The 144179-nt window shown below is 41.9% G+C and overlaps 3 protein-coding genes and 1 long non-coding RNA gene across 5 annotated transcripts; 3 read left to right on the forward strand and 1 right to left on the reverse strand.

Annotated features, from left to right (window-relative positions):
* Positions 1-50818: 50818 nt before the first annotated feature.
* Positions 50819-66883, reverse strand: C6H10orf143 (chromosome 6 C10orf143 homolog). The gene is made up of 4 exons (XM_054982122.1): positions 66787-66883; positions 52688-52849; positions 52504-52569; positions 50819-51399 (listed from the first exon to the last, which is right to left on the reverse strand). The coding sequence occupies exons 1-4, from the start codon at positions 66847-66849 to the stop codon at positions 51370-51372; spliced, it is 321 nt and encodes a 106-aa protein (XP_054838097.1). The 5' UTR covers positions 66850-66883; the 3' UTR covers positions 50819-51369.
* A 23887-nt stretch (positions 66884-90770) lies between these two features.
* GLRX3 (glutaredoxin 3) lies at positions 90771-112367 on the forward strand. Of its 2 annotated transcripts, none has more exons than XM_054983821.1 (11): positions 90771-90901; positions 94110-94218; positions 100201-100275; positions 100806-101007; positions 105055-105227; positions 105320-105381; positions 107852-107909; positions 108345-108397; positions 109632-109671; positions 109752-109844; positions 112101-112367. In XM_054983821.1, the coding sequence occupies exons 1-11, from the start codon at positions 90807-90809 to the stop codon at positions 112149-112151; spliced, it is 1011 nt and encodes a 336-aa protein (XP_054839796.1). In that variant the 5' UTR covers positions 90771-90806; the 3' UTR covers positions 112152-112367. The 2 variants fall into 2 exon arrangements, with proteins under 2 accessions (XP_054839796.1, XP_054839797.1); XM_054983822.1 differs by lacking the exon at positions 90771-90901 and adding an exon at positions 90926-91066.
* Positions 112368-126139: 13772 nt separating this feature from the next.
* On the forward strand, positions 126140-129546 carry LOC129332491 (uncharacterized). Its single transcript, XM_054983652.1, has 2 exons — positions 126140-127125; positions 128361-129546. The coding sequence occupies exons 1-2, from the start codon at positions 126490-126492 to the stop codon at positions 129069-129071; spliced, it is 1347 nt and encodes a 448-aa protein (XP_054839627.1). The 5' UTR covers positions 126140-126489; the 3' UTR covers positions 129072-129546.
* Positions 129547-132038: 2492 nt separating this feature from the next.
* LOC129331726 (uncharacterized) lies at positions 132039-138066 on the forward strand. Its single transcript, XR_008597282.1, has 3 exons — positions 132039-134774; positions 135249-135395; positions 135476-138066. It is a non-coding gene; the product is annotated as an uncharacterized LOC129331726 (long non-coding RNA).
* Positions 138067-144179: the final 6113 nt, after the last annotated feature.

A 144179-nucleotide genomic window follows, 5' to 3' on the forward strand; every position in this document is an offset into this window, starting at 1 on the left:
ATATTGCATTCATTTCTGAATAGCATATTTATAGATGGTTTTTCTTCTGTGGCAAATATTGTTTCCATTCAATATGTAGGTAGTTACAATAATAAAGGGGAAAAGGTCATCTTGGCCCTTGAATTGACAGAGTGCCCTTGAGGAATGAGGTTCAATGTCCAGCTGTTCTCTGGCACTGTAGACGGCTGAGTGTACTGCAATGGGAATTTCACTATGACTAAATATTCTTATGTACCTGGTTTAGCATCCATCACACACACACTACTTTTGTTGCAGAAATAACCCAACTTTGATTTTCTGTGGGTCATCAAATCTAAGCTCTGAGATGTGGACTCCATGGCCTAGTAGACATGGTACTGAATATAGACAGAACAATACCTCATGTTTCCCCACCCTTCTTATACCAGTCTGTTTCCGGAAGATCGTACGGCTAATGGTTTGATGTAGATTACCCTAAAGGAGTCTGGTATAGCATGGAGAACACTGTGCCAAGCCAAGAGTACATCACTTAGAAATGTCTTCCAGGAGAAGCAGGATGGTACAAACTGCAATGTAACTTTTGAATGGCTCTCCACTTCAGAGCACAAATAAACTGAAGTAGAAAGAATATGCTGTTTGACTCAGGGAGGACAGCTGCCATACACCCCTCACCCCACTACTAATTTTAGCAAATACACCAGGGAGCATGAGAAAAAACTAGTAACACTTTTACCGGCACTAAGAAGTCTTCAAGTAAGAAGCCTGGAAGCCTAGGAGGATAATTGTTGCCCTACCCCAAATGATACTTGTGAGGCTGAGTTGAACAACATGGATAGACCCCACTGTAACACAGCAACAATTTATCCCCTATCTTAGGGTACAGTAGGTATACTGATTATGATATGTTCATGACTAGTAATGGTAGTAGGAATTGTTCTTTATGACTTACCATTGTCGCCAACAATTGTTTTACATTTTTAGCATGTAAGATCAAGAATCTCTGCTAATACTACCAGGAATCATTTAATACACGAATCACAGTCGCTTCACAAACTGAAAAGATTTCTGGGCAGGGTCAAAACTGACCATGAAAATGACAGTAAAGGCTGCTGAACATAGCCTGAATGATCTTCTGAGCACATCTTCATACTTGGAATGTCTGGATGGTTGCAACACCAAAACCCATTTAAAGAATTTGATTGGACTGTTACTCCAGCAGAGATACAGCAGGATTTGAGTCCAGTGGCATCTTAGAGAGCAATAAGTATAAGCTTTTGAGAGTCAATGCTTTCTTCTTCAGATTCAGCAGGGATGAATACACATTTTAGTGTTGAAATAATTTTTATGGGCTTTGTAGCTTATTATGTAGGAGAAGCTGGAAAGGAGAAGTTGGAAAGCTGCCAGTACTGGGTTTTTCTTTCCAGAAGTATGTGGCTGTTTGCATGGCTTAACACTGTAAAAAAAATCTTGCCACTTTTGTTTGAACTTCATAAACTTTGCACATTACTTCCATCCATCCAGCAATATATGTTGTTTCCTCACAGGGTCCTGGTCCAAAGAGACATGAGTACCACTGAAGATTCACTTGTATGGTTGCCATGCTTATTCCCAATAAAATATCAATAGAAGAAAAAGCATCTCAACTCTGAAGTAAAAGAAGTTGGAATGGGGTACCCTGGGAAGCTAGTGCCATGCAGAAGCCCAAGAGGCTGTGAGCCAGGAAATGTTCCATGATCCAAAATTTATCTCAGGTTTGAACTTACTTAGTGGCCCTACGGGAAGTAAGGCAGCATAGTATAGCCTGATCTTGGCCGATTCCAGACGGCCCTCCGCATCCCGAAACGTCGTGTGTCATCGCGCGTCATCGCTGTGGTTGCCATAAGTCAGTTGTGAGTTGACAGCACTTTACATCTTTACATTCACAAGTGGCCTTAGGCAAGTTGCCATCTCTCATCCTTAGTTTCACACCTGTAATGTAAAGATATGGATACCAATAGAAGCGTTGCAAAAACAAACAAGACAACATATGTGAAAAGCTCTGAAAATCTTTATAAATACTAAGCACTGCTTCTTCATGGCCATGCTGAGCGCACATTGCCAATGACTTAGTGGAAACACTAAGAGAAACTTGTGAAATCTTCTTTACAGCACTTCTGGTCTAGCTCTTGGACTTAACTTAGTCATAGCCATAACCGTAGTTAGATTCAGAACCTTTTTTCTCAGTCAGGATACTGTGAAGTATAAAGTGTTCTGCAGCAAGTGTTGAATGCCTGCCTTATTCTCTCTACATGTTACCAGGGCTAGTTATCCCCACAATTCTGCAATTAAGGAGAAGAACTTTGAGGGCATCAGGCCCAGCTGGTGCAACCTCAGCTGTCTCTTATTTTAGCAATGAAACTTTGACCAGAGGTTGAGGGTTTGAGATTCAACATCTTGAATTTTACAAACAAATGTGACCTTGGGTCAGCCACAGCTCTTTCAGAGCTCTCTTAGCCCTTCCTACCTCACAGGGTGTTTGTTGTGAGGATAATAACAACACATTTTGTAAACTGCTCTGAGTGGGCGTTAAGTTGTCCTGAAAGGCAGTATATAAATTGAATGTTATTAAAGCATCATCCGGTTAAATTTGCATAAGTTAACATTTCAGTTAACAGTTCAGTAAGTACAGTCAGTGTAGGAGAAGCCAACAGGGTTATCTGTCCATTTCTTTTTCGTTGCTTTAGTGTGCTTCACCCTCTATCAGCAGTTTTCCTTCTTTATACTTTAATCTTATTCCTACCACTACCTTGCAGTGTGTCAGGATGGCTTCATTCTGTGCTGAGACAGTGAAACTGCACATTCTAACTCTACAGGGAGGCTAACTGAGCAGTCAAGTTTCCCCTTGGTACAAGCATCTTACCTTTGCAGTTTTCATTCTTCCACCAGCCCTGAAGCAACTTGCCTGCTCCCAGATCGAGGTCTTCCTTATGACAGCATATATTTGCAACTCTTTCACTGGTAGTCAGGCTGTAAATGTATTGTGAAATCCAAGTGAGTAGTCAACAACAGGAGCTGAGTTGTTTTCCATATCATGCCTGATTTTTCTCACAGAAAGAAAATGCTCTGTTGTAAAGATAACATTAATGCAAAGAAACTGTTAATAGATGAAACTCTCTTATACAGAGAAAAAGGGAAAAGAAATAAGCAGAAGAGACTCCACCTGATGTTATTTGTACACATGATAACTGAAGTGTAAGAAACTTAATTCTAGCATTTTCCTACTTTGAATCAATCAGTAAATCTCTCTCTCTCTCTCTCTTTTTCTTTTGGACTTACCTTAACAGCTATTCTGCTTCATGCCAAACAGGGAAGTGAGTAAATGATCGTGATAGAAAAGGTCATACTCTCAAACTCATGAAAAAAGTAATGTCATCTCCTCTAGAGTTGAAGGTTAAACATTTTAGAGAAAAGTGTCAGGGATATAAGAGGACATTGACTAAAACAGTGGCCTGTTTTCCTTAAGCAACTGTCTTTGTGCCACAAGCTTGAATCCCCCAGCTTAAAGCCCTATTGGAAATGAGGTCATGGGGTGAGAGGTCACATATCAGGTGACCATGAGTTCAAGTTACAATGTGGCAGCAGCATTCACCAGGGACAGAGAAAGCCAAAAATCACACACACACAGATACAAACAAAAACTTCAGCGGCAGTCATAGAATTCTGTCAGGCATAACAGAATTAGAGATTGGTTCTTTTAACGTATCAAACATTAAAATAAGAACGGAAGCTACAGTAAATTTTTGCTGCTAGGTTGTTTTCTAGAAGAAAAATCTTATGGCCTGCTCCTAGAGATGGATGAAATAATTAAAGAAAATTAAAAAGACTATGGTGTGCAACGAATTTAGATTTTGCAGATTATTCACTATAAGAAAATTTCCGGATAAACTGGAGTACCAAGGATTTTTTTTTTTGCTTTGGAATTAAAAGATAGTTTTAATTTAAAATTTATTTTCAGCACATAATACTCATATATTATGGCTTGCTGCTGGAGTTAGCAGAGATGATGAAAGATAATTTAGGGGTTTGTTTTTTTAAATGGCACATATTGAGTTCAAATATGTATTTGCTAGTAGAATTGTCTGACATTTTCTTGGGAAACCACAATGCAGAAGAACATTTTTTAAAAAGAATTCTCTTTATTAGAAAAAATATGCCTCTAAGAATATTTAATATAAATTTCTTTAACTCTTTATGGTCACTTTTGCTGTCCTACGAGGCTGTGATTAACAAAGTGGTTAAACGGATCTTATGTAGATGTAAACTTGCAAAAAAAAACCCCAACCCTTACATGATTAGGGATCTGGTTGGTCCACAGTTTAATATCCTGCAAATCATAACTTTCTAAGTGTGCAGCAAAATTATTTGTCAAGAAATTAATGGAACAATTGGTTCCCTTGTTGTCGACAAAAGCCTTGTATTGTCTTTTTCTGTGCAAAACCTGTAAGACAATTACTTATATAACATTGCACTGATACAACATTTGTTTATGAAGTGATTCATTTCTCTAAGGAAAAATACTTCTTTTTGTAGTCATAGCCTGATTCTTGAACAGGGACCTTGCCATCTCTATCAGTAATTGTATTTTTTTATATTCATTCTATATACTAGACACATCAGCAAAGAAGTAGCTTAGTAACAAGTTGCATGTACTTCATTATACTGGTTGAACAATAAGAGGGTCACATGAAATTACAAGACAATGCTCACCTATGCACAGACACAACCATGATAATGCACTTGAATCATTTCATAATAATGATCAGATTCCAGATTAACAAAAAATTCCCAAGAATTTCCCAAGAAACAAGAGACTTAAAGTTAATGTCGTGTTTGAAGCCCCGTGGGAGAACAAGCTAGTGAAATGTATGAGCTGTTGGCACTATAGAACTCATGTTCTTTATGCCAACACAACAATAGCTATGAATGAAAGGACAATTGTGATCTCTGAGTCATGAGTCATACAAACCTCATGGGTCCAATGTTGTCAGAAGGCCAATAAGGCTCTCTTAAAAACATTAAGAAGCAACAATGCTAAAGGGTCCATAATAGAAGAAGTCATGATGATTCGAGTTTTCCATCAATATGGTGATATTTATAGCCAATATAGACAAGGCTCAAGCTTAATTTCTTGGGACATGGTCTGAACCTGTAAAGCATACACACGCACACACACACACATGGATACAGAACTCCTCACTAGACCAAGAGGCTGAAGATTTGGATGAGGAGGAGACTGAGCGCATGGGAGCACTCCAGAGGAAGTTAGCAGAAATGCCTCTAGGACATCCCTTTGACATGCAGGGAGGGCTTCCATGTCTCTGGGGGGGGGGGAATCACCCTCCCCTTGCTCCTGTTGCCTGCTGCCACTAAAGCAGCAGCAGGGCATTTTTTTTTTAAACCCACATCATTATGTGAAATATTACATCCCTTTTGGGAATTTCTGGAAATTCTACAGTAAATTCATAGAGTTTCCAGCAATTCCTAGAGCTACCTGTGTGACTTCTGGGTTTCTTACTATAAATGTTGCAATGCCACAGTCGACTTTACACATACATTCCCCCACAATATCCCTGCCGAAAGACTTCCTGATGGTTGCCAGGCGCTGCCTGGCATCCCTGCATGCATGAGGTGACTGGGAAAACTCTGTCACCCTGGGATAAGGTACTGCCGTCCTCCTCAGACTTGGACCCTGAGCCACTCCACCCCAGAGCCCACTGAGGTCTCTTTTGAAATGACACTTCATGCCCCACAAGGCCAAGAACCATTCCAACTCCAGCAATTTCATATAAATATTAACGCATCCAAGAATATGAAACCTTCAGAATCCACAGGTTGATTTGCAGTAAAGCAGAAGTTACCTAATACTACATTATGGGACAGCCCTGCAAGGTAGGATCGCAACTATTATAAAGCACTGTTGGTAATTCCGAATGCCTTTTGGTGATGCAGGAGGATTTAATGGTCAATAGTATTAAAGCTGCTAAGAGATTCAAATGAATAGGGCCACACCACTCCTTATGATCTCAAGGCAAACATTTTCCACCAAGTTCTCTGTAGCAATAACCCTGATCTGAACCCAGGCTGAGATGGATCAACAAACTTAGCTTTCTGCAGGAGTACATGGGGCTAAGGTTGCCAACATGCCAAGAGAAAAATATCATCCCTTTAATAGAAGCTTACTGGGTAGTTGAAGCTTTTCATAATGCAGAGGTAAATAATGTCAATCTAAGCCTCTATTAATGGCACAGAACATTTTTTCTCTAGGCAGATGGCAACCCTACATGCATCTGCAATGCTTCAGTAATGCTTAGTTTATCGAGCAGGCCCCCACGTTAAAGGCTGCACCCCTGCCTATTTAAAATGGTTGTGAATTATTACAGACGTAGCAAGTTTTGACTTTGTTGCACATGCACTATTGTATAAATAATAAAGACACCCCCCACCCCCCACCCCCATGCGCCTATGACAGAAATGAGCTACATGAATTAACTTTTACTGTTTGGTCTCAAAAATGAATAGAATGAGTGTAATAGAATTCTCACCATTCAGTGGAGAAGATTAATACTTCCTGACTATCTGACCCATACTCAAATGGTCCCTTGACACAAGTCCTGCGGAAGTGAATAGAGTTTATTTTGGTGGAGCAGATCACGGGCTGGGCCTCTCTGTAATGCCATCAGGGTATGAGCTGCAAGTTTTCTGGAGACTTGCCACTTACAAGGAGCTTTCCTACTAATGGCAGTTTTGCCCACTGTGTTTCTTTTGTATCCCAAACCACAGATTGATAGCTAGCCATTATAGCTGGAATTCTTTGAGGCTGTAATGAGAGGGCTGTAATTTCATGGTTGTGAGGCCATAAGCTATGAAATATGACCTTTATACAGTGTGAGAACAAAAACTCAGCACTGTTTTTTTATTGTTCTAGTAGGAGTCTGCTATGAAGAAACCCTCGAATTTCTCATACAATTGGTCTGAGGGTGCCTTTACACTTCACAAGTGACACTGGGTCAAACTGACCTTTGCCACAATCTGACTGCAAAGCCCTGAGGTTCAGCTGATTAAGTGTTACAGTCCTCTTCAGAGCTGTTCCAGCCACTGCAGTGCAAAGATGGCAAAAGGAAAGGAGAATACAGCTACAACCCCCTACAATTGAATAGGCAAGGGTGATCGGAGGTGAAAGTTCCAACAGGTGTGGCTTCTGTCACCTGCCACAATTACCTCTCCAACACATCTGATAAAGGTCATGTCTGTCCTCTTGTATATCAGGTCACCCTAACCACTTCACTCAGTGCTGGAGCAAACATGTGTGCTGTGGTTTGTGTGTCAGACTGGGATCTGGAAGCCCCTGATTCAAATCTGCCCTCTGCCTTGAAGCTTACACTAGTCATTCTATCCCTCTTGTCATCATTTACCTCAGAGGGTGGTTTTGAGAATAAAACAGGAGTATAGGCCACCCTGAGCTCCTTCAATAGTGGAATAAAAATGTATAGATGGACTTCACCTGTCCAGAGCCAGGTCAGGAATGCATCAGCTCTGTTGGTGGGAAAAGATGGAATAAGTAATATTGAGCCAAAGTATGCATGGTGAAGTTCAGTAACTGAGTCTCATCTAGCACTATGCCTCCAATCCACATTGGGTCCCCATGATTGTTTTTTAGGGGAAAAATATTGGGTAGTCCAGTCACAGAAATGCAATGTGTATATTTCGAGTGTTTGTAGCACTTCATGTTATCCCGAGACACATGATTTGCACAAGAGCCTCACATGGGGAGCTGTGATTATTACTAAGTAGCTGAAGAAACAGTGGGTCATCTACCCGCTGAACTCATAATTGAACTGAGTTTTGAACTGTAATCTGCCCAGATTCTGCAAGACCAGCTGAATATGAAAAAAAGCCTAGTTTTAAAACTCTGAAGATAGCCTTACCAGTGAAAAGAGTAGGAGAGTCTTGAAGTCATACCGACAGAGAAGTATGAGCGCCAAAAAGGGTTTCCCTATTGCCTGCTGCTATTTATGTATGCATTTATTCCTCTTCTTCCTCATAGGTAGATTTTCCTAGTAAGGAAACTGCATGTGGCTCTGGGGATCTGATCCCCAGAGCTGTATTTTAGTTACCTAAAAAGAGATAGGTAGGAGAGGATGAGACTGTGTCATAGGAACTGAGGGAGCTGACTCAACTGGAAATGCTCCCCCGGGCTATTCTAAGCCTGAAGAGGTTGGGGAAAATCCAGCAAAACGTGGGTAAGTCTTTTTTCTGTACTGGGTTTTGAAGCAGCCTGGGGAGGGGGGGGCCTTGTCTTGTCAAGTGTGGAAGCTGCATGTGTGTGGAATGACAAATGTACACACACACACACACACACACTCGTCTCCAGTGCTGCACCTGCAATCCTCCTCCTTCATGGATGATTTTTGCAACTACAAGACCCTTTGGGGATCCAGTGATGGATCCGTGCATCACACGCAAGTTGTCCTTGCAGTTGGGCAGTGGCAGAGATGGGGAGGCTTTCCTGCTTCTCCTGACATTCTATAAATATTGAAGGAGTAATGTGCTGCAGTCTAGCCACATACTTGTGCCAATAAAAACAACATAATAACAACATTCGATTTACATACCGCCCTTCAGGATGATTTAACACCCACTCAGAGCAGTTTATAAAGTATGTTGTTATTATCCCCACAGCAAAACACCCTGTGAGGTGGGTGGGGCTGAGAGACCTCCAGAGAGCTGTGACTAGCCCAAGGTCACCCAGCTGGCTTCAAGTGGAGGAGTGGGGGAATCAAACCCGATTCTCCAGATTAGAGTCCCGTTGCTCTTAACCACTACACCAAACATAACCACGATACCAAGTCAAGACATTCAGACAAGTGGTAGCTCCCTCTCCTTTACCTAGCCAGCGCCCCAGATGATCAGAATCCATCTTTAGTGCCTCTGGTTTGTTCTTGGCAGGAACTGATATTTAAATGATAATATAGATTATTAGAACCAAAGGAGCTAAAAGTTTCCATTTAAATGGAAACTTTTCTCCACTACTTCCCGAGCTATTAAGCATTATGATATAGTCATGTTGTACGTATTGAATATAATAGTAAAGATGGTGTATTACAGTTCTGTATGCAGTATATATAACTCCTGGAAGAATAATCAGAAAGTGGGTTAGGTGGAATACAATTTATTAGTCCATGCTTTTCCTGCTGGTCTTTTTTTTTTTAACCTTGTAAAGAATATACTGGTAGTAATAATAATGACTTATGTGACTTGGCTAAGCTGAATATTATTAGACAAGCAGAATATTATTATAAAGGAAATTATCTGCACTTTATTATGTCCTGTTTTATTCACTTCTGCAAAACAGAACATTTTGGCAAGAGCAGAATTGTCTGGCTTGAACTGTTCAGGAACTAATCATAGGTTTTTGTTTTTCTTTTCAAACATCTATAGCACTTTAACATGTTCCTGTTGCAGTAGTTAAAATATAGAAATGTTTATTAACCTTTTTAAATGAGAAAATTCTGAATGAAATTATTGTTCTGCTTTTCTGAGGCAAAAATAATAGTTTTGGATGTCTTATCAGGCTTTGTAGGCCTGCCATCTACTGGTTAGACTTTTGTAAGTTTTCCAAAAGGTTTTTTTCTTTAAAAAAGCAAACTAAATGGAAACATTGGTGCAAGTTTTAAGAACTGGTTTTATAGACCTGCAGTTACGAAGAGCACTCAGCTGACACAGAAGGTATGAGTGTAATAGAAAGAAATGGGAGCCAAATATACAATAGATGAGCCAAGGGATAAGTTTGGGTCTCTTGCTTGATTGCCTAATTCTTTCTTTGTTTTTCCTCTCCCTTTTTAGTCTCTAATCTTAGTGCCTAGAGCTACGTTTGACTATTTTTAAATCACTGTGTGAGGCTTAGTGAATGCTACCACTTCAGATCTAAAAGCCCACCAGTTGTCCTTCACTCACAGTTGACCTGTTGTGGTGACAGACAGTCCCCAAAATACTAGGTGTAGAAAGAAAAGAAGTTGTTATAGCTTCCACTTCTAAAATGATCAGTATACAGTATCTCTTTTTTTAACAGGGGTTCCTTGTTTACTTCCTTCGCTAAGGACATGGCAATTTTCTCATTTTTCCTGTTCATGGTCGTATGCAATTATAGTGCCCAATACAGTTAAAACCAATCCTCTTTACTAAGTTCCACTCAAAACACAACTAATCCTCAATGGCTCAGGGCCATAAACATTATTCAGTCCCATTCCAGAGAATGGAAAGTGATCTTAATAGAGAACTATGGGATTATTGCAGGACAGATCTAGTCATTTCATTGCCAATCAAAACATAGGAAGGTGAAAATCTGTCGTCTTCTTTAATACCATTCAATAATATTTCTTCAATTAGTGTTTTTATGTCACGGTTAAAAAGAAAAAAAACTGGTCTCTGCTCTGTTCTCCCTCTCTAAGGGGAATGTATTAACTGGATTAAAGAAACAGAGAGCTCAACACACGTACAAGTTTATTTAAAGATTTGTCAGTGCTGTAGTGTTTGTTCTTCCTCAATATGTATTCTAGTATTGCTAGAGATGTATGGGCTACCCAGTTGCCTCATGCTGCAGTCAGAGTGACATTTTTCACACTCCTAGGAAAGATACCTATTCAATGGATAATAAACCTAATCTACCTTGCAGCATATAGGATCTTCATCACGTAGATGAACTGCCCTGACTTTGTGCAGCAGAAAGTACGGGAAGGTTTATTCTGCTATAAATAAATCCTGTGACTATGTTAAGTAGCTAGTTCGAATTGTGGCACCAACCCAAAGCTCGCTTGAATGCAAAATGAAAAGGGACTTGCAGCCAACAGAGGAGTCATCTTACTGTTGTGAATGGAAAGTATAGCTGAGCAAATTCTTTTTGAAGGGTTGATGTCTCTTCCTTTATTGTATTTAAGTAATGTACAAGTTACAGTGATGGATTTTATCCTTTGGGTTGGATCCAGTCTAAATTAGCAGTTTCCCCCAATTCCCCTTTGCTATTACCCTCGTGTCATTCCTCAGCATCTCCCACTCCCCCAGGAGCAGCATTTTGTGAAGATCAGTGGACTGCAGTGGAAGGGGAGAGAGTCTTGTTCTGGATTCAGTCTTTGGGATTCATATAAGCAGAGCTGTTGGTTCTCTAATGCAGGGACAAGTTGCAGTTCTCCTACTGGGCATACTGTGTATAGGGCGACCCAGATCATTTGGCAGTACACTTTGAACTTCACACAAATACAACTCCCCCCACCACAAAGGTAACATCCCTGTCTGTTATTTCCCTCATATGAAGTAGAAGTATGTCATTTTCTGAAGTTGACTTGCATGTCCTTGCCTGCCTCTTCCTGTGAAGATCTCTATAATAAAAAGACTTACTGGACTGTGTGCTGATCTGTCTTATGTAAAGTTTTGATTAATATTATTATCAAGATCTTCAATATGACACTTCAGATGTGAGCACAAAGGTGAAAAAGAGGAACATACGTAGCTATTTCAAAATGGAGCCTCCTGGCACAGAGTGGTAAGCTGCAGTACTGCAGCCCAAGCTCTGCTCACAACCTGAGTTCAATCCTGGTGGAAGCTGGGTTCAGGTAGCCAGCTCAAGGTTGACTCAGCCTTCTATCCTTCTGAGGTCAGTAAAATGAGTACCCAGTTTCCTGGGGGTAAAGTGTAAATGACTGGGGAAGGCAATGGCAAACCACCCTATAACAAAAGTCTGCCAAGAAAATGTCGTGATATGACATCCCCCCATGGGTCAGTATGACTCGGTGCTTGCACAAGGGACTCCCTTCTTCCTAGGAAGCTATTTCACAGTGCATTGTCTTAGTCCTCGTCACTTCCTCATTCTCCCTTCTTTCTAATCCAAACCATAGACATTTCATTTATATATCCACAACTTCCAAAGTTTCTCAAGGAGCATTTGACCATTAAATGATTATATATATGCTACTATCAAGCTCTGATATGAACAGTTAAGTTGTGCTTGACTATACTGTAGTTAACAGTATAGTCAAGCTACCTTTCAACCTTGACTTCAATGGGCTTAGAAGGGTATAATTCTACTTAGGATTGCACTGTCCATCTAGCAGGAAGAAACTTCACCCTCTAAACCAATGATAGTTTAAATGAAAAGTGTCCGTTTTCTGTATTAATAATGATCAAATATACATAAATAGCATGAGGGAGTCCCAATAATGATTTAAACCTGAGTCACTTAGGGTACAATCTTGCCATCAGTTAGTTAAATTCCATTGGATTCAAGGGCTTTCATGCATGTCTAACTAGCTGTAGGGTTACTGCAGATGAACATGGCTACCCACGTAATACTAGCTGCAGGTTTGCATCTTAAGTTTGCAGAACCTGTTCTAAGAATTCAGTATTATTTATCTTTGTGGATGATTTCCCCCATGCTTTCAAAGATTTTTGTTAACTTTTGATCATGAGTATGTGTCAAGATGGATTTTTTTTTTTAAAAAAAAACTACTTATACCTTGTGGGGAAAAGTTAAAATTCATTTTTTAAAAAGAATTAAACAACCCCTTTAAGTCCTTTTAAAAATGGTTTCATCCTTGGCGTTCAGCCTTCTCATCTGGCTCTGTTAGGAAGCTTTAGATTAAGTATAACTGGCACATCTTCAGTTGTTATTCCCATCAAACTTCAAGTATCATCATCGGTACTGAGAGAAGAATTTGAAACCTTCATTGAGCAACAGAAATCAAAGCCTGTATGCCAGGTGTATGAAAATGACAACAAATCCATTAGGAGCTGCTGATACGTAAATCGCTTCCCATGCCAAACTGCCGCTGTTCCAACTTGTGTTTGGATATCTATCTGACCTACTTTTCTTACCTGCCTATTGAAAATGACCATGTGGAAATCAATGTTCATCTGTTTATTGCACTGAAGGGCTTATTCCAGCTACTGTGAAGGAAGGGAAAGCATCTGTTTTGAGGCAACCTCACCAGATATTAAGTATAGCATCCCATATGCTAAGCTGTGACCATAAAGTGCTCAGGTGGCTTTTCTCCTCAGGCCATCTGGGTGCTTGTCTGATAACATGTAGAGCAGAGGCCCTGTGCAGAAGCCATTAATCAAAAGGGGCTCTTCTGAAAACAGGATGCCCTGGCTACATGTTCTGTTTGCCTACTCTAGGTGGAAATGGAGATGGGTGGTGGCAGTGGCTGTGGCTTAGTTGAAGACTCTCTGCTTGGCAGGTTCAATTCCAGTATCTCCAGTTAAAAGGCCTCACAGCAGTAGGTGATTTGAAAGCCTTATCTTGAGACCCTGGAGAGTGGCTGCTGTTCTGAGTAGATGATACTGACTTTGATGGACCGGTGGTCTGATTCAGTGTAAGACAGCTTCAAGTGTGTTTAAGTGTCAGAGATTGCAAAAACAAGGAAATGAGCATTTGGTAGTTGTTTATTTATTTAACTGCCTTGGCCCTGGCCCTGGTCAGTACCAACATGGGACACTTTTTAGGAACTCTATATACATTACCATGAGTACCGCAAAAGAGGGGTAGGATTATACATATAAGCAAACAAGCAAAACTTGTGAGTGGCTTCCTGTCACTCCGGAGGAAATAATAATTCTTATAGATCAACTAAAATCAGGTAAAGCTCCTGGTCCAGATGTGATAATCTCAGAGGTGCTGAAAGCTGATCCAGAGTGGTGGGCCCCTCTGCTTGCTTCTCTCTTCACAATGGTAAATAAGATTGGCCAGCTGCCAGCTGCCTGGACCAATGTGATAAATGTTCCCATTTACAAAAAGGGTTGTCATCTTAACCCCTCTAACTTCAGACCAATCAGCCTTTTATCTGTTATTGGGAAACTATACGCTAAATTCTTGCAAATTAAGCTCAGCACTTGGATGTCATCTAGCAAAATATTAGATCCAGAACAGGTGGGGTTTTGTAAGGGGAAGTCAGCTTTGGATAATTGTTTAGTCCTCGCTCATTTGATTAATAAATACATGAGAAGGAAAAGATCTAAACTGTACATTACCTTTCTGGACCTTAAGGGAGCCTTTGATTCTGTCTCAAGGGAACTTCTCTGGGCAAAGCTCGAGGGGATGTCACTAGATAAGAGGTTATTATCTCTTATCAAAAGACTTTATACATCAATGTCTTGCCAGGTCAGTTGTTCTTCCTTTGGGAGACTCTCTCCCAAGATCTTTATTATGAAGGGGGTTAAGCAGGGGTGCATTTTAGCCCCTCATTTGTTTAATCTTTTTAAAAATGATCTTGCCCCTTTTTTGTCACTAGTTGACAGTCACAGTCCTAGACTTGGCTCCACTTCTATCCCTTTGCTATTATATGCAGACAATGCGGTTCTTTTGTCTTCTTCCCGTGTTGGATTGAATCGTTTATTGAACTGTTGCCTTGAATACTGTGTGACCAACAGATTGCAGTTGAACTATGAAAAATCTAAGGTATTGGTTCTTTCCAATTCCCGGAAACTGTATAACTGGATTGTCAATGGTAATAGACTTGAACAAGTTAAGCACTTTAAATACCTGGGTGCCTATTTACAATCTAATGCTACTTGGACCTTCCACCATAGGATGGCTATTAATGCGGCCAAAGTTAGTGCTGCAGCAATATCTTGCTTTTATTTTTCTGCTCGAGGTAACCAATATGTGTCTGCCACTCTTAAAGCTTTCAGTGCTAAAATTGGAGCTCAGTTATTGCATGGGGTCCCGCTCTGGATTGATGCTATTGACAATTCAGTTTAACGTGTTCACTCTAACTTTCTGCATAAGATCATGGAGGTTCTTATGTGTGTTTCCATATACTGCCTTATGCTTAGAGTGCAGTCAGAATCTGTTGGCCACTAAGGCATGGCTTCACACTATCAAATATTGGTTGAGACTCCATTTTAATTCTGACCCCTCCTAGTTATACGTATCATTTATTGTCTGAATTTGTCAACTCTAGCTGGTCAGCCTGTATTGAAGCTAAAATAAGTTCCTTGAACTTATCTATAGAACCTTTATCCCTGCTTTCTGAGTCTGAGGCCTTCTCAAAAATAAAATCCAGTCTTTTGGGATTAGAGTTACAAACACTCTACAGTTCTGCTAATAATTCTCCCCTAAACTTGGGGATTGTCCCTAATGTAAGTTTCCCAGCAGTATACCTTTACCAACTTCTGGCTCCCAATTTGCGTAGAGCCTTTTCTCTGGCCAGATTTAATGTTCTTCCTTCAGCCATTTTATCTGGTAGATTTCATGGGATTCCTTATTCTAGCAGATGTTGTCCTTGTTCAATGGAGTGTGTTGAAACTGTTTCTCACGTTCTTCTCCAGTGTCCTTTTTATCTGGTGCCACGCCGGGATCTTCTACATCCTATATTACCCCAACGTTCAGAGTTTTCTGATGATTTTAAGGTTCAGTTTCTGCTTGACAACCCAGATGGGGAAATAACTGTAACAGTAGCAAAGTTTCTCTACAGTGCTATGGCTGTACGCCTATATTGGTTTTGCTACACTGTTGTCCTGTTCCTATCTGTAATTTTAATCTTACTCTGTATGGACTCGTTTCTGTATTTAAAATTTTATGTTATATATATGCCAATAAAGGCTTGCTTGCTTGCAAAACTTGTGGCACAACAGGACAGAAATTTGTTTCACATCAACAATTTTCACCATTATTTCCACAAACTGCCAAGCTCAAAGGAGAAAAAAGTCAACAGTAACATCCTGGCTCTCTTCAAAGGAGGAAGACTAGGTAAGAGGAAAGCTCTGTAGGCAGGAACATAGGATAATTCCTGCAAGTGGACATGGGAGAGCTGAGAACTGGCAGGGGTATAAAAATCACCAGGGAACATGATTAGGAGCATAGTCTGGAGACCAGGAGTTGTATATGGAAACATTTAGTGACTGGCACACTGTATTGATGCTAGGATTGGAATTAAGGATTGGGTCATTACAGAACTATTTAGACAGAACTTAGATTTGGGATGATGGAATCCAGCTATTTTATTTAAATTGACAAGAGCTTTATCTATCATATCAGAGATTGTGAAGTGTGGGTGCTTGTCTTTCAGAAGAGTTGCATGCAGAAACAAAATTTGAAATGTATGAACAAATAGAAAATTTACTGAAATTGCATTCTTTTCACATTCTATTGCTAGTTGGAGAATAGCATGCAGGGTATCCAAGGCTGCTTCCACATGGCCAGTTTTCTTTCAAATTGAAGCATCTTTTTCTGGAAGATCCATAAAGGACCATCCTCCAATTGTCCACTTTCTGTGGCATCCCCTGCTTTGCCCCATTGTTCTCCCGACTTGCTTTACTTGAATCTTCTCTAGAAAATCACAGTCAAATGAGGTTTTATCACTATGAAGTTTTGAATTTTCAAACCTCCCTACCCACATCAGTGCCATTTCAAAGTCCTCACACCTTTGTGGATTATCCCCCTTCCCTTCCCCCAAAGGGTTTTTACTGAATGCTTTTCACAGCATTAATATTGGAAGCTGACTTGGAAGCCAATCCAGGCCCAGAAAGGGGTTTCTCTTTCCCCTCCTCCATGAAGGCTGTGTTGTAATCAGTGCTTGCAGGCCATCCCCCAGAGCCGCTACTGAGAGTGCTGCTCTGTTGAGTTCCAATCCCAATCTGCAAATTGGTGCTCACTGCCAGTCTTGCATCCACTACCATTCATCAGTGTCCCATCCAGGTCTGGCATGAAGAGTGGGACTGGAGCTCAATGGAAAAACACTTTCAATCAGGGTTCCAGGTGAGATGGGAGAAAAGGGTGGCAATTCCTGGCCCACAAGCACTGTTAAGTGTAGCCTGTATGTGTGTGTATGGGGAGGGGGCTGGGACTGGAAAACAATCCCCTTTCTCAGCCTTATTTGGCTTTCATGACAACTCCACACACTAATACTATAAGAAACAAACAGTAGAAATTTGCAGTGGGTGCTGCCTGGCAGTTGCTTGGAAAGTGTGAGAGAAGTCCAGTGCAGACTCTCTGTTGCCATTACAGATGCCTATACATTGTTGTGTCAAAACAGTCTATGAACAAACTATGCTAGCGAGATTCATATAAACTGGCTGCTGCAAATTTCAATTGATTGCTGGCAAGATATTTTGTGTCAATTAGTGCTTGCTTTGTACAGTATCCTGCCATTTAAATTTTAGTATGGTATATAACAAAGGATATTTTTGAAGCTATATTAATTGTTCAGAGCTCTGACAGCACGGTCTGAAGCGGACAATGCCATGAACTTACAGAACTTAAGCAGTTTTGGAAACACAATGTATGCCACCTTGAGATCCAAGGAAGAAAAATTGGATACAAATATCAATAGATCAGGTTATTATTGTTGTTTTTGCAAATGTAGGTACAACATTGGCAAAACTAGTAAGTCACAAAGAAAAAAGTTTTAAAAGAGTGAAAATCATGTCTTTCTTTCTGATGGATGCCTTGCCGTAATGCACCAAGGAAGGGCTTCTCTTCACAATATCTGAGTACCATCTGATATGAATGACAATAAAACGCTTCATTTTTTTGCGATCATAACAGCAAAAAATCCAGTGAAAAACCCACTGTCTTTTACCAATATTATACACATATGATGAGGATTTTTATTGATCTTGTTGCCTTGTTATGCAAGATGTTTTTGTAGAGATTTACCATAATAATGTCCTCTAATGAAGCTGATTATGTCTCCCATAAGGCACATTAATATATGAATAAATTGTTCTTAAGGTAGGTCTATTTATCACATGAACAGCAATAAGCATAATACAGTGTTCCATAGAGCATAGTATACCCTGTAATATATGGATGCATCTAATATTTATATATTTTTCTTAGGCTCATTTCCAGAACAATGAGCATCTGAAGTGCTTGTAAAGAAACAGCCAACGAGCACAAGGAAAATGTTAAAGGGAGCGTATAGAAGAAAACATGTCTATCACTTAGCTATATTGATAGCACTCAGTACAAAAATAAATGACTATCATGGCTGTTATTGAGTGTTGCATTTGAAGGCAAACTCTGGAAGTGATGTTACTGTGAGTATAAGAAATTGGGGATTGTCTACACTGTGTCCAGTGGACAATGATAGACAAACTTGTTCCATTGATATAAAAACAATAATTCAACACATGCATAAGTATCTCCTTTTGAGATCAATGGGGCTTCAACAGTGCAATTCAAAGCCGAGTTAGACCCTTCTAAGTCGATAGAAGTAGATTTATAAGGTATAACTCTGCTTAGGGCAGCATGCAGAGTGGATAACTGCGGCTGGATTGTGCCTGTTGGGGACTCCCCACCAAATTCATAACATTCACAATAATAGTAATTCTAAATGATAATAGGAAAACAGATTGAACGGAAAGTTTGGAAAGCTTTCATATTTGTTTTCCTGTGTCAGCTGTTCGACTGAATTCATATCCACAGATGTGAACATCTACTTCTTTCTACGGGAAAACATAAAGTAGGATGGGAAGTAGTATTGATTTCCCTCCCTATGATGTAGCCATCTTTCTTGCTCCTACCATGCCTTGTCTCTTCATTGCCCATTTGCAGTTGTTGATAATGTGTACAGAAGTTTCACTGGCCACCAACAGAGACCACCAATAACAGTGTTGTTTAGTTAATGAAGACCAGAAAGACTGAGGGACTTGAATGGGACATGAAGTTAAGTATACAAGATCTGAATGTCTTTTTGATCCTAATATGCCCTCTAATAAGAATTTTCTTGTCTGCTTTTATGTGATGTGGGACATGAAAATTCCTACTTCTGTCTGTATCACTCTGTCTGTATCACTCTGTGTTATGGAACTTCTCCACTCTATCTTGAATTGTACACAACTGTACATCTCTTTACCATCTGTTATTTGACCTTTGATATTTGCAATTTATCATTCAATATTTAAGCGGAAATTAATGTAATCCTGAAATAATTTTTCAAAACTGGCACCTGGCTTCTCAATTCTACTTGGAAGTAAATATTTGATTTAAATGCAACCTACTTCCAAGTAAATGAGCTTAGGATGTAGATCATATTACTGCTGTCTAGAGACAATTTTATATAATGGATGATATGAAGGACATTAGAAGCCAGAAAAAAACATTTAAATTGTTTTTAAAGCTGCAAATAAGGCACAGTTCACTCTTCAGAGTTAAATTTGTGTAATTCACAGTGTTTTTTTTAACTGCATGAGTAATGTGTAATCTGCATGTATGATTGGGAATACCTTTTTCATCTGAGTGCACTCCATTTTGATTTGTGTACCTCTGGGGTGCCTAACAATGAAGATGCCAGTTGTGTGGAGAAGAAGAGGTTTGCTGAATCACAAAAGAGCAGACTTTATCAGAAAAATCTAACAATGTGCTGTACTTTACTCAAGTAAGCCCTGTGTGGCCAACTGGAACTTTGAAAAATTTACCAAAAGCCATTGGGACAGTTAGATCACAATAGAACTTATTTTTAATGAAGTTTTCTGAAATTGCACATGACTACATAATTGTCACAATAGCCGAGTTTAGCTGTAGAGAAGGTTTTTTTTTTAAAGCTTTAACAAAGAGTGGAAGGAACTTCTGAAAGTCTGTAAGTGAAGCAAGGAGCAACTGTAGAAAATACAAGAAGAGAGGAAGGAGCCTGTCCCCTCTCCACCTTGAAGTATTGTCACCCTCTGTTTGCATGTATGTAGAATGTCTTGCCTCACATATACTTGCTACAGCCCATTGCTCTGTGATTTCAAATGATCCACATGAAGGCTGTTAGAGAAAATTAGCAGCTGAGCACTGAAGGATACTGCCAGGTCCTTCAACAGCTAGTCCCAGCTCAGGTACCTCATGATCGCTTCCAAATTTTTGTGCTTGTTTCTGAGGAACTGGAAGGGTAGTTGTATTAGGTAAGAAGAGCCAACTTAACCTCATTATAGTAAAGAAGGACCTGAGGTGGAAATGTTAGACACAACAGTAAGACAGCTGGAACCAAACTGTGAGTGAAGGTTTTCATACTGAAATTTCCAAGTTTCAACAAAAGAGAGAATGACAAACAACAAAACCACAACAAAAACGGGGGGGGGGGGGGAGGGGGTTAAAACAAAGAAGTTGAGACTACATAGCAGTTGAGCCTAAATAGAAACCTCATAAATGCTGGGATGTGGAATGATTATCCTCTAGTCTTTTAGCCTAATAGCCTAAGCTTGTGCTTCAGAGGGGGAATGTGTAAAAGAAAGCCCCCATGCCGAGGAATGGAGAGCAGAGCAATTACACCTGAGTCCATACTAATCCCACAGACTCTCACCAATCACAGCGTGGTGTTCTAATGGTACCTCCCCCCCACCGCCCCCCCCTGGGCAGCTGAGAAGGAAGCAGTCAACTTGCGCACACTGCTGCAGCCATATCTTACATGCAGAACAGAAGGGGTGGGGGGAAGAAAGGGAACACAGCACCCTCCCAAACACAGAATATAATGACGATTGTGGCAAGCCCGAGATGAGCCCTAGAATGAGCACATGCCATGAAACTCCTTCCTGCAACCATATTCCTTTTTGCCAGGTGCACAGACAGCAAAGGAAATGTGGCCCCTTCAGCAACATCATCCACATGTCCATGCAGTTCACTTAACAGGGAAATCCTGCCTGATGGTTTGGGTCCTGGCATGTTGCGGGTGTGAGGGGCTCAGGGATCCTACCCTTTTGCCAGGCAAGGGGGATGTGGATAGCAGGTCAGTAACAAAAGAATATTTGTAGCCACAGATTCACAGAAGGCCTCCCTGTCAGCTCCCCAATAATTCACTAGGAAAGGCAGCCAGGTGGAAAACAGGGGCCTTAGGTTTCAATCTCACTCAGTGGAATGCCAGCAAGAAGGCAAGCTTCATCTTTCGGTTACCAATAGGGCTGATTAGCTGTAAAAATCAAGAAACGTTCAACTTCTTTCCATTCCTATAAGCAAAATACAACAAAACAAAACAAAAAACTCCCTGTTAAAGTGGGGTAGGGGAGTAATTTCAGACATAGATGAGGTTCTGAACCATCAAACATAGTCACTTGGGTTGGGCCACTCACACTGACTGGCTGCTGCATATGGGAAGGTCTGAAGATCCTGATTTAGTTTGGAACCACAGCAGCGGGGGGGGGGAGAGAAGGGTTTCCTGCCTCCCCTCTGTTTCTTCCCCCAAGCCAAAAGGGCTCCAGAGAAATTATTTGCCTCTTTTTGGAGCAGTGCCTGTACTTTCTGCTTAGTATTGCACTATTTATTTATTTAGAGCATTTCTATGCCACCTCTTCAGAGTCCACTAACAGACAGTCAGTTCTCAGTCAGAAATGTGTGTCCTGTGAATTCATGATCCTTCTAATGTTATCATTATATTTTGTGGGGACTTCCTCTTGAGGACAGCAGCCATAACACAGAAAGCATGCAGACACTTTTGTTGTAAAAGTTCTATTTTCCTTTCTCTAAAACTTTTACTCTCACATTTACTACTTTCCTTTTAATTTAGTTCCCAAATCAGTTTGGCAGACCACATTTAGACCTGGTTAATATGTGTCTCATATATGACTCCACAAGCAACCTCCAGTCCTTAGTGCCTAACTTCCCCAAGAAATAGTGATTGAATTAATCATATCCAGATGTCATCTGGCATGTACGTGCACCTGATCTCTGAATTGCCGATTTATCACAGTACTAACAGAGGCATTCAGCACATTCCAAACAAGTGCCCCACTTTTCCATTTCCTGGAGGCATAGCAGATATGCTCTATGCATTTCCTAACACCTTTCAATGGATTTCAAATGTGGCTGTTGACTAAGGACCATTTTAGACATCAAGACTATCTTGAGGAAGCCAGTGTACTGAGATAGTGCAGTGCCACCATAACTGTCTTGACACACAACTGCTCTTTGTAGTCCCCTGATCAATGCTGTACCAGGTGGCTTTCAAAGGATTTTATTTGTTTATCTGATTGCTGGTGTAAGGAGTCTGGTACAAAATGAAACATTCAGGAGTTACCTCAGAATACAGTGTAAAATAGAAGGAAAACAAGGCAGGTGGACAACAGTCAGCATGAGAAGCCTGAGATCTTGTTTCCCTTCTTACTAACAGGCTCAGGGTGGGGGGATTGTCCTTTCCCTTTAATAATGGCTTCATGTGTAGAAACGGGCAAGGGAAGCTTTTCCTGGCATGGCAGTAAATAACATCACCTAGTAAATAATGTCCTGTCATGCCTCTGTTAAAGAGACTGGATATTTTTCACAGGTCCTAGAAGCAGAGCAGCAGTAAGGGCCCTAGGAAATGGCTGGAGTCTATCTAGGGAGCTAAGGAATGCACCCCTTTTGGAAGACAGTGAGAAAAGCAGATATTAAAGAAACCAACCCTTGCCCTTTGGAAGCGACCCGATATAAGGCAGGAAAAGGAAACCTAACCAGTTTTCATTGAAGTTAACAGGGAGCTGTAATTTTTATTTATTTGTGGGACTAAAGCACTGAGGGTGAAATGGGGGCTCTGCTGAGCGATCTCAAGACAAAACTACAGATCGGGCCTGACAAACATGAGACCTGACAAACATGTCCTAGGTTCTCCACCTTGTCATCATTTGTGTGTGGGAGCACCTGCAGTCTCTGGTACAGTTTCCCAGCTATATAAGTAGGGTTGCCAGTAGGCCTGGAGAAAACTGATTTATCCATTTAATACAGTCTTAATGTTTGTAAAGAGATAGTTGATGATTTTCATGGCTTGGAGATCCCATTAAAGGAACAGGAGATTTTTCTCCAGGCCTGTTGGCAACCCATAATTTTTCATGCCTCATTATAATCATTGGGAGGGAAGGCAGCATAGAATAACCTGATCTCATCAGATTTTGGAAGCTAAGCAGGGTTGGTACTTGGATGGGCAACCACTAAGAAGAAACTGCGGGCAAACCACCTGGGCTTCTCACTTGCCTTGAAAGCCCCTGCTGGGGTTGCCGTAAGTCAGTTGTGACTTGATGGCACATATACACTCAATACGCATAGCAATGTTAGCGATAGAAGATGAAGAAGCATACATGATGAGCTACTGAGCTCTATTTCCTACCTATAGCTTAGGTCCTTTAAGGCTGTCTCCTGATGTTAGTCTTACTTCATCCAAGTTCAGTTGGAAGAAAGTTGCTTGGGGAGAGGCTCTGGAAAGGTAAGGAGCAGGTGAATAAAGGATTCAGCATCAACTTGACCCATTTGTTTTGAAATAAAATCTTCAGTACTGGTGTAAGTTACTGAAGCATACTCACACTTTGAAACACACCATCGTGTGGAGTTTAGTGTGGCGCATCAATGTGTACTAGTGAAAGATACTAATATGCCTTAAAAATAACCACATATAGTTTGAAAAACAGAAGGGGTATGTATGTGAGAACTCCCCTAGACAAATGAATCTGCCTTATATTCCGAGTCTGGCTGTTGGTCTATATAGCTCAGTATTGTCTGCTCTAACTGGCAGAAGCTTACGAGGGTGGGGATGCCAAAGCTTAGCCCACGACCTTCTGCATGCATACAAAACATGTGCTTGCACATGTCACAGCCCCTCCCCCAAAGAGCACAGCTTGCATTTGAACACGTCTTAGAGGCATGCCAGTCAAACAAGTAGCCCTTAATGGACAGTGAACTGAAGTGAGGATAGAACAGGTATAGGCTGATCCCATGCTTGTGGAGTCTGAAAGAAGTTCCTTAGAACTTCTCAAGTAAATGTGTAGAGAATTACAGCCTTAATCTTCCAAATCAGGTCACTAGCAAAAGTCCAGCTATAACCAAAAGTACAGTTATTCTAGGTACTTATTTAAAAATAAAAATAAAATCCTTTCCAATTAGGTACACTCTGTGAATTCTGCATGAATGGATTTATATAATATCCTACTGGTACAAGGAAAGTTGGTTTGAATGGACAGGCACCAAATGAGGGGAATAGAATATACATTGCTTCATTTCCTTGCTTGGCTACCGTCTGTTTTCAGTGCTATTGATATAACAATTTAATTTATCTCATAAAACTTCAATATCCCCACTCATAATTAAAGGGGATTAACACTTGCCTACTGCAATGCAGCCTCACTTAAGGATGTTTTGAACAGGAAATGTATTAAAAATTGCTAGTGCTCAAATGTTACAGACATGAGGAGTGGAATCTTCTAAGTCATGGGGGGATTATAGTTCTAAACTCCTCTCATTTCACTTCTGAAGATACCAGAAAGGCCTAAGAGAGAAGCAGTAGCTTTTAAAAAGGCACAAGGTATAATTCAACACTCTGCAATCCAAAGTCTTTGTACAGAAACTCTTTTCCTAGAAAAGTCTCTATCTGTAAAGACTCAGTTCACCTACTGAATGATATTGGGTGTGTAGTTCATTCCATGCTGGGCAGCTCTTGATCATATCTTTTATGCAACCTAGCAAGGGAAATGAAGTGGTGACTATTGAAGGCAGCTGTATCAAGATTAAAAACTCCTAAACTGGGTCCACAGGTCAGGGGGTTCTATCCAGACTCCACTTGCCCCAAAGTTTAGCAGCTTCCACCAGGTTCCCTACTAAAAGTCCTAGCATTGGCATGGGAAACCACCCCTCAGGCTTATCTGGACTGTACTTCGAACACAGCAAGCTGGATCCCAACTAAAAGTTACAAAGGTAGCATTGAGCCGAACTGGCCAAGACACTGTTTCAGATTAAAGCAATTAAACCAACACATCACCACACAGTTGTAAAATATAATTTGTTTATTAATGAATGATTAACATACTAAACTAGAAAGTGTATATAAAGGAGAGATAAAGCAATACAGCTAAATAATCTAGCATCTAAATGTACCTGATAGAATCTTCGGTCAGACTAACAGTCCAGCATCAGACATTTCAAGAATCAAAGCATCTAAATCCAAGTGACCAAGAACTGTCCAGACCCCTCAAATTCAAGACAAAGACAGGGCTGACTGAGTCACTTTTATTCCCAAAAGCCCAACAACAGGGCAAGATTAATTAGCCAATCAGAACATGGCAGTGATGTAAGGACAAGTGACTCTGCAGCTGAATCAGGCCCTTCTACCACTGTGCATCCTCCCTAGAGAACCAAGCTGGTCCAGATAAGCTAATGCCAGTCTTGGGTGCTTCAACTCCTTTTCTTAGCAGTCTAGGGAGCCTTGTAGCTGGGATAGATAACAAGCTTCGGTATGTCTCTGGAAATGAGATCATAAAAGGTTTTTACCTCAAAGGCTTTGCAAGATTCTGGTCAGGCAGGCATAAACTATTAGAAAAATTTAGGCCCTGTTCTTCACAAACTCTACTTCTGGCTTGCTGGCTTTTTGAATCTGTTGCCCCATTCTTTCACCCAAATGAGTATAACTCCAATTAGCAAGGACTGAGCAGGAAACGGAGGTGGCTTCAAATTTGCCTCCAAAGGTGTCTTTTTCACGGGCTTTGCTTCAAGAAAAGGATGGGCTTTAATGATTATGCCTAGTCTTTGAATGGATAAGGGTTCTGGCAAGTATATACAGAGGGATCACTGGCAGGTATCTTGAAGCACCTAAATATGAAAGGATGTTTCTCGAATCATTGACTGCGCAGTTGAGGAGGGGAGTTGCTTGCTGTTGACATTAACTGTGCTGTGATGTGTGGTAGGACAAGAAGAGGCTTGGTACCTCTTCATGCCATTTTCTGTGCAGGCTAGAAGCCCTGGTGCTGTTTGAAGCCCAGCAATGCTGGTGGTCAACCGGGCTGCCTGCTAGTCACAATACACCCTAAAAAAAATTGCTCAGTATTATGCATATCAGCCATTGATAAAGTCCAGTTTATAAAACTGATAGTTGTGCCTTCATTTTGGGGTGTGGAGACAAACTTTTCTGTCATTTAACATGTATAGTTAATAGCTGTCTGTTATTTGGTAAGCCTATGGCAAATGGACAAAGTGCAGAAGGAAACTCGTATCTTTTTTTTTTTTTGAAGCAGCAGCAGCAAGAACAGAATTTAACTGAATTCAGGAAATTTTTTTTGCAAAGTTGTCTATAATTTCTTAGGGCCAAACTGGATGTTACAATTTTTTTAACAAGTTGCATCTGGTTCTCCCTGCTCTCACATTCCCTCACAGCAAGGGAGCAGCTGCAGGGAACTAAGTGGGACCGTGGTGGGAGGAAAGGCTTCAGCCTCCCCCCTCTGTGTTGTTTTCTCAACCCGAAACACTTCTTCGCTCCTTGCATTGTGCTCCCAATCCAACTCGGTCCCTGTGGCACTTGGACAGTTAATTCCCCACAGCTGCTGTCTGGCTGCAGGGAGCATGAGTCTGCTCAGGGGAACCCAGACCCGACTTGTTAAAAAATGTCATGTATAGTTTGAATATTACACATGACCTGTAATTATACTTACCAAGTTTTTTGTCCTTGAGCCAGCAAGCTCAAAAAAGACATCACTGCTGGAGCTTTTGGACTGCAGCAACTGATGCTGCTTAATTACAAAGACAGCAATCCTATTCCTATTTACTCAGGAGCCCCACTGAAAACTATCTCCTGCTTCAAGTACCCTACTTAAAAAACCTGGAAGGGATAATTTTGTGCAAGTAGCTGATGGATGCGTTCAGACTTCAGTGTTCATTTTAATTGACGGGGCCTGGCATTATTTGCTGCAAATTAGGGATAGCACGAAGAGCGAAGTGTCCTGCATTACGCTGGAAGAAAATGCCAGAGGTTTCCCCTCACCTCTCACCCCTCCACCATTCTGGTGACTCGCCATTGTCTTTGAGTGATGTAGATTGCCCTAGGAGCCCTCCCACGGCATCTTTGCCTGATTCCTTGCTCTTCTGTTTACATTCCTTTATTGCTCATGCTTCCAATTCATACATCATTCAAAATCCCCATGTTTCATCTGCTCAGGAAATTAGACAGCAGTGTGCCTTAGAATCAGGCAATGCATTTGAGGCACAGATCTCCATCAGCAAGAGGTGAGAAATAATTACTTGACACAAGGAAGCAATTTCAGGGTAGTTTATCACAACTTTTGACAGTGCACGAGGGCAACCATAGTGCAAAACCCTCCTGCAAATGATTTTGGAGGTCTGTGATTTTTATTCACAGAGAAATCTATTGAGAAACCCATTTTCTTTCACATCATTTTATAAGGTCTTTTGGGAGATCCAAAAACACTTTATATAATTTTTAAAACCAGTAAATCCAGTATCTATCACACCTTAAAAATGTTAGCATGACCTACGAAAAAAACAATTTTGAGTCTACTACTATGTTTACACGTAAACAATTCAACATGCTCCATCTCTAGAGTGCATGGCTCAGCAACGGCCAGAAAACATGAGCTCCAAACTGAGTGTTGCAAGCCACTTGTAATCCATTCAGAAAGCAATAGGAAGAGAGTTGCCAGAGGTAGCAATAAATTCATTTTTACATTCATCCTTGAAGGTTAAAGTGTAACATCTCAAGTTATGTTTCTTTTCTTTTTTAGCAAAAAAAAAAATCTGCTTAAATTTGGAATAGGTTCTTGAACCATTCAGAAAGCCCTTCCCTGGTGTATTCTACCACCATTAAGCTTGCTCTTTACTGATGTTTCCACCTTCATTTCAAGAGAGGGAAATGGCAACCTGTCTATCACATGATGAGTGAAAGCAGCAGTAAACGGAGACTGAAACAGAAGTACAATCCACAAGGGAAGCTCCACTACAGGTTTAATGTATTCCCACCGGAAATCACAAAAGTATTCCGGAGTCTTATGTGTTTATTGTTAAAGATCTACAACATTTATGCAACTAAAGGCACCTGCATCTTTTACATTTTGTTTTTACATTTCATAAGTGAACATAGAAAATTTCAAGTTTCTGATGTTTGTAACTGACTGTGAACAGAAATGTGAAGGCAGATGGAGAGTGACTTTGGCATATTCTTAATTATGCTGGCACACTTTTGTATAGATTTTTGCTCTGTTAATTACTGAAGTATCAATATGTTGTAAAATACCATGCTTTCATTATCTTTCCTTGCAGTACATTTAAATAATTACAAAAACACAAACCCTCAGTTAGTGCCACCATTGAAGTGACAATGTACTTATTTTTTTCCTATGCATACTGTCAGGTGTTCAGGATCACCTGTCGTATTCAATACCCCCCTGCCACTGAAGCTGATGCTGTTGGGGTGATTTTGTTATCTGAACCCAGGGTGGGAAACTGGGAATGGGAGGTGTTAGTTCCTGTTGTAATCTCTCCCGAGTCTGGGCTCCTACTTGACCTTGAGCAGTCCATGAATCACACAGCCTATTTTCCTAATTGCAGAGTTAGAGAACTGTTAGGAGAAACGAGGGGAGGCATTAGGAGGAGTAGGCTTGGGGAACCTATATCTGCTTGATACTTGCCTGTAGCTACCGGTCCTAGCAAGGATGGTGTAAGTGTATGATACCGGCAGCTTATCAATAAAGAACTTTTACTCATGAAGTGAAGTCTCTTGAGAGTTGCCTGGCATCCTTACACACACTTCATTACACAAAGCATTTATTTTAGTTCATGTACTGTTGAGAATCCTCTTTTCAATTGCAAGCATGTCGGCCATGTTTCCATTTTAGAATTGGTAGAACACTTGTAAATAACTCATGCACATTGAGAACAATTCTTACAGTGTAATTCTGAGGGCTGCGGTGGTAGTGGTGACCAGCCACCAACACAAAAACAGTACCTCTGGTATGTTCCCTATGGATATTCCACATGAGGAAATAACAACACACCTCCTTCACAAAGTACAGATGACATAGCAAGCATGTCAGCATTCATAGCAATCCCAGCAACATCTACCAATCAAAGAGCAGCTGATAATGCCCCTGTGTGTGGCAGACGCAGGCGCAGCCAATCACTACCTGCTGATCTGACCACTGCCTCTCGAGGCCACTCCCTCTCATAGATAGCTAGAAGACAGGGAGGAAAGACCCAGCCATAGTTTGCACCCAACAGACGTACATGGACTAAGTGTCCCCCTCCCCAGCCGATAGGGGAAGGGCACTCATGCTATGGATAGGATGCCCCCCCTTCCCCAGCAAGGGCCTGACTGGCAACAAAAGTGCAACTATCCCTGCCCCAAGCCACACATGCCCTTCTCATGAAAAGGTAAAATAAAGAAAGACCAAAAAAGTTGGAGGAGAGCTCAAACTCACAGTCCCCACACCCACGACCAGCATCCTTATGACTGGAAGAGTAGGAGTGGTCAGTGGCAGGCCTCAGAGCTTATTTTTTACCTTGCAAACCACAAAAGGGGCAACAGAATGGCCTAACTGAGGAGCTGGGCCAGTACTGGTGACTGAACAGAGTGGCAGGAACTTCATCATCACTCATGCTCCTAGGTCTCCCTGCTGAATCATCAGAGCAGAGATGCTAAACAGAAAGAGGCGCAGTGATGGCAAACAACACAGATGCCATACCATGCCAGCCACAGCCATGCCTGTGGGTTCCTGGCTGGGTCTGTGGTTCTACACCATGGGGGGGGGGACTCCATTTCCCAGGGAACCCCCCCTGAGGCACATGACACCGACTGATCCTATGAGGGAGTGTTCTGCAATTGCAGCTGCCCCATTGGCTGCTGCTGCATAGGGCCTCAGTTCAGCAAGGCAATGGGTCCCATGGTGGCCTGGCCAGCTGATCCACAGACCACAATGAGGCAGCTGCCAAGCACTCTAAACCACAGTGGTGCCCCGCCCCCTTGCATCATGTGCAGCTCTCCTGGGTACACTTCCCTGGCAGTGAGCCCCATTGCATACATGGGACATAATACTGAGTGGGCCTGGCTTGGGTCTCCCCTATATGCACATATCTTGAGCCAGCATTGTTGAGGCAGAACCCTGGCTTGGGCAAGAAGGATGGGGGAGATTCCTAGGCTGAGGCAGCTGGATTCCTGACCCTGCTCACCTGTCAGTGCATCACCACCTCTTTGAATTGAGCCTCCAGAGATGGGGTACCTGTCAGGGTTTTGAAATGAGACACATTAATCGCATGGCATGGACTTTGCTCTCCCCCATGGGAATTAGTGCTAAGTGTTCCCTCTGCTGTGTTCAGTGCCCTCTTTGTGCTTGTCTTGCCACTTGTCTTGCCAAGTGTGCATGGCAGAGACCTCTGAGAAAGAATCCTGTGCCGTGTGCCCTACCTACTAAACCATGGGCATCTTAGCTGGGGTTTATGTAGTGCGTGGGGGTGGGTGGGAATGGGGGAGCGGGAGGGTCCTTGGCCACCACTGGAGAAGAGGTGATTAGTCATGGCAGTAGTCATCACCCTGTGCTCTGGCAGGGCTTTTGGGCAGTATCACACCTATGGTGGTGGGGCACTTGGCCTGCCCCACTGAATGGGCACATATGGGATCTGTCATGGTTTTGACGTAACTTACTTAACTTGGTGGACATTCCCAGCCTGTGGCAGCTTAGTGAACTAACTCCTGTCTCACCCCTGGGTCCACCCCTTTCCCCACCAGTGCAAAGGCTTGTGCCTTTGTTGCTCTGCATCAGCAGCGTGCTGGCAGGCACCCATCTGGAATGCTGCACCACTGGGGTGCTCTGCCAGCATATCGCAGAGATACACTGGTGGAGCACCTCGTCGGCTCCCTGTACACTTTGCCCCTCCATGGATCGTGCTGTTAGTTTTTGAGCAACAGATAACTAGGCAGCTTATTTATTGGTTTATTTGGTCAATCTATTAACTGATCTTCTATCAAACTAGTGTTCAGAGCACTGTACAGATATGACCAGCCCTAACTTTAATATAAAGGCCTTAAACTTACAACTCCTACTCATCAAACCACAGTCTTGATTGCTGTTTTATCCAGGATAAGCTTCTAAAGAACTTCAAGTTAACTGATACACTGAAATCCAGTAGGAATAAGACATTAATTTTCTCCTTACTGGAAGCAGTCTGGTGCGTGCAACAGCTTGTTGGGTACCCTGTATAGTAGATGTGTATTAAATGTGTATTAATACACGGCTGTTTTTAATGATGTTTTAATGCAGATGAATTTTTTATTGTATTTTAATATGTTGTTATCTGCCCTGAGCCTGCTCGCGGGGAGGGCGGAATAGAAATTTGAAATAAATAAATAAATACTAAATAAAAAGCTGTCCTATCATGTTCACAGTACTTCCTGATTGGGCATTTCTGTACCTTTATGTGGGAATGACAAAAGAGGCATTGCGAGAGAAAAAGAATATACCAAATTTCATATTTATCTGACAAAAAATGTGTAGAATGGTACAGGTTGTTTAAAATGTGCTAAAGCAATTGGTTCTGCATGTTTCCTTGTTGTCTAGCACTTAATAATGCCCACAGTGTGTGCAAGGGAAATACTTTTGTAAATGTACACATTATATGGATCATTGACCTTCAACAGTAGAATTGTTGAAGCAACTGTCCATTTATCTGGAAAATTACCACATGTTAAGATCACACCAGACAGTTTTACAAGGTCTGCTCTAGCAAGTGTTCATTGTTATTAGGCACTGGACAAGACAAATACTTCTGTATTTGGTTATCACTGCCCCCTTTTGCTGCCAAATATATGAAGAATAAAGGCCACTGGAGTCATAATCACTTTTGAATTTAATTTTGTTTCCTATTTTTACATCTTCAGATATTCAAAAATTCTACCTGACAGAAGCACGGCAAGGCTAAGCCGTATACTCTATGAGAAAATTAAGCATACGCACATTGGCCATTATCCCAAGAAAAATAATTCAGAGTTTGAGCTCAGGAAAAAGATTGCAGTAGGCTGTCAAATGGCAATATGTTTCTTTCCTACTCTATAGTGTTTGACATTAAAATCCAGATCACAGTCTATTCAGGAAACAAAGTGTTTGAGTGACATTTCAAATATCAGGAATCCCAGACAGAATATGCTCTTAACAAGAAAGTCTACACCCAACAGTTTGGGAGGGGAGATTTTAGTGACATTTAGGAAAAAATAATATAATATGTTTCATTGGGGTTTGCACACAGTTTTGGACTAGAATCAGACCAGATCAATGTACTTCTGGTCCAATTTTCCAACACCTGAACCAGCTTCTAAATAGATTTGGTGTTAGTCCAAGGCCATCTCTCCTGTTCCACTATCCCTGCTATTCCTTATAGGTATTTCTATGGCTTTTGTTACTGCTTGTCAGACCCAAATTCTAGGTTCTGTGCAGTTGTAGATATGACACAGTAAAGCTGGAGGAGAAAGAAGATACAGTTGCCAGGTCTGGCCTGGTAATCAATGGGAAGACTAGGAGGGGCAGGGAGGGACATGGGAGCTGGTCATTGGCGAGGCAGCATCTCTGGGACTCCCAGAAGTGGTGTCATGCCTTTTTTGGAATTACTTGGAATCAGTTTTACTGTAGAGTTTCTGGAGATTCCTAGAGACGTGTGATGTCACATCTGGGTTTTCCCCTGAAGTGACATCACATTATAGGTCCAATGGCCATTTTTTATTTTATTTTTCTTCTGCTACTGCTCAGATCTGCAATTCTGCAGCAGGAAACAGGAGCTGGGGTGGGGAATCCCCTACCCAGACCAAGGGACTGGCAAATCTAAGAGGAGAGTTCAATGGGCAGAATTGTATGTTTAGGAAGATCGGGACTCCTAGACCAACAAGCCAACCATATCTAGAAACTTGTATGAGGTCATGGAATATTATTCGACTGCTGTGACCTATTAGTGAAGATGTTTTCCTTGGCTGGTATGACTGGTCTCTTTGCAATTCTCTCTATTGACTAGAGCTGGCTGGTGCACACTGGGTGATTTGTAGGTCTCAGGTCTCCAGTTCAAAACCTATTGTGAACTCAAAGCCCAACACTGCTATATGCCGTTGACATCTTGGAGACTGGGAGCTACTTCTCACAGGAGATGTCGCACTTGGCTATGGATATCCAGGGGAAAATAATGGTGCATGTATATATTTTGATAAGTATTTTTCAAGAGGAGCAGAGATGTCTTTTTAAAAAATAGCTGTGACAGGGTACCCTGATCAGAGACTTCCAAGAGATGGCTTATTTAAATACTACACAGGTTTTCAATTGTGCTCATTTGTTAACTCATATTTAGTAATTTTAGCCAGAATGAGTCATCTTAAGAGTCAATTGGTTCTGCCACTTTAAGGCAACGCGTAATTTTAGTGCAGAATTCATGGAACACTGACTTTAACCCAATTCTATACAAAAAGAAGCTGCATTCCGAGACTTGGATACATGTGCACAACTTAAACAAATGTTTGCATAATTTATTTGACTGAGGAAAGCATTCCTTCTGATTATTGAAGACCTTGCTCAGCCAGATCTCTGGTTTGTTCTGATTTACCAGGCATTTCCTACGTACAGTCTAAGTTCACAATCACAAAGGCCAGAAACTTGCTTTAAAAAAATTTATGAGGCTGGATTGTGCACTTACAATTTCTGTACTTTTTCTGTGCTTATGCAGGATGCTTGAAAATAGCAGTAAGCAGAAAGATTCTGGAATATCTGAGTTGCAAACTGCTGGCAAAGATAAACAATAAGACTTGTTTTTAGTCTAAAGTTTTAGAAGGCATTAATATACCTAACTGATGTTATTATATATGTATGTTCAATGATGAGCCACTGTGTTGTATTGGTTAGAGTATCTGACTACAATCTGGGAGACTCCAGGTTTGAATGTTTACACAAGACCCCTCAGCATGTACTCATCAGGTATAGGGAGACAATGTTAGCTGGCAAGTGTAGTTTAAAAAGACAGAGCTAGTAGAGATCACTCCTCAGAGGCTTTGTTGATTTCATTTTTGCCTCGTTAAAGGCTCTGTCAATTTTACCTCTCCAGTCTAAAGCTGTGTGGGATCACAACCAGAGGGCAACAAGGAATGGAAATGGGCTGGAGCTGCCCTCCAGACTCTGGCTTGGACTTCGAGATGTTATAATGGGCTGAAGTTTCCCTTCTGGCATTTCACAGCCCCTTCACACAGCAAAGCCCCTAGTGTACAGCAAAGCCTTTGTCCTGCCCCCGGCTCGGTATTTTTAAACTACACTTCCCGGCTACCATTGCATCTCCTGACACATGTTCTTCATGTGTCAGATGTCTTGTGTAGAGAGACTCTCAGTCTTGGAAGCTTACTGCTAAGCTTGGGCCAGTCACACACACTCAACCTAACCAACCTCACAAGGTTGTTGTTGGGATAAAATGGAGGAGAAGGTAACAATGAAAGTTATTTTGAGTCCCCATTGGGAAGAAAGGTGTGGTATAAATGAAGTAAAATAAAATAAATATAACAATGGTCAAGCAAACAAACCAAGTTTTCTCTTCTTAAATTATTCCAAGACTTTTAATGAGATGGATAAAGCAGTTGAACTTACAATTAAACACTTGCATTGATGCTATCCTGCTGATGGGCAAAACTGGCAAAAAATAATTAACTTGTTCATGGCTCACAGACACAGTAGTATATGATTTATAACTGGTAGTGATTTTTCCAAACAATGTATGGATTGTTCTAATGTTTTTAAGGAAAATAAAAAGTAATATCTAAAAACCAATTGGTTTTATAACTACTGACACGGTTCTATTTTTTTAATAATCAAAAATTATAAGACAAGCTCTAGAGTTTTCAGTTTGTCCTCCTCACTAGAAAAATGATTGAACAGATTAATTAAGTTATAAGCATTCACATAATCCCCACTATAAATATGAGTAATGTTCAAAAGCCAACCTCAAATTTCACCTCTGCACTCTGCATCCTGGAGCCATTATCTTCTTTTCCCAATAGACACAAAGCATTTCTCAAGTCCTCACATGCCTGTTTCACCCTATAGGGCTCTGCATATAATTCTGTATTCAGTTTTTGTTGTTCATCAGCATTGTTTATAAAATCACTGGAAGACTTCACTAACTTCATATGTTGCATATGTTAAATTGGTTGAGATATAATAGCAAGCCAAAGTTTGACACTCTGTGACTGAGTCTCAGGAATCAGTGTTCATACCACTTTATGTGCAGCGAGCTAATTAGAGATTTCTGCTTGTACAGCCAGACATAATTTGCCATTACATCTGAGCTGGAAAACTCTGATTTGCACATTCTCTGCAAACCAAATCCTCTGATTTTCATGGCAAGCAGAGCTACAGTGTGCCAGAAAGCCATTCTATCCTTACCCTGGCTCCTGCATAGAAGATGATAGACCAAAAGAAGGCAGTGAGGAACAGAGGAGGAACATTTTCCTACAAACTGAGGATAACTTCCAGATTTACAGAAAAATCACTTTAAAAATGTGTGTGAAGTGTTTTTTGCATGGCCCTTTCCCCAACTGGAAAAACATGGTCTGTCCAAGGGCAGACAAGGTCAGTTTTAGTGATGGGGAAGTTGCATACTGAGCGCTGGTAACATTGCTGCCTTCCGATCTGACTTCCTCACCATTAGGAGAGGAACAAGAGGGAAGCCAGCTCAGGGCATTGAGTGTTATGGAGTACCAAAACTGCCTCTGGCCATACCAAAACTTGCCTCCAGGCACTTGTTCAGAGTTTCCATTGTATCCTTAGGACCTACTGGAAGTATGAGATAGAGCAGAGTATCATTTGCACATTGGTGGCAACTCAGCCCAAGTTTCTGGATGAACTTTCCCAGTGGTATCCAGCTCTTACACAAGAACCTACTAAGGAATACTTTTCAGTGCAATCCTAAACAGCCTTCTAAGCCATTGCTTTACTCATTGACTGGTATGATGACAAGAAGCTTCAATGGACTTAGAAGAGTGAAACTCTGAATTGGATCACATTGTTAGAGTCTTATCCAAAGCCCATTAAAAACAATGGCAAAATGCCCCATATTATCTATGAGATTACATCAGGCTGGCAGACCACATCCCAAATCTTTCTTTCCCCTGCCCCCCAATCATCTTAAGAGAATCTCTGTGTAATTGAGTTGCCATTACATAACATACGTTGACCTTGGTCTTTGACTCTGCAAATGTAGATTTCCTTGCTGCACGAATCTACTAAATTTCAAGGGCACGCTACATCCAGCAATCCATGCTATCCCATGTCTGAAATGGCTATGTACATTAATAGTGCAAAAAAAAATTATTCACTACTATCCTAATAATCATTCAACCAGAATCTAATTTATTCAAAGGCTAATGATGCATGTGAAAAGTGGAACTGATCTTTGCCAAGGCTTTGACTCAGATTTTTCCATGAGTTGTTTGTGCCATGTATGGTTAGGACTGGAGAGAACAAATGTAAGCCAAAATGCTAGGGGCTTTGACATTATTCAGTTGATCCCTTTTGTCCTATCCTGTACTGCGAGCCAGATGTGGCAAGTTAGGGCTTTTCCTGTACTGTTGAAGGTATAGGAGCTATGCCAGTTTGCTTTAAAACTTTTTGCATCTGGTTTGACGCAACAGTTATGTGGGCCAAAATATTTGTTGAGCTGAGCCTCAAAATGAATTGATGTGAGAATCCATAAGACTGTCATTATAAATTAAAACTTCACAAAGGTACAGTCTTAGTCCTACCAATAACATTATGTTGGCATATTGCATACTTAAAACACAGTACTTGCCTTGGGATTACAACCAAGAGCTGTAGTTTTATGTACACATGTGTAATCTTTAAATATTTGCATTTTATAAAGTGTCTTATGTATCAGCACTGGATAAGATCACGCTGACGAGAGAAGGGCTCTTTGTTTCAATAGGAAGGCCACCTTTTAACAGGCTTCATTTTCCTGGAATAAACCAGCAGATGATCTCTTATGCATCTGTTTTCCCTTGATCTTACTGTGTGAGCGACACTTGCTTTACACTAGCATTACCTGTCAAAACATTATTTAGCTAGTTTATGCCTTTTAAAGCAGGTTTTATTAATAAAAAAAATAAAAAATGTAGTGATAATTGAATCTCTTTATAGTCCTCATGTAACTGAAAGGGAGGAAGACGATGCTGTAACCTAAGGGGAAAACACATCTGGATTTCCTTTTTGCCCTAAGATCATGTCCTCTCCCTTGCACTATAATAGGTTTGATTTACTGTACCTTGGAGAGAGATAAAATTTGCAATGTGTGCATATGATCTCAGAAATGCAACAGCACCCCTCCATATCTTTTTACCCCTACAGGAATCACATTAAATAAATATATAGCTTCAGTATTGCAACAAGTAGACGTACAATTATGAGGCCAAATGCCCAAAGGAAATCAACACAAGACTTATTAATATCCAGACCCTATAGAAGACAACTGTCAGACAATTGGTCAACAAGGTACATTGTATCTGTTAGATACTGACTAACCCATTATGATCTTTATGGAGTGTCCTTTTGGGGTCTAGATCTTCAAATATGAGTTGGAAGACCCTTTTCTTTTATTAGTTGCTAAGCTCTTTATACTTTTACCATATTGCAGCAGGTTAGAAGTCTGAGCTTTATTGTCTTATGTTATTGAAAATCCAGATTCCCTCAGCCTTCTCCCTCAGGTCAAGATTTGTCTGCGAATACATTCTCATTTCTCCATGTACAAAGGCTGTCTGGAGAGAGGCAGAAAAAGATTATGACTGTAATATACTTAAATCCAATTTATTTGCCTGACTAGAAACTTCCACACTTCACAATTGCTTCCTACAGAAGATTTTGTTCTTAATTCTTTCTTGGCAGTAAAGAGCAAGCCTGATTCTGCTCATCTGACAGGTATATACATGGTACACACCTGAGCCACATGGAAAGCATTGGAAGAGAAGGGGGAATGAAGACAGTAAATTTGCACATTTACTTTTACATGTCCACACTTTATTTTAATGTAAGGGTGATTAATTCACTTGGTACAGACAGCTCTTTAAAGCTCCTTCGAAAAGCTGGTGTGATGGTAAGGGGGATGGATTGTTAACTTGATAACTAGGCACCTGACAAAAGAATTTCATACAGATGTACAACTGTTTGCATTGTAACTGAACACAAACTCTTTTTCATCTATTTTATAATGCAATATTCTGTTATTGTTGAATTTTCAGTATGCCTTACAGGAGTGCATTTATATCATCTTCATTACATTCTAGAAAGGAAAAAAAGGGCCTTGAAAGGGATTAACCTGTCGAGAGCACTGGGACTCAAACCAGGTCTACATAGCTGTTTGGAAGCAGTCACTGTTTCCCTTGCATTGCAGGTGAATCCCAGCTGTAGGTCACAATGACACCTGTAATCTGATTGGCTGGCATCTCTATTTAAGATGATGGCTGTTTAAGGTAACCTGCTGCCACCACTATTTAGCCTGGATGTGGGCCATATCCATCAGCTGCAAGCACGTGCTTCTATTTCCTCCTTGTTCTGGACCAGTTCTTGTTCTTAGATCTCATACCTGTGTATTTTCTTTCCTCTGCCTTTGTATCACTGGACTTATTTGATGCTCCTGGAAACAAGAATGTAACAGCCCTGCTGGATAAGTGGCCCATCTAGCCCAGTAGCCAACCAGTTGCCCCAGAGAGCCAACAAACAGAGGCCAAGCCCCCCTCCCACCTGGAGCCTGATTCCTAGCACTGGTATTCAGATTACTGCATAGTGATGGACCTATCCTCCATAAATCTACCTAATCCCCTTTTAAAGCCATCTGTGCTTGTGGCCATCACTACATCCCCTGACAATAAATTCCAGAATTTAAGTACTTGTTGAATGAAGTAGTACTTCCTTTTGTACATCCTGAATCTATTGCCAGACAGTTTGTTGCCTCACCTGCCAGGTAAAATGACTTCTTGGATATCACCACTTGATCAGCCGACCCTTTGATCCATTAGGATGGCACTGGACCTGATGTCTGCCTGCAGACTTCAGTCTGCCTTTTTCATTTGTATTTTTAATTGGCTATGGGCTGTGTCTTTTATGCCTGCAAATAACTTGTCCAACCAACCCAAAATGTAAATAGTAAGGACTTGGGCCTTTTAAACAATTTCTCTTCTAGTTACAGGACCTGCTGACAACAGCAGGTTGAAATGAATGACAATACAGCTTGTAAGAGTGGAGTTTCCATAAACTGATGGAACTTCAGTCCGTCCGCTTCTGTTGCAATGCATCTCTCTTGGAAGCAGAAGGTCTGAGGTGGGACACTAGTTGCAGCAGGGGATAGGTCTTTACTTACTTCACTCTCGCAGTCTAATTACAGCTCACCGTGTTATATGTTTTACACATCCGATACAGGTTTTTAATCTGTAATTGTAGTGTAGAAGAATACTAGCTCTGCTCATAAGGCCCCCTCTGGTGGCAATAATATTATGTGACATTAAACTAACATTACATTATTAAATGTGTGACTAGAGAGAAGCAGATGTGTTCTAGCTTGTTGAGTCTCCGATCAGGAAAGGTGATGATGACCAATGTTTCTAACAACTCTTCATTTTTTGTTTCTGCTTTGCAAATCTCATTCAGATAGTTGTAGATATTAGTTAATTCAGTGCATTGTGGACATTAGTTGAGTGCATTTTACTGGACCAACCAGAGTGGGTACAAGGCACGTTTAATTGATTCTGTGATGATCTAACTCATTATGACGTAAGGACACTGACACTAGTTTGTGGACACTAGTTTGTGGATCAAGATTTACAGAGACCATCTGGGCATATGCGTCAGATCTGGACACAGTTGAGCGTCTGTTGTCTTGACCACTGGATCTTCTCTTCTGGACCCACTGCCACATTGCACATTTATTTCTGACATCTTGTAAGGGATGAGAGGAAAGAGAGGAAAGACTTTTGAAAAAGTGGATTGTGTGCGAGGACTGCTGTGCCACAAAGAAGGCCCAGAGAACAGTTATCGGCACATGACAATACGTTGTAAAAGGTAGTTGTCCAGTCAGTGCTTCAGTAAGAAGTGGTTTGTGTGCTCCATATAACCTGCTTAGAGCTCTCTGAAAGAAGAGTGGCAGACAAGTTCTATAAACAAAGAAAAGTTTAAATGCATGCAACAATCAATACATACACATATCAGAGCTTTCTGGATCATGACCTTGGGCCACTAGCACCATGAAAAGGAGACTTAAGTCACGTGTATTTAAGCAATTTTATTGAAATAGTACATCTCTGGATCATGGCTAAGTTTACATTATTATTAACACAAGAAAGGGCATCTGTAGTGTCTGTAATTTTATATGCATTATGAATTGCTGAGCTATCTAAGCTGTTTGCTGGCACATTCTTCAACCCAATGAACATTATTTACAAATTGTTAAGAACACCAAGCATTTGCACAACTGTAGACAATCAAAACAAATTTATAATCACATTTGGTAGCCCTTTTATGTGAAGTAATATCTAACATAATCCAAACACCTAGATCCCATTATTAATGAAAATGTACCCTTCGAACTATCATAATATAACATATCTCATCTTTTGCAAAACAAGCTAGGAGACTGAATAATGTAATGAATAGCCCTGGGCTTGAGCATTGCCAGAACTAACATTATGAAGGTTGTTGTGGGTTTTCCGGGCTGTATTGCCGTGGTCTTGGCATTGTAGTTCCTGACGTTTCGCCAGCAGCTGTGGCTGGCATCTTCAGAGGTGTAGCACCAAAAGACAGAGATCTCTCAGTGTCACAGTGTGGAAAAGATGTAGGTCATTTGTATCTACTCAGGAGGGGTGGGGTTGAGCTGAGTCATCCTGTAAGAGTTTCCCAGGGTGTGGAATGCTAATGGCGGGAGGCTTCACTGTATCCTGAGGAGATTCTTTTGCATATGGATTGGTACTTGATGTGCTAATCTTCTCTGCAGGGCTATTGTCAAGGATAGAATGTTTTGTTAGCCTGGTGTTTTTCAGAACTGGCAACCATGCTCGGTTCATTCTTAAGGTTTCTTCTTTCCTGTTGAAGTTTTGCTTATGCTTGTGAATTTCAATGGCTTCCCTGTGCAGTCTGACAAAGTAGTTGGAAGTGTTGTCCAGTATTTTGGTGTCCTGGAATAAGATACTGTGCCCTGTTTGAGTTAGGCTATGTTCAGCCACTGCTGATTTTTCAGGTTGTCCAAGTCTGCAGTGTCTTTCATGTTCTTTTATTCTTGTCTGGATGCTACGCTTTGTGGTCCCGATGTAAACCTGTCCACAGCTGCAGGGTATACGGTATACTCCTGCAGAGGTGAGGGGGTCTCTACTGTCTTTTGCTGATCGTAGCATCTGTTGTATTTTTCGGGTGGGTCTGAATACTGCTTGAAGGTTATGCTTTTTCATAAGCTTTCCCATCTGATCAGTAATTCCTTTGATATATGGCAAAAACACTTTTCCTGTGGGAGACTGTTTTTCTTTGGTTGTTTGCTTCATCCTGGGTTTGATTGCTCTTCGGATTTCATTTCTGGAGTAGCCATTTGCCTGAAGTGCGTGGTTTAGATGATTAATTTCCTCATTTAGCAAGTGCGGCTCACATATCCGTCTTGCACGATCCACTAATGTTTTCATTATGCCTCTTTTCTGTCGGGGATGGTGATTGTAACATTATGAAATCTGTTGTCTCCGCTGATAAGATTTAAAGGGAGCATTGCCAGAAGGAACAGCACCAACTTGGTAGTACAGTAGGTAGTACATTTGAAGTCTACATGTTCCATATGATGTGGGGCTTTCCTTGCTTTGTATTCATGTTAGCCACAGTTGTCTCCATATGGTTAGTTCAAAAGGCAACAGGCTCAATAGGAACATCATTAACAAAAAGTATTTAGGTACTCAGATGCACTTCCCTCTCTATAACCAGGTGCATGTGAACAAGCCCCTAGTGGTCTAACAAGAAGTTGACTGTCTTCTTCCTACTTCCCTTCTGGATCATAGACACTGCACACATCCTGAACCAAAATAACTTCTGCATAGCAATTTTGCATGAACCTTGCCTGTGGATTGCGGAAGTTATCCTTCATCAGCGTAAATCATTGTGTGCACATGCACAGGAATGCCACAGTTAGCTATACATTCATAATGTGTCTACATGTGCAAAGGGTTGGCAGACATGATAATGTGCAGATTCCATGATAATGTCCAAATTTCACAGAAGGGTGGAGGAACTTCATGGTGTGGGGATTTTGAATCCCATTCTGCATTATTGGTGTCTGTTAAAGGCAAAAAAGGAAAATGACATTAGCAAGAAGGAAGATTAGTACAACATTTGTAACAATCCATCCTGAGCCTTTAGCTGAATCCTCCCCTCCCCACTCCTAGCTAGCTCAATTGTTTCTTTATATGGATTGTGAGAGGTCCCTGCATCACAGGAAGTCAGGTGACGTCTAGTCTCCTAAAGTCCCAGCACTTTGATCCTTTATGCTAGCTGTTGCCCAGGTAGCTAATTATCAGCTGTTCCATGCACAGCTCTGCCCAAATTGTGAATATATTACATATATCACTGCCCTGACCTGGATAGCCCAGGTGAGCCTGATCTTATCAGATCTCAGAAGCAAAACAGGGTTGGCCTTGGTTAGTAATTGGATGGGAGACCTCCAACGAAGACCAGGGTTGCAGAGGCAGGCAATGGCAAACCACCTCTGTCAATCTCTTGACATGAAAACCCCTCCAGGGGTTGCCCTAAGTCAGCTATGACTTGAAGGCACTCTCCATCACACATATATCACCACAGATAATCGTAAGAAGGAGATTATGTACATTTTTGATTTGTTCTGCTGCTTTCACATTGTCTGGGGCATGCCAGGAAGAGAAGCCATAAACATCACACTGCTCATACCATTTGCTAAATTGCATATGGAGCCATGTACTGTGGAACTCTTCTCTTGAGTCTGCACATCTTTAAGGAACACTGAAGAGTGTGCTGTTTAGGCTGTTGTTAATTTGGCAACAGTGGTGGCATGAAACCAGAGGCAGGCAATGGCATGAAACTGATAATAATTTTCAGCACATATCCCATCATTAGATACTACTGCAAGTTTTATATTTCATTCCAATTCTATTGTTTTCTGCATCATGTCTTTAGAATTGGGTCCCTTGCAGGACAGTGTGTACTCTTAGCTCTGCCCTTCTGGAGAACATCAGCTCCCATTTAAAAGGTTCTGGGTATGAGAGTAACATTGGTAAGTCTTCTGATGCACTGACTGCTGTCCCTAGAAATGACACAGCAGGCTGCCAGGAGTTGAGTGACCTGCTGGAGAGCAAAGTAATTTTCATCTCAAGAGACTGGCAAAGAGGCATTCCAATAGCAGATCATGGAGGAGGCATTGTCCCTGGGTGGTTTTCTCTCTCATTAACTGTAAAAGTCTTTGCAGGAGGGTCCCACCCTGGAGCTGTTTCCTGAGATGGTTCAGGGGAAAGATGTCCTCAGGGCTCTCAGTGTCTCAGAACTCCTCTTCCAAGGCAGGAGGTTTCCAAGTTGGGACTCCTGGGCTGTGACACACAATCACTTTTGATCGATGATTATTTTTTATGTTTAACAATGCTTTATAAAGACACATTCCCATAGTCAAAGCTCAGACTTTTGTCTTTAACTATTATTTCCCCTCTGTATTTAATATTCAACAAGGGACAAATTTCTGTTCAATTGGTTTAGCAGGAGAAGCATGGCCTTAACTTTAGCTGCATCGTGCACAATTGTTCTAGCAACATCATAGAATTTTGCAAGGTTTTTAAAAAACCAAGAATGTTTGGGTATGCTTAATAAATTCTATTTATTGTTCCTATTTTCTTCAAAGTATTTTTCAGCAAAGATTTTTTTTTATCAAGTCACACTTCAGCTGAATAGCTACAAAACACTGTTATGGACAGAGATGATTAAAAAAAACCCAAACACCCCAAAGAAAACCCACACGTGAGTTTTGGTCTTTCAGATTTGTGAAATGTGGAATGCAAATTCTATAGTATCATTCTTAATCCCTGCTTACTCTCTAATCTTATCAAATATATATCCACATATTCTGATACATACAAGTAGTATTAGTGTTTGCAAAGCACATTTCCTTAGTAAATCCAATTTCACATTTTTTCCTTGTGACATATTAGCCATTTCTTTATACATTAAAAGTTCTTATGCTATTTCAGCTGAAGAAGACAGAACTGAGCTGCATAGCAATTGCAGCATAAGCTAATCATATTGTATTATTATCCTGCTGCAGGAAATACCTTTTACTAGACATATACATAATGTTTTATGACATGCACCTGGTCTTTCCTCTTATGGCACGGAGAAATGTCTTACTCACTGATACCTATACTCATGCTGTTTATCCCTCACCGTTACTTTGTGATACCACTGTTTACATCTGAATGGAGGTGCCTCAAGGTTCATAAATCTGTATGCAGTAGTATGGGTTCTCTAACTGCAATTCATTTTAATTATGTGTGACATAAAAGGACCACCTACAGATGAGACAATACAGTTGTAAGATTTTCAAGGTTGCTACAGGGAATACTTCATAACTGAAGTATGTTTTCCCCAAGGAATTAGACTACCATTTGATTTAATTTTTAATTTTTACATTTTAATCAAAAATAGATCAAATGGTGGTAGTACCCCCTGGGAAACATACTTCAGATATGAAGCAGTTCGTGTTCCCTTTAAATATGTAAAGCTGCCATTTATGTATAACTCATGAATGACACCCTGTGTTGCAAGCAAATATCATGCAGCGTTTTCTATACTGCTCCAGTAACAATAATATAATCACATACAAGTATAGCTTGATTTAACAAGGAAAAAATGCCACTCAAATACATCAATAACAAGATTAAATTCAATATGAAGTTGGTACTAGTTAAACAATTGTGTTTTATGGAAAGCTTAAAGGCACATACCTATGGCTTAGTGTAAACCAGGCCTCAAGTAAATTAAAAGTGCCCTGATACACATGTAGAATTCTGTAATTTTACCAGTGAGTATCTACAATGTGCCCACATCATAGCTGGGATTATGAGATACAACATTCAAACATTTTTGTCTCAATGAAAACTGCCATTGGCCGTTAGGGTTGCTGGGGCCCCAGGGGACAAAGTGGGGGTGCAGGGGGCTGGGAGGGAAGTGAGATACCCACCTCATGTGTGGGTATATCTCATATAGCATGTGCTCTCCTACACCCCACCCCCATTCTACCAGATAATGACATCATGGTGCACACTCAGTAGGTGCACACTCAGTAAAAACCGGCTCCAAAGAGGCAGTTTTCAGTGCTCAGCTTCAGCATGCCCTGAGGCTCCTCTGTGGCTGGTGCAACAGTGAGCGTAGGAGTGCATGCATGTGCTTCTTGTTAGGGAATTTCTATGACTCCTATTCTAAAAGACCTATGTATGACCATTTATTGGAGTTGACCTGTCGCACAGAAGGCAAAAGTTATTATTTGTAAGCAGATTCATTCTGACACTGCGGTTAAGTAGGGTTAGAAAGCCCTATTGCAAGGACAGTATCTCTCTCGTTTTGACTTTGTACTCAAGAATTTAGCTTGGATAAGCAGCAGCCTCTCGGGAAGACACCCAAAATTCCTTTGCGGCACCAGACATGGAGCAGGTTTACATTACAGAGTTTACTGTCTCGTCAATCAGACTTCTTTTGTGTCATGTCTCCTTAAGAATTTGATTCTGAAGAATTGTTTGTATCTAGTTTTGTATTAACAATTTTATCTCTTTTCTGTAAACAATTAACTTTGGAAAGTATATATGATTCTCTGCTATGGCTGATATTTATGCATGTGTCGGAACATGGCACTGCATCTGGGTTTTATTGTAAATAAAACTCATTAATCTTTATGGATCGCTCTTTTTGTGTTTTGATTACTTGTGAGTGACGGCTGTTGGGAAATATAATCTGAACACAGAGTACCTTTAAGAAAATTTTTCTTTAATACTTCTTCCCCCTGCTGGCCAGATGAATGGAGCGGAGCTGTGCGGGGAGGGAGTGGGCAAGGGGGGCAGAGGTTCCCCTGCCCTGGGTAGAGGGATGATAAACATAGCCATTATTGACTATGGACCCAGATTAGTATGTCACTGTATGTATGCAGGGGTCCTTGCACTGGAAAACAAAGGAAAAAACTAGTTCACTTTTATATTGGAAGGGAACTGTCTTAGGACTGAACCTCTTTGGTGCTACTCAGGCAGTTAAAATTCCTAGGGTTGAATTTCTGAACCTCAGCTGCTGAGGAACATGTTTATTTATTCTTTTGGCTCAAGGCAATCATTACAACCTTAATTACAAGTAACATTAAAGACTGAACTGAAATAAAATATATTCCCCATATCTCCTTCTCCCACTAAAAGATGCCTGCTGTTCAAACCTCAGCAAAAGTCCTGGCAAATAGACAAGCCTTGCAGCATCTCCTGAAGATCACCAATGAAGGGGCTTCCCTCACCTCCTTAATGAGCCTGTTCCACAGAATAGGAGCTGCAATAGAAACGGCCAGCTTCTGATCCATGCCAGAAAGCGACCCTAAGTGGGTGAACAGCCAGTAGGTGGCAGCCTGAAGATGGTAGTTGCCACACAGGAACATATGAGAAGAAATGGTCCTTTAGACATGTGGGCTCCAGGCCACGAAGGACTTTAAAAGCTATAACCAGCACTTTGAATTGAACTCAGAAACTAACTGGCAGCCAATGTAGCTGTTTCAAAATCAGTACGTCCCATTGGCCAGCTCCTGACCATAATTGGGCTGCAGCATATCAGAACAGCGGCAGCTACCGGGTTGTTTTAAAGGGCAGTCCAACTGTGAGGTTACAAAAGCAGGGATCAGCATGGCCAGACTGACTGAATCTAAGAAAGGAGTTGGTGACCCAGATGCAGCTGACAGAAGGCACTCTTGACCACTGCACCAACCTGCTTCTTAAATAGCAAGGTTGGATCTATGAAAGTTTCTGGCTTGTGTGGAGATGATCTGGAAGCTAGGTGACTGTGGGTGGTAGCATCTGTACGAGTTCCCACTCTTCAGAAGAGGGGGAAGTTGTTTCTGTTTCTTTCTGCTGAAGCAGAGAGTCTCTGCCTTCATTTCTAGAAAACTGATGAGCTGACTCTCTTCACATTAACTGGATGAGTGTAAAAAGGGGTCGATGTGGAACCCCTGCATGGGGACACACCAGTTTGAGAAACACTACTTTACAAACATACCAGTCAGGACACATTTAGAGATTCCAGAAGACCACGATATATTTTGAAAACTAGTGATTTCAAAATTAGTTTCGGTAGGAGTACTGAAATGCTGACTCCAGAAGAAATACATTCGAATAACTGAACCCTAAACACATTTTCTCAGAAGTATGTAATTTACCTTTATATAGTATCAATGTACAACATGCCATAATACAGGCAATTGGGAATACATCAGGAAAGTGCACATCCACTGCTATATTCACCCAAGATTTTGTCATCTTGTGCGGGAAAGCTGTAGTGCATGGACTGAATATGGTACTCGCTTCTTCATTCCACTTTAAAAAATGGATGATTGACATTAAGAACTGAAAGTGCCAATAATTTATCAAATGGTATGTGTGGTGCATGTACAGAATTATATATGCCTAGTCCCAGTCCCAGGATTATGCAAGGAGAACATTGGATCTGCAGAGCGTAGGGATGAGTGGCTTTTATAAGTTACTTATAGTACAATCCTAAACAGAGTTATTCCTGTCTAAGCTCATTGATTTTAATGGGCTTAGACTGGAGTAACTCTGTTTAGGAATGCCCTGTTACTCTGGAATCATTCCTTGATAGGTCCAGAAGTATCATTATACCTGACATAATTTTTTGCTCAGCATATCATTTTCTGATCACTTAACAGACATGGATAGCCCAGGAGAGCCTGATCTTGTCAGGTCTCAGAAGTTAAACAGGGTTGGCCTTGGTTAGTAGTTGGATGGGAGACTGAAGACCAGGGTTGCAGAGGCAAGCAATGGCAAGCCACCTTGGTTAGTCTCTAGCCATAAAACCCCACCAGGGGTCACTATAAGTCAACTATGACTTGAAGGCACGGTTTCATTTTAAACAGATAATAGTTATTTTTAGTGTGCCAGATCCTATGGTAATTGTGATGACTGCTGCCACCTCATCCCATCTCCCACACTACATTCTATTGTACATAATTTCTCCCCAATTCAAGTTGAGCTACAGGTGATTGGCCCAATTTAAAACTAGCTCTAGAAACATCAAATTCCAATGACAACACACTGACACTTTCTTTGCATATCTGAATTCAGAATGTATTGCTTACAATATATAACTGTAGTATATAGGCATAATATGTGAAATGATAATATGCTTGTAAGAGCACCTGGCTACCAAAGAGGTATTGGTATACCATTTCAATGGAATGCTGACAAAAAAAGGCTATCCTGCAGTAGCTCTACCAAGATACTTTAGAATACTCTGACAGAATAAATGAAACCACTGAGATCTTAAACACTGGAAAAAAGCTCTGAGGTCAACCCTCTTACTCCAGGGAATCCTGCACAGGTCAATTCCTGGAGAAAGTGGATTGAGGAACGTGGACTGAGAAATTCTAGCCAGACAAAAAAGAACTAAAAATGAAAACAAACATAAGGAGGCTGGGAATGAAGTGGCCCTGCCAGGAAACCTGAACCGCATTCTTAAGCAGATTTACTTGTAAGTGAAGATGGGTTTGGATGCCTGGATTTTCCCACATAATACAGCAACATCTTGGTCTGGAAATGGCCATGTTTTGGACAAGCTACAAATAGGGCAGTTTACTGAAAATGTGATAAGCACATAATCCAACTAAACTAGCAATGTTGTGTGAATCAGGGAAACAATGTTGTGTGAATCAGGGAAATGGCACCATAAAATTGTTTTTCCTCTGTCATGGTCCCTTGGAAAATCTGTGTTATGATGGTGCTCTGTGAATCTTATGTGGACATTTTCTTCACAAAACAGGCCCATCACAGGAGAAAGGTAAAAGAAATGTGGATTCTTTCCTGATAATAAGAATAATTGCATAAACTCATCCTTTCTTCTAGATTACCACTATATTTGAAAGTCAGGAAATGTTTGGGGTAAATTTGAATTTACTCCATCTTTGAAGTCTGCACAATTTCTTCAGTGATATAATCCTCTATGAAGCCATGCAGAAGGAATGCCTTCACTAATATGCAGTTAGACATATTTGAATTGTTGGCAGTGCAACAGGAAAATGCATCTATGTATGCAAAAGAGTACAAACCAAACTTTGGGAATGGGTTAATCTTAATTTTTCTACATATAATAACTGACATGGCTTTTTGAACAATAAATGAAAAAAGTATCAGGTTTTAAAGATAAGATTCTATTTAATATTTTGGCTTTTTATAAACTGTGATTACAAAATACAAAGATTTTAAGTGATCAAATAAAAAATTAAGTATATCAAATGTAATTTAAAATGATAAATCCTATAGATTATTTTTCATATACAAAACCAGTAGTTCTATACTTTGAGTAAAAAAAGAGAAATATTAATATACTTTTAAATTTACAGATCTTATCTTACCATTATCAAGTCAAATAATAATGATAACACTGACATTTCTCAGAAAACATTGTTCTGGTTCTAACAATGTTTTCCCCTTCCTCTGATTTTGAGATTTAAAAAGAATCATATAGCACATTCATTTTAACAACATCACTGTTAGGAAACCTTCAACACAGACCACATTTTCACCCTGTCTTTATAAATATTCTATATTTTATTTAAAAATATATAAACTCTTAAGACAATGCATACCTTTCTAAAATAAAATTATGAAAAGACCTGTGCATAATGAAGAGAAAAAATAAGTTGTTCCCAAACAGGGGCGTTTAACAATAAAATTAACTTTTGTTTTAGGTCAACTGAAACAACTTTCTCTTTTTCTCACCAAACTGACTGAAAGTTTGGCCACTGAAATTTTACATAGAACAAAGTCAAAAATACACATGATCAGAAACCCATGTTAAAACAGTGATTCTTGTGAATGAAAATTATGTTCTCTGATTAGATGCCATCCACAAGGAACAATTTTAAAGTCACTAGTAGGGACTATTATTGTTAAGAATATTTTAAGCCCTATCCCCATGAGGGCATGTAATACCTATGTATGGGGAGACACTGGAGTTGTGAATCTTTAGCTGCTATTAAACAGCTGGAATGGTGGGTTGTTTTCTGCTTTCTTGACATGAACTATGACTTGATATGAGTACTAAGACTCAAGTCCAGTTGTGCCAAAGACCAACTAGATTTCCAGGGTATGAGTTTTTGAGAGCCAAAGGTCTCTTTATCAGATACAAAGGGAGCTTTGACTCTCAAAAGCTCATACTCTGGGAATCTAGTTGGTCTCTTAAGGTGCAAATGGACTTAAATCTTCCTCTTCTACTGCAGACCAACACGGCTAACCACTTGAAACTATCTTGATATGAATAGTGTCAATCTGTCCTGACCTCTTTCACTTTTGGGCCTTGCAGTTAACATGTTTTATAGCTAGAACATTTGCATCCAGAATAGAGGTAAAAGATGTAGCTGTTCCATGTATGAACTAAATATTTCTGGCCACTCTACCTCTCTGTATCTTTCCTTATCACTTAAACGGAGTGCCAAGTAAATTGAAATCAAGTCACTGCTTCTCAACAGTGGCTGCCCTATGTTCCACCACTGGGAGGTGGTGGTATGGAGGTGGGAACAGGAAATTTCATTACTTTTCAACGCCTCCCATGAGGCAGTGTGCTCCATAAATGATCCAAACACTTGATACAAGTGAGCCCTATGCTCTATCTTGTGAAATACAAATTATAAGAAAGTAAATATATGGAACATGATTAACACTCATGGTCTAGGATTTTCTTTTGCTTCTTAAAGATTGATTTAATAATGTATTCAAAATTATGTCAGCAATGTCAAGGACATTTTATAGCATTCTCAAACAAACATGCACATTATTTTAATGTTCATGACTGTCAAACAAGAAACTGCAAGATAAATAAATCTTTTATTTCACTCCTTTAGATAGGAGAGGGAAAATGTCCAGTTTTGCTGTAACATTAAAGATGCAATTTTCTTCTTTTCACATGGTAATTTGTACATCTGATTGCTTATAGTGTAACAGGACCTTACAGAATGATTAGCATACATATTATTACTGCAATTCAGTAAATGAGTGACACAAGGACAGGAAGAATTCCCAGTTGTCTGCTAAGGAATGGCTTGTAGAGCTGACAGAGGGAGGTAGATCCATATGGGGTCTGCTAGGTGGCTTGGTCCACTGGACAGGGATGGAATTTTTGTAAGAATATCCTAAGTTCACAAATGAGCTACAAAGACAGAAACGTGAAATGATGTGGGGGGAAAAATCATACCTATTTGTTTATCCTTGATTGTTGCTGTGAAAGTTTGAAATATGGTAAATGTTGACATAAAAAGAAATCAGACATCTTTTACACTGCAACCCATACCCAAATCTTTCTCAGGGATGCAGAGAAATCTGGCTATTCAAAAAAGGAGCATCCATGTCCCCTGATGTTCTATAAATTCATAATATGGCCAAGGTGCCCCTGAAATGAAAAAAAATTAAAGAGGCTGTGATAATTACAACTTTTAACATAAACTATAACCACTACAAAACCTAGGAAGTTTGAAACGAGTCTTTCTAGATGATTATTTTGTTTCCTAAGGGTGAGTCTGCACAGGGTTTCTGAATGAGACTGGAAATGCTCATTCAGCCTACACAGTCTACATGCATTCTGAATTAAGCCTGTACTACTTCCTTGGTTTCCTAAAGGAGGAGTCCTGAACCTTGATGAGCCTGTGGGCATTTCTGGAATTCTGAGGAAGCGTATGGTTGCGATGGGAGACCCCAACCCTCCCCCATACATATTTTAAAACAACATTTCAATTAAATTATACATCCTTGGAGGGATTCATTTTTTTTTAAAGGAACCAAAGAAATGTTTAGGCAATAGTGTTCTTGCCCAACTTTTCTAATTAAAGGGTACCCAACTGAATTAAGTTGTGGTGGGTGAAGCCAACCTTACTTACCATCTGCTAGTCTTTCAGCAGCAGCCAAGGAACCCATCAGCCAATGTACAGTGGATTTAATTTGGTGTGTACTTGAAGGTACAAGGAAGGGTGGGGTGGGTTTTTCTCCAAGCCCCTCCTCCATCTCTTATTTTCTTTAGTGTCTTATAGTGGGGTGACTCTCCTCCCTCTTTCTTTCTGCTATTAGTAGAACCATTATTGTTGCAAAGTAGCTTCCAGCAAACACCCCCCCCCTAATGAAGAAGCAATTATCTCCCAAAATTTCAAAAAGATCTGTCCATAAATATTAAATGTGTCCTAAGTGGATGAAGCTCTTGAACTGAATAATCTGTGCCTTTTTAACTAGGACTTATATTCATTTATGTGGCTAAATTCTGCTTTCTAGAGTGCATTTGAAAAATGTGCTCACAGTCTCTATATTTTCAACTTGATGCAGGAAACATTAGTTTGCACTCTGCTAGCATACTGAAGAAAAGCTAAATCAATCTGCCTCTTTTATTTACATGCTTTATTCCTGAGAAATGTAATTGCGTTTTTTTTATTAACTTTATGTTTTATGGCTCTAATATTTAAGAACAAGTCTATCTTTTATGTCATAGTAAGAAGGTTAATATACTTACAGGTTCTCCAGCAATACATCTTGGGCAAGGCTGGGCAGTAGTTATGGTTTCATTATCCGGAAATATCTGATTAACAAGCACATACACAAAATTCTCAAAAAACTCCCTATTATTTGACATTTTTATTAAGAAATATATTAACATCTTCAGCTAAAAACATGGATTTGGGTTGCATAAAACATACCATGGAATTTGGCTTTTCTTTCATAATCTGAGGACTAAATTCCTCAGTGAGTCTTTCCTGCTTCAAATCCTGCTCCATATCCCAGTAATCCACAGGACACTTTCTTGGTAGGTGGCACAAAATCTCTGGTGAAGGAGTCTCCAAACCTTTATAGATTCGTTTCTGGGGGAGGGGAAATTGAAAATGAAGTATTTTTCACAGGCTTCTTTAAAAAGTGTACAGCTTAGGTTAGGGAGCCCACAAGTCAAGTTTGTTTTAGCTAGAGGCTTACTGGGTGGCCACATACTGTTCACAGCTCTTCAGGCCTCTTCTGCATGGTGAACTTTAGATTGGGCTCTCTGTGTATTCAACCTATGAGGATTAGATCCGCTTTACTCATCAGTTCCACCCCCATTCTGCTTCGATTCTACAGTCTGAGGGAGCTGAACCAAAGTGGTGTCTTTTTAAAATTTCTACACTAGAAAAATGCTGGCTTTCTGAGGAACACATCAGTTTTGTCAGTTCATCAGCTGAAGAAACGTACAAGGGTTTTGTCTGTGCATGTTTTTAATGGGAACCAACATTGCAACATGGCTGTTTTAAAAAATTAAAATATACCAAAAAAGAATGGACTAAAAAGTACAGGAAGCCAGGTAAAAACTTTAAAAATATCAAGTGGGATTCAGGGCTCTCTGCAGAGCTTTTGTGTTAGTGTATTGTAGCATTCCACCCCCCCCCCCGTCCCCCCCAGCAGTTACGAGGTTTTTTTCCTTTAAGGCTCCAATGTTACAACATTGCTATTTAATTTGTTTAAAATCAGGAAAAAAACTGGATTGGTTTCTGTTAACCAATCAGGATAAAGGGGAGGGTGAAAGGCCAGGCCAGGGGCAGGTCTCAGAAGGGAAGAAAGCATTCTGCACTTCAAAAAACCCCGGTTTAACTTTCCTGAAAAAAAAAACAGAGTAGGTACACAGGCAGAAAAGCTGGGGAAAGAACAACTCAGTGGCAGATGCAGCCTATCTCCGTGCAGAAAGCAAAGGGAAGCATTTTGGAGACTGAATCGGGGTATTCTGACCATCCTTGCAGAACTCTGGAGGGAAACTGATGCAGTGTGGTGCTAGAACTGATGAAAAAGCCATGTGCAGAAAAGACCTCACCTGAACTAAAATAAGCCTCCTCAATAATATGAGGATGATCACAACATTAAAAAGCCTTTTCTACATTATGAGTGTGTGAAAATGCTCAATAAATAATATTAATGGTTTTGCTATTTTTAAAAGAAACCTTAAGTCTGTAAAATAGTTGGGTTCATAATAGTGTTCAGATGGCTACCTGACTGGTTGGGCTTTGCAATGGGATTTCTCATTATTGGCTGCATTCAGAGGTCACGAACAAACTGGAGTTTGTAAGGTCAAGCCAGGTTTATTGTCAGATTTGTTTAACCCCTCTTACCCTTTGTGTGTGGAACTGGAATGAAAGACTTCTTAGTACTAAAAGTCTTCAAAATAATCTCTGTTTTTTGAGATTTCTGATTTTGAGTGTTTCACCAAATTGGAGTTTGGTTTAGAATCCCTATTTGTGGGCAGGAAACAAAATCTAATTCTCTGAAGTGCTTGATTTGGACATCATTGCTACTGGTAGTTGACATTAGTCCCAGATGTCCAGTGGATTGCAGAAATCACAATTCCTAAATCATGACGTCTTCAAACCTAGCTCCATGTACAACGGGAGAAGGATGGAACAAGAAAGCCTGACAATAAGCAAAATTCAGGGGCATTACAAACTAACTTTGATATTTTTTAGATGAGTAGAACTCTGACTCTCAAAGGCTTATACCCTGAAAATCTTGTTGGTCTCTAAGGTGCCATTGCATTCAAACTCTGGTATGTTCATGACATCTGGTTGGCCACTGTGTGAGACGGGATACTAGATGGAACACTGGTCTGATCCACCAGGGGTTTTCTTATGGAAATACAGATTATATGTTGATAATGTGCATCCATTACCAGAATTCTATACTGGTCTGTGGCTGCAATCTCATCAAGTCCTCCATATTTTATTTCAACAAATGTTTCACATCAAAGAACAAAAGATTTTTAAAAACCACAGAAACTTTTAAAATTTTTTAAAAACCACAAAAACCACACAAACTTCATGTGACTAAACTCTTAGATATACTTTATTATTATTAAATTTTTACTCCACCAGAGTCCTATTCAATGCAGCTTACAACTAAAAATAATACAAGTAAAAACAAAACTATAAATCATCACATATATTCCACTTGAAGCCAGCTGGGTGACCTTGGTTCAGTCACAGCTTCTAGGAGCGCTCTCAGTCCCACCCACCTCACAGGGTGTTTGCTGTGGGGATAATAATAACATACTTTGTAAACTGCTCGGAGTGGGCATTAAGTTGTCCTGAAGAGCAGAATATAAATCAATATTATTAGTAGTACAAAACAAAACAAGCTGTTAAAAACAAGCCAGGGATATAACAATGTAAAAATATCCATCAAACAGACCTCTGAGCATAAGCAGGTGATAAAACAGTTAAAAAGATAAAGCCCTTCTTATAAGCCTAGGTAAAAAGAAATGCTTTGGTCTGAAGCTTAAAAGACTGTCTGGTAGATAGCAGCTGAACCTCAAGGGGAAGGGCATTCTAAAGATAAGGTGTCACCACTGCAAACACCGTGTCTCTAGTTGCCCTCTGTCTCACCTAAAGGAAGGGGCAAAGACAGCACAGCTTGATAGACAGATCTCAACTTGTGGGCTGGATGGTATGGGGGAAGATGGCCCTTCAGCTAACATAATCATGGGATAAAGTGATGTTTTTTAAAAAAATACTTTTAAATAAATTCACACCACTGCCCAATGAGAAAACGTGTCATACAAATTCACGGCCAGTTTCAAGTTCACTATGGATTTCACCTCCCAGTTTTAGCATTAGGGTATGTGAAGAGAGGGGCATATATGCTTCCCCAAGTTCCTTGTAGGAAGGGTGAGATAAAGACAACAGCTACATAAGAAAACTTCTACCTGTGTACTCAATGTCCTATATGTCAGAAGGGATACAGAGAGGGCCATGCACATACTTGAAGAGCTTCAACACGTGCATGGTGTGATTGTGACCATTTTAAATCCCTGGCCTGAGAGGGTGTTGATCTGAAAGATCCTCAGCTGTCAAGAGGGGTTTTAAGGAGCTGCTGAAAACCCTTTTGCTCAATACATTGGCTTCTGACAGTTGTGTGCACCCTGTATTCACTGGGTATGAGTCATCTTTCATGAACAGCTGGCTTACTACCAAGCTATATAGATTCTTAAAGCATACTAAGTTAAAATTTGAATACAAAAATCCTGTTAGGTTAAAACCAAAGTGGATCTATACAAGAAGAATCTCCAAGGAGAAAGGCTGAAATAAGAACACTATTGAGAGAGAGGCACAAAATATCTAAGGGAAGTGAAACAGAAACAAAATATGCATTATACTAAGACTGCACAAAATGTAACAATAAAAAATATGAAGAAGCACTCTGAGGGCAGACTGCCTTCCACTGGGAAAACATCCATCCCCTTTGTTAGTGCAGAATGTGTCCTTTATTAAAAGCTATGGCATGCAAGTACAAGTAACATAACTAGCAAGATGCATGGGATGAAGGATAAAAGGGAAAAGTGATTTACTGTTTTGCATTAGAATAAAATTTGTTTTTCAAAAACAAAGTCAGACTACTGCTTCGGGTCTAAGGTATTTTGTATATAGATAGACATTCACTATACAGAGAAGCTGGCTAAAAATGTTATAATAATGTAAACAGAACCTGCTGAGATTTCTACAGAGAATTCCAAAATTATTCTGAAATTTAATGGCATTGGAAACACTTATGGAATTGCATCAACAGACCAGTATAGAATTCTGATGAGGGATACTGCCATTAACAGCAGCCTACCACATCTGCAGCAAGGCTGAAAGGGTTCAGCTGGCTTTAGATCTCTTCTTTTTACTGCATTTCATCAAAATAGTATATAAGTGTTCCAACCTCTTCTAAAAGAGCTAAAAACCCACCTATGTCAAAGTCCAACTGGATATATGGGCAAGTACTCTGCAGAAAATGATAAGAAGAACATTTCAGCTGTTTAGGAAAGCTGAAAATATTAATCAAATGACCAACATCTACATGTTCTTTTCATTTTTTAAAGCCTGACCAAACAAAACACTTATTTTACCATGTAGGAAACATAAAGGAGAGATAAACAACAATGGGGAACTCAATAGGTGTCAAAGTGTCTGTAGAAGTTATACACAAAAGAAATTTTTCTGGCTTTACAGAACATGGAAAGACTGTAAAGGAGATAATTACTTATCAACAGTTGCTGGTTTGGATAAAATGCCAGCCCCATATATGGTATGATGGTGGTGATGAAATGTGACTTAGCCTCTATCTAGTTGGTCTGCCCGTCATGCATCTGTGTATTGCCATATTGTACCATGACACACACACACACAGGGTTTGCATGCACAATTAAATCCTAGCTTAAATAGAGAATTTCAAATACACTTATGGAACCTATTCACAACAGACAATGTGACAATGAATTTATTTATTTACTTCATTTATACCTTGCCTGTCTTCCCAATGGGGACCCAACTAGCTGACATTGTTCTCCTTTCTGCTATTTTATCATCACAACAACCCTGTGAGGTAGGTTAAGTCTGAGTGTGTGTGATTGGCCCATGGTTACTTAGCAACCATCCATGGCAAAGTGGAGATTCAAAGGATCTCCCAGACTCTAGCCTCAGACTCTAACCACTACACTACACCTGTTGGTATAAGGTGTACATCACAAGCAGCAAGTGAGCAGCAAGCACGGTGGACAGCAAGTACATCACAAGCACGGTGGGCATCAAGTAAGACATACTCCCCCTCCCAAACCTCTCATGCATATCCCTCATGTGAAGAGGTAGAATCTCTCTTCATTTGAACCATAACCAATGGGAAATGTTTTGGATAAAACTAAACACTAATTTAAATTACCCATTTTATACTTTGATGGTTTTTTGGATAAATTTAGTCCATGGAGTCCTCTTGTACAATTTGGAACCCATACGATTACTCATCATAATAAAGCAGGATCTAGCATAACTATTGCTTTTGTCTTCCTATATAGGAAGTCCACCTTTCTGAAGGTCACCTTTTTAAAAATGCAGAATTATGTTTTCCTACACAATGAGCAACAACATTTCTTTTTGGCATAAAGTATGCAATGACAGCAAACCAAAGAGAAAATGTGAGCGAATGTGTAACTTCAAAGCTCTATGGAGCTGTATAGACAAACATCACACAAACAGTTATTTTAGGAACAAGACAGATGAATATGCCAACACTGCCACAACCAAGCTAATACTTCCACCAATGAAATCTAAATAAGCAGTTCTCAGATCAATTGCTTTGGAATCATTCTATAAAATCTATGGAAAATTTCAGATAACTCCACAACTAACCAAGAATTTAAGTCAATTTGTAATATCAGTGAGGTATAAATTATTTTGGCATATATGGGATGTAAACCAAATTTAACAATATTTTCATACAAGTTAATCCCATAGTGGTAAATGGAATTTACACTTTTTTTTCAAAATAGATTTCAAACTTACATCAGGAAGTTTGGAATCAGCAACCATTCTTTCAACTATTTCCACAATATAATTGTGTTATATTAAACAGACTTCTCTAATTATGCTTTTATTTGCCTTTTTCTTATTTGCATAATGAATAATATAGAAAATTATATATCAAATATAGGGAGAACAATTGGTGGACCCACAAAGGGTAGAAAGAGAATCTAATTTTCCCATCCCCTCTCTCCCCTTTTTCTTCTTTGCCTTTCCTGGTAGAACCAGCAGCCTCTTCTTTTTCCTTCTTTCCTACCCACTTACCAATCTCTTTCTGCCTCCCATCTACCTTGGCAGGTACTCCCCCTACCTTCTTTCCCATTAACCCTCTTCTGTTTCTCCCACAGGCAGCCCTCTGCTCCCACACATTCCCTGATTTTTTTTGCTGCTTCCTTTCCCCATATTCAGCTTTCCTATTTTACCTTTCTTGATCCTCTCCCTTCCAACTCCCTCCCATCTTTTTACCTTTTTTAAGGCCAATCTCTCTTCCTCACCCCATGCTGACAACAAACTAATGTTCAGAGTCCTTGCCAATAAATGCAGCTTGTGGGTTGCATAACACCCTGCCCCCCTCAAAACACTGAGATCTTACTATTTAGTCTCATGAAATCTCAATAGCATTCTTTTCTTAGAGAAGCAAAGAAAATAATTGCTTCTATGATATTAGGGGTTTTTTAACCTTACTTTTTAAACATTTAATTTTTTTGTCTGTAAATCTTTCCCCAGGCTTGTAGAAAAATATCCCTTTTGTGCATGAGGTCCCATTGCACAAATTTTTTGATCTGCATTCTGAGGCCATCGCATTACGGCTGCTAACTCCCTGCCTGGGGTGGGGGATCCTCTGTTCTCACCTCCCCCCCCAACCCCACTTACCTGGCCAGAGGGGGTGTGTGCCCCTGGACGGTGCGCTATGCCCATGGGTGGTGCGCTGCACCCCCGCGCTCAGCAACGGGCCCGTTTTGGGCCGAATTGGGCCCATTGGAGGGAGGATTCAGCCCTTCAGCAAGTGAGGGAGTGCACACCGGGCTGCCCTTTGACCCACATGACGATGTCACTTCCTGGAAGTGATGTCATCACACATGCCATCATGCACGTCATTACGCAGGACACCACAGGGCACAGAGGGGGAGTGCCAGGTTCCCAGTCCCCTGCCAGGGGACTCAAGGGACATGGTAACCCTACATTGCTCAGAATTAGATATAACAAGCAGGGAGCTGTAGGGAATATGCAGGGAAGGGACATCCCGTTTCCCCGCCCCCACTTTTGTTTCCACCTCTTTCCCCCACTCACCAGGCTACTCTCCTGGCAGCTTGGGCTTCTGCTCTTCCTTCTCATGCATGCCAAATGCTGCTGGCTTGGCGCCTGAGGGGGGCAGTGATGACTTCCACACCCACCTCCTGCATCACAATATATCAACTGATATACTGATGATAAACATTTTTAACATCACTACAATCATTCAATATAAAGAACTATTAGATATTTGCTTCTGCAGAGCCTTGGAAAAGCAGCAATTACTGGTTGCATGCAGTCTCCATGTAAACTTTCTGTTTGCTAGTAATGAGATGTGCCTTGAAATCATGAATTCATTGAACAAATCCCCCCTGCTGCCCAGAATTTTTTCACTGGGAAAGGCCTGTATATGACTGGGGGTAGTGGTGCCTTAGCTTTTACTTGAACAGACAGGAGTAATTCACAGAACGTAATTTCTACAAGCTGATTCATAGCTCTGATGGGCTTCCAGAGAAACCACTTTGGTAGAACTGTAAAGAAATACTGACACACTTTTCCAATCAAGGCTTTTTTTTCAGCGGGAATGCAGTGGAACAGAGTTCCGGCACCTCTAGAAAATGGTCACATGGCCAGCGGCCCTGCCCCCCTGATCTCCAGACAGAGAGGAGTTTAGATTGCCCTCGGCGCCAGTGGCGTGGAGGGCAATCTAAACTCTCCTCTGTCTGGAGATCAGGGCGCGGGGCCACCGGCCATGTGACCATTTTTGCTGCGGGTGATTTAAACTTTAAAAAACTCCCCCCTTGTTCCAGCTGACCCAAAGTGATGTTATTGTGTGGTCCTGAGTTCCACCACTGAGTTCCACCACTTCTTTTCCCAGAAAAAAAGCCCTGGTTCCAATAAACTCACCAAATGGCATAAATGCAGCCAGGCTTAGTTAAAACAACCCTTTCCTCCCTACTGCAACTGAAAACTGTAAGATTCTACTCAAAAATCACCTTCTCAGTCTAATCAACAAACCCATACAAGTGCAATTCAGGCTGAAGTTCAATAGCTCAACTCTTTTACAAACAGAACAAGAATATTAATGCAGCTAAAGATTGTGCATCTAAAGTATTTTGCACAACCTTTGTATTTCTGTGCAGTATTGTTGACAAGAGAGCAAGCATTTTATGGCACTCATAAGGAAACTGGCAGAACTGAGTGAAGTTGCACCTTGATCATCTAGATATGTCTCTTGCAGGTCTAACAATTATTTTCCTACCAGAACTATGTGCTGGATGCTTTTCTCTCACAAGCCTATCTTTGCTTAAAGACAGCCCCTTAATCTAAGACAGATACTCAACAACAGGGCCAGCATCAGCATACCCTGAGCTAGGTGGCTGCTAGGGACCAGGGCCTACTGCTGCCAACCCCAATCTCTCTCCTTCCTCCCTCCCCTGCTGCCTGCTCATTTACAAATACTCTGCCACCAGTGTTTCTGGCTGCCTCTGCTACCAGTACCATTGGATGAAAGGTGCGGAGGTAGTTGTGAGCATGGGTAGTGGTAGGCACAAACCAAAATACAAACCAAGATTCATCATGAACCAGGCCAGTTTGTGGTTCATGAACAGGCGGTTTGTCAGAGCCCATTTCTGATGAACTGCCACGAACTTTAGGCCAGTTTGTCCCCCCCCCCCCGTTCATCACTGCAGACAGCCTGGCGCTGATTAATCAGTTTCCTAGGCAATGGGGGGGACGAGCTTTCTGCTGCCCCGGAAGTGACTTTTTCACAAAGCGATCAATCAGTTTCTAGGCAACGGGGGCAGGGGGGTGGGGGGGGGGCTTTCTGCTGCCCTAGAATGGACCTTCTGCTGCCCCAGAAGTGATTTTTTCACAAACCAAACAAACCAGTTTGTGCACCGGGGCAAATTCGGCGAAGTTCATGCAACAAACCACAAACCGCACAGTTCGATATTTTCCCAGTTCCTGCACACCTCTAGTAGTGGGAAAGCAGCATTCTCTTCCTGAAGCCTTCCAAAACTTGGAATGGCCCCTCTGAGCAATGATAGAAGACTCCGCAATGACAGTAAGCTCTACAACAGTGACATAAACCTAGAAAGCCCACTGTGAATAGTCACTGGACTTACCTTGCATACATTTGCACAAAAGTGTCACTCCCTATCACCTCCTGCACGTCATTGCCTTTTGACCCCCACATTTTATAATTTTTTCTCCATCCACCTGCATATATATTTCTACCAACCGAAGATACACTTCATGCATCTAATGAATCAGACTCTAGCCTATGGACCCTTATGCTGTGATAGATTTGTTATTTTTTAAAGTGCTACAAAAATCTTTCCCATTTCCTTACATGCTAATGTGCGGGATCCCTTTTTTGCCAATTACTCTCTTTAAATCTTCAACCTTCCCAGCTAAGAACTGGTAGGCAATAATATGTGGCTAACAGCATTATGGTAATGCCACCACACTTTGAAATTCACATAATGCTTTATTTAGCAGCACACATTATGGTGTCTGCTGAAGTTTAAGGCTTGTCCAACAGTGACTGATAATCCCTTCATTCTGCTGTCCATAATATTTCTGAAATCTTATGAACCTGATCTTCTCCCTCCTCCTCAATTTTTTAGTTTGGTTACTTCTGCTCAAAATACACAGTTTGACCTGAGGGACAGGCTAGACTAGGTAGTCTGTGCTCTCACTCTGGCACGGCTGCATTACCATATGGCTGGAAGCACTTTCTTAGCTAAGTGTATCAGTGGGATAAAAATTAAAGGAGACACCAATTACCAACTCTGATCTCAAAAGCTGCAGATAAGACCAATCACCCCTTAAGGGTGACATTAAAACTCACTCTACTGAATATAAAGCATTAAAGAAGATGGCCTTTAGACAGACACTGAAAATGAGGATGGCATTAGCTTGCATTATTCTGATCAGCAAAGCCAACAAATCCAAATCTCTGTAAAAACACTATTACTGTCACCAAAAAGAGACAGGGGAGGAGAAAGTTGGGGGGGGGGAGGCTTTGTGTAAAGTCCCTAAAGGAAGAGAAGCAACTAATGCCATTAATACATTAACAGCCTCTGGTCACTTAACAGAGTGGTTTTAATAGGCTCTAGAGGGGAAACATGTCCAGCCCTTTTCAGCCAAAGGGAAGGTTAGAGCTGTGTGTGGGTTTTGAAGATAGTGAGTTAAATTCCCAGAGGATTTGCCTGCCTTGTTGTATATTTGCAAATGTCCTTTTAATAAAGCAAATGATGGCTAACTACAATTAAGTACCAAAGGTAGCTCTTTTAACAAGCACATGCCATTGCACTGATAGGTATAATTACACTATAAAGCTTGCTGGAAAACACTTCAGGAAAAAAGATATAGGAGCATTCAGCGTTGCAAAAATTAGTGTATAACAAATCCCGGGTGATTTCAACTTTCTATCCAAGAGTATGCTACTGCATTTCAATTCCAAACTATATTCTCTGAAAAATAGGTTTTGCTCACTAAGTAATTTTAAGAATCTCTTCCAGTTAAGAGCTTTTCCCTTCAGATACTTCCACATGAATAAAAGTACCTGCCTATGAAATCTGTAAGGATGGGCTCAGTAATGTTGAGTTATTAACACTAGAGGGCTAAGCCCAGATCCGATATGGGGTAATAGTTCTCAAAAGCAAGAAATAGATTCATATTTTAAAGTGTAACATGCAGTTTACAGGTATTAGAAAATACCTTAAAATCTGTTAATCGCTACTGATTTTCATGTCATGTTATATAGCAGGTTATATAACAGGTAGCTTTTGGTAACTCTCTGGCTGTTGCAGAGTAGCTGATGTAGCCCTTAGAAGACCGCCCCCCCCCCCCCCCGGTGAGCTGTACTAGACTTTGGTTTTTTTTTTTAAAGTTTGTTTCACAGGATTTTTCTCTGTGCTGCTTAGCTGATAGCATAACTTCTGGCACTCTTCCTAGCTCCTGTTCTGTGTCTAGAACAGAACAAAACAGTACTTTAGGATATTTTCCCATCACTCAGAAGTAGTTTTCATTAAGGAAAACATTGGTCGCCCCATTACATAGATTAGTAGTACAATCCTAATCATTCCACTGATTCCAATAGACTTAGAAGGGTGTAACTCTGGCACAATAGATCCTCAATATACTTTGCAGGCTTATGGTCCAGTAGACTGGTAAAAGGGAACCCAACAAGGATATTCTTTAGGAAAAAGGGACACAATTTCTTTTTAGTTTTCCAGGTACCTTTCTATATTCCTACGATTGCCTACCCTGTTCAAGCAGCTGAGAAAGGCACAGAAAAAAACAAGGTACTGAATACCAGAGGTCAGAAAAGGAATATGCTTATAATAGCACAATGATATATTTGCAAACTTATAAAAACATCTCCATTAATAAGATATATACAATGAAGAATTGACACGCTACGAAGGACATACAATAAGACAGGATGCCAGTACATGCACATAATATTTACAAGTTGCCTTTGGATATGAGCTACATTGTTGTCCTTAAAACCACACAGTATGAATTGTTTTTTGAGTCTCTGGCCTCCTACAAGTGTAAGGTTGTTCATGACCGATGAAGATTGAAGCTAGGACATTTATCTTTTGAAGTTACAACATACTACATACCACTTATTAGCTTTTGAATTTTTGTCTTCAAAATTACTTGCACTAGGTTACTTATGACTGATGAAGATTTACACATCGAAACAGAAATGTAGCCGGCATCCTGTCTTGTTGTATGTCCTTTGTAGCTTGTCAGTTCTTTGTTGTATGTGTTCTATTGCAGTAATTTTGTTGCTGCAGTGTTATAGCTTGTCAATTCCTTATTGTATATATCTCATTATACTATGATATTTTTTATAAATACATCACTGGGCAATTATGCATTATATATTCCTTTCCTGACTTCTGCAGTTTAAACATTTCAGATTCCTAGGCCTAAACAGGATACTAAGTGGGGATTTTCCCCAATCATGGGAAATTCTTTCTCTCCAGTGCACATAATCCACTGTGGTCTTGCAGCCTTGACCTCCTACTGACTGTGCCAGCATTTCCCCCCCTCTAAACTTATGACAGAATAATGAATCCTGGCATTTATGTATATACAAACTACTACATCTTTCTCCATTCTCCTGTCAATAATAGCTCATGAAATTTCCTTGCCAGAATCTACCTTATTGCAAGGGTGGCAAGGTCTGATAAACAGGTAGGACTTCTAGGAAGGTCATGTGAAGGTTTGAAGAGGCAGAAAACATTTGTCAGAGATATTTTAAATCTAGGACTGGTCCATGAGGCTGGAGTTTATGAGCCAAAGCCTCCCTTACACTCAGGTTCTACAGTTTTAAGACTCACATGGCAAGGCTATACAGAATTCTTCCAATCTGAAACCATTTATTCCAGCTGGCTTAGACTGGAGTAATTGTGTATGGACTGAACTATTAATCTTTTAAAATAATTATCTGTGAAGTTACATAAGCCAAAAGAACAAGCTCATGGTAGCACTTCAATAAACATGCTTCATAGTGTTCAATTAGCAGTCAAACATTTCAAATGATTTTATCAGAGGGCCAAAGTTCCTGTGAGTTGTAAAGCAGAGACAAACTCCCAACATATAATTTGGCTCCCAAAATCAGCCATGAGAGGCCCCATCTGGAGGCTCCCCCCCCTTCCCTCCCTTAATGTAGCTTGAGAGTGTCATTTCCCTTGGGGAAAATGGTGCAGCAAGAAGTTAAATCTTCCTTATCCCACAACTTTGCCCTGTATCAGGTTCTATGAAGGGATTTTCATGCCTTACATATTATCTGTTGTTTTAAAGCATACTGCCTATGCTTCACGTTGTCTAATGTCAGTCCTAGAATTCATTATGTTCTGTTTCAGTATTTCTTCAACTCTGTATTGGATCCTTGCTAATGCTATGTCTTTGTAAACTTGCATTCATTTACCCTATGTTGTTGTTTATGGAAATGTCCTTGGCACTGTATGGAAATGTCCTTGATACTTGATTGTACTAATCTCATGCTATGTAATCCACCTTGAGTCTCAGTGAGATAGAGAGACAGATAGGGACAAATTACACATCTAGAGTTCCAATCAAAGACATCAGCACTCTGGCCCACAATGAAAATCCAGGACATGTCAAATCTCTTTAAGATGGAACTCCTACTGTAATGATAGGGCTTGGATGCCAATCCTCAGTACAAGCCCACAGTGTTCTCTACTCAAGAAATGGTCATAGCTAGTTATAGTCATTTGTTGAGTCCAATGACAAGGCAAGGCAATTGCAACTCGCAGCTTCAGGACTGCCATGAAGGGAGAACAAGATCACCTTTGGGGCCTGAAGTTATTGTAGGGATTGGGAAAGGGATATCAGGGGGAAAAAAACCCCAGTTGCCATGTCCTTAGAGCTCGTGACACCCTGGATTTCCCTGAAGAATGGGAGGGAGGGGTCCATTTTCCTGCTAGCTCCTTACATGCCCATAGTATCTGTTAATGCTCTCACTGATTATTTACAATCAAGCACAACTGTAAAGTGAAAACTATCTGTACTGTGTTTAAACAAGGCTGGGATCGCAGTTTGAAAAACAAGTTTAAAAAAGTGAAACTACGTTACAACTAAGAAGGTGCTTAAGAACAAGATAGAGCTATGTACAGTTAGGAGTATCCTTTTGCTGTGTGTGAGAGAAGTCCGCAAAAACATTTCAGTGGAACTCGGTCCATTACCTCAGAGGAGACTGGAGGAAGAATTCTCTTGCTTCCTGTGATTTTTTTAAAAAAGTATCCCTGGGAAACAGCCAGGAAGACCGTCTTCCGAGACTAGCAGCCCGATTCTTAACGAGTCGAAGTGGAAAGCCCCACTGAATTCAATGGGTCACTTCCAAAATCGGTTCGACTGCAACCTAGGATGTAAACGAAACTCTGACCCCCCGCCCCCCGGGGTCAGTTTTCCATTCGCTTCTCATGCCGTGATCCTAGGAGCGCGACCTTCGGCGTGAGCATCGCTTCTTCTCTTTTCCTCTCCCAAGTTTACCCGCCTTGAAAAAACTATCAGCAAGCGAGGGCAAGCGGAAAAATGAAGCCCGGGGGGCCGTGGCTTCAATGGACGTAACGGCGCATGCTCGGACCCACGCGCATCAGGCTAGGTAACGGCTCCCAGCGCGCACCACCCCTCGAGCTCTTTGGTGCACTTTCCCTCTGCGGAAGACTTACGCGCTCCGGCTCGAATGAGTAGAGCTCCTTCCGCTGTCGCCGCCGCTTGACCCCCAGGCTCATGGCCCCTGGGCGCGCAGCTGCTCCGTCTTCACGCTCGCCTCCGCCCCACTTCTCCGCTGCGCACCCGCCGCTCCGCCCCTCTTTTATCGCGACCAATCCTGCGAAAGTAGCGGCGCCCCGCGGCCCAGGTGGCGCGTTTCTAGTCCGCGGCCGAAGCGCTTTCTCGGCGCTGAACGCCCGAAGCCGAGCCCGCTCGAGTTGCACCTGTGGGCAGAAGCGCCGCTTAATTTTGCCCCGGGAGTTCTAGGGCGTTGTCCTGAGGCGGATTGGCTTTATAATGCTGAAAGTGTAGTTCGCTGAATTGGTGGGTGAGGTCTTTACGAGAAGCAGTGACTTCGTTAGGACCGAGCAAAACTTCACGAGGAACTCAGCAAGTTTTCGGAGTTATCCGAAATAAGTTTTCTTTTTCAGGCTCGCTATTTAAAATTAAAAAAAAAAGCGGGGGGGGGGGAGAAACCCAGATGTGACTGGGTTTGTAAGCGCCTTACCGTGGAGTAGAAGAGGTGTGATGCAGGAGTGCAGCAGAATCCTAGGCACGTCTTCTTGAAAGTAAGTTCAGTGGGGCTTGCTCCCAGGTAAGTGTGTGTGGGATCGCAGCCCTTCATTAGTTTAGTCTTTTTACACAAAGTGTAAAAAGATCTCAGAGGTGACTGAGCTGCTCTCAGTATGAAAATATATAAGCCAGCCCAGCAGTAATTTGGCTCTGCCTTAAACATTCATTGGGATATAGGTGCTGTTGGAAGCATATCTGCTTGCAGTTTTTGACTGCGTTAGAACAGTGGTGGTCAATTTTTCCACATTCAGAACCTAGAACCTACCTTTAATCACCCAGTGGCATGCATAAGACCACTAAGGGGCATGCATAGGTTGAAAAGTCGCATAGCAAAGTTGCCTGACAGGAAGAGGAGGAGGCCACAGTTATACTTGATCAGTTTCAGAGCTAGAACAATGGGCAGCCAACCAAGGGCCAAAGTAGACCTTTACTTTTTTAAAGAGTTCAGTCTGGGTTTCCTGGACCCAAATTAGGTTCCTCGCAGTAAAGCAGAAACTAGTTAGGCTTGGCTCAAGATGGGTAGCTGTGTTAGTCTGTAGCAGTAGAAAAGCACAAGAGTCCAGTAGCACCTATAAGACTAACAAAATTTGTGGTAGAGTATCTGAAGATATGAGCTGTGGCTCACAAAAGCTCATACTGTACCACAAATTTTGTTAGTCTTATAGGTGCTACTGGACTCTTGCTCTTCAAGCATTTGGGCTTGGAATACCATCATGGGGCTGGGGAAGACTCCCCCCCCCCACTGCAACAGAGCTGATGTGAGGAGTTATTTCCTTGTTTTTGCTGCACTATGTAAAGTATTCTGTGTGCATGGAGCAGCAAAAACAGAGAAATAACTCTCCCCCTCCCCAGCATTGTTTTGGTGTGGAGAGCTTAGGAGAGGCAGGAGCCCTTTCACCCCTGCAGCAGTATTGGAAGCCCAAATGAACTCTGCTTTAATTTTTAATAGTCGTTCCCCACCTCTAATAGCCATTCCCCACACCTGCTGTGTTGCTGTGGGAACCCAAATTGGAGAAACTGGATCCAACTCTAAAAAAGTGAACATCTAGTTTGGCTGTCAGAGAGCTGGGGGCAGGAAACAAAAAGAAAGAGGAAACAAAAAGCAAGTGTCAGGAGGTGTACAATAGAAAGGAACGAACTACTGCTTAGAGGTCCTTTCTACTGCTGAGTGACCTTGCCATTCTGCTGCAAAAGAAAAGCAGGTGTGACACCTTTGCATACTAGCAACATGACCTTCCAGAAAATAATTGTAGCTCTGCAAGGTCTCGTGATCTTAAAGTTGAACCTTTGTGACCCATCTTCAATTCTGAACTATGGGCTGGGAAGCCGACTGCTTTAGAGAACACCCAATATAGCCGTCCTGGCTAGTCCCATCATTAGGATACCACCTAATGATGGGACTTTGTCTATGGCAGAATCATGGTCTCCAGCCAATAAGTGGTCAGTCTTCTCTTTACTCTGTAGTAAAGTATACATCCTGGAATCAGCATAAGAGCTACTACATTACTCTTTTTTTTAAAAAAAAATGGATATTTTTAATTTACTCACCCCATAAAGGGGCTCAGAGTGGATTACAACATGAATAAATAATTACAATAAAACAACATTAAAATCATAAAATCCATTAGGCAGCAACCCAAGTTGCTCAACCTCCATCCAAAAACATTCCATGAGATGGGAACGGGCAGAATATATTCCAGTGGGAGACTGGGGTGAGTGGGTTCTTTATTTCTGTTCACTTGGTAATCCTTGCTGGAGACACATCTGATTCACCTTAAGTTATGTCTCACCTTCCATCATGGAAACTAGAGTGGCATATGCAGGATTCTTCAAGAGCTCTCCTGTCCATACACTGGCCAACTGATACTTGCTTGACTTGTACAGCCTGCCAATTAAGACCCTCTTCTCAATACCTGCTGTCTGTTCCTCTTGCAGAGGTGGGGTGGTATACTGGTGGGGAGAAGTGGCTATTTCCCCTGTGCTGGGTCACTCCCAAAGAGGTGATACCAAAGGTGGTTGTCCCTTTAGGGCTGGAGCACAAACTTACACTTTGTAGTTTAAAATCATCTTGTTAGCCACCTTAGATGCTAGCTAGGTAGAAAGACAAGCATATAAATAGTTTAAACTACAGAATAAACATGATCACATTGTTCTGAAATGAACTATTTCCAGCTGGACATCAAGTCAAACATAAAAAATTTCTTGCAAATAGAAAACTAGAATAAGTGTGGGTGGGGATGATGAGAAATGAAGCTCTTAGGAACCTTTTTGTTCTTTACCCTGAGATGCTGTCTTTCCATGTTTGAAGAGTTCTGTTTCTTTAAAAAGAGCAGCAATCAGGCATGCAATCCCCTGCTTCCAGTCTAAAATTATGTACCCATTGATGCTTTGAACATGCTGTCAGGTTCTTGGAGGCTTGCTGGTTTATTGCTACATGAGACTTCCTGATGTGTTGCTTTTATACACAGTGAAAGTGTACTTCATCAGCTGTATGATGTAAACCAAAAGACCTAAAGAACAGAAGAGTTTGAAGTACATGGAAGTTAACAAAATGAGAACTAAAGGTCACTGTGTAATCAACAGAGGAACTAAATGGGCTTATTAACCTGTAAATATCAAAATGCTAAAAAGCACTCCAAGCCCCCTTCACATTCTAGCTGGAGCTGAGAGACTCAGGTGCTGCCTGATACTGTCCCAGTAGAAAAGCCTCATTTTTTTGCTGGGCTTGAGGCCATCAGGGCCAGACAAGAGGATGAACTCAAATAAGAGCATTTTGGGGGAAAACATTTTTGTTGTTTTTAAGAGCTATGTATTATATTCTCTATCCTTCCTTTGGAGAACATAGTGGTGTACCTGGTTATCCCTTTCTTCATGTTATCATCGCAACCCCATGTGGTAGGTCAGGATGAGAAAGAATGATTGGCCCAAAGTTACCGAGCTTCATGATGAGCATAAATTCAAACCCAGTCCTAGACGCATATTCGAACCTCTGTAACATTTGGTCCTTGGTTCTTTCATCTTGCAACCATCTTGTCTGGCAACCCTCTCAGAACCATCTATGAACCCTCTATGGAAATTTGAGAAGAAGGGAAGAAGGAGGATGGGATAAAATGTACCCCTTTCCTATTAGGGGGACTTGGTGGTGATGGAGAGTGTCGTCAAGTCATAACTGACTTATGGTGACCCATGCTGGGATTTTCAAGGTGAGCGACTAAACAGGTGGTTTGCCATTGCCTTCCTCTGCATAGCAGCCTTGGTCTTTTGGAGGTCTCCCATTAAATTACTAACCAAAGTGGGCCCTGCTTAGCTTCTGAGATCTGATAAGATTAGGCTTGCCTTGATTATCCAGGTGAGGGTGCAAGGGGGCCTTGTGTTTGTGTTATGTGCCGTCAAGTTGCCCTATGAATGAAAGGCCTCCAAAACATCCTATCATTAACAGACTCGTTCAGATCTTGCAAACTGGAGGACGTGGCTTCTTTTATTGAGTCAAGCCATTTTATTTTAGGTCTTCCTCTTTTTCTATTGCCTTCCACTTTTCCTAGCATTATTTTCTTCTCCAGTGAGTCTGATCTTCTCATTATGTGACGAAGTACAATAGCCTCAGTTTTGTCATTTTAACTTCTAGGGAGTATTCAGGCTTGCTTTGATCTAGTACCCACTTATTTGTCTTTTTGGCTGTCCGTGGTATCCGCAAAACTCTCCTCCAGCACCACATTTCAAATGAATCAATTTTCTTGCAGGCACTTTTTTTCACTGTTTCAAGTTTCATGTACATAGTAATGGGGAATACCATAGTTTGGATTATCTTGATATTCGTCCCCAGAGAAATATCTTTATCTTTAAGAATCTTTTCTAGTTCCCTCACAGCTGATCATCCAAGTCTCAATCTTCTTCTGATTCCTTGGTTGCAGTCTCCCTTTTGGGTGATGATTGAGCTAAGGAATAGACAATTTCAATAGGAATAGAAAATTTCAAGGAATAGACAATTTCAATTTTCTCATTGTCAGTTTTAAAATTGTGTAATTTCTCAGAAGTCATTACTTTTGTCTACTTGATGTTCAGATTTAATCCTGCTTTGGAGCTTTCTCCTTTAACTATCAATAGTTGTTTCAAGTCTTCAATATTATCGGCCAGTAACATGGTGTCATCTGCATATCTCAAATTGTTAATGTTCCTTCCAACAATTTTCACTCCACCTTCTTCTAAATCCAATCCAGCTTTCCTTACGATATGCTCTGCGTAGAGGTTGAACAGGTAGGGAGATAATATGCATTGTTGTCTGACACCTTTGCCTTTTGGAAACCATTTTGTCCTCTCCTGTTCTGTCCTCACAGTAACCTCTTATCCAGAGTACAGATTGCACATCAAAACAATCAGATGTTACGGCGCCCCCATTTCTTTTAACACTATCCGTAGCCTGTCATGATCCACACAGTCAAAAGCTTTGCTGTAATCTATAAAACACAGGCTGATTTTCTGAAATTTGCTGATATGTTCCATTTGCCATTGTAAATTTGCAATGGGATCTCTATTGCCTCTTCCTTTTCTGAATCCAGCTGGAACAGCTGGCATTTCTTGTTCTATATGTGGAAAGATTCTTTGCTATAGAATTTTGAGCATCGCTTGGCTTGCATGGGAAATTAACACGATAGTCAAATATTTGTTGCACTCTTTGGCATCCCCTTTTTTGGGAATTGGAATGTAGACTGAGTATTTCCAGTTTGTGGACCATTGTTTTGTTTTCCATATTGATAGATTCTAGTAAAGATTTTGATGGACTCCGTTTCTGTAGCTTGAAATAGCTCTATTGGTATTTCATCTACTCCAGGTGCTTTGTTTCTCCCAATCGCTTTGAGTACAGCTTTCACTTCACTTTCTAAATTTCTGGTTCTTCATCAAAAGATTCTTTGTCAAAGGTGTCTGTCATCCTTCCATCTCTTTTGTATAATTATTCAGTGTATTGTTTCCATTTTTCCTTTATTTCCTTTCAGTCATTGCCTGGTTTCTTTCTCTTTTGTTAGTGTAAGAAGTGGGTCGTGATGCCTTATCAGATAGGCTGTATGAATGCTCTTTTGTTGGCTTGATGTATTCTGGGGCTAAGAGTTCTGTCAGCCATAGTATTCCCAAGGCTGGATGTCCTTTTGGACCTTCTGAGCCTCATCAGCATAGAGGGGATGAACATACTTCTTGGTTGCCTTCGTTGCCTTCAGGCAGCTCAATCCTAAGCTTTGAGTCAATGTCTCCGCTCATGCATTGACATAAATGAGGCGCCAGTCTGCCACTCCCTATGGACTTGTGCAGGAGAGTCCCGCTGGCACCTGAGTGCAGCAAAGCGAGGCGCAGCTGCTGCCAGGAGTACCCGCCTGCTGTTCCCCTGACAAACCCACTCACACTAGCCAGTGGCTGCACTGTTCCCCGACAGGCAGGTGAGGGGCAGGGGGGGAGGGGCGCAGCCAGTAGGGACGTCATGATCCCTGCTGCCCTCCAATAGCCCCCCCCCGTTAGGGAGCAGGCATCCCTGCCAGGGAGGGGGGGCAGAAGTGACAGTGAAGGTACAGATCAAACACCCACCCTCTTGCCCAGCCAGCCCCCATTTCCGATGAGGGCCAGGCCGGTGGCCGCAGCTCGGTGTGCCTGCAAATCCCGCCCCCCCCCCCCCGCCGCTGCAGCAGCGAGAAACAGGTTCCCCCTTCCTGAAAATTGGGACCAGAAAGCCTGCAGCACTTGGGAGCAGCCCCCAGGATCCGGAGAGGCATGTGGAGGGAGCAGCTTCTTCAATGAGTGACAGGAATACCCATCGGAAACCACGCGAGAGGCCAGAAGGGAGTGCAAAGCGCCCACAGACTTGCGGCACTGCCATTTGAACACATCACTGCATCACAATGTTGTGAGAATGTGGGTTGGACCTTGGGAGCCATGCCCCAGTCCAGGGGTGATGCCCCCCCAGTGGACTGATAGCCCACAGGAGCAGAGAAACTGCTCCAGGGGGGCTGCCGTTTACCCCCTCTCCGTGCCAGATTTCCCAAGTCCATCCCTGCTTCTGCAAACAGCAAAATGGAGGGTGGTCCATCCTCCCAGAGGAGGACCTTGGAGATCCTAAGATGTCGCTCTACATCCCGTACATTCTGGCAGTAACTTCCACCTTCCTCTCTGCCTGGCTTATGAGATGCCAGCAGCTCAGTCTGTCAGAGAATGAATGTCCTCAGTGGAACATCCCCCCACCCCTGCCCTGCCAGACATTCATGGGCCACACTTCAGTTCCCACCCCACTGCCTGGAGTTACATTGAGGGAAGGGAAGGGGGCAGGGAAGCTGGACAGGGCGCCACTTGACACTTGCTCCTCCTGGCAGCAGAGCCTACCCCATTGGCCCCAGCCCCAAGCCAGGAAAAATTTGCGGGGATGTGTGAGAAGACATCCTGACTGGGAGTTGGGGGCGGCGGCAGCTACTGTCAATGTCAAGGGAGCGAGCAAACATACAGGAGTTTCTTGTTTTTCAACACATATTTTATTAAACTGGGAAAGGTGCAGAGATCCTCCGGAAGTATTTCTTGCCAATGTGGCCGAGCTGTGGGCTGCCTTGTTAAACTGCTCCCTGGGCAGAACCTGAATGGCAGTCGCGGAGGCTTACTGGGCGGGGAGGGCTCAGACACTCATGCTCCTTGGTCTCCCAGACAAGTGGCGATCTGCCTGCAAGGGAAAAAGATACATGTGTTGCACGTGACGTAGGCAGGTGCCCAGCTGAGGCCAAGCCCAATCTGCAATGTCTGGGAAGGTGTCCATTAGTTGAGAGCTGTGGTGGCAGCTCCACAGGTGCAGCTCGCAACCACATGATGCATGATCCTCTGGTGAGACAGTGCTCTGCCTTGGGATAAGCTTATCCTGTGGGGGGAAAAGTCAAGTGGCTGAGGACCCTCCAGTAACAGGGTGTTACAAACACCCAGTCAACCCAATCACTGGCCATGCTTCCTCCTCTGCTGAGAGGGGCCCCAGCTGAGGGAATCTGATGAGAGCACCCACATGAGTAGCTGCCCCTCCCCCCCAATTGGCTGTGTCATGAGTAGTTTTCTGGGGAACTGCCTCTGTGGCAGGCAGTGGCTGCTGCCACCCCCCTCCCCTGCCGAGCCTCACCTGAAGAGGCTGGCAGTCAGGTGAGTTCAGGTGAGGGGGACAGCTGGCACAAATCAGCGAGCCGAGTTAGCTGCCGCCCCAGCTCCTTCTTACTTGTCAGTTCTCTCTCGCTCCTTACCAAGCTGGAACTCCAGAGTCAGATAACCTGCAAGGGGACATGGGTGGTTATTGTTAGTTAGTCAGACATTCTGGACTTTGCCCTTCTTCCCTTGAGCAAAGTTCTCCCAGTTTTCCCACTACGTCCCCCCAGTGCACTCATGGCCCACCACTGCGAGTACCCACTTTCCTGCCTCGCACACAAAGTCCCTGCGGAAAGAGGCTGTCGGCCCCTCCGGCCGCTGTCCACTTACTTGAGTTTGTGAGTGACGCAGCCAGAGGTTTTGTAGGGTGCGTGGGCAGGTGTGATTGGGCATGGGGTGGGGGGCTCACCCACCCCAGAAGTGCACTCGGATTGCTCCACTCGGTAGCCACCATCCTATGCCCCGTTCAGGCCATGGGGGCAGGGCTGGGCACAGGAGGAGGGGCCCAAGTTTTCCCATTCAATGGGCGTCTATGGGCTATGTCTGCTTTTTTTGTGGCATAACTTTCCGCTGCTGCAGGGGGCATTTCCAGGCCTGGGGAAGCTTAGGCAGCCGACTGACTTGCAGCTTGTCCCCCGCCCAGCCCCCTACATAGCCACCCGGCGTGGCCACCTGGCTGCCCAGTGTGGCCACGGGCGGCAGTCCGCCTGCAGTAGCATGCCTCCCTGCCCGCTGGCGGAAGGGAGCGTTATGCTCGTCTAAGTGCAAGTTGCGCCCACATAAGCCTTAGTTCTTATGCAGTTTCCACCCGCCCCCCCCCCCCCACTTAGGATTGGGCTGTTAATCTTATCATAGTGTTCCTTAGGGCTGGATGCATTCTGAGGATAAGTTGCTTTATTGCTGCTAACACTGAGGCAGTATCAGGTAGGGAGCCATGTTAGTCTGTAGTAGAACAGCAAGGAGCTGTATCTGAAGACGGCCACTTTGACTTTTGAAAGTTTATACCTTCAGAAAATCTTGTTGGTTTCTACGGTGCTACCAGACTCAAATAATATGGAGGTAAAAATTCTTGAGTCCATTCTCACTGCCCATGTGGGAAACTGAGGAACTTACCCCCTACAAATTGAAAGAGTCAAAATATTCTATGGCTAGTCTCTGATAAAAAGAGATAGAAACACCTTAGCCATATAACCAGAACCCTCTGTTCATGTTAGAAGGCAGGAATGATTTGAGGGAGAGGCCACACCTTGCCTGCCCATTTTAAGCTCTATCTTCGGACATGGGAACACTAGAGTTATCCCTTTGTAACTGCCTTTTCTTTCTCAACAAGAGAAATAGTTAAGTTATAATGAGAGTGCCCTGCTTTTATAGATGTTGAATACCTGCAGTTCCCTGTAGCACTACATCCATTTGCTGCTGCATATACACTTGAGATGACACGTTACTGCTGTTCCCGTTTCTTAATAGCAAGTTACTAATATGTGGCTCTGCAGGTTTTCAGCTCTGATCAATAATGGTGTTTGGATAACATCCCTTGTGGTTTTCAGCATTTTTTTACCAATCAGAACACAAGCTAGGGTTGTTGTTTCTTGTTCTGTCTTGGTGGAGATTGGTGGATACTATTCTTGTTTTTATCACTCAAGAAAATCTACAATCCACAGGCAGACTCATATTTTATAAATAATAACAATCATTAAAAAACCAGGCAACTCTAGAACCATTATCTTGTTTTGGTGGGAGAATCCCACTTTGTTAACATACCTTCAAGAAGCTTTGCATTGTGATAGCTCTCAGTAAAAATGCTTTCAAGAGCATATTATTTCTTGAAATATGCTAATCAAATGTACAAAAGGCGAGTGTAATACAAAGGAATTTTATGACTGAAGGGTTAAATAAAAGTGTATGGTATTGTATCTGAGTATGAGAGTCAAAATAATCATTTTACCCCGGTCTTCTTATGGAGAAGTCCCATAGCTTAGTGGAACATGCTTTTCTGTTAAAAGGAAAGCAGGTAAGCAAGGCTGGCAAAGACCTTGGAGAACTGCAAGCAATCATTGTAGGCAATACTGGATTATGTTGATGAACCACTTGTCTGACTCGGTATGGGGCAAATCCACATGTTCATAACACTAAGAGAAAGATATATCAGCTAGAGCCAGGATAACCATTGTATGACTCTAGAAGGTATTTTAGTTTTGTTGCCTGAAAAAAAAAATCCATCCGTTTTTAAAGCGCTATCACCCCATGGGTTTATTGTGGGGTTTGTTGCGGGCGAGGTGGGGCATATATCACCTGCTCCTACCCTAATATAAATTAAATTGTTTAGTTTTGATTCAGGCTTCTTTGACACAGACTGAGTGTTTTGGCAGCTCCTTTGAACGCTGTTGCCATGTTTCACATACAGAAAGCAGAGTGGCAACAGTGCAATAACTGCCCTGCTGGGTCAAGACATCATCCTTCAGTCTGCCATTAGGTTTCAAATAGCAGCCATATCCAGATGCCTTTAGAAGCTCATAAGCAAGGCATGAAAGTGGTAGCTTTTCCTCTCTGCCCCTGGCTGGTTCAGAGGTATATTGGCATGGGGCCCAAAATCCACAGACTTTGCAGAGTGGGACTTATGCAATTCCTTCTCCTACTACAGCCCTCTGACACCCCCCCCCCCATTTTATTCTTGATAGTTAGCAGACCCTCAGGACAGCAGGAGGAAATGGGGATCTGCAGTGGGATGGTGGAATGATGGCAATAGTGACCTCTTCTTCTGTAAATGGAAATGCCATTTCATCAGGGGAACTGCATGGTAGCTTGCTAATTTCAAGCACAAAGGTTTCATTCCACTATCATAGATAACAGTAGAGATGCAACTGGATTTCTTATCCCTTCTGATTCTACAGAACCCATGAGTCTTTTTTGTTGTACCATTTTCTGTTTCCTTGTAATGAATTTTTTCTCTGTAATACATATTTCCATATTATTTGTGCATCAGTAAATCAACATTGTATGTACATTATATATATAAATGACTTTTGTTATATATATCAGGACATAAAACATGTAAATGAAACAAATCATCAATACCGGCAATGAAAAGAGGCAGACCAAAACTGATTAGGTAACCCAAAAAAGTTGAGACGCAAATGTCCGGGGTCAGCAGCCCAGCCCCCGGACTTGCTGGCAGGCAGCGGCGGGGGGCAGCCGGGAGACAGCAGTTCAACCGTTCTGACTGGCAAACAAAGCCAGAACCTGCCTACTCCAGGGGAAAGGGGCGAAAGGCCAAAGCCTCAGAAGGCTGGGGGGAGCAGGGAGAGGCCAGCTAGTCCCACCCTCCAGGGGGAAGAGAGGGGGCTAAACAGGCTAGAGGTAAAGGGCCAAGGCAGGGGGAATAGAGACCCAGAGCCCTTACCAGCCAAGGAGGAGAAGCAGCCACTACAGCCCAGAGCCACGCCCCGGCGAGAGGACAGTAGCCTGGCTCAGGAGTTGCTAGGAGCCAAGCCCCTCCAGGTGGAGCTGCCACAGGCATTCTGGGGTAGGAGATGGGTAGCCCCGCCCAGCAGCAATGAGCAGGCAGCCCAGAAGCTGGCCAGGGCAATTCCTCACGAGCAAGGCCAAGGAGGCTCAGCAGCACAGCAGCCGGCTGGGGCAGTTCCTCGTGAGCAAGGCCAGGCTAGCTCAGCAGTTCAAAGGCCTACTGGGGCAGCTCCTCATGAGCAAGGCCAAGGAGACCTCAGCTGGGGATGGCTCGCATTCAACCCCACCCTGCCAGTAAGGCAAGGAAGCCAAGAAGGGATTAGTGGTAGGAGGGAAACACCTGAGGGAAGGCACAGCTGGGCCAAGTCAGGACAGGGAACAAGTCTAGAAGGAGGGCGGGGCGGGGAAAGGAAACCCTATATAAGGTGGCTGGGAAGAGCTCTGAGGTGGTGGGTGTGAGTAAGGAGAGATGGTGTGGAGTGAGAGCAGAGCAGTGTGAGAGTGGAGGCTTGGAGGAGAGTTCTGGGAGGAGGAGATGATGATGGAGGACGCAGAGGGTAAGCGGACCAGGTTGAGCAGGCCAGCGAGTGGATTGAGAGGGAGCCAGGGTGATGTATACTGCCCCTCCTTCCACAGAGCAGGGTCCTGCAGCATCCCTGGCACCCCTCTGATGTCAGGGCCGGCCCAGCTGGGGCCCTGCCCAGCGGCGGCAGTGACAAGCCCTGACAGCAAACTCCAAAAATGACTGAAGACAATGACAATATATGGAAACAAAAAACAATCAAAAGGGGCGTATTCATCCATTCTCACACAATTAACATATTAATATATTAACTACTGTTTTCCTATTTTCCTGATTTCTTAAGATAAGAGTCACATGCTGATTTTACATTGTAAGATTTCTAGGGAAGGTAAAAGTCAGAGGTTTTGAAATGGATTTTGGCCAGTAGTGCTTAATTGGAGAAACCATCTTCTATTATAGACCAGTATTTAGTCCCAAGCCTAGATAAAACTAGTTATGAAATTATTTGGTTCCATAGTAAGACACTACTACTCAGGGCTTTTTGGGGGGGAAAGAGGTGGTAGAACTATTATCACATGTGTGCATGTGAAGTGTGTGCGCGCTCCCAGAAATGTGTGATGATGTCACTCCTGGAAGTGATGCCACTCCTGGGAGTGATGCCACTTCCCAGAACCCAGCACAATGCATTACGACAAGATAAATGTTAGTAAGCTTTGAAAATTACAGTAGTATAAGAAAGGTTTTTTTCCCTTTCTGTATCCTCTACAAAAAGTGGAATCTTCCATTCTCTTTCCCAAACATTTCATTTCTTTGGAATCATGTTTTAAAATATGCAAGAAGGAGGGGGCCTCTAAAAATCCAAAACCCATCTCACAAATCTACATTCTAACAGATTTCCTCTGCCAGCGTAGAAAAAAAATTCTAAAACTCTTTCTCAAAATTCCACAGAGTCTGAAATTCCTAATCTAATGAATATTGAATTTTCAAGGAGGGTTTTGCTTTACTGGAGCAATTCTAAATTAGATACTCAACTTTAGCTGTATTAGAGTTATACTTGGTTTAAAAAGAGAAGGGCAGGCTCTAAGGCCAAGTAATTTTCTGCACAGTTATGGTATATACTGATTCATAATAACTCTGCCATTGCTATGCTAGATTAGTTCTCTATTATGAGTATTCTTATTTATTATTTATTTACTCAAGGTAGCTTACATCATTCTCCTGTCCTCTCTTTTATCCCTGCAATAATCCTGTGAGGTTGGTTAGACTGTGTATGACTGGCCCAAGGTCATCCAGGTAGCTTTCATGGCAGAGTGGTGATTTGAACCTCATTCTCTCGAATCCTAGTCCAACACCTTAACCACTACACCATATTATGTTATTAACGAGAATGCAAAAATGGCTAAGTAAAGCCACAATATTTTAGCAGTGTTTAGAGTCCGTAGCATTCCTTTCCAAATTAGTTGTCCATTCCTTTAAAGTAACTGCATTCTGCTTTGTTTGTACAGCTTCTTTTTTGTTTGTTTGGGTTCTGTGGGGCTAATTTATGAACCAAACTTGGCAACACAAATGTAAGTTAAGGATTTTTTTTTAAACCAAACCTTTCAACATAATACAATTATGTTTTTAACCAAACTCATAGGTGCAACAAAGAACAGAAACTTGCAGCCAATAATGTCTTTAAATTCAGCCAAGTAACTGGTTGTCTTTTGAAACCACTTCAGGGGTAAGCAAGGTCCAACTTTTCAGGTCCCACCAAATGCCAGAGTCCTTTGCTACAGTCCTCTTTGATTATGGAGCAAACTGGAATCCATGCTTCTGTTTTTAGCTGGGAATTACAGCCCTGCAATAATATGATTGCGGTAATAATACCAAACTAAATATAACACACACACACACAACTTTTACTCACTATTGTTCACATACGTTTCCCATTACCTTATTCAAGGTAATAAGGGCACACAAAATTTTATCATGCTCCTCTGCAACCAGCCTTCTCAGCTGCTCAGCTCCAAACACTGACTCTGCCCTACTGGGTTAAACTAACTAGGTCATGGGGTTATGTTTGCATTTGATGCATGTATTTATTGTTATTTATTTAAAACATTTATTAGCTGCCTTTCCTCCAAAAAGGACCTCAAGGTGGCTGGGGTTCCTTTTTAATATAAATATAAGAACAGTAAAAAAGAAGATTTTAAAACAGTGAAAATACATTAGTGGTTTAGCAAAAGCCATCCTAAATAAAACCGTCTTCAGCTGCCTCCTGAAGATAAAATGGGGGGCAGGCACACCTCCTGGGGATATTGTTCCATAATTATGGAACTGCTACCAAAAAGGCCCTCTCCTGTATACCCCCCAGCTGAGCTTCTTTGGTTGATGGGACAGTCAGGAGGTCCTCTCCCTGTGATCTTTACTCCCAGGCAGGAACATATGGGAGCAGACAGTCCTTCAGCTATCCTGGTCCCAAGCCATGTAGGGCTTTAAAGGGTAGAACCAGCACCTTGATCTGTGCGTGGGAGCAGATCCGTACCAGTGTAGTTGCTCTAATATTGGGGTCATACGTTCTCGAAAGCTGGCCCAGACCAACCCGCTACCTGCAGCATTCTGCACTCGCTGCAACTTCTGAACCATCTTCCATGGTATTCAGTATTGTAAACAGGACTATATTCAGTAACCTGTAGTGATTTAGGGTGCAATTCTAAGGACTTTTCCTGAGAGTAAGCTCCATTGAATAACAAGATCTTACTTCTGAGAAGACCATCTTAGGATGGTTCCCTAACTCCCAATAAAGTTGATAAATGGTGTTTGTAAGTCACTCCCTGTAACCAAGGGCATACGCTTCACCACCACAGACCATTCTGTCATCTGTCACCTTTATATTAAATATGGCAAAGTCTTATAAGCAGAAATTATAGTTTTGATGAATAAAGGCTCTTCCCGCTCCGCAACACACCTTCCCATTCAAATGTAAATTATATACTGCTCAGAATATTTTTGACAAATACAGCATTACAGTAGGTTATTCTTTCTGTGCTAATACTGAAGGTTTTCCTTGTCTTCAGTATTAGTACAGAGCTGATAACCTGCATTTGTATCCTGATCCTACACAACAAATGCTAATGCCATGCACTAAATTTTTTTTGTTCTGAAATGAATGCTAATTTTAAACTCCCCCCTCCAAAAGCTGTTAATAAAAAAGACGGATAGTAAAAATCTCTAATAGCACGACAGTTGCTTGTCTTCAGAGTCTGTGGATGCCATCTACAGACAAGCAGCTATCTTTACAGCTTGAATGTGTAAAAAGACTCATTTCTGAGAAACATTTTTAGAGCTCAGGATGACCCTGTTGGTCCTTATATTTAAAGGAAGATGTGTAGTTAAAATACATTATCTTTACTAAAGATACGGGAAATTATTTTTAAAAATTTAAAAACTGATTTGGGGTTGTTTATTTACTTCACTGAGTTGCCTCACAGCATTCTCTTATATCTTCATATTCATATTTATGTGTAATGCTTTGCCCTCACTTTTCAAAGACTTATCAGCAACTTTGGAATTTTTAAGGCAACTTTGTTGATTAGGTTCTTGAGTTTTGGTTGGTCTGGGGGTAAGTGTAGTTTCAAAACCTGGATGCTATTGAGGAAGCATGGGGGGATGGACAGTTTATCAATCCCAGCCCATTCCCCAAATCCTCCCTTTCAGGATTCTCTTAGAGTCTTGAGCCTCTAAGAATTTAGAGAATCTAATTGTGGTTAATTCACCCCTCCCCCTGTCACTCAGTTGCCTTCAATATTCTATCTCTTCTTGAGCATTTTCAGTCTTCATGAGACCATTTTCCGCATATTTTTCTGCATAGCTGTAGAGAAAAATAGGTGAACAACCATCCCTTGTCTGTGGGTGGCCTTGTGTGGCTTTCATTATGCAAACGGGGGCTGGCCAGGGTACTATTGTCCTTTCTAGTCACCCTTACCACATGTGTAGAGAAATCACACTATGTGTGAACCTGAAACAGGATTCTGGTGGGAGGTATGTATCAAGACTGAATAGATGGGTGTTATCCCTTTCAGATAAAAAATGGTAATTTCATATATTGAAAGGGTCTCACGTACTGCATTTTCTCCATATGCATGGTAAAACAAAGTGATAGGACTTATTAGAAGTAGGGATGCTATTGTTTGTGTGTGTGTGGGTGAAAACTGAAGGGCATTTTGTTAATGTGTGTATATTTTATTTTACAATTGTGGTTTATATTTGCTCCAGAAGTCATTCCCCCCGCCCCTTTGGATAGAAGAATGGAGTATAGTTTTAACTTAAAGCTCACTGGATAACCTTGAGTAAGTGACTCTTTCTTAGTATAGCCTATCTCACAAAATTGTTGTGATGAAAAAATGGAGAACCATGTATGCTGCCCTGCATCTGTTGAAGAAAGGGTGGGATAAAAATGGTCTAGAAAGATACATGCATTCCAGCCATATCTCAGAATCATCTGAGACGGGGCAAGAGCTCTAAATATTTAAGTAGTTCCTGTACAGTTCCATTTTAAACAATGAAAGTTTTTAAGATTAGGAGGAAACAAATAGTTCTAGTCCTGGGTTCAGTTAAACTGGTAGGATAGCAACTTCAGACGCATTCAGATGGACAATTTTCATTTAGCACATGTGCTACATCAGAACGCTGAAAGTGCTTTTGAACAAACACAGCTTTTTCTGACAAATTGTGGGTCCCTGGCAATATAGAATGTTCGCCTACTGTAATGAGGGTGGTTATGATTTGGGAAGACCCTGATTCAAATCTCGCATCTACAGTGACTCATAAGATGTTTTTGGGAAACCATTCTCTCTCACACTTGCATTTGCTATGAGGGGATAATTTGATTTGCTTCACATCCTAGGATAACTGAAATATATCCCAGGAACTCAGGTTGTGCTGTTCAGAAAGTTGTGTGTGTGAGGGGAGGCAGGGGGAAGATACGTTCAAATGGCTCTGCCATCATGCAACTATCTTTATTAAGTGAAAGGATTCATTAGATCTATACCTACAATTTTAGTCCTGCTGCTAGTCTTGTGTTGTATTATTGATGTTTCACTGTTGCTTTTATTGTTTTTAAGTTCTGTCTTTTGAATTTTTACGTGTTGTTTTTTAAGATGCTCTGAGGACTATATGCAGGTAAATAGGGTAAGTAACAAATAAGCATCATTCCTTAGAAGTAAATGCCTTTGAATTTACTTCCAAGTTACTGTTCTTAGTACTGCAAACTTTAGCATAGCTTATGTAGGATATCCATCACAATGTAAGGCAATTGCAGCATGCTGTTGCAACCCCAGACAGAGCTATACCCTTCTAAGCCCATTGACTTGGGAAGGAGAGCAAAACAATGGCATTTTAAAGGTGCTAATTAAACACGACTATTCATGGCTTCAAAATTATATGCTGATATACTAAGTATAGAAGTAACAGGTAGGGAGACCTGGAAAGAATTGGGGAGGGGGCATTACATTTTCCTTCCCCCCACTATTTATTATTTCTCTTCCCTGAAAGCCCCCATAGTCTCTTTCCCTGCTTTCTTCTCCTCTTCCCACCAGCCAACCTATCTTTATCTGCACCCCATCTTTTTCTTTCTTTCCTTCCCCTGGCAGCTTCCACCTCTGAAAACTATGGCTGAATTGTGCAGCGCCACTGAGCTGGACCCAGTGCTGGCTCGGCCACCAGTTGTGCAGTAGCTGAACTGGCAAGGACTTGCGGTGGCACCTTATTTTCCCTTGTATTCCCCTCCCTACAATATTTCCTCTTTCCCTTCTCATGGCAGTCTCAGCCCTCATATCCTCACCTTTTTGAGTTTGGTGTAGTGGTTAAAAGCATGGGACTCTAATCTGGAGAGCTGGGTTTGATTCCCCATGCCTCCACTTGAAGCCTGCTGGGTGACCTTGGGCCAGTCACAGCTCTCCGGAGCTCTCTCAGCCCCACCCAGCTCACAAGGTGTTTTGTTGTGGGGATAATAGCGGCATACTTTGTAAACTGCTCTGAGTGGGCATTAAGTTGTCCTGACGGGTGGTATATAAATTGAATGTTATTATTATATATTATTTTACCTTTCCCTACTTGCCTCTGTCCTTTCCATGTACCAACCAACCTACCTTGTATCTGTTTTCTATCTTTAGCTATATTATTTATTTACTTCATTTATACCCCAACTTTGTCCACAATGGGAATCTAAAACGGGTAGCTTCATTTTCTTTTCCTCCGTTTTATTCTCACAACAATCCTGAGAGTGTGACTGGTCCAAGGTCATCTTGTAAGCTTCCATGGCAAAGTGGTGATTCAAACCTGCGTCTTCAGATTCTAGTCTGAAACTCAAACCACTACACTACATTGGTGGCAGCTGTTGAACAGTAGCAAGCAGCCAAGCCTGGGTGAGTCACACAGATTGCATGGTATCAAGTTTCCAGGAATTGCTCCCGGGCCTAGCCTTAACGTGTCCTCCTTGAAAGGCCAAAACGTCCCTGGAAAGGTCCCTGCCTTTTTACTGAGAGAAACAAAGACTTGAAAGCTGGCAGTACAGTTGAGGTTGTTTTGCAAGCCCCACAATCACTACTCATAGAGCATTCATTTCTGTTATTGGGAGGTGGGTTAACTTCCATATGTCTCTCTCTCTCTCTCTCTCTCGGTGTTTAGATTTCAGATTTTTCTGCAATCCTGGTTTGTTTGCCAGGTTTGTAGTAATACCTGTCTGGTTTGTTCATGGCTCCGGTCTCTGAATTTAAGCATCGACAGAGTTGGCCATGTTGAGAATTAGATTTATTGATTTGTGAATTATCTGTATTATTATTGGTTAGTGAATTATCAGTAACTGAAAATGCACAGCATGTTTCTGGCTAAATATTACAAAAATACTTTGTCTGTAAAAGGATTGTATACATGAGCTCCCCAACCCAATTAATACATAATAAACAATGTGGATGCTCCCAACAGTGCTACAATTTCCCAGCTTTGAAAGAGGGGGCATTATCAGAGAAAATGAAGGAGGAGAAAAGGATTAAAGTATTCCTTGTAGACAATTGGTTAAATTTTTATGTACTTTATTATATAGCCACGGAGAAATAAAACTTACGTATAGAATGTAACCTTGTATTTGCCTTGAATTAATTTTAACTCGGTTGTCATACATTTTCCCTGGACTTCAATCATTTCTTTTCTGTGATCTGGAAAGACATGTCCTCTGTCCACTGTGATGACTTTGACTGGCTATGTGTGAGGAAAGCGGTTTTAAGGCCAAAGAGCTTAAAGAAGTAAATCCTGTCTTCCTACTTCAGATAAAAATAGTGGTTCCAAAGGGAGCACTGGAACAGAATTCAGTTTAACTGTGTTAATTTTTAATGGGGGAATTTCTCCTGTGAATACATTGAAATAAAAACTGATTTTGTCAGGAATATGTTTTAACCATTTCAACAGTACCTCCCAAATTGTTTTTATAATATTGGACTTTCATATTATAATCATTTGCAATTTGCCGTTCTTAAACCATTATGATGTAGACAAAATTTGATGAAGCTCAGTGCAATCTTATGCAGAAATAAGTCCCACTTTATTCAGTGGCATTTACCCCCAGACAAGCGTGAATAGGATTGCAGCTGCAATCAAGAAACACGGGCCTAAAAAGTTACAAGTTATAATCCCAGGTTTTCCAATTGGATTACTCATGTGTAGTTGCTTACAGAATACAACTGTAGCTGACAGTCCATGTGGTCCTAAAGATACCTTTAATGTGTTTTACGTAGATTTGGATATGGACTGTCTAATCTGTTTCCTTTTAATTTGAGGTGAATACCTGCACATCTGGAAACTGTGGTTTTCCTACTCACAGAGCTGCCCCATTCATTTCAGTAGAGCTTGTATTGGCTGAGTGGTTGGAGGATTATACTGTCTGGGAGGTTTGCCAGATTAATTTGGACTGCTGCCTGTTGTTCAATCTGGAGCCACTGAAGCCCTTGGTTTCTCTGGGACCCTGCTGCCAGATATTCCATATGGGAGGCCCAGAAATATAGCCTAACATTAGGGAGATTTAGTTCTCCCATGTCTCAATGGGCCTATACATTTTTAATGACAATTCTTGTTTTTTGCCTACTAAATGAACCTTGAAAAGGTCTTGTGGAGCTTATTAAAGTGTGAGGTTTTAAATTTTCTGAAACAGTTGTAGTTGATATAAGAGACTAGGGAGGGTATTTATTTTAGGAAGCTGTATTCTTTCCATAATTGGTGTAGGGAGATTCATCCACCTATCCAGATGATCCTTAACATTCAGTGGCATCAGGTTTGTGCTTGGTTGCTGAATGGTGTCATTAGCATGTTAAATGAGAATACGAGCATGGAGTATATGGGCTTGAGTTGTTTGTGGATCAGAGATAGGGTAGGTGAAAATTTTTTAGTGCAGTTTGTTTACGCATAACGCCTCTGGTCCAGCAGAAGAAACCCTACCCTGTACAACTGGGGATTGATTCTTCACCATCAAACAAAGCTCAGACCCTTAATTTGTGCCCACGGGGCTCTACAATTCAATAGTCAACAAAACATGGGGAACCCGTAAGTTGTCCTCACCCACTTGCTGAGGTGCAAAAGCAGCTTGAGGGAAGAGGTGATTTTTAAGCAAATTACAGAAAAGGTTAAACAGCTGCTTCTTCCCACCACTTCTCTGTTCAGACTGGAGTCCTTTGAGGATGTCTTGCACTTGGGGGGAAATTACTGGGTGGGGGTAGATGGTTGGGTGGGAATCATGCAACTGGTCTTTCTGTGTAGTTCTCCTGCATACATCTTATCTGTGACTTCTGTCTCTCTGTCCTGATGTTTAGAAACAATGTTCTTTGAGATAGCATCTCATTTCAGTCTTACTTTGTTCCTCCAAATTGTGTGTATGTTAATAATGCATACACTGGTGTAAAAATATAGCCATTGTACTTAAGGCAATGATGCTGAATCATAAAGCAATTTAAAGATATGGGATGGCAGCATTTTAAAGAGAAAACAGAGTAGTTTGAGTGCCATTTTAGGGAAGGGCAGAATAGAAATATTTAACTGAATACATAACATACACACTTTGGGGGCATTTTGCACTAAACCCTGAAATCATTTTTCAACTTGATTTTAAGAAGCTACTCTGAATTGTTTAGGTGTACTGGAATATTTCTGGGAGTGTGTCCAGGACACAGGCCTTAATTGGAGCTCAGGTTTAGCTCCCAATTGAGCCCCCATCACTTTCATTTTAAACCAGCAAGATATGAGAACAGTGACACCTTAGAGACAACAAGATTTTCAGAGTGTAAACTTTTGCGAGTTAGTGCTCCCTTCTTCAAGGAGCTATGGAGATTGCTCTGGAGATTATAGATAACCCCTTGATAGCCCTCCTGTTTCAGGAAAGGGTTATGTTCAAGTGTTACCAGGGCATGAAGAGGAGAGCTGTCTGTTTAGAGAGGAGCAGGATGCAGAAAAAGGTCCGTGTTGTGAGTTTGAGGAGATGGATTTTTAGGCTATGAAGCAGCAGTGAAATATCACTTTGTAACCATTCTCAGCAGGAACTGTTGGAGAACAACAGTTTGCTTATTAAACAAACTGTATCTCAATGTTGAATTTACTCCAGTAACAATTATGAGTGAGGAGGGCTGAATTTAGAGAATTGGCTGCCCAGTTTGGTGAAGACTCAGGGAACAGGAGGGAGGGGACCCTGTGCGTATTAGGGTCAGGGCTTTCAACCTGATATATAGAGACTAGATGGTTGGTGACCCCCCCCCCCCGGATTGCCTGTGTAGCCCAGAAACTAAAAGGAGGTTTGTGGCAGTGTGTAATAGGGTCACACGTGCATCTTCCCATCCGGGTGGCTTGCTAATGCATTTGGACTGCCTTCGTTACAGGAAGATCGTACGAAAACAGGTTTGAGAAAAACTTAGCAAGGACAAGGAACCCCTAGAAAGTGGACAATGAGCAAACCAGGGTATATGGGCATTCCAGCTCTCTATCCTGCTGATGTCTGAATGCCAGAGGAGAGAGAAACCTTCATGTGAATGCAGCCACAGTCCTGTAATTTTATAATGGGAAAAGCTTCCTCCATTATATTTCTTAAATATCAGAGAACCCATCCCACAATACAATCCACAATACAGTATTAATCAGTGTTACTACTTTACCATAAATGTTTTCCTTTCTGCAGAGAGCAGCCAGGGATGGTACATTTTCTCTCTCAGTGCTCATAGCTTGACCATTTTGCCAGACATGATGACCTCTGTAGTAATATATTTTATTCTTCAATCAAAGTCAGTGTCTGGCAGCTGCAAAAATCAAGTGTATGCTACTGTTAACCAAGGGCTCATTTCTATTTTCAGCACAAGTTGCAGGAAGGTATATTGGTGAACGTCATATATATATGTTATGATAAGAAAAATAATAAATGTTGGGTCTTTTTGTAGAGTGAGCTATTTTTACAATTGTACCTTGAAATGTTCGCGACTTGAGTTCAATCCTGGCGGAAGCTGGGTTCAAGTAACCGGCACAAGGTTGACTCAGCCTTCCATCCTTCCGAGGTCGGTAAAATGAGTACCCAGTTTCCTGGGGGTAAAGTGTAGATGACTGGGGAAGGCAATGGGAAACCACCCCATAAAAAGTCTGCCAAGAAAATGTTGTGATGTGACGTCCCCCATGGGTCAGTAATGACTCAGTGCTTGCACAGGGGGCTACTTTTACCTTGAAATGAGTGATCAAAATGCATCACAATATAGTTTCATTTATTTATATTCCACAAGATGGTTTTATTTATTCATTTTACTTTATAGGCCACATATTTTGCTGAAACTGAAGGTGGATTACAGAATATGAAACAGGTCAATTAGCATGAAACAACCAATAGTGCAATAGGAGTAGGATTCAGAATTAGAGAACGATGCAAGTGATGAACTAAGGCCAGGTATAGTTCTAAACAATTCAGACCATGAATTACAAGATAAGGACAATAGATGATAACTACAATAATCATTGCAGCAGATAACAATCCTATTACATTATAAAGGTGTCCTTCTGGGCTGGTTCATTCTGCTGCTGTTCTAATCTCGTTTTAAAAATGCCCTCTTGACCATTACTGTTTTGCACATTCTGCGGAATGACTGTGGGAGGCTCAGGCAGACCTGTTCCATAAACTGGGTATCACCATTGCAAAAGCTAGTGAACAGGCAAGCTGTGATCTTACCCGTTATCGGGGCACCTTTAAGAGGCTTTGCTTGGATGAGTGAAGCTGTTTCAGTTAGATAACTTAAATTTGGTACAAACCCAAGATAGCCTGACACTAGACAAATCAAGGGGCATTTCTGCCTATAAAAGGAACCAAATGAGTATCCCCTCCAGTAGTCAGTTCATTCTGAAATGACATCGTACTAGAACTCTGAAAATGATAGTTATGAGTCTCTAGAAGTGGAAGGCACGTATCATTGTAGGAAGATAAAGGGCCGTGCCTCCAGTTCTTAGAATTGGAAAACCTAAGATAAAAGGTACATTGTGACCCCCCCCCTGCATTTTAAAGGCCTGGTACAAATGCCGTTCTTTGGAGCTAGGGACGTTCTTTTAGTACTCATGAACTTCATTATGGTACTCATGAACAGATAATTCTGATAATGCGTATTTGTGGAACACTCCGTACTTTCTTCATAATAGTGACCAGCAGTCTAGCACAAACCAAGTAGCACGTGAAACAGTATGCTGTAGTGAGGCTTAGATGGTGTGTGGGCGTGGGGAAGCTTTTCCAATTATTGCAGCAAGGAACTGCAATAATTGTAAACTGTAAATAAATAATTATAAAGTTGCCCATGGCTTCATTGCAATCCCCGAAGCGTACTAATGGTCGTCGGACTCTTATGCGCATTTACTCGGAAAGGAGATTTCTTGCCGAACAAGTTTGCAAAGGATCGCACCCTCCCTTTACCTACATTTTACTTGGGAAGAAATCCCATTAAATTAGGCAAGATTAGTACGTGAGTAAGCTTCAGCGGGAGCAACAGACTTTCTGAACTGTGGGCGGAAATAACAACAGTGAAGCGTCACACTCCCGTCCCGATCCGCATGCGCGAGATTTCTGCACTCGTTTTCGAGAATGGCCTGGGGCGTGCAAAAAAAGAGGAAAGCTGAGCATGCGTGAGGAGTCGCCGCGGCCGAGGCGATAGGCTGAGGAGTCGGGAGCGCGTGTAGCCCCGCCCCTTCCTCCTCCGTCTGCCTGGCGGCGGCGAGCAATTCAGACCTGCCATGGCGGCGGCGGAGGAGCGGGGAACGGCGGCTGCGGCCGTGGTGGAAGCAGACTCCGCCGATCGGTTCCAGTATCTGCTGCGGCAGCCGGGCAGGTACGTCGGGTAGCTCTTGGGGGCTGACGGGAAAGAAAAGGAGGGACGCCGCCTCGGACAGCGGGGCGAGATATACGTCTGCCAAGGCCGCGCTGGAGCTTCCCGCAGGGTTTTAGTAGTTGCTGCCATTACTTTATGATCCCCCCGCCCCCGGCATCGAGATAGGTAAGGGATGGCCTTCTTCCTATTCGGTGCATCCTTTTTGTCTCGGCAGGGCGTCCTTGTGTGTGCAGAGCCGACCTTCCCTTCTCTAAGGTTAGGTTTAAGCTTGCACGTCAGCGGTGTGACTTCCAGTCTAGGTCCGGGCAATTCCTGTCTCCTAGGCAGTTCATCCCGCCCCGGAGTGCGGGTGGTTCATGCTCCATGGTGTGGCATCTAAGCAGCCGGAAGAGATGAGGGCCTTTTCTAGGGCTCTTTATTGCTTCCAGTTTTTTCTTTCTGTAGCTGCCTGTGGACTTTCTCTCAAAATAACTTCTTTTCCCTGCAGGTAGAGGTAGAGATCTCCTGCAACTTTGTAGTTTGAAACGTGGGCAAAAAATGCCGTTTACCTGATCTGATAAGCGAGAACTTTTAAATTGGTAGAGCAGCTGTAATGTGGAAGAAATGACAATCACTTTATGTACTGTGAGAATAGTAGGTTCATGTTTGTCCATGTGTATTCAAATGTTTCCCGTGATGCATATGTGCCTAATTTTATTTTGTACAGTCATACCTTCCTTGGGGAGCTGTGATGTGCACCGACTGCTTGTAAGTTATGGTGAGCACTTGGTAGAAACGTCATCCAGATCACTACCTTCCAGTTTCTGCAGCTTGTATAGTGGCTCGTGGTGGTGGTGGTGGTGGTGGGGCAACCCTGCCTTCCCACCCACAACCATTCTTTCTATCCCAGGCTGTTGCAGCTTTATGGAATACAAAGTCTGTTTTTTTGGAGTGCCACACCTCCATTAAAATCCTAATGTAGATATGAGGATATTCTTTAGTTTTTAAAAAAATATGTAATCTTAGGTTCTCCTATGTAGGAGGTGACTGTTGTATGCGGGGAAGTGGTAAGATGCTGTTGTCGAAAGGCTATTTTGTAGTACTGTCGATCAGTTGTCCTTGTACAGTTTTTTGATTGATTCTTTATGTTTTTGTTTTCTGAGAGCCTATATCCCACCTTCATAAATGGCATATTGGGAGTAGCAGTTTCTCTACTGTAGAGTTTTTGCAAATTGGTGTGAAAAGCTCCAAGAGATGTAGGAGGGTTGAATCTGTGGGGGCTTTTTCATTGTAGGAGGATAAAGGGCCATGCCTCCAGTTCTTAGAATTGGAAAACCTAAGATATAAGGTATTGTGACCCCCCCCCCCCCACATTTTAAAGTCCTTCTGGTACAAATGCCGTTCTTTGGAGCTAGGGACGTTCATTCTTTTAGTAAACCAACCTTAGAAGAGCGAAAGAGATGTGCTATGAACTGTCTCTGAAGGGATGCTTCAGTTGCTAGAGTTGAGTGCTTGTGACGGGTCTGTAAATTTAAACTGTAGGACATTGTTATTCCCAGCGGTAGACTGTGTTGTGTCGACATTGGAAAACACAGTTCTGAACTCTACTGTTCCTACTTCTGCAACTTAAGGCCTATTCAGGAAAAAATATTCTTCTGAGACATAAATGAATGTGAATGTGTGTGGGTTAAAATGCTTGCACTGGATGTTTCTTTAGATCTGCTTTTTTGTTGAGTAAGTTGAAGTGAGCTGTGCCTGCTGACCTTGCTGAACAGGGATTTTGGCCTTGAAGAAGCCCTGCAGCCTAGGGATATGCTTGCACCGGCAGAGGCAGATAATGGCAGCAGCTTTGTGTTCAGGGAAGTCGTGGAGGATGCAGCAGAAAGTTAAAATCTGTGTTTTACTACCAACTTTTGTGGGAGAAAGATTTATTTCAAATCACCTGAATTATTATTTTTTGTTTATTTCAAATTATCTGAATTATTTTTTTTGGTTATCTTGCCAAATCTTGTTCAAATACAGTTTTTTTTAAAAAAAGTATACACAGATCTGCCCTTTCAGTAGCTCCAAAAGAAGGTTTTCATAAAACAGTCAAAGAAATGGGATGGTAAGTTCCTCCCAGTTTGCTTCTAGGCCCAATTCAGGTTGCTGGTATTGACCTTTAAATTTAAAGCTCTATATGGCTTTGGACCAGCATACTTTAAGGACTGCCTTCTCCCATATGCACCTACTTGTCAATTTTGGTTATCTCCAGAGGTCTTTCTTTTCACTCTGGTCATCTTTGGAGGTCTTGCTTCAGGTGCCTCTGCCATCTGAGACTAGTTGGGTGGCAACCCAAGAAAGGGCCTTCTTGGTCGTGACTCCAAGACTTTTGAACTCCCTCTTCAGGGAGATTTGTCTGTCTCCCTCTTCCTTGTTTTTTGTGTCTTGTGTTTTTATTGGGATGTTTTTATACTTTTTAAAACATTTTAAATTTTTAATGTTTGAATGCTTGTTTCCTTGGGTACCCTGTTTGGATAGAAATGCAGTGTACAAATGTTTTAAAATAAAAATAAAATTCTATTTTTTTTTGCCTATATCGTAATGACAGAATTAGAATTACACATTCTGTACTTTTTAAATTATGGAGCCACATTTAAATGTGCAGGTTCCCGGTAAGTCTTAGCATTGTGAATAAATCTGTCTTCATCAGTTTTTACTAAGATCAGGTTTCTGAAAAAAACTCAAAATATGTCCCAACTTTCTCTGGAAAAACCTTCACAACATTATCCAGTCACGAGGAGATGAATGTGGGGTGCTAAAGGCTGTCACAAAAAGTGAGGGGAATGAACTAGTTGAATTCACAACTTTTGCTCTAGTAATCAAGGGATCTGTTAGATTGATGCTCTTCTGGTATGTGGTCTCCTGAAGAGTAGCAGATTAAGGTGGTTCTGCTCATTTTCTGGTGAATATAAATGGGATGTGGATTGAAGTCCAATAATTGCATTGAATTCGACCTCAACAGACTAGTGGGAGAGACTTTAGGATTTGCTGTATGCTGCAATTGTGCTCCTACTGTTTGCAGCCCTTCAGAGTCTCAGGCAGAGAAAAGTCTTTCCTAGACTATTGCTGGATATCTTTTAGCAAGAGATAGTACTGTGATTTCAGTTACTTTTATTTCATATTGTCAACATGAAGGCATTGTCATGTAAAAATACTTAACCTCTGTGTGTTCCCTTTTTTGTCACAGGTCTCTAGTGGTGGTTCACTTTTGGGCCCCGTGGGCTCCTCAGTGTGTTCAAATGAACAGCGTCATGGTTGAATTGGCAAAAGAGCACCCACGGGTTACATTTGTGAAAGTAAGTTAATTTATCAAAATACGTTATTGATGTTGCATGATTGCTGGCTATGTGTTTGAAGGAAAGAGATTTAGAAACACAATTTTAACTAAATGTTCCAGATTTTCCAAATTTCTTAAAACCAGAAGCTGGGCAGGCAATATATATTTCTACAGTCAATGGGTGTATGTGTCATATTGATGCTTTCTGTTCCCTAGTTCTTGGCTTAGTTGTCCAGTATTAAGAACTGGACTGTACCTGTTATCAGAAGGCCTTATCTTCTTCAAACAAATATCCCGTTTGCTTGGTTAATGTACTAGTGACCCAGGAGTGCCTTTGGTGATTGTCAGTGTTGAGATTTGTGAGGCAAAGTGCCTGTTGGTGTGGAAAGCCATATTCGCTTTCTCACTTAGAAGTGAATGTCGTCCATTGATTTCTATGAAAGGAGCTAATGGGTGCCACTGTTGAGCTAGGTGCAGTGCTCACCAGTCCAGAAAATGGTTGCCTCATAAACTTCTAGCATAGCAGTCAATGAGATCTGAACTCTGCTGATGAAAGGAGGAGAAAACTTAGAGGCATTCTTCCAACTATTTTATTGTCACGCAGGATTTCTAGTACCTGCATGCTCTGCACGTGAAGAAGAATGCCTTGCGTTGGAAGTTCAGCATGATCAGAAGAGATACTGAGCTGGCACTAGATAGAAATGAAAAGCAGTTTGAGGTGGGAGTGGGAGGAGGATTGTCCAGACACCTCCTTTTCCATTCCAGTAAACTGTAATTTAATCTCTTGCTTGGTGAGAAAATGGTTGTGCTAGGTCTGGCAAATGGGACGGAAACATCGCTTGTGATGGGGAGAGGAGAAATCACCAAGACCTCTGAGAGAGAGAGAAAGCTTGCACGTTATGTCTTTAAAATTGCCTTAGGCTGAAAATGTTGGGAATTGTTGCTGTGGTAGTGGTTACTGTAATGTGAACCTTAACTAGTCCAACAGTTAAACTTTGGACAAGTTCTCCATGTCAAAAATTCCTTTGGCTCCTATTTGAGCAGAGACTCTGATATGGATGGCAGATGTGGGGGTGGGATTGGTGAAATGGTTGTGGTAAAATATTTGTATTTATTTTCATGATGAAGATTAACTTCATCTTTTCTTAGTTGGATAAAAGTAGCCCCTCCCCCGACTTTCAGCATAAAAAACAAGCTAAGGACAAATAACTTTTTCCCTTATGCTGATTTTCCATCCCATGCCCTAGTCACAGTGGCTGCTTTGTACATATGTTTTGTTTTTAAAGTCTGGAGAAAGTCTCAGAATTGCATTTAATGTGCAGTGCTGCCTTCAAATATTGCAGCAGCAGAAGTGTTGCCACTGTCAAAAGTTTTTCTTTGTGGCTAGTACTCTGTATAGAATGTATGTGATAGGTTGAATTGCCAGTTAATTCACATGCCAGCAACAATTATCCCTAAGGCTGTCATGTGAAAATCAGACTAAGCAAAACCTGTCTTCAGTCAGCTGTAGAAATGTTAACTTTTGGTTGATGTAAGGAAAGCAGATGGTGGATTGGTCCACCTTGCCAGGTACAAAGATAAAATAGGCTATGAAGGGAGTTTGGGAAACTGAATGAGACCTATCTGGCGTAATAGATGAAGGATGGGCTGATTAGAGAGTGGACTCATGAGACAGGAGATGAAAGCAGGGAGGTCCTCATACCAAGTACAGGGGCAGGAGGTGTTATTTCTGGCAAGAGAGGCTAGAGGTCTGAGGGTGCATAGGTGATATGGCCCATGGGCTTGAGAATAGAAGCAGATGTAGAAGGCTCTGAATTCCGAAAACTGCCTTGGAATAACTAGACAAATCTTTGGATGCAAAGCATCTTGCTGAATGTTAACATTCTAACTTCTTTGAGCTTAAATCTTGAGTTTAAATCTGTTTTTATGCCAGGATTTGAGGGTGGGATAATACTACTGTGTTTTTTAAAGTTCTAAGCATTTATTAGATTGATGGTGCTGGTTAGGCAAGTAGGTATTATTTATTGATGCTCTGTTCAGAAGAAGTAAGTATCAACTAATAAATAATATGCATTTGGGGTTTCCAAGGCTATTATAGCTGTTTGAGGGTAGCACGTTGAATATTAACTGTGAGATATTATTTGTGGAAGTAATGTTTACATGCCTCAGTATGAGAAAACAAAACAAAGACACTAAATGAACACCATTTAGATTTAAAAATACTTTCTCTTATGAAGGGAAGTGATAATAAAGAAGGGAAACAATACGAAAATCAGCTCTGGGTGTATCAAAAATGATCTGATTTTAATTAAGTTCCAAAGCAGGTTTTAGAGAATCCTGGAAGATGCTTTTAAGATGTTTGAAGTTGTTCTGGCATACTGAAACTTGCTGTAAGTAGGGCCCAAACATAGGAAGGAGAAAAGTATAAAACCACATATCTTAAACCCTTACTCTGTTTACATGGGATTATGTTCATTTTCTTTCAGCTGTGCTTACTTTTAAATAAATAAATTATACCCTTAGCCTCATGGTCAAAGTAATAGGAGAATACAGTACTGTTGAAAAAACTGAAATTTAAATATACTCTGCAGTCTTCAGATTGCACTCAGATGTTGTAACATGCGCAATGTTGTAACACGCACAATAAATAGCTGAGTGCAGCATATTGTACAAGAGAACTTCTAGTATAGAACAGATCTACTATTGGAATAATAGTATCGCTTGTAGATGGGTGGTATATAGTAGGTTATTCTTAACTGTAACTGATAGCTACAGTAAACAGGTTATCATTCAAGCCTATCATTGTGGTGCCTTAAATCAAATTAATTATAAAATCTAATCTGTTTGCCTGCTTATGCTAATGATTAAGAGAGAACTGATTAGGCTTAGAATGAATTATTAAAATGAAAAAGAAAATACCAGGATATACTATTAATCAGGTTAAACAGAAAACACATTGGTTTCTTTCAGGGTGGATTTGATTTAAATCAAACATTTAAATCATGATTTAAATCACTAGTCATTAAGGCTTGATTTAAATCATAGTTTTCTACATAAAGACTAATTGTTGCTGGTATAACTTTAATATGCAAGTAGATGCCTGCCTTACCGATAGGTAAAGGAACTTCATTAAAGTATTCCCAAACTGGGTCTCTTTTACGGCCTGCTGCCGTTATAGGTTTTTTCCTCCATGGAAAGAATGTGATAAACCTCAGGTCATACACACAAAAGATCCAAAGACTTGTGCAGTATTGTGCTCAAAAAGTTTCACTTTCATTTTGTACTGCTTGCCCCTCCCTCCTCACACTTAGTTTCTTCTTGTGCAGATCTATTCCACTCCAAACAATCAGAAAAATATTGTTTCTATTCACTGAACTTCTTGAAACTTAGCACTGGAGGGGTTGATTCTGTCTTCATAGGTTTGTAGAACAATAGGATTAAGGTCTTTTTCTCAACTCTGTTCATGTTATAACATTTTTGCTGTGAAGAAGAGGCATGTGATCTCTGCTGAGCTGACACAAATTCAGTTTTGAGAACTGCAAAACCAAGCATCTGTGATAATATCTTGTAGGCAGAGAAACTGCCCAATAATCTTACAAAAACCTCTGGAAGAGCATGACATTGTGAATGGATTAATGGAATTTATTTACCAAAAAAATTAAACATCTACAGCCTTATTCTACATAATTAAAAACTAATCTTTATTTCATGATGGAATAACCTTTGCATGGTAATATATTTTCCTCAAAAAGCATTTAAATCAAAAAAAATCTGATTTAAATAAAAAAATCCGATTTAAATTAAAAAATCCGTTTTTTTTATTTTTTTTAAAAAAATCATTGATTTTTATCCACCCTGGTTTCTTTAGCTATGCTCATTGAGCTGGTTTAAGTTAATATAGTCCCCTGATGTGGCTGTGCTACTGCAGAATGGCCAGTTTTCTCAATGAGATGAAAGCTTTTCTTGTAGTGAGAGGCTTTCCGGTTTTTTTCCTTTCAAAAAATGAAATTGGGCACGTCTTAGTTTTGTTAAAGGAGGATTGCTCTAAAGCAAAATATCAAAGGTACAGTAGAAACATACAGGGAAGCACTAGTAAAAAAAATCACTATCAAACAGTAAACCAAGTACTCTGGAAAACCTTCCAAAATAAAACAATCACAGAATCTTGGAATGCTGGCATAGGGAGTCTTTTCGATCAGTTGTAAGGAGTTGTACCAGAGAATTTGTACCCTTAATGTAATTCGGTGTACAGTTACCTCAGTGTTCATGTCGGCTCTTAAACTGAGGTGTACCAAATGAACTGAAACTGTTTCTTATATCTGCTAACTTATTTTCAATTCTAGCTTCCTGCTGTTCTTAAATGTAGATGTAGATTGTTCAAATGCTTAAATACCACATTCCATTTTAGTGCTTAACTTGTGGCATACACTTGTCACTTTTAAGTATTTAAATTTTCTCTGTTTCTGAGAGTGTTAAGATGTGAACGTTCACAGATGTGTTTTGTTAATGTTTAGGTACTTGGATGTTCCAGTAAATGTTGACAGTCACCTTCATGTAGTGTTCTTCAAATACCTTGAAGCAGGACCCACTTTTAATTGATCTACTTGGGAAAAATTTATACACAATTTTCCATTCATCCCCAGTGAATGCTAAACCTGTTTTTAAAAATAATATATATGTGTAGCATTTATAAAGATACAGCATTTCTGAACAACAGGCAGTATTTCATGCCTGTTTCATGCATTATGCATCCATGAATCTAGAATTGCCATTGAGCCTTTTCTCCAACCACACAGCGGTCCTTCGCCTGACCTTGTGACTCACTTGTGAGAAAGTTGCGAACCACTTTTGGGCATAGTTTGAGAGCCATTGCTTTAATATGCAACATGAGTTAAATACATATCTTGTCTTTATGTCCCCGACACTTATTTGAGCTATCAGCATTAACATATTAATGTTGTCATTCTCCATCATTCCAGTCCGCTACTCTTGTCTGATTGAAATCAGTTTTCTTAATTGAACTATCCTTGTTTATCTTCCATCTCCCTACCATTCAGGCTTGTCATTGGTTATCCAGAAACTGAAATGAACATGGGGTATAGACATAATACTAGACATGAATTGATGTTATGTGAATAAACCTTGCTGTCTTGTGCTCTTCCCTGTTCCTCTCATCTTGCGCTACAATTCCTTCCCTTCCCATTTTAAGCAAAATGTCACTGGCCATTCTAGTTGGAATGGCGAGCAATAGTTTGCGTCTGTTATCTAAACAAGCGGGAGAAGCTCAACAAGGGAAAGAGAGAGTTGTGTGAGCCTGAGGTGTGGTTCATGTAATGTGACAGACACCATGGCTTGGCATGTGTGAATTGAGCCCACATCTGGCCTGTTTTGAATGAAAATTTCTTTGCTTTTTTGTCATTTCATATCTGATTAGGTTTCTGGATCAGTAGTATATTAATACCTAGCAGCCTTGCAGGAGTTAAAAGCTAAAATTTAGCAGGCATCAATAGTTTATTGAAGAAATACTCCCTTTTTGCTTCATAATTTGCAGAAGGCTGCAAATGTCAGTCATGATGTACTGCCTCTTGAAATTAGTCAATAGAGCAAACAGCAAGAATTGCTGTGGGCAGAAAATAAGCACTGTAATCATGACATAACTGGGGTCAGTGATTTATGGATTTCAATATAGTAGTAGCTGCATATGATTGAAAATTTACTAGGTCACTAGTGCACCAAAATTTTTATTCACAGCCTCCAGGCATCTTTTGAAATGTGCAACAAAATAAAAACCTCTGAACCTGTTTTGACACTGCAGGCTCAGTGGATGACAAGCCTGCCCAGTGAGTTTCATTTAAATGCAAATGTGTCACAAACTTTTGCACTGAAGTCCTTTAAAAACATTTAACATGACTAAAAAGAACAGCGTAGACAAGATCAGCCGACACAGTCTAAACCATAAATAAAATATATGAAAATAAAACCATATTATGATTTTTTTAAGTTGGAAGCTGAAGCAGTTCCTGATGTGTCCGAAAAATATGAAATTACTTCTGTTCCAACATTCTTGTTTTTTAAGGTAAGTTAAACATTTGTGGGGGGAGGGGGGAACAATTTGATTTAGAATTGTTAAGGATTTTAAATGTCTTGTCATTATCCATATGGTTGGGACCTAGTTTAAAATGCTTAAAGATACTTTGTGCTGAAACTCAGAAGCATTTTGAGCAGAAATGCAAACCGTTCGGTTACTTCTACTGAATGGCTTTCATCTTGATATCTCAGCTTACATTAAGCTGTCCAAAAGACTGTTGCGGGTAGCTCTATTAGTTGTAGAACAACTTTTAACAAAATTCAGTTCTCTGCAAATGTTGTTTGGGTTTGTCAACCCACTACACATTAGTGCTGTGTTCCCATTCTCTCCCCGCCCCCTTTTCATAAGCTTAACTGAAGTGTGGTTGTACAATAAAAGTACTTAACTGGCTTTGCCTCAAATCCGGCAATAGGATGTTGAGTGTGATGAAGAGCATTTTCAGCATCAGGTAGTTCTCCGAAGGCAGTTACTGATGGAATTTGTAGTGTTTACTAGATCTGCTGTTCTCTTGTTGATAGAATTCCCAAACGATTGATCGATTAGATGGCGCTCATGCACCTGAATTGACCAAGAAAGTTCAGCGCCATGCCAATAGCGCATCTGTTCCAGCTGGTTCTAACGACGGTGTTAAAGAGGACCTTAATGTGCGACTCAAGAAACTGATCAGTGCTGCGCCGTGCATGTTATTTATGAAGGGAACACCTCAGGAGCCTCGTTGTGGTAAGAAAAGCTTTTCATTTCTGTTTAATACGGCAGGGATGACTTCACAAAGGAAGAACAAATCACGTTTTCCTGCCTAGTATCTGCGTAGTGCAGAGCTGCTGAGATGGTGTTCTTGGCAACATCAAGATGAACGGGCTCTTTGTCCTGGCCTCCTGAATGCTCATTTTAGCTGTCATGCTACTGCTCCCCCCCCTCATGTGATGTGAAGAAACAGCAGTCTATCACTGTTGGGAAGTTAAGCCCTAGTAGGGGTTAGCTAGGGAGAATGCAGGGACAGTTTAAATAACCTGTCAAAGGTGTCTAAATTCCCAAGCCTAGCCATGTCTACAGAGATGTGTTTTATGAATCAACAAAGACGCAGAACTGCTTTAAGCTAAAGTCGCATTTCGCAAATTTGAGCTCCACTTCTAAATTGTATCTTGGATGATCTCCATGGAAAAGTTCTTCTGCAGGTCAGTATACAGAGATCCTTGCACATAATCGTAAATATAGCCGCTTGTTGCTGAATCGGTGGACTAGGGCACTGCTGTGGCACTGGCTTTCAAAGAAACAAAAAACGGAAAGCGGGACATACAGCCTGTCCAAAACCCTACATGGGCAATAATTAAAACATAAAAGCAGCTCTTCCGGAGTTGAAAAATGGGATACCCAATCTTCTCATTTTTCTAGACTGAGGAGGTAGTAATTTACTTCCAGAATCTACCTCAAGACCTTAGAATTTCACTACCACCCATTTCCTGATGTTCTGTATCCCTCAAGAAATGCCTCTTTCAGTTGAGAATTACTGAGCTGGAGCATTCTTAAAGTCATCTCAGTGAGTTAAATGGATTGGTTTTAGAGGGCATAACCCACGGCTGAATTTAGGCTGGTGCTAGAAATAAAGGATGTGTATTCATGAGTAGTTTTTTTTAAAACTGTGTAGCACTTCACCGTTGATTCTTGTTAATATCTCTTGGCTTGAAAAAATGGGGGTTTTTTTTGCTGAAGAACCTAAAATTTAGTGTTTTGGTCAAGGTCTCATTACATTTTTGAATAGTATAATGAAGAAAGTTCAGTTCTTTGCACTAGTTCATTATTGTTATCAGGAGAGTGCCACTGTCTTTTTGCTCCTCATATCCAGACCTCTAATTATCTTTCTGCAAATGGCTGTTCAGTAGACTCTTGCCATTTGTGGGGGAATGAGGTCCAGCCCCTTCAGTGTATCTGTGCTTGCAATGGCAGCAGCTCTGGGTTCAGGCAAGGCCAGTTGGGAGATTTTGCACAATGCAGGTTGTGTCGGAGAACTTCCTGATGGATTGCGTCCAGACCAATTTTCATACTATTAACAGATTGTCAGTTGTAACCAAGTATAATTGGATCTTGGTATGGAATCAGAAATCTTTGTTATCTTCTGTATTCTAACCCTTTGTATGGAAAGCCAATTCCTAATAGTGTTAAATGAGGTCTATCCCCTTGGCTCTGGATTCAGAGGCTTGTTGCTTGCTTACATCGTCAGTATTATAATTGCACTTAGCTTTCTGTTGCTAGCCAGCTCAGCATCTGCTTTACTCTTACAGTGGCTTGTATGTTCACATACGTGCACTTCACTTGTGCTTTCATTAGCTTTTGTATTGCTCAGATGCTGGCTGTTCAGAAAGTCAGCCTAATTCCCCCCCCCCTTGCTGTGGGAATAAAGCAGTGTTGCCACTTTATCCCTAAGCATAACATTTCCAGCTTGCTACTTTAACCCTTACAAATGAAACCCCACCAATCAATCTTTCTTGTCTGCATGTAGTTGCCTACAGCTAAAATGAAGCATTCTCTCTCAGCCCCTTACAGTAGAAAGGAGTTAATATATTGGCAGCAGAATAACCATCAGCAATCAGCCTGTAGCTGTTTACTAATGAACTCCCTAGATGAATGGGGTGGTGGTGGTGGAATTCAGGATTGTTGTTTCACTCCAGGCTGTACAAGAACTTAATGCTTCAGTTGTAGGAAGAAAAGCAACCTAGCTGTATAAATAAATGTTAGTTGCTCATGGCTCAAAAATGCAGATTTGGAGACCTTAAACTATAGTACAAATCCAGAATATAATGGATGTGTTTGCCAGGCATAGATCATGTAAAGGTTTTTTTGTGTGTATGCTTCTTAAACTTTTAATACCTATCATTTAAAATTCTTGTTTTTGGAATCTTTTGAACATGGGTTATGATGATTATTCAAATAATAATAGCCAACCTACTTTATGCATTTTTTTCGCTAAGGAAGATTTTTTGCAGGAATTGTAAGCCAATAGAAGAACTAAGATTATCTAGGTTATCAGTTTAAACATTTTAAAAATATGTATGCTTTTTTTTTTTTAATGAGCCTTGGGCAAACAGGGCTGCAAAAATGGTCCACTGTCACTACAGAGTTAGATTTTGTTGGGTAAATTGAGCTACAATCCTGAACACACACATTCAGAAGTAACTACTAATAAAATTTAGTGGGCTTAATTCTAGCTAGATGTGGTTAGGAATACATTTTCCAGAAATGGAAATTCAGGAATCATTTGTTGTTGATATGGTAGACTCAGTCATGTGCTGTGGAAGAATAATAATCAGAAATAGAATAAGGACTGTATTCCAATAATAAATTCATTTGTATGATCTCCACATTCAAAAAGGACTCTATATGATGTGATTTTGCTAGGTTGGGTCTTTGCCCCTCTGTTTAAAAACCAACCAACCTTAATTCAAATAAAAACAGATTAACCTTCTAACTGTTCAGGAAAGGTGTGGTTGAATTGAATCCAGCTGTTTGCCTTCTCCAGTTTCCAGAAGACTGATGTCAAGGAATTATCTATTTCTCCAGCAGATGTGCATATGAAGATATATGCACACAGGAGGACTGTCTAAGCATATACTAAATAAATCTTATAGTACTTTTCAGTGGCAGAAGTGCTTTAAAGTTCTTGGCCTCTTTCAAAAATATCCCCCCCCACCCCCGCTTTAGAGTAGAAGAGAAAAATATCATATATACGGGCCCACAGTAAACAAATGTTGTACACTGACCAAGTTGTGAAGACTTTCTTGTGGTCACAATGGTGGTTAGGGTTGCAGTGCAGGGATTGGGAGAGAATAACCAGTTGACCCAGTAAGAGTGTTGATAGTTTGGCTTTTAATCAGAGGTTAAACCATTGCACACTTATTATTGCTATTAGAGGCGTTATGCTGTCCTCAGTCTACTGTTTGCAGTTATAGTTTGCAGTTTGCAGTGTGGAACTAAAGCATGTTTCTCCTTCTCTTCTAATTCATAGCATAGTCAAGAAAGAACGAATGTCTGACAAGTACAGATTTGCATAACAGACATGTTGGCCTAACTCTGCTTATTTTGCACAAGTAGACTTCTGTTTTTGCTAGGCATATGGAGCTACTCAGGATACTGAATTGCACATGAACAATAAAACCACCTTTTTCTGAATCAGGCCTTTGGCCATCAAAGTCAGTATTGTGTGTTAAGAACAGTAGTGACTCTCCAGGGTCTCAGGTCAAATTTCAAATCACCTCTTTCCTGATATTTTAAATGATTGAACCTGGGGCCTTTTGCATGCTAAATAGATACTCTTCTATTGAGTCCTACCCCAAATCTCTGATCCTTAAAAATCTTATTTAGCTGTCACTTTGGGTTTTGAGATTTTTGCAGGTATGGGCCTGTATGCTAGTCTTGGGAATCAGAAGGCAACTTAAAATTGAAAGGTGAGATTCTTCGGAAGCTGACACTTGTTGTCAAGATTACATTCCATGCTTGCACAGATTCATAAAATCCTGGTTAGGTGACAGCCCAGTATAATATTTTCTGGAGTTTTTTAGACTTAAATACAAAACTCAATTTAGTTATCTCACTGACAAACACAGAATTATGGAAGAGAATCACAAAAATTGGACAAGGTGACGATCTACAAGTAATCTTTTTTTTAAAGCTTGCACACCATTAGTATAAGCTGTACTAAAGATGTTGAGACACCTGGTCAGAGGTTGGTACAGCCTTATTCAAGTGTATACCTTTATTCTTTTCTGCCTCCAGGTTTCAGCAGACAAATAGTGGAGATTCTTAATAAACATAACATTGCATTTAGCAGCTTCGATATCTTTTCTGATGAAGAAGTACGTCAAGGATTGAAAGTCTATTCCAGCTGGCCTACTTACCCACAGTTATATGTTGCTGGAGAACTCATAGGTGGACTGGATATTGTCAAGGTTAGAAAATACAATATCTCCATTTAAAAACATCAATTTTATTCTACAAAGTAGCATGTATATCTTATGAACTCAAAACAACTTATTTTCAGGAGCTGGAGGCTTCTGGAGAACTGGGTACAACTTGTCCCAAGGCACACAAATTGGAGGACAGGTGTGTTATATTTTGTCTTTTGTTGGTTTATGAATGTAAATTGCATGTATCCTATTAGTGAACTTTAGAAATTGAAGTTATTGCTGTGTTAAGCTTCTGTGAACGTAAGAAGGGCTCTGCTGGATCGTTTAGTCCAGCATCCTGTTTCACATAGTGGCCAACCAGTTATCCTGGAGGCAGGGCCGGCTCTACGGTTGCTGGTGCCCAGGGCAACCGAAGACTGGCCACCCACGTGCACGCGCACAGCGCGTGCGTGCTCCCAGCTCTGCGTGATGATGTTACTTCTGTGATGTCATCACGCAGGGTGGCGCGTGCTGCCCTGCGGCTAGCCAGCTGTCCCGGCGTGCCGCAAGCTGGCGGGGTCAGTGCGAGTGGCTGGGAGGCCGCCCACGCCATTTGCCTGCCCCGCAGGACGGGGTGGCTGGCTTGCTGTGCGTCCCCTGTCTTGCGGGGCAGGTGAATGGTGCAGGCGGCCTCCCAGCCACCCGCGCTGCCTTTAGCCTGCCCCGCAGAGCAGGGGGCGTGTGGCAAGCATGCCCCCCCGTCCTGCTGCCCGCGTGCTCCCGGGGCTGGCAGCTGTGCCCAGCGCCCCTTCTTTGGCGGCACTGGGGACAGCCTGCCCCCCCGTCGATCCTGCCCTGCCTGGAGGTCCAGCAAACAGCACAGAGACCAAGGCCATATGCTGGTGTTGCCTTCTAGCACTGGTATTCAGATGTGCATAGTAAATAAAACTGCAAGTTATCTGTGGAGGTGAATACAAATCAAACTTTTTTTTCTAATTGGTTTTGGGCTGGCACAGCAGTCTCTGCTTTTTGCTGTTTAACTATCTCTTCTACCAAGTAGCTCCCCTCTGCCCCTGCTGTACTTTCTTCCAGAGGGCTGACATAACCATATTATTGATTATAGCTATACTACATAGATGTGGAGCTTCTGACAGTTTGGAGCTGACAACATTTGTGAAGAGAACCTCTTTAATATGCATGGGTGTATGCAGCACATCTGGGTACACTGGTAGAATTTCAAGAAATAAAATGGATCCATAATGTGTGTGTACATACTGCAGTTTCAAAATTGTGGGGTTGTCTTAATGTTGAGATGCTACTTGACCACCACTACTGGTGTCCCTGATGTGCTTGGTATCATGTGATAGGAGCCCTGGCTGAAGAGAACTTGGCAAGATACACTGCTGTTTTTATCTGGGTGGCACTCTGCTGAAGCTCAGATGTTTTATGGTACTTTGGAAAGGCCACTGGTTTGTGGAAATTGAAGGGAAGCTTTTGACAGTGCTCAGCATATTGAATAATAATAACATAATAATAACATTCAATTTATATACCGCCCTTCAGGACAACTTAATGCCCACTCAGAGTGGTTTACAAAGTATGCCGCTATTATCCCCACAACAAAACACCCTGTGAGGTGGGTGGGGCCGAGTGAGCTCCAGAGAACTGTGACTAGCCCAAGGTCACCCTGCTGACTTCAAGTGGAGGAGTGGGGAATCAAACCCGGCTCTCCAGATTAGAGACCCAAGCTCTTAACCACTACACTAAACTGGCTGAAGAGCTGAAAGACCTACTGCCATGTTGCTCTTTTTCAGGCAGCCAATCTTCTAGTGCCCAAAGAAAAACCATGTCCAGCTGCCTTTGGGACAAAATTGAAAAATGCTTTATGATAGTAGATTAAATTTAGAAAATTCAAATTTATGGAAGCCATAAAGTGACTTTGGGATGGTAGAGTCAGTTTTGTGGGGTTATGAAAGAATCAGATCAAGAAGACATCAATTTCTTGAATCCGCAGCCGTATTCACCTAAAAGAACTTCTCAGTCTCTCCTGTGGCCTGCCTTGCCTGTGAAATTCTGTTTGTGTGGATCCAAGAACCCCTTCTTCTGCAGGAATAAGTGTTCTTCTGAAGGAGAAAAGGGAGGTTATGACCTTCAGAATGTTATGTTCCATGCCCCTAGTTCAGTGCACAAAGAGACTCATTGATTTTAAGTGGGCTTGAGTGCACCACTCTGTGTTGGGCTGTGTCCCTCTTCTTTATACCTGTTACTAATGTATAGGTATGTGACTGCAGCAGTATTCTGTTGTTAGTAATCACTCTTTTTAATAAGCAAAGGAACTTGTTTTTAGTTGCTTTTTTACTTTTAGTTTCTTGATTTACTGCTTTCCCTGCTTAAATTGAATGTAGTGCTTAACTGTACCAAATATTGGCTTTTGTGATTTTAGAATGGAACTTAGTAGTTAGAAAACTGTCAGTTCTACAGAAGATTATTTTTTTAATATGCATTTAGATAATTTTGTTATGAAAAAATAATTTTATAAGCAGTCTCACACTTGGAAATAAGTATGCCCAAGTATAACTTTGGATCGTACTTTAAGCTGCAGTTTTTCAGAAGTTAGTCTGAAGCAAAAAGGAAATGCAGATACTTTAACTGTGATTTTAATTACTATTTTCTCTCTCCTGTTTCAGACTCAAAGAGCTGATAAAGAAAGCTTCAGTAATGCTGTTTATGAAAGGAAATAAGCAGGTAAGAAACCTGGAAATGTCTGTCTTTCTTCATTGTGATTTTTATCTGAATATAGCAAATGGATTCCTGTTGGATTGTATTTTTTGATTTGGTAACTTGTCCTGGGGCAGTTGATGCTAGCAAGTTCTTGGCTATGTAACAATGCAGAGAGGTCACTGTGAATCAGGCTTTGGCGTTCAGTGAGCAGGCAGCCATCTCTGAAATTTATGGCTAAAGAAATTAGTAGTGGATTACTGGGGTCAGATTCTTACTCATTCTGACCCTGAAGGCAAATAAAATAAAACAAGTCTGGTAAGACTTTTGATATATCTAGGCGCCTCAGATCCTGGAGATTCAAGTAAAAGACGTTCATACGTTCTAAAATTTAATTTGGGATGTGTATCTTGTTTTCTAGTACATTAAGCAATGCTCTTCAGCATTTTCTTCTTATTGTAGGTGGTGAAGTGTGGATTCAGCAAGCAAATTACAGAAATCCTAAATAATACTGGGTATGGAGGTATTTTTAAGACTGAAATGGATTGTTTTCTTCAAACATGAAGCTAAAACAAACCCATCCCATTGACTCTCTTAAACTGACTAGTTGTTGCTTCTCTGTAGACATGGGTATGAACCAAAACCCAAACCATGAGGTTTGTGGTTTGTAGATTTTGACAAACCAAAACCCACGAACTGGCACAGAACTGGGGCCAGTTACGAACCAGTTCATGGGGTTTAAATACCCCTTTCTGGCTGCTTAGCAGTGGCTGGGGAAAGAGCATTTAACAGTTTAAAGGGCCCTTTCCTGCCTTGTAAGCAGCAGGCTGGGCTGGGGGGCTGGGGCTTGTGGGCCGTTTAAAGGGCCCTGCCGCTTGTGAAACTGTCCCTTTCCCAATATGACCCAAACGAACCCGAACCAGTAACCAGTTCGTGGAAGTTCGTAGAAAGGAGCTTGCATGATCCGTGGTTCGCGAACCACGAACTGGCCTGGTTGGTGCTTTTTTTGGGTCGTAATTGGATTCGTGCCCACCTCTACTTCTCTGTGGCCTTTCAGTCTTTCCCGTCTTCTAACCTCCCTTAGCTCATTTCCTTCCCCTTAGTGTTCTCTGGTCCATGTTGTTCTCTGCAGTGCCTTTTTTGCACATGTGGCTTGATAAAGTCTCAGGCATTGTAGAAGCTGCACTTGTGGATTGGCCCTTCACCCTAGTTGTGATTAGGACAGTCAAAATGCTGATAATGTGAAAGGAAGTGGAAGGGTTAAAGATGCACTTAGCCTGAATGTGGCACTTTCTGTGATCCTCCTCTCCCCAGCAGATTGGAATGATCAGTTCTCCCGATGCTGAGCTCCTGTTTGCCCAGTGGGTGTGGTACAAGAGTTCCTGCTGGCTCTTCTCCAATACGAGAAGCAGAGTGAGGGGGAAGGCTCCCCTGCTCCCTCCGCAAAGGGTCATTCATTGACACTGATGGTCAGGGTGGTACATGCATGGCGCTGTGCTTGCAGGGTGCTTTGGCATAAATGAACGAATGCATCCTTTCACTATAATAAACTTTTGTGTTATTTGGCTTCTAGGAAGATGCAGTGCTATGTACAGATCAAACCGTGTAGTGTTGCCAGTGCTTACATTTGAGAATAAAAGCTCTTGAGATTTTTAAACTATTAAAAATATGGGACATAAATTAGTATAATTGGTTGAATATTCCCAGCTTGCATAATAAAGCCCTTATTTTTCTTTTGCCTTGTTTTAGTGTTGCTTATGAGACATTCGATATATTGGAGGATGAAGAGGTAATATTTCTTTGGCTCATTCTTTTTAACCTGCCCGGACATTGATTGTGTGCAACACTGACTGGGATTATTGTTCTTAGGTGCGACAAGGTTTAAAAAAGTATTCAAACTGGCCAACCTACCCACAGTTGTATGTGAAAGGTGAACTTGTTGGAGGGCTGGATATTGTTAAGGTAAGGAAAGAATGACTTGCTGACAGTTGAGGAAATGGTCTTACAATCTGAGATGGATCTCTCCCTTTTTCTATTTTAATGCTTAAGGTACTGAATTTTAGAAATTTGCTTTCTCTCTTATACCTTCAGCATCCTGTCTCGATCTAGCCAAATACAGATTGTATACCTTTGCAGTACGTCTGCTGGATCGCTTATTGAGGTTTTCTTCACTGCTATTGACCGAACACTGTAGACTCTAGTGGAGTACAGTGAAGGGCGTATGTGTCTCTGAGAGAGAATTTTAATATGCACAACTTTTCTCCCTGACTCTCCTCTCTTGATTTAAAATGGAATGTCTTTGTTGGCTTTTCTGTGACTGTCACCAGCTTTAATATATTGGTGAAACGAGTCTTAAATCTCCAGTGTGCTGCTGTATTGCCCACAAATGTAGCCCTGAAATGTATTTTCTTGACAGCAGTCAGTTACCTTTCTGTAAGAACCATTTTCCCACTGTGGGTACATTTACAGGTTTCATTTGCTTCTTGGTTTTAGTTTTTGACATTGGTTTTTCTCGAATAAGGTGATGACATTTTACCTAGCAAACTGTCTCATTCTTGAAGAAAGGTAAGGCTTTATTGTATGGGTTCCCCCCCCCCAAAAGTAAAGCACCAAAAATAGATCTGCATTTATTACTGCATCCTCTGTGTGAGTGTGTGTCTTTCCTGTAACAGAACAGGCACAGGCTTCTAAACCCAAATGCTCTTGAGCCTATTCTTGTCTTGAATGTTTTATAGCCAATTCCATAGGCATTGTAACTCCTGAGAAGACAGAATCAATAAATCTCATTAGGTTTTAAAAATAAGTTGGTGTTAGCTCGTGTAGCTGATTTTGTTTTAAAAAATACTTATTTACAGATGTATTGCGTTCACAGATTGTTTTTTTTATTATGTGTGTCTTTTTTAAACAGTGGCAAAATTAGCATTGGGCATTCATTAATGTATATTCTATAATCTTGCTTTTTTCTTTTGGAAGAAGACAGATATAGATGATTGGATTAGCTGAAATTAATCAAATAGTCAGGCTAAGGGACTACAGTTGAACATTTTTTCTTTAAAGAGGAGGTTCCCTTCATATCCACTTAGTTATTCCCAGATAAGGGACTTTGCTTTTATAATTTAATCAACGGCTTCAAATCCTAGCTGCTTTTTCTTTCCAATACCACGGGGCTCTTGCTAAGAGCCCCGTGGCGCAGAGTGGTAAGCTGCAGTACTGCAGCTCAAGCTCTGCTCACGACCTGAGTTCGATCCCGGCGGAAGCTTGGTTCAGGTAGCCGGCTCAAGGTTGACTCAGCCTTCCATCCTTCCGAGGTCGGTAAAATGAGTACCCAGTTTCCGGGGGGTAAAGTGTAAATGACTGGGGAAGGCAATGGCAAACCACCCCGTAAAAAGTCTGCCAAGAAAACGTGGTGCGACGTCCCCCCATGGGTCAGTAATGACTCGGTGCTTGCACAGGGGACTGCCTTTACCATTTGGTAAAACAAAGTTCTGCTTTGTGAATGTTTCTTTACCATCACCACTCCCATATGTGGCTGCTAGTGACATGGATGGGGAATTACATCGTTGGTTCGCAATGTGAAATACTGCATTGGAGGAGAGGGGAGAACTGGGTTAGGACTTCTGGCAGCAGCCCCCAGTATCCTGTAGTGTGAAGTTCTTGCTTCAGACTTAAATGCTGAACAAAGGTAGTGAGCAAGGCTCAAAGTCTACAACATCTTGGTTCATCTTTACAATGGGTTGACTTTATAGCCTGTCATCAGAGAAGGTATTTCCTGCATTTTTCTCTTCCAGGGAGCCTATTGTCCCAGCGATAGTGACTGATATTACAGTATTGTTATCTTATTTTGCCTATGTGTCTTCCCCCATCTGGAAATTACTTGCTGTTGATGGTAGAAGGTACACCATGACTTTGGGTTGCCTTAGTCCAGCAACTTGAGGCTAGAGAATTTCTAGCAAGGCTTTGATTTCGTGTTGTGCCTGGCTCCTGAATCAAACATGATTTGAAGTTGAAGGCAATTCCACGGGTGAGAGATTCTTCTAAACTAACTTTCTAGGGGGGAGAATCCCAGCCACCATGATATATATGTAATAGAACTGCAACATGCTCAATAAAATGTTGTTGAGAAGGAAGATGTCATTGTTTATATGATGAAGCCCTTGCAACTTGTTCTTGTTGAAACATCATTTTAAAAATCTTTCTCTTCTCCCTCCCCCCTTCCAGGAACTGAATGAAAATGGAGAATTGTTATCTATTTTGAAAGGAGAAAATTAATACAAATGGACACATTAATTAATAAAATTCAAATACAAAAAAGATGCACTGGAACCATTCATGACTTTTCCCTGATGGAAGGAATAGAGTACAGATTCTGTTTGTTTTCATACTTCACAAGACTATGCTAGAGGTGTATGCAAATATAGATTTTTGCCCTAAATGTAAAGTTGTCCCCATCTTCAAAGTGCATTAAAGTTGGAATGTTCGAAAATGTGTTTTGTATAATTCTTCCTTGTATGCATAAAAGTGGCTGGTAATCATAAATCTTTTGGCTAACATTTAAGTTTTGTGAAGAATCCTGTGATCTTTGATGATTCTCAGCAAGTACCTGAGTTGCTTGCACTATGATTCAGTGATAAAACATGGAAAAGAGATGGGTGAAACTGGACTGAGGTAGCTCCCAAATGTTATGAACCTTAACAGGGAGAATGCTAATCCGTTAGATGACAAAGTATTGAAAGGACTGAGTCAAAGGTTCACTGCAGTTTGAAATTTCCTATGCCTGAATAGCTTTTTAGTGGAAAGCCACCTGAAGAACTGAATCAAATAGAAGTTGCAAGATGGTTCATGTAACAGCAAGTGAAAACAATTCACCATTTCTTGGCCCCATACACCTAATAGTTATTAAATTACTTATATCTTAAGCAAAATATGCAATTAGTCACTAAGCAGTCTTTCCAGAATTATTGAAAAGTAGCCAATGAAATAGTGATTTTTCTCTAGGGAAATTAGATATCATTTAACCTAACATCTCTCCAAGAAAATTGCTGAAAAGTACTTATTAATGATACTGTCTTGTTCTAGAAGAACAAGCTTTGCCTAGTTTCTACAAATAGGAATGCTTCACTGATTCCTTGGTCAAAACTATGCCCTGAGCTCCGTGGAGGAAAGGATGGATAACAAGCATACAGATGTGAGAGATTTGACAGCTCTACTAGGACTTCTGAGAAAGTTTTGATGAAATGTTGAGGTTATGGGGTACAGGAGCAAGGTCCTCTTACAGATTAGTAATTGGTTCTTGTAGGTCCAAGGACCTTCATTGGGACAGATGCTTTTTCTTAATAAGCTTATGTTGGAACAGAGTAGCTGTGTTTGCAAGTTACACAAAATAATTCGGGATGGTAAAAACCCAGGAGGACTGTGAAGAGCTCCACAAGGGACCTTTGAATCAGTTGAATAGCTTATAGAATGGCTAATAGGGTACTCCTTCAAATAACTAAGGGCAGCATTCATTGTTCAGCATTTTATCTGTACAGCAAACATGAGAGAAAAGTGAGGATAAGAGAGTGACTTGCAGAAGGTCCTACAACAAGCTTCATGGCAGAGCAGGGATTTTGAATCCGGTGCTCCCTCGGCCTATTTGGATGCTCTGCCCATTCACAAAGGTCACAAAGGTGTATACAGAGGCAAAAAAATCTTATCACAGTATCTTTTCTGGCTGGGGGCTGAACTGACAGAAACTGAGAAAGTGATTTTTGTCATAATAAAAAGTTTAGTGAATACTGGGTTTTTTTTGGTATAACAGCAGAGGAAATTGGCATTGGGGATAATGAGACGACAAATTCATGTCAGAATGCCTTTGTATAAACACATGATGTCTCATCTGTCAAGTTCTTTTTTTTTTTTTTTTTTTTATAACTACAAAACACTACACCAGACTATCACAAGGAAAGGGAAAGGACAAAGGGGGGTGGAAAAAGAAAAAGGGGGGGGAATGAACTACAAACACTAAACACTACACTTCAATGTTTCCCTTCATACTGTCATAATACAAAAATAGCTCCATAGAATAATGATGGAGTGGTTAATCATACAGAAAATAAACATTTCAAATTCTGATTAAACTTTCCTCCCCCTTCTAGGTCCCGGACGCAATTCTCTCTGTGCAACTGCTGTTGCGATGCTCTCCTCCTCCCCCCCCCTCCGGCTCCTCCTTTTCTTCGTTCTTGGTGCAGCAGAGTTCTGGGTTTTTATTCTCAAAATCCTTTAGTTGATCTTCTGATAATATCTTATAGGCCTGATCTTTATATCTGAACCATATTCCTTCCGGGAATAACCATTTGTACTTTATTCCATGGTCCCTCAGAAGAGCTGCAAACTTTTTATATTTAAAACGCCGTTTCCGGACTAGAAATGGAACGTCCTTCAAAATCTTGACTTTCAAACCCATAAAGTCCAAATCCGCATTGTATGAGTTATATAGGATGGTGTCCCGAATCTTTTTAGTTGAAAAGTCAATAATGATCTCACGAGGCAACTGTCGCTTTGTTGCATATTTTGAAGAAGCCCGACGGACCTCCAAAATGGCGCTTTTAACCTCTTCTTTAGTCGTCCTCGCGGGTGTCGCCAGTAGTTCCGAGACCAAATCCCACAGATCCTCATTTTCCTCCTCTTTCACGTTTTGGAGACGCAAAATTGTCTGCGTTCGTTCCACCTGTAGCCCGATCAGCTGGTTCTCCACCAACTTCAGCTCCTTTTTTGTAGCCTTCACAAGTGACGCACTTTCCAGAGCAGACTTTTCTGCCCCCCCCGCTGCTGCCTTAATGGTTTTCACCTCGCTTTCAATTAAGCCCACCCTTTGATCAGTTTCGTTCAGCTTGTCAACAAAGGGTTTTATGGCTTCCACCACCGCCCTGCGCACCAACTCTTCGAGCGACTCCCCTTTCTGCAAGGTGGCCGAGATTGACTTACCGAGAGCGGGACTTTGCTTCTTTGCTGCCATTTTGGGGGGGGGGGGGGCGCCAACAAAATTCTGGAACTCCACGAAGGGGAAGAGCGAGTCTTCTTCAGATCAACCTCTCCTTCACAAACGCTTGTAGAACAGAAGGGATTCGCTTGTTTACAGGCTTCCGCCTGTTTCTTTTACTTGCCGTTTCTCGTTGCCCGGCGGCACTCGAGGCGCCGCGCACATCTGCCGGCCTCCATAGGGACAAACGGGCAATTCCCCCCCCGCATTGATTTCGGGGAGTTCTTCCCGCCGCGTCCCGGACCCTGGCTCCCTCCCTGGGAGTCCTGGGGGCTAATCCTTACGGATCAGCCGCCCGGTCAGGGTGCCCGGTCGTTTCCTCCCGGACCAGCCGAGAGGAGCGTCCGGCATGGCTGAGAAAACGAAACCGAATCCTCATCTGTCAAGTTCTGATGCATTTTATAGAGCAGGAAAAGATACAGAAAAGTAACCAAATTGTCCAAGGGGTTGAAGGACTTACATATGAAGCAAGGTTAAAGCTCTTGGGTGTTTTTAGGGGATGTTTTTGATGGGGAGGAAGACAACTAAGGGTAAGTCATAAGGTTGAAAGACCTGGATAAAAATGACCTTTTCATTGAGGCTTAATGTGTAGAAATGAGCAGCTGGAAATGTTCAAGGCATGCACATAAGATCACCTTCTAAATAACATTCCCTTAAGCCTTTATTGAAGTGATAGGACATTCATGGCCTGTTGGCAACCCTAGTGAGACATGATTGAGTTTTATAAACTTTAATGGATATTATGCAGAAATTGATGAACTTTTTCTCCCTGTACCATAATAGAAGTAGGATAACTCAGTGTTACTGAGCACTACATTTTGGATAGACTTTGAAATTTTTACACCATACAATATAAATGTATGGAGTTTAGTGACACAAGATGTGATCGTCATTAGGTTAGATGACTTGAAAAATGGACTGGAGAAATCCATGTAAAACCTTTTCAGAAGTGTAATTACGACTACTGTTGTTGGGTGCAAAGACAGTGAAGAGTTGTTCTCAATAATACTGTAGCATATTGTGTTCCTTGCCTCAGGAGGCTTTTAAGAAGATGTTCTGGGTACTATAAATTCATATGTTGATGGTTCATAGTTTTTATAGGGCTTTAAACCCTTTGAGTTAGGAGAAAGAAAGGAATTGTGGGGCAAGAATTCAAAAAAAAGCTCTTTACGTGCTTAGTAGCCAGATTACTGTATTATCACAACCTGTTTGTGGGTCTCCCAGAAGCATCTTGTTTGTGGAGATGAGGCCTTTGGTCTGATCTAGCCGGGCCCATGCCTCATTCAAGAACCAGGCTATCAGTAAACCTGAAGTGCATGTAGCAGATGTCAATTCTTATGAAGTAAAGATAATCATTATATTTGAAGTAGCCTCTAAGAGGCCAGCAGCAACTCTCAGAGGCCCTGAATAGGAACTTCTAATAGCTTACCTCTGCTGCTTGCTGGGAGACTTTTCCTGGAAAATCCAGGGGCTAATTGACAAACTTGGAGGGCCCCCATCTATTAGTGGAGACTACTGCCTCTTGCTGTTAGAAAGTGCTGTTTTGTGAACCTATGCTTCTCTATGGTTGTAGTTTTCACAGGTAAATATGCATGAAAGAAGCTCCTACTTAAATAAATGAAACAATATCAGGATTCTGCATATTGTATAATGTGGAGAGCTAGTTAGAGTAAGTCCCCCTCAACCCATATTTGTAATGTATACTTGACCACAAAAGGAGAAGCAGTGCTTATACTGAATTAACAGCACTTGAATACTTTGTGTATGATTTGCTCTTTATCAGCAGTGATTGTGTGAGCTTGAATATACTTTCTGTTGCTGATAATTGCTAATGCTTTATTCCAGAATGATTTTATTCTGCATTTCCACTTAAACTTCCTCAAACAGTTTGGAGCATGTTAAAATCATATGTTAAAATCCTAACATGCTGATTAAAAAATCACTAAAAGTATAAAAAGTATAGCACCAGAACATTCAATAAAAGACTAAGCAAAACATGGCACACTAAAGTCAGTATTAAAAGCTTGGAGAAAGAAGATGGACTCATTTACTAGTATTTATTGTTGAAGAATTGGGGGTGCAAGTGATAGTGAAGACAGTGTCAGGCAGATCTCCTTAGAGTAGAGATGAGCACAAACTAGAAAAAACAAACCATGTGGTTCCTGGTTTGTTACATTTCACGAGCCATGAACTTTCACGAACCTGCCTTGGTTCACGAATCGATTCATTTTGGTTCGTGAAAATGTCGCTTTGGGTCAGCAGAAGGTCTGCAGGAAGTCCATCCCCTGTTGCCTGTCAGGTCTTGCAAGGCACTTTTCCCAAACACTTTACTGCATCACTCCAGTGTATGAGTTAAAAATGTTTATTAGAGTAAATACGAGTATAAAGATGCTGTAATAAAGGAATTAACTGGAATGCCTAAAGGTGGTGAAGCAAGGTTAATTATAGGTCAGTTCCTCCCCCGTTTTGAAAGGAAAGGCAGGAGTTGGACGCACATCGCCTGGGAATAAGGGAGGGGGGAGAGGAACTCGGTTCAGTCTGTAATAAGTCCAAGGTCACATTCTCAAGCATCTGCAGGAACTCGTAAACAAAATACCTTGCCTGGAAGATAAGCAGTTAGAAAGAAGTACACAACTATAGTTCTACTCTGCATGTACTCAGAGGTACTGAAGCAAAATATATATGATGCATGGCAGATATGCTGAAAGCCTATCTGACATTGCCTAGGAAACTGACTGATCGGCACCAGGCTGTCTGCAGTGATGAACTGAAAAATGAACCAGCCTAAAATTCGTGGCAGTTCATCAGAAATGGGATCTGATGAACTGCTGGTTTACGAACTACAAACTGGCCTGGTTTCTCATGAATTTTGGTTCGTATTTTGGTTTGTGCCCATCTACCTTAGAGGGATCTGAACAGCCAAATCACCAACTGCAGCCACCCTAATCTGAGAAGGCAAGGTGTGCAGAGAATGCCCTTTGGAGAAGCATACTGCTATTCTAAAATCAGGTGATCTTTGCAGAAATGTTGTAATGGCAACAGAGGCAGGAATTACTTGAAAACTCATTGTCTTGTTCTTACCTAATGTAAAATTATTGCAGACTTCCTCTAGATCAGAGTCCTGGTGGAGGGAGGAGGAATTTAAATAGTCGTACTGCATTCTGGATGTCAGGCTGACATTAGCATACCCTGAGGTGAGGCAGCTGCTGAGGCCCAGGGGTCCTGGTAGGGCCATCTGCTCACCCCACCCTTTGCTACCCATCTGCTTGCTTGTGAGTTGTCCCACCATAATAACATTAACATTTGATTTATATACCGCCCTTCAGGACAACTTAACACCCACTCAGAGCGGTTTAAAAAGTATGTTATTACTATCCTCATGACGATCACTCTGTGAGGTGGGTGGGACTGAGAGAGCTCAGAGAGCTGTGACTGACCCAAGGTCATCCAGCTAGCTTGCAGTGGAGGAGTGGGGAATCAAACCAGGTTCTCCAGATTAGAGTCCTGCCGCTCTTCTTAACCACTACATCATTCACACACTCCCAGCTGCACACTGCCGAGCACTGCTGTAGGAAGGGTTTTTAGCAGTGGCCCTCAGCACTTTTAGGGAAGGGCATGCAGGTGCTGGGAGGGCTAGGAGGGGAAGCATGCATGGCTTACCACTGGGCAGGGGGATCAAGTGGGGAAGAGGCATAAAGGAGCAACTGGAGGGTTGCGGCGGGAGGCAGAAGAAGAGAGGGGAAGAAACTTTAAACTGGTCCTGTTGGATAGGAGAAATCGGGAGACAGGAGGATCAGCTAGAACTATTATTCCAGCTGACTTGAATAATAGAATTTTTCTGTAGGCTTAGCATCTGTATCACTGACGCCACACAACTGTGCAGCCACACTTTTCTTTTACAATGCCTGTGGTGGAGTGTGTGTGTGTCTGTGTGTAGGATATTCTAACTTGGCTTCAGGGGGAGGGGAGTATTACTTTTCTTCCACTCTCCCAGACTCACATCTCATTGCTCGTTCACTTCCATTATCAAACCACAAAGTATATGTTGTGAGAAAGAAATGGAAGAATGCCATCCTTTGTTTTCTCTAACCTTGGAGTATGTGAGAACCCTTTAGTGATTTCCATACAGTGGAAATAGCTGATATAGCAAGGTGTTTTTAGTATGTTATACTTCAGTTGGAAATTGGCCACACTAAGTTTGCTCTTGCCATGAAAGCCTTCAATATTGATTGCAGTATGATTTCATTTCTGAAACTGTACATGTATGGCTAATTTTAGGATGGGAAGTGTGTGGATCTACGTTTTTAAAACCGGATTCAGAGAAGAGGGAGAAGGGAATGTATTAGGGAAATATAGGCTGCAGGCCATTGAGAGCTCTGACAAATTTTGTGATGGATCTGAAAGCAGACAGGAGTTAAGGAACAAATGTTACACAGTCTGTACTGGGGGGTGGGTAAATATTTTGGCAGCAGAATGCTACCCAGGTGTCCAAAGAGGGGCAGAAGACTACAGAGGAAGAGATTGCAATAAAGAGAAAGATTGTAAATTGCAACCTTGTTGGTCTGTACTATTTATAAACAGTAAAAAAAAACCTTTTCTTTTGAACTACTTTGATTTCAGAGGCGGGTCTGGGGGAGCTCAGTGGCATCTGGTGTGGGCTTTTGGGGACCACAGATCTCTTTGTCAGATGCATCTGGCAAGGAGAGCTGTGGCTATCGAGGGCTCATACTGCATTGGAATTGGATGGTCTAGCTGTTTGGCTGCTACAAACTAACAGGGCAAACTCCTTTGAAGCCAACTGATCCACACACCAAAAGGAGATGTTTACATATACTAGCAAAGGAATGTTTTGATTGCTCCCTCCCCCTCCCCCCCTAATTGCCTCTTCCCTCTGCTCTTCTGTGTTTGACCAGTCTCTGTATCAGGCATCTGACGAAGAGAACTTGATTCTCGAAAGCTTATGCTACAATAAAATTGGTTAGTCTTAAAGGTGCTACTGGACTCTTTTTGATTTTGCTACCACAGACTAACATGGCTAACTCCTCTGCATCTTTGATTTCATTGCTTCTCCCACCCTGTCTTAACAGATATACAAATTCTGAACTGTTTCTCTTTCTCCCTCCCCATTTAAAAGGGGTCTCCTTCATCTAGGTGCAGAGTTACAAATTCCACCAATCATATTTCCAACTAATAGAACTTGGTATTCACCCTCAACATGCTTTTTCAGAATCTCTGGCATGCATCTGAATGGTGTGGCAAAATCACATCTTAAGCAGTTACACCTAAGCTCATTGACTTCTGTGCTGGATGATACTGTTAGTCACAGATATATTTTTTCCATGTTGTAAGGGGAAGTGTTGGCATGGCGTGATAACACATTGGATATGGAGAGCAGAAAAGAAAGTTCAAGGATAACTGCTCTGCGAAGTGAATGATGACCTCTATATGATGGTAGTTTAAACGTTAATGAACATACAATGACACCGCACCAACTCATGGGAAAATTCAATTTTAAAAAATATAGGAGCTGTTTTATTGTTGCACTTTTTATGTTATGAACTTGAGTCTTGATTTAACTGCTACTTTAATTGCTATCTTTTGGTATCGATTTTTAAAAATTTTCATTTTTGGTATGTTGCTTTGGATATTATTCATAGAGAAGTAACTAATCCATCATTTAATATATAATGGTGAGAGAGTGACTGCTGTTCACATAGGTGTTTGCTTGCTTCACAGCTGCTTTAATAGTGATCCATAATAAGGTAAGATCATAAATCTGAGGAACCCCTTTAAAACAATTTGCCAGGTACAATTAAAATTGGCCTCAACCAGAGAAACTATCCTGATAGCTGCATAGTGAGCGGGAATAGCCAAGTCTATGGAAACACCAGTGGTATCTTTTAGTGCAGAGACACTCACTCTGTGCGTTTTCTAAGCACTGTCCCCCAGTGTGGCACCTACCCAATGGTTCAGGAAAGGGAGCAAGGGCTTGCAGTGGGCAGGCCGTTCCCACCCAGGAACAGCTGCCACTGGAGGAACCGGAGGACAGGAAAACTGTGAGCTTCCCTCAGCTGCAGATCTCTTGTCTGGGAGGGAAGTAAAGGGCCCCTCCTCCCCACCCGTCTCCCACCTTTCTCTACAGCTTCTGTCAGAGAAGAGAAAGTACCCCCAAGGCAGCCAAAAGGGCAAGTGGGCCCAGTGGAGTGGTGGTTGGCTATACTTCCCTTTCTCAGTGACCTGCTAGCCTTGGCAATCTCGCTCTGTCTTCTGAGCTGTTATGCCTCATGCTGGGGCAAGAGCAGAAACGCAGAGAAGGGAACCCCTCCCGCACTCCAGATACACAAGGGCTGGATAAGGTTCATCAGCAGTGGAGAGAGACATCCTTATATGTGTTTGGGATGGTGCACAGGAGGGCATAGAGTAGCCTTGTGGTCCTTTTGATTGATAGCAATTGTGAATGTGGCTGTCCTCTAGCCGTGGAAAAAGTGCCACTGTGTAATGAGTAACTTGGCCTACAGTCAGTAGCTGGAGGAACAGTTTTTTAATGCGAAGATAGTCTGACAGCCAATATCAAGGAAGGTTTTTAAAAAGGCAGTTTACCTTCACCTCTGGGATTTTTGTAGTTTCTCTGACTTTGAGGGGAACTTTTCTCACATGGCTACGTATCTTGAGCATTAATTTTAGATTTTGTTCATCTTTCTATAACACCAACTGGCTTAATATTACTTCAAGAGGCTGTCTTTGTCTCTTTGTTAGTGTCTAGATTTCAAACAGGATATTCCTTATGTCCCAGACTGGAATATCTTGAGTAGTTTTTTTTATCTAAATAAATTTCTAACATATTTTGTATTTTTAAACTGTTAAGCAAGAAATAGGTCCCTGCCTCTCTTGTACAATGAGTAATCAAAGCACACAGAATATGGACTGGCAGAGGAGAACAGAGCTAGTTATAAGTCAGTCATAACTTCATAAAATTACAGAGGGGGAAGAGAAAAGAGAGAAACTATGAACTTATACAAATGATTGAATTTTCAGATTAAAACAACATTGGTTCATGAGAAGAGAAAATAAGGTGTAGAGACTTGCATGTAAAACAAAATAAAAGTGTGAGAAAGTAGCAAGGAAATGTGATAGATGAGGAGTCCATGCTAAAAACAATCCAGTTAGTGTTAATCTGATCCTACACGTTTTTTAGATTAACCTAGTACATTTGGCATGCTTTTATAAATGTATACTGTGCCTGAGAGGAATGACATAAGTTTTCTATATATATTCACATGGATTCATATTTTCTACCTATTCTATTTTTTCTTGTATTAAGAACTGCTTATTAAATAAATAAAATAAATACTATTTAAAACCCCTGTAACAATGCCATGCTTCCACAAGAGGGTACTGCATACCAGCATTCCAGAGGCAGCATCAAAAATAAAATTACGCATGCAATTATACCGCTCACCACAAGATGTCAGTGTAGGACTGTTTGTATCCTAAATACATATCCTTACTGGGTGTTAACCGAGACTACATTTTTGCTGCTGTTAAAGCTCGAGGTCTTCATTTATCATGCCACAATAGAACTTTGCAAAAGGAATGGTTAATGCACAGGCCAATGTGATGTGCGCCCAGTGTGTTTAGAGGTTATCTGAGAAAATGCACCCTTCATTGGTGAATTACTGTTTTCTGTACAAAGGCCTCCAAGGCTTATTCCCTACAGCACAAAAAAGTGCCTGGAGTTTCCTGCTTTTCCTCTCCCTCACTCAGTGATCCAAGTCTTCTTAAACTGTCATCTCCAATTCTCTCTCTCTCTCTCTCTCTCTCTCTCTCTCTCTCTCTCACACACACACACACACACACACACACACACACACACACACACACACACACACACACACACACACACACACACGTGCGCACATGCATACAAGAACAAATTCTAGTTATCCAAGAGGGAAAACTCTGTCACAGTTCAGTATGTGCAGTATGTTTGGCAAAATGAGAATCCTTCCTTGCAGAATGTTTAGCTCTGGGGCAAGAGAGCCAAGTTCAGCAGCACAGCAAATATACTCAATCAAATATTCAAATTATCAAGGGACAAAAGGCTGCTGTGCTGTCTTGAAAAATCAGGCCATAATGAAAATGGGTGTTGTTTATATTGTCTCTACCCAGCAACCATGGAGGACTGATGCCCGAGCAAATAGCACAATCGCCTTGTTTCTGGCAGCCTGCAATCTCTTTGTTCATGGAGGCTGTGATTATGTAATTTGTTCTCCATGAGCACAAATGCAAATTGTGTGCCACTGCAAACGTGCTCGGTTGGATCCAAAACGTGTTTTCTGTGAGTGGACACTGCTTAGATCAGCAGAAGTTCAGGGAGTTGGTTCCCACTCCCACCCTGCCAGCCATACTCTTTCGGAGGGTCCCTTGCTCACCAGGATCAGCAGCTCAGGGTGCTGAAGCAGGAAGGAAGCAGAGAAGTCCCATTCCGTTAGTGGAGCTCCACTGGGTTGGATTCTGTCTTCCCCTTTAGTGTACAGAAGCCCTTCTGTGCGTGGCATCTCTGACTTCCTTGCCCCCCCCCAGCAGCATTGTGGGCCGCGCTGGGAGGGGGAAGGCAGGGGAATACTCTAGGAGCAGCAAGAAAGCAGTTGGAAGACTGTTGGGGGGGCAATCAGCAAAGACGACCCTTTGTGGCCAATTCCCAAGCATGAGTCATTATTTAAAATGATCCCTGCAGTTGCGTCACTGCTGTTCAATTGTTCTCATAAACCAATGGTGCTCACTCTGTGGCTTCCAGACATCCACTTTTGCAGTTACCATAAACCAAAAGAGCCACATGACTACTATGTGCCCTGTGTGCCACCCAACCATAGACAATAATCTAAGATGTATTGTCGAAGGCTTTCACGGCCGGAGAACGATGGTTGTTGGGGGTTTTCCGGGCTGTATTGCCGTGGTCTTGGCATTGTAGTTCCTGACGTTTCGCCAGCAGCTGTGGCTGGCATCTTCAGAGGTGTAGCACCAAAAGACAGAGATCTCTCAGTGTGAGATCTCAGTGTGTGACACTGAGAGATCTCTGTCTTTTGGTGCTACACCTCTGAAGATGCCAGCCACAGCTGCTGGCGAAACGTCAGGAACTACAATGCCAAGACCACGGCAATACAGCCCGGAAAACCCCCAACAACCAATAATCTAAGATATAACTATCAAATATATAAACTTGGCAGCATTCTTCTGATTTTCCAGTCCCTTGACTTCTGTCTCTAGTATGGATCCTGCAGCTTATCCAACAGCAGCTTTTTACTAGAAATGTGTTATATATTTTATTAAAGACAGACAGAATTTATACATTCAATGGAAGGGAATGGAATAAGCAGGGACCTTGCATTTTTGAGGACTGGGTCACTCGATGGGGATCTTTCATGTACACTTAGGCCAACCCCCCTCCCCCCCACTATAACCATTCATTTATTTTGTGCAATAATCCATCTTTCAGCAGGGAATGGATCAGATGGTGTTTGATTTGTGTTGTGTACTGTCTTTTTAAGAAGCTATCCCATTAGGCCTCAGTGCAAGCAGGAGAGTAAGAGGGACACAGATTCACTTTCCCTGCTAGAAGCCTGCAAGAGTGCAGGGCCTACCAAGAAACTCTTTGGATCCAGGCCAGGGCAATCCTGGGCCTAATGGATAGGGTTGCCAAGTCCCCTTACCCTCCTAGAAGGAGGAGGGGGGACCCGACACTTTCTGGGAAGATCTTCCTTGTGCTCCCAGCGCCAACAAGATGACATCACTTTCAGGGGGTGATGACATCATACTGGCTGTTGGAATGCTCCCAAGCTTAAAGAATTGGTCCATTTGGGGCCCAAATTGGACCCAAGCAAAGTACTGGAGCATTCCTGTGGCCAGTGTGATGACTTCACTCCTGGAAGTGATGTCATCATGCCTCAATGGGAGCATGTCTGCCGCACGCTTGCCTGGGAGGCCTGTTTCCTGCGCCTTTCTCTCCCTCAGGCCAGGTGAGTAGCAGCAGAGCGTGGATAGAGTTGCCAGCTCCTGGTTGGGAAATTCCTGGAGATTTGGGGGTGGAGACTGGAGAGGGTGAGGTTTGGGGACGGGAGAGACATCAGCTGAGTATAATGCCATAGAGTCTTCTTTCCAAGGTAGCCATTTTCTCCAGGGGAACTGAGCTCTGTCACCTGGAGTTCAGTTGTAATCCCAGGAGATCTCCAGCCATCACCTGGAGGCTCGCCAGAGAACACAGATGAGCAATGCTACAATGGGCTGTTATTCACACAATGTTCACAAAAATATTTTGTGTAAACTTGAGAACAATGTACGAAAATTAAATACAAGATGTGAAATTCTAAACCACCGTCAATCACTGTAGTGTCATCACAATAAATTAAACACAGCAAGATGTTACAACACTGAGTAGCGTATATATCCTCAAAAAGGGAGTAATCCCATGAGTTCTCTTATGAATGTTCTTCAGTTTGTACCCTGAGGATTCCCGCTGCAACCGCGGGGGCAGATGAAAAGTCCCTCCGGAGCTGGTGGAGAGGAGCTGGAAAACTGGGAGGAGAAGATGGAATATGCAGGTGGAGAAAAGCAACCGGGAGTCCCCAAGAAGGGGGCCTCCCCGCCCGACAAGCTTCCTGGTATCTCAAGCTTGTTTCATTAGCACTTCTTTGCGGGGCATTATTTCTCCTACCATGATGTTATTTCTCTAAACAATAAACAGAGGCAAAATGGGGGTGGAGCCTAGAGAGGGTGAGGTTTGGGGACGGGAGAGACATCAGCTGAGTATAATGCCATAGAGTCTTCTTTCCAAGGTAGCCATTTTCTCCAGGGGAACTGAGCTCTGTCACTTGGAGTTCAGTTGTAATTCCAGGAGATCTCCAGCCATCACCTGGAGGCTGGCAACCCTAGGGGTGGAGGCTGGGAGTGGGGGGGGGGAACCCCTGCCCTCACTGGGGGCTGGCAGCCCTACTAATGGACAAGAAACAACCTTTAGTTAAGTATTCTTATATCTTTTCTTCCAAGCCAAGTTACCTGCCCTACAGTTACTGTTAATAGAGAAACCTTCAAGTTGCAAGAAACTAAGTGTATTGTTGTTCACTACCCAGCAATTTGTATGCAGTCAGGGTATAGTTTGGTTTTCATCTATGACTTGAGGGTTGTAGTATTTTGTTGCCAGTATGGATGCTGGCCTGCATGAACACCTGGGCTGAATCCACATTCACCCATTACCCGCTTATAAATCGCTTTTCTTTCGGTTTCCTCCAACCCGCAACTTTTCCTTCTCCGTTCACATTCAGGCTCCCCATCCGGCTTTCTCGCGCGAGCCTCCGGTCACACGTCCGCTCGCCAACCGCTTTTGTGGGCGGTACCTTTTTTTCCCTCCCTTTTTTTTTATTTTTTTTGAAAACACTTTTCCGTTATTTCGTTTTATCGATATGAGGAAACATCAACAAAGCGACAAATCACGTGAACATCTCGATAGCCACTGGTTAACTTTTTTGGGCGGGCGATTCGAATGGTCTATAAAAGGGAAGGTTCTCGGCAAAATCTATTTGTGGGTGTGAGCGGATGGTTGGTGTGCTTGGTGTCGTTGTGGTTACTGTTGCCGATTCGGTTGTGGGTATGGATCCTATAGTCGCCCTCATCGGACAGCTGATGTTTACGTTGCTGGCTTGCCAGACGCAGCTGCTTCTTGCTTACCGGCGCTATTCAGCCCAACGCCGCAGAGCTGCAGCCAGGATTCTGTTCCAGGATTCAGTCTCCACCGTCGCCTGGACGCGCTCCAGAATACGGCGCCGGCAGCGCTTCCAACATTGGTTCCTGCTTGCGCAGATGGAGGAGCCACGGCAGCACTGGGTATACCCGAGAAGCACCGACTGGTGGGAGAATATCGTGTTGGTGCACTGGGATGACCGTCGGTGGATGCGCCGCTTCCGGATGTCCAAGAGGACCTTCATCGACTTGGTGGAAGCCCTGCGTCCAAGGCTGCAGCGTCAAAACACCTCCCTTCGCTCTGCAATATCGGTGGAGAGACGAGTCGCGGTTGCAATTTGGTGGCTGGCCAGCGGAACAAGCTACCAGGTGGCGAGCGATCTGTTCGGGATTGGGAAGTCAACGGTAGCCTCCGCGGTGGTCGAGTTCTGCCTCGCGGTCGAGGTGGAACTTCTATCGAAGACTGTCTCCTTCGGAAGAGCGATTGGACAGGTAATTTTTATTTTGAAATATCAAAATTTCGCTATTACAATTTATCGTTTAAAAAAAAATTGTGACATTAACGGAACGACCAGTACACAACACTCTGGTGTGTACATCATCCCCCTCTCCCAGTCATTTTAAAGGTAATTTTGAAACCCTCTCAAAATCTACAACCCTATGTGTTTGTTTGAGTGTGAGTGAACATTGCCCACAGACACCTTAAGCATGCAATGGCATTCAACCCTCATAGTGTGTTCTTCCACCACACAAATCCCTTTTTTTTTAAGAAAAAGAGGGGCAACAACTGACACACACACACACCCCTCGCCGTGTGATCTGAAGCAGTTAACAAAATGAATTGTCGTGGAGAGGGATTGCCTTTTTTGCCTCTGTGATATAAACATTTGGTTTACATAGGTGGGGTGGTGTGCAGGAATGCAGTTTGGTCTTTCCCCCTACTGTGTGACCCAAATCGTTACACAGTTGTCGAACACCTTCTCCTAACCCTCCTTTGTCAAACCTCCAAATTTAGGAATACTTTGAAATATGGGGATACAAGTTTACCCCCCCTCCCATCCAATTCTCCACGAATCCTCCTAAAATCTCCATGGTTTTCTATGGGGAGAAACGTCTCCCTTCATGGTGGCTCTGGGTGGCATTGTGAAAGCAAAGTAAACACAACGTGCAAGGCACCTTATCCGACCTGTTATCCCACTCTCCAACAATTTCTAGTTAATTTGTTACCTGGGGGGATGTTTTGGTTTACCCCGAAAAACAGTGCCTCATACACCGCCAAACACCTGTCTCCAGGGTTAGAAAAAATAGAGGCCTCTGTGGCCCGGGGTGGAATTTTGAGTCCAGAATGGACCCAATTGTCATGGGCCCGTCTCACACCCGTTCTCGTTCCCTCTAGCAAGGCACAAGACGATCCCAATTTGGTGGGCCAGTTAGTGGCCTCAAAAAGATGCTGATTTTTAAACCACCAACGGTCACCTTTATTGCCAAAGGGTGAGAAGAGAGAGACTTGTGTGGATATGTGGATCATTCAATTTAAATTACACCAAACATAAGAGAACCTCCACCCAACATTTCAGAATGCAAAAAAATCCTAAATTCAATTTACAAAAATAACCCTTTCAGGGTGTTTAAGAACTAGACATCGCTGAGTGATGATGATTCTTTAAAGCACAGTTTGCCTGATAGCACTATGACTTTTTTTTTCCTTTCTTTTTTCTTTCTCCCAGATAATGGACGGTTTCCGTAGAATGGGTTTCCCGCACTGTGTGGGAGCTATTGATGGAACGCATATCCCAATCTGCGCTCCTGGAGGCCGCCCAGATCAGTACGGCAACCGCAAGAACTATTCCTCGATTCTGCTCCAAGGCACAGTTGATCACCGGGGAAGATTTGTGGACGCCGAGGTGGGGTGGAGTGGGAAGAACCACGATGCCTTCGTGTTCGCCCACTCCGCCTTCTGTGTTGCCATGGATAGTGGCTCACTAATTCCGGGAAACCCTTTCATGGTGGTGGACGGTGTAAGAATACCCCCGGTGGTCATTGCCGATGGAGCCTACCCCATGCGTAGGTGGCTTATGAAGCCCTACGGGAGAACGGCAACCACACAAGCTCAGAAAATGTTTGACACCCGCCTATCGCGAGCCAGGAACGTGGTGGAATGTTGTTTCGGAAGACTGAAGGCCAGGTGGAGGTGTCTGTCACACCGCCTCCAAGTTAGGGAGCACAACGTCATCGCTGTGGTGACAGCATGTGTTGTTTTGCACAACCTCTGTGAAAGCCGGGGACATCCCATCACTGGCCGCGGAGCAGCCCCAGAGACAATACTTGTTTCTCATGGAGAGGGACAAGAGTTGACCACCCATCACAGGCATCTTGCCGAAGGAAAGGTGGTTAGGGATGCCCTGGCCAAGTATATGGGCCTAGATTCGACAAGTTGATGTTGCCTCCCTCAGTGCGGCAAGTGATGGACATCGGCTAACCTGCTTCAAAAAGCTGCTAAACCAAGGGGAACATAAATGGTCTCAACCAGCAACTCTAATCTGTGTAAATAAAAAAAAAATTTGGTTAACTGAACTCAAAAGACTATTGATTATTGGGGTGCTGTCAGACAAGCGGTGGATGTGAATTCAAGTCCTGGCACATGCAGACAATACATTCCCACACAGCTGAGTGGTCCCCCGCATACATCGTTCACAGTTGGTCATGGTATTTTTGGCCAAGTCTGGAATAGGGCCCCCCCCCCAAATTTCCAATTTGGACTGCAAGTGCTCCTCCCAAAAATATAACTTAGCCGCATGTTGCAATCAAGGGGGGGGGAAGCGCCACTCAATTGGTGACTGCTGTGTTTCACTTTTTGCAGGAAGGCTGTTTAGAATGGTCACTACATGAGTGATGCCACTTACACAAAGAAACACAAATGTGATTCTTACTGTAATTTCATTGTCTTGTCTGATGTTAAATATTCCTAAACTTTGGGGATTGCGTTGAAAAAAAAAAGGGAGTCAACATTGGAAACGATTGGCCATCATCTTATACCTTGATGATTCCATTTGATCCCAGAAAGTTAAGAATTTTAAAACAGACATACATGACTGGGGCGACAACTCCTTAACACACATTTATTTCAAATACAATAGATAAAGACCATTAAGGGGTCACCAGTGCAATGGAATCTGTCAAATGAACTTTGCTGCCAAAAACCATGATATGTGGCAAATAAGGAGGGCAACGCAGAACATAGCTCCTCAAAGCGTCAGCCTCTCCCTGGCTTTGCCAACACAGGAACGCCTCGCTGCTGCCTTCTTCGGGGTGGCCTGTGAGGCAGGTAGGGCGGTTTGCCCATAATCGTGTGTTGGGGGGATGATTTGACGCTGTTGGGCGAGCATCTGTCCCAATGACTTCAAAGTGTTCACAGCATCAGACATCACCGAAATGTTCTGTTTCCAGGCCTCGGCAAACTTCTCACTCTCCATTTTAGTGTGATCCAAGAATTCCCTCTGAATCTTGTTCTCATCAGCCTTCCAACTGCACAGCATCTCTCTGTCCGTTCGCCATTGGGAAACCTGGACATTGTGCTCCTCTCGAGAACGGCGCATCATATCATCGGCTACTCCATAGAGTGCTGCGTTTCTGCGTCTCCTGTTTCTTAGTTGGAATAGTCTTGTTCCCGGTGAAACTTCTGCTAGGCATCTGTTATCTGCCCCGTCTGCTGTGGATGTAAGTCAGAGCAACAGATCAATAAATTGTTAACATCTCAGACATTATTCAGAAATCTAAGCCTGCAGAAAAGGATGCAACATGTTTTTTGGTTGGCCAGCAGCAGGCTTCATAGTTTGGGCACTTCCCCATGACTTCCAAAACCCACATAACAGATTTCGGCCTAGTTCATCCCGTTGCCCCCGCCGAGGCCAATGTGTTCCACATCTTTTGATAACCATGCATGCACAAGCATCAAGGTTTTTCCATAACTGGAAGGCTTTTACAATGCCACTTGCCATATGGGTTGTACAGAAATAACATGGAGGACATACTGGCAGCAGTCAAAGCTATTATGTTTAAAACTGCGTTAGTGAGAGAGACCAATTTATCTGCTTTAGATAGCGAGGAGACGTGCTGTGTCCTGATCTGCCTTTTACACCAATGCTGACCAACGTTGCTCTTGCAATGTGCCACAGTGAGCACATTCTGACCATTTTCAATGTTATGCCAAATCAAGAATTTCCTTGAAATCCTGACAACATCAGAACATATATGGTGGGAGCAACCATTAAAGAGGATAGGTGATCCAAGACGGTGTCTGGGTGTCCCTCAGAATTAATTTTTGGAACTGTGATTCATGTCAGTGCAGATCACATCAACAGTGTTGGCATTATCAATTGAGGGGTGCAAGGTGCAGTTCAATGCGCGCTGCAGATCTGAGAAACCAGCCAACAAATGCGAGAAAAAATACATTGACAAAAAACTTACATGATAAATGGGAAATTTCAGCTACCAGTGGGAGAACACTACACTCTTCTGGGAAAATCCAATGCAGACTGTAAGGTAGCCGTAGTTTGTCCCAATTTTTTTTTTTTCTAACCTATGCACCCTGCGTGGCCGATGAATTACAACACACATGAAAATTTCATCCGTTCCATTTGGTTCAGAATGGGGACTATGCATGCTGTTCACAGTGAAACAGGTGACAGATTTTATTGCACCAGGTGGGGTCTGGGTGAGCTCGGTGACACCTGGCGTGGGCTTCTGGGAACAAAATTTTTTTTTTTTAATTCATCTTGCGGGTAGGTCTGTGTCTATAGGAGGGTCACACGCCAAGGGGATATCATGGTCTTGCTGTTGGGCTTACAGAAACTAACAGGGCAACTGCCTTGGAGGCCAACAGTCGCACACAAAGAATGGAGATTTTGGACATGTGACATAAAAGGAACGATTGTGAGGCACCCTCCGGCCTCCCAAGATGACTCAGCTCTCTCCTCCACTTCTCTCCCCCCCTCTATATTTGACCATGCTCTGTTTCATATGTCAGACAAAGATAACGTGATTCAGGAGAGCTTATGCCACTCTGCAATTGTCTCTTCTCAAAGGTGCAACTGGACTCTTTTAGATTCTGCAGATCAACTAAGCTTACCCGTGTTATAGCGTGAACGATGCCCCAGGGGAAGGTCTGAATCACTGTCGTCGTCCTCTACTGCGTTTGCACCTGTAGTGTCGTTTTCTGAAAATTGATAGGTTTTAAATGTGATTTGTTTGAAAAACACGGGGATTTGATATAGATAAATACAATTCAAACATTCACTTCGCAGGCACTGTCTTCTGCGTTGTCCTCTTTTCTTATTTGTATCTGTGCCACTAGCAATATATAAGAGATGATAGGAGCTGTAATGGGACGTCTGACATTTTTTTTTGCACCACTATAACGACAAAGAGGTGGCCCTGAAAACCTGAAACAGATTTTGAATGTGCCCTCTGTCATCTACCCCTTATTCAGCCTTTTAGTGGACCGGAATGTCTCACACAGAAAATTGCACCAGTCCGTGCACCCGTCCACGGTCTCATATTCCTGTGTTCATCTGTCCCTGAAGCTGGGCACTGGGTTTATATGCTTCGAGTGTAGAGATTGGAGTTCAAGTCAGGCATCCATTAATGAAAAGGAGACTGATCAAAAATATATTTGAATCCAAAGCCAACTCCATCCATGCATTTTGGTAAATATAGAACGGATAAACCGTGGTGTTGCTTGCATGGATGGCCTGGGCAGGAGTGGACAGTTGACGATTGGAAACCATAAGTCTAAGACAACCTCCACGGTGTGGCCAATGATGTCACATCATCCCCATAAATGAAAGACCTCCAAACCATCCCATCACTGACAGACTTTCCCATATCTTGCAAACCTGAGGTCGTGCCCTTTTTTTCCCCTAAAACAAGCACTCTCATCTTGGCGTTCCCACTTTCGAGATGTCTTCAGCCTTTCCAGGGACTGTTTTTGGGTGGGCCACCATTGGAGCAACCTGTCAAAACAATGCTCACCCTTGTCAGCAAGTCCATCTATGGTGCGGTCAAGATCCTCTTCACTGGCATCGGTGGATGATGACGTGTTCTGCGCTATAAACGTGAAATCAATAAAGGTGTTACGATTTCATAGACAGGGAAATGTGAAAAGGAAGAAAAATCATAGCTCTGAACTAGAATAATCAACGCTCCATCACTCACGTGCTGCCATGGGATTTGGAGAAGAGCACCACAGCGGTGCAGCATCTATCGTCTGCATGTCGTGCGAGAAGAGTTCCTCCGATCCCTCCATCACTTCCCTGGGGGCGCTTATCTGCGGGGGTCCTTGGGCAAAAGAAATGCTTCGCGCTATCCGTTTAGGTTTTACACTTGCGTCCCCTCTTAGAATACTGTCCAGCTCACGAAAAAAAGGACATGTAATGGGGCCGTTTCCAGAGGTGGAATTGTGTGCTATGACGCGCTTGTACTCCAACCGCATACTTTTTGTTTTGTTCCTGCATTCCAATGCAGTGCGCCGATGACCACGTGAGGACATCATTTTGGAAATTTTTTCAAAGTTGTCTAAGTTCCTGTGGGAGCTTCTAAGGGCGTCCTGTATCTTGTCCTCCCCCCAGAAAGAAAGGAGGTCCAATACCTCTTTTTCCCTCCATGTCGCTGATCGTGGAGCCGCAGGAGCAGTGGCCGACATTTTCAAAAAACAATTGTTTATGATGGTGTCCGCAGATCAGAGTGTCGGTTGCTCTTCTCTCCCCACGTCTGCAAGAAAGCAAATGGAGGGCAGTCCACTGCACTGTGATCCGTCGACCAAGCACTGTTCTCCCGCCGGAAATCCAAGCCGTTAATTGCGCATGCGCTGCAGCCACCACCCGTTCCTTTGCCTAATTAATTTTAATGTGACAAAATAACGCTATGACGAATTTTCGATGAAGCATTGGCGCGCCAGGAAAATGTATCGTGAAAAGAACTGTAATGCGATGTGAAAATTGAACCAATTTGTTGATAAGAAATCAACCCCTGTTCTTGTTAAAAATGCTTTCTCGTGCTTCACTGGACCTCAAGTAGCAGAAATAAAAATTATTGGCCTGAAAGGGCCTTCCCATGAGTGTGGGAGAACATAGTGTTCATTCAACAGCATTTGGCGCCGAAATCAAATCCTTAACACCGATTGGTCATCCTGTTTAAGCGCGTCCAATCAGCAGCCTTTTTTTCCGCGCCTTTATGGAGCCGTTATGAAGGCATGCTTATTTATGCAACAGCACATTTTCGGTATTTCGTTTAGGAACAAGTATGGCAGCAGCGGCAAAAGGAGTCTTCTGGCGGGATGAAGAGGTGGAGACCCTGCTGGACCTCGTTGCACGCTCCGGAAAAGCGGCGCGTGTAATGAGGAGCACACATCTGCCCACGAAGCTTATATTTCACAAGCTGTCGAGGCAGATGTGTGCCCGTGGTCACAGCAGGACCCCCGAACAGTGCAGATCGAAGTTCAAGAGGGTGAAGGGGGACTTCTACGGGGCGCTGGAAGCCTGGCAGGGGATCCCTCGCCAGAGTGGAAAGCCCCCGTACTTTGCGTCCATGATGAACCTCTGGGATCTCGCCGGAAGGCCAAGCTGGCAATCCCGTCATCATGCTGGTAAGAACCTCTTAAAAGCATTTAATTTTAAATTAACAACGCAGTTAAGTGCACGTCAATGTGGAGAAACCAGGCAAAAAGTTAGATGGTGGGGGGAGAGCTGAGATTCCATTCCCCCCCCCCCCGTAATCGTCGCACAACGCCGTTTTATTGCAATAGCGGATTTTTTTTCTCCTACAAAGAAACCTTTTTTTTTTATGCTCGGCGTGAGGGACCCCAAGTTTGGGAATGTGGCATGTGTCGAGCCGCTGTGTTCATCACGGTGCACAGTTGCTGGTGTTATCTTTGTTGCACCTTTTTGTCATGAATGTTCCGATTGCAATGGTTTGATGGAGTGTGCCAACATTTCTTCTTCACTTTGCAGCCCTTCTCCGTGGTAGAGCTCCCACCGCTGCCGTGGGGGAGGCAAGAGCAGACGAGGAGCAGGAGGCGCTTGAGGTGGCTGGGGAGCAAGCTTCCTCTGAGGACCCTGCACAGGGATCAGAACAGGCACCCCCTGGTAAGCATGTATTTGCCTAATATATTCTTCCCCACCTAAAATCAGGCAGACCAGCAACTGATGCTTTCCCACACCGTGCACTTGACCATCAACCTTCATAGAATGTGTCCATGGATGAGTGGGACCACATTCGCTTCCACACTTCCATGGATGGAGGGGAAGTTGTATATGACAGCGGTGCCCCAAGCACGGAGCATCACCACCCACCGGCCTTTTCCACGATTTCAAAAGTGTGCTGTGAAAAAAAATAATTGTCAGCCTTTTTTTATCTCCTTTGTAACAGCAAGAAAAAAAAATTAATGCTTTCCGATGTTTTATTTGCTGGTGCTATAACAGAGTTCCCATTTTTCTGTAATCATTGAAATGAAATCAGAGAATCTGGAGGTTGATGCCACAGTGGATCAGCCATGATGTTATAACTGCTGTGGCCAAACCGTTTTACAAGACTTTGATTTCTTCCTTTCATTTCTGAAGCTAGTGCACAGGAAAGCCAACTGGAACGGTCGGAGGAGGGTCCCTCAACCAGCAGAAGGTCTGCTCCCCCTGGAAGAGCCCAACGCAGAGGGATAGGAGATCTGTTCACGGCCATGGAGAGGATGGAGGAGAGGCTAGGATCATCCAGTAAGTTTTTGCTCTGAATGGTGCTGTCACCCTTTTTTTGGGTGCCGTCTCTCAAAAACACTTTTCTTTCCCAAATTCAGTCTCAAATGTGCAAGAGAGGTTGAGCAGCGTGGAGGACCGACTAGCACGCCTAGGGCGGCGAGTAAATGTGATGGAGCGCCGTGAGAGAAGGAGACATCGTCCCTCTGCCTCTGGGGATGCACCCTGATTGTTCTCACCACTGTATATAGTTACCCAAGTTTTCTTCCCCTTCCCCCACAGTTTATTGTTGAGCTGTTCATTTAAAAAAAAAAATTTTTTTGTGGTTCTCTTTTGCTGAATTTTTTCCTTAAATTAAAAAAATATTTTCCATGATGTCACAGTGATATTTTCTCTGTACGTGGTCCATGTCTATGCATCCATAAGATAGGTGTAATGGCTGTCTGGACTGTCCACTAGATTTCCCAAATTACAATCAATGCCCACCCCTTGTTGGTACAATGTCCCACATCATCATAGGTTTTCTCTGCACCCCCTTTTTTCTAATTTCCCGCATCCCCGGCAAACACGTGAAGTGTTTGTATTTATCGTGACCTCGAACTTCATTAGCCTTACCTGCCAAAGTTTAGTCTCATGTGTCAAATTCTGATTGCCACAGTTGACTTGACACAATTGTAGGTTTTTTGGGACATGTTATATAAGTGGCAAATGGTGGATTACACTGTTCCACAAGCACCTCACAAGCATCCCCCCTGTCATCATGTCACCAGACTCAGTTTTCCAGACGAGGGAAGCACTGACAATTTAAGGATCATCACCCCAATGGCATCATTGGGCTCTAAATTGCTGATGTTGAGAAATAATGTGATATGACCTGTAGTTTAAATGGCCCAAGAAACTGGTTGTTCCGCCACAGCACATGGAGACATCAAGCTGAAATTTGTTGGCACAGCGTAATACAAAAACACCAATTCTGATTCGTCTGGAATGTGCCGCTCCTGGTGTTACCCGTTCTTCCCTCTCAAAAGCACAGTCCATTAATGTGGGAGATGAAATCAATGGGTGAAACTGGCATTGAATGCATGATTTTCTGAATGGAGTGCTGAATCAATCAGTCCCCAGTGTCTTAGATTGGGTGTGATGGAAATGAACTACACGTGACGCCAATTAACAGAATTTACAGGCGGGCCCCTATCTGTGCTGGATATCCAGATGTGTTTTTTCTTCTACTGGCGTGGAACAAAAGGAGCTGTTTAAAAGTGGAGGATGCCGAAGGACACTTTGAATATGATGTCCAGAATGATTCTGCTGATATCCTAGGTTTCCCATTCATCACTCCAATCGGGGGGCCAAACGTCGTAGTCTCCAGCCTGGTTGGCACACAGGTTTGAGACAGGTGCCAAACACGAAGAACCACAAAGAACCCACAGAACGCCACATCACAACTTTAAATTTAGCATTCTGTCTGTATTCACTGTATCTTCAGAATGCTTTCTCCATTGTGTCCCCAGGCATAACACCAAATTTTACAGCAAAACAGGAATGGAAATACAGATAAGATTTCAAGGGAATCTATTTTAAGTTCATGGATGTCAATGTGGAACTAAAAAATTGGGTCACCAGAAATAAGAAGCGTTTCTTTAAGAGCAACAGAAAGGTGTTCGATGTTCAAAATGTTTTCTGCATGTTTTTGGACAGCATTTCCCCTGTTAATCCAAGATTGACAAACTTTCTTTATCTACTAATATTTTTGCAAGGAACACAATTGATTCCTATTCTGTCTGTGCGGCACGTAAATCTTCCCTCGATTCTCTGATCCTTTTTTTTCTAATTTTTTTTTTTAATGAATCTTTGGAATAGCGATATTTTGTTATGTGGGAATAAAAAAAGTATTGCGCCCAGAAAAGGCACCCTAGCCAAGTGTCCCCGTGGTGCTCAACCTTCGGTCGTGACAAGCGCCAGCCACGAGACACACCCTGACCAAACGATTTAATAACATTCCAACAAAATAATTCCGGGTTGGACATTCAAAGCTTTTTATTTTGATCTATCGTCACTGCGTCACGATGTCTTAAGTTTTAAAAAAGCCAAAAAAATTAAAAGAGACATTTCTCAAGGAACAAGAAACACAACAGATTTTAAAAACTTGTTTGTGGTATCATTCAAGAGCACTGTATACATGGGCCGAGGCAGGAGGCGTTAGGACGGCGGTTAAATGTGATCTTTGTTGCGCTGGAACACACTACGAAATTTCGCTATGACAGATCTATTTAAAAAAAAAAATTAAAAGAGGAGGGGGGGGGAAGAGGATATTCGGGTGGTTGGGCCACTAAAAAGATGTTAATGAGAAAAAAGTTTGGCTTTTGAGAAATCGGATGTTGCTGAACCAAGCAACGAAAGCAAATAAAGGGGAAATATAGGAGAAATCGCTTATGAGCCATCTCTGGTGGAATCGGCCAATGGGAACGCAAGGAAAGGAAGGGGAGACTTGATTGACGGCTGTTTAAAAAAGGAGCGCGAAAATTGCGCTCGCAAGCGTTCACGTCCATCGTGAAACTCCCGCAAGAAAACCGCTACTAGCAATCCGATGGAAATCCGAGAGAGATGCGTGTAGAGGATTGGGTAATGTGACCGGCACTCTGAAATGCGGATTTCATGTGGAGAACAACCGGGAAAAAAGAGGTAATGTGGATTCGACCCTGTCTTGATAAACTAACAGTGATTCTACCATTGACTTCTGCCTTTTGAACAAGGAAAGGATTGCTCCAACCTCTCTCTATGTCAACAGAGGCCAAAGAGGTACTTAGGCAGAGAATCTATGCTGGAGTCGTGTGCCATTGGACTGACAAAACACCCTCTGTGGAAATGGAAAAACAAGCTGGACTTTTGGGTGTGGAGTCAAGTGGAAGCTGTGCAGATTCACCCGTGTGTTGGTATAACACAAGTCAAAACTTTCCGCTTGAAACAAATGGAGATATGAAAATGGCTGCCCCTTTGAAACCACAACCACAGGACAACGAGCTCTGCAGCCAGTCATATCGCATTATCAAAAGCATAAAAGCCACAGCCAGGAGAGGCAATCATAGATATTAAAATGAAGTACACAGAGCTATACCACTCGTTCCCAGGTCTTCAACAAACTGCCCCTTTCATCTTGCATCTTTGTCCTGAGAAGCTGATGTTTTCTTCTATTCCATCATTGAACATAATAAATTGACACCATTTAAGACTGCCTCTGAGGCTACAGTGACCTGATCAAGTAGATCTGCTTTATTTCTTGATGTTGGAAAGGTTCAAAATCTCCTTGAATCTCTCCTTATCAGGAGTTTATCTTCTGTGTGATTGGAAGCTAGCTGACAGGGTTGTACAACTGGGGTAAGGTTCTCCTTGCATCAGTTCAGGCAGGTTCTAATCACCAGACTATACCCTAGTTCTAAAATACCCCCCCCCTTTCTCATCCCTGTGTATTCTTCAATGAATACACAGGAGTTGGCAACCACTGTAATACAGTGCTAAACTTACGGTCAATCCTAAATTTATCGTTAAGAAGTAAAAATAAAATGTAATCATGTATGTGCCAGGTGGGGGTGGGGGAAGAGTAAGGCGGGCATAGTTATTTGTCCCAATATGCTTGCACAGTTTAATTGTTTTTGATTTAAAGATGTTTATCCACACAGGACTGCTGTTTCTTAGCTGTCATATGACACAATGTAGTGAAAAATCCGATTACTATGCCTGACATTAAAAATGGATGGCATTTTTAGCCATTATTCTAAACTTGTTTGCTCTGCTTATATTGAGTTCAGAATAAATATGAGCAACACTAGAGGGGGCTTTCTGTGCTCTAGTCTGAGCTGTCAGAATGAATATATTTTTTTTTCATTTGGGAAGGAAAACAGCAGAAAAGAAAATTCCCACAGTGTATGGTGGTTCCTGATATAAAGAATGACTATTCTCAGAGGAATGCTAAAGATAATACTAGAACCATATTCTCCATAAATAAATATGTAAGGGAACAGTTACATTACCAAGAGTTTCCATATGCCTATATGAACAAATAATCTGAAATATCAACTATTTACTAACACTAATAATTTCTACTGTACATACAAAGTTTGCAGTCTTCATTCATCCCTGAAACTGGTCACATTGACCCTTGTAACTCCCACTTTATAGAAAAGCAAATGGAGAAAATGTTTTGTTATGGTGTCTATATGGATGCCTGTAAGTTACCTTCCCATTCATTTCAATGGCGGAAGCACCCCTATTTCCACATTCCTTTACATACTTGTACCTTGATCCAGAAAGAGAAATCTATGGCATGTGGTTTTCTTGCTTGACTGGGAAACTGCAGAGTGGATGCAGATATTCTTCTACATTCAAAGTATTTTGTGATCTCTGTTCTTACTGAAGGAATGCACCTTCCCATCTATCTTGCAGTGTGGATGGGCTATGGTTCTTTGTAGAATCTTCTATAAGTAGACCACAATTAGAGGATTTCTTTGTTGGAATTTGTATGTGGGAGTTTGTATAGATTCTGGATAATTGACATGAGGTTGGATCCAAAGAATTGCCTGTAAAGGTCCCTGGGCTCTAAAACCAGAGTCCTTGGGCCAGGAGAAGTCCAATAAGGATTCTACCTGTTCTCTGAACTGGTCAGGCTGCCACCAGAGCTCCCCCTGCCCAAGTCCTAACACTGAGACTGGAGAACCAGTCTCAGGCTTAACCAGACTGGACCTGAGAGACAGCCAAAGCTCAATCCCAGCAAAAAGGTTTTAACATTAGCAATAGGCAAATTGACCTTCTTTGAAGCCCATAAATCACTGAGTCAGCTTACAAATAAAATATATACAGAATTTATTAAGCAAGAATTAAAGACCACAAGCTAGAATGTGCGCATGAAGATATTAAGAAAACTAAAAATCCTAAGTTCTAAACATGCCTGACCCAAAGATCAGTAGCAGGGCAAAATGTCAATATAGTTTCCAAAGGCACAGAGACAGAATTAAAAATGTATACCCCCCCCCCCCACACACACCTGAAGATCACAGCAGCCACCTCTTTATTCAGTGAGAGGCACTTGGGTAAAGCAGTAACCAGGACTACCATCAAAACAAAGAATATTAATTTGGAGCAACCTTTATTCCCCTTGGCCCAGCAATAAGTCCAGACCAATTAACTGATCACAATTAAGCAATGACATCAAAACATGGAACTCTGCAGCTGCCCCAAACCTCGTCCTCATGGCTCATCCTCCCTTGAGCGTCCAGGCTGAACCCTGTTAAGGTCATTAAAGGGAAGGTTACTGCAGCCCTGAGGACGAAACTTCCCCTGAGAACCAAGAGAGCCTGCTCCCAGGGTCCATTAACAGCTCTCTCTGTAAGAATGCAGGCATGTATGAACTGTTAGCCAGAAAGCATTGAAGAAGAAATTTGTGTCAGGACGGAGGCAATGGTTTCTTACTAAAAAATTAAGCCTAATGCACAAATGCTTCACAATGCCCTTTCACCTCCACTGGTCAAAAGGATCCTTTTGACCAGTGTCAAAAAAGCCCCTTCTAAAGTGGGCTACAACACAAGTGTGTTATCTTTGCATAGCTGGAGGTGCCTTTGGATCCAAGCCACTGAATAGATGTGAAAAGCATATTGTGTGATTATTTAATATTTATGTTATTCAGTGGTTAATGCGTGTAATCATAACTTCGTATCAGTGATATACCAGAATAGTTAAAAATATAGAAATACTTATACATAAGAGCAGGTTCTTCATGCTTCTGGCGCGCTGGCTGTCAGATTCATTAGGAATGCAACCGCTTTCTTAACCCATTTAAGGAATTTTAAGCAGCATGCAAGCAATGGATACAGGGAACTGATAAGCAGAAGAAAAATACAAATGTAGAGGGGGGAAATGTAAAAAATGTATTTCATGAAATTGTATTATTTTCCCTCAATTAACTGAAAATTGGTATTTATAATACAGAGTCACACAGAACCACAAATATTGGATTATAAAATGTCTGTGCTAGGTTGCTGTCAACGAGCAGCCAACCTTAGCCAAAAATAGCCTCTGTCATATCCAAGTTCTTCCTGATTCTAGAAGGACTTAAAAATAATTTCCCTAATATGCTGGCCTGCTAGTTTAGCCCTTTGGCTTCAGTGGAAATATTCATTAGAGTTAAGAAAGCGAGCAATCAGCTTAAAAATTTCACCACTGCCAAGCTTATTCAGTTGTAGTCTTGGGCGGTCCTGTCATAAACATATAACAGTTCAAAATATGATGCTCTTTTCGCTAAAGTAAAATGCAGGTGTCATACTAGGCCATTTTTATCTTTGGCAAAGTCTTCAAGCATCTGTATTTGTATGAGAAATACAATGGATCATTCATTATCCTGAGAGCCAGTTTAGTGTAGTGGTTAAGAGCAGGGGACTCTAATCTGGAGAGCCGGGTGTGATTCCCCACTCCTCCACTTGAAGCCAGCTGGGTGACCTTGGGCGAGTCACAGTGAGCAGAACCACAAGTGACAAAAGGCACAGATTGGACACTTGTCTGCTTCCCTCAAGTTTTGATGGGAAATGTAGGCATCCTGGTCTCGCAGCTTCGCTCTCTGACTGCTGTCCAATGGACTTTTCAACTGTCACTTCTCCAACATTCCGCCAAGCTGCCTACATTTCCCATCAAAACTTGAGGGAAGCTGACAAGTGTCCAATCTGTGCCCTTTGTCACTTGTGGTTCTGCTCACAGCTCTCTGGAGCTCTCTCAGCCCCACCCACCTCACAAGGTGTTTCATTGTGGGGATAATAATGACATACTTTGTAAACCGCTCTGAGTGGGCATTAAGTTGTCCTGAAGGGCGGTATATTAATCGAATGTAGTTGTTGTTATTAGAGGCCTCCATTGTAGCTACTTCTATGATCCCCAATGCTCTGAAATACAGACTGGAGACCAGATGTAGTTGTGGTTGAATGGCTGAACTTAAATAACAGTTTGGTGCAACATAAGAGGTGCCCTGTTGCATCACAGCAGTCGACCTAGTCCAGCATCCTGTTTAACACAGCAGGCAGCCAACTTTCCCTTATGTTGATTGCAGCACTGGTATTCAGAGGCCTACCGCCTCAACAGATGAATTCTCTGATGATCACAATGGCTGCATCTCCAAGCCCCTAATCATAATCACCAGCAAGCTGCTCAGTAGAACAAAAAAGATCCAGCACATACTTGCTTTCATGTGATGGGTCTATCCCAGGGATGGGTGCATGGTTGTCAAGGCAGATGCCAAGTCCCGAGCTTGACTCAACAAGGTGACCTTGGCATAGCCCTATGATCAGTAATCCTTGGTCTCCTCAAGATAATTTCCAAGATCACCTCCGTTAACTCAGCTACAATGCCAGCTGGCAATCAGGCCCCCCTAGCCTGTCCCTGGCTCCTTACATATAACCTACAATAGCTTTGGCCTGCAGTGGTTATCTGCTGCCATAGAAAGGCTTTCCTCCTAAACTGCATAATCTCTTGTTTCATAAATCTTGCAGGCAGCCTACCACACTACTTAGGAAGATAACTTTTAAAGTATATCTATATTGCAGACTGTGTTCTTTAGGCTGAGATAAGATTAGCTAGGTGGTTAGGCTCAATAATGGGGGGTGGGATTGCACTAGATGTTTAAGATCAAGCATTTTGGAAACGATAGGAGGTATTTGTATGTGTGTGTTTGTGGGGGTGGGGTGGGTTGGTTGAGGAATGGGAAGAAGAGTGGGAAGCAAGCAAATGTGAGGATGTATGGGCTGCAAGTAGGAGAGAGAAAGGAGAGTGCGGGAGGAGAGAAAGGATCGTGTGGGGAAAGTATACAGGAGAAAGTGACCCCCCCATAGGGTCTTGCAGGTTCACCACTATGCAACCGTGCCAGGCTCAGCCAGCAGTATACAATTTGGTCATTGTTTTCCTGGGGAGAGGCTGCTGGGAGGAGGAGGAGGAGGAGGAAGGAAAGCGAAGGCAGGGGCACATAAAAGTAGGTGGCTGGTGGGTGGGAAGCCGGGGAGGAAGCATGACCAGGGGAAAGACTATAGGAACTTTCAGGGGAAAGAGGAAATAACGGGGGAGGGGGAAATAAGATGCTCCCCAAGTCCTTGTGAGTTCCCCACTTGTGTCTTATAAGAGACTATCTTGTGGTGCACCTCAAATCTCTCTCTTCCAGTGAAACCTGAATTATACTAGCCCATATTTCAGTTCAGATATTTAACATCAGGGACTATTTCCTAAAAATTCCCCTCAATTCCTCTCAATAATACATATAGAGAAGTTAAACATGCTACTTTTCAGGAACACAGAGCATACAAATTATTTTCAACTGCTGTCACAATTTCTTAAACAATTATTTACCCTGTTTGCTCTGTTACTTATCACTACCATGTTGTGTAATACGGTTCACTGGTGCATGCAGAGAAATGCTCCTAAGCAGCCCTCAGTACCGGTTTCAATTGACATTACTTCAATATGGTGATCAGATGCTGTCAGTAAATGTAATAATATTCTAACAGTCTGATGCAGCAGTCAGTCAAGTCCTGTTAACAAGGTCAGAGGGTTCATTTTCTGATTTTTAGGAGTACTGACTGTACATGATTCCAGAGTGTTGGTTTTATTTAGATTCTAGTTTTTGTATTGGTCCTAGGTGGGGCATCAGAATATTTGCTGTTCCAAAATATACTTGCACTGAAACAACACCAAACAAAATTCCACAAAAAGCGATTCATCCAGAATCATCTATTATCTTTATGTTTAGAAAGGAGATCCAATTGATATGTTTTGTTTCAT

Source organism: Eublepharis macularius, chromosome 6, assembly GCF_028583425.1.
Source record: "Eublepharis macularius isolate TG4126 chromosome 6, MPM_Emac_v1.0, whole genome shotgun sequence".
Taxonomy (NCBI): domain Eukaryota; kingdom Metazoa; phylum Chordata; class Lepidosauria; order Squamata; family Eublepharidae; genus Eublepharis; species Eublepharis macularius.

Coding starts and splice junctions, on each gene's coding strand:
- C6H10orf143 (XM_054982122.1), bottom strand. CDS start 66,849: ATGAGCCTGGGGGTCAAGCGGCGGCGACAGCGGAAGGAGCTCTACTCA. Junction 52,850..66,786: donor ACTCATTCGAGCCGGAGCGC/GTAAGTCTTCCG, acceptor CCCCTCCCCCAG/AAACGAATCTATAAAGGTTT. Junction 51,400..52,503: donor GATGTATTGCTGGAGAACCT/GTAAGTATATTA, acceptor TTTTCATTTCAG/GGGCACCTTGGCCATATTAT.
- GLRX3 (XM_054983821.1), top strand. CDS start 90,807: ATGGCGGCGGCGGAGGAGCGGGGAACGGCGGCTGCGGCCGTGGTGGAA. Junction 105,382..107,851: donor GCACACAAATTGGAGGACAG/GTGTGTTATATT, acceptor CTCCTGTTTCAG/ACTCAAAGAGCTGATAAAGA. Junction 108,398..109,631: donor GAAATCCTAAATAATACTGG/GTATGGAGGTAT, acceptor GCCTTGTTTTAG/TGTTGCTTATGAGACATTCG.
- LOC129332491 (XM_054983652.1), top strand. CDS start 126,490: ATGGTTGGTGTGCTTGGTGTCGTTGTGGTTACTGTTGCCGATTCGGTT. Junction 127,126..128,360: donor TCGGAAGAGCGATTGGACAG/GTAATTTTTATT, acceptor TCTTTCTCCCAG/ATAATGGACGGTTTCCGTAG.